We start from the raw sequence: 144,179 nt of genomic DNA, 5'->3' as shown, positions 1-144,179 counted from the left end.
TTTTCTTGAGACACAGCAGCACTGACATTTTTCTAAATTTGCCCTTTTTCCTTATATTGAAATCCCTGTTTTGGCTATGGCCACTTTTTCCTTGTAAATTAAAAAGCTCCGACCACTCATGTGTAGGAGAATAGGGAGGACGAAAAGCTCACAGGTGGTGTAATGGGTGGTCTCTGGACCAGGTATTGGGTTTGCTGGGGAAAAGCACCGGAGACGGAGGCCAGCTTGTATGCTGGAGGGTACTTGATGGGATAGCCTGTTCTGAAGCTCAAGAGATCCTACTCATTCTTTCCTTCATTCAGTAAATGTCTCACTACTTCATCGTTACACATCTACAAGTTTCTACTGAAGGGACTCTAGCCATAACACTGACTGCTCAAAGTGGACCTGCAGCCTCTGCTTTTAGCCATGACTTTTTATTTCGGTCTCCCTGGACGCTGAGCTCTGTGACAAAGTCCCACACCTAGGAGGTGGGTAGCAGGCTGCCGATGAGACAGAGGCTGAGATGGATGCTCCGAATTCATAAAGGCTCAGAGAGAAACACAATAATGCTGGAATGTGCCCCGCATCCCCAAAGCACTGAGGCTGTGCTTGAGGTTGGCAGGGATGCTGGACATTGTCAGCAGAAGCGAGCTCTGCCAGTATTGCCACACTCACACTCGTGCCTCTTGCCCCCGTTCCCGTCACAAACCTCTGCTCCACTTGGTCCCATACAAAGTGTTTTCAATTGTTATGTCAGAAGAGTGAAGGCCTGATCTCCTTATGAAAAGTCCAGAGACTAGTCTCAGAACTACTGGTGGCTCAGAACTAAGCTGTACTCTTCTGTGCCTTCTTCCCGTGCTTCCCATTTTTGCTTCTGTTATTCTAGTTTCCTACATATCCTAAAACTCCAAAAGAACGGCGTTAGTTCAATGTAAGCTTTCAATTCTGAATGTGAAAAATCATCGACTTAAACTCTGTGATGCTGAAAAAGGCAGGGTGATTTCATTATACAGAACAATAAGTCAGCAGAATCCATTAAGAAAACATTTTATTGTAAGCATCTTACTTGTTTAATGCAAACCACACACCCCCACATAGTTAGCTTTTAAAAATGCAAAGGTTAAAAAGGGTAATGCAGTAAGTTCCTTCCTGCCCATATTTCTTTCAAGTATAATACTGTGTATTGATGTTTTCAGACATCCCAGATCTCAGGAAATAAAAAATCTCAGAGTTAGTTTTGTAAAACAAAACTCTACTTGATAATGAGATTTGAAGGATGCACTGATGTATTTTAAACAAAAATTTCATGAATAGAAAAAAAAGGGGTTAAAAATGCTAGCACCCAATTATTTAAATATAGGACTAAAGGTAAACATGTGTGGGAGGTATTATATGTTTTAAATATAATGATATTGACACATAATGATATATCAAAAGAATGGGGTAGAAGGAAAGAAGAAGGAATAATACACAATTGTACTAATTTCTCACCTATCACAGATGGTAGTTAACAGAAATTCTAAAATTGAAAAAATACTTAAAAAATATGCCTTTAACTTCTCAATTTTAAAGGCACATGTAATAAATAGAAATATATTTTAGGAGACAGCTCTTGTGATATACAAAGAATTTAAAAATACAGTACTTCCCTTGGAGTACTTAATTTTTTAAAAGAAACTCTTTGCTTTAGAATAGTGTAAGATTTACAGGAAAATAGTGAAGATGGTACAGAGAGTTCCTATCTACCTACACAGCCAGCTTCCCTATTATTAACAACGTATCTAAGTATGGTCCATTTGCCAACATTGATGCATTCTTACTAACTTATGTTCATAGTTTAATTCCTTAGTTAGAATACCTTAATTTTTATCTAATGTCTTTTTCAATTTTAAGGATGCCATCTAGCATATCACATTACATTTAGTGATCACGTTTCCTTAAGCTCCCCTTGGCCAGGACAGTGTCTCAGACTTCCCTTGGTTATGATGACCTTGACAGTTTTGATGAATACAGGTTAGGTATTCATAGAATATCCCCCCATTGGGATTTATTTGGTGTATTTTTCTGGTTAGGCTGTGGTTACAGATTTGGGGGAAGAAGATCCCAGAGGTGAAGTGCCATTTCCATCCCATTATATCAGGGGTTCCTACTGTCCACATGATTCATCACTGTCAGCCTTACTCACCTGGTTGAGGTGACAGCTGTCTGGGTTTTCCACTGTCAAGTTATTCTTTTTCCCATTTTTCATACTTTACTCTTCGAGGGAAATTACTAAACACAGCCCACACGGAGTTCAGGAGTTACACTTCACTTATTTGAGGGTGAAGGATCAACATACATTATTTGGAATTCTTGTAGCTTCTACAGAGGAAATTTGTCTATTCTAACCTATTCTATTGATTGATTGATAATTTATGTATGCATTAAATTTCTATATGTATCGAATTGTTAATAATGTGAAGATATCAAGAATAGTCACTTATTTTTAAAGAGGAAAAGAGGAAAGAAAGCTTACGAAGAGAGAATTCTGGAACTGGAGTTGCAGTCCTTCACACAGGGGACCTGGTCAAATCAATCTCTCCTAGTTTTATTTCATGACCTGTCTGGAAAGAGTTGAGGAATCTTTTGATTTACTAGTTTGTGGTTGACAGAAAAGTGTCAACATTCATAATAATTGTTTGTTTCCAATACTGCCTCCTCGTGTAGTATTTTTGAAGGCATTTTAGTAACAATTAGGGTCCTAAATATAAAAGCTGAAATTTAATCCCCAGTATAGTGCAAGTAACTAAACACAGGTGAGTATTAAATAAAAATTTTCTCCTCTCTCTGTTTCTCTCTGTCTGTCTCTCTCTCTCTCTCACACACACACACACACACAGCGAAATTTGCGTATCTGGAGGCAATGACATCTTGTACAACGAAAGCTAGCTCTTTTTGGCTTTGATTTTTGAGAAGCATCTTGATTTCAGAAACATTAATATATGGAGAGGGAGTGCACCGTAGAATTAAGACACTGCACTATTTATCATTTTTAGCAAAACGTAGGGCTGAATCATGAACCAAGAACAGCCATATAGATCAGAGTCTTTGACTTATGCCACGAAAACATCATTTTATCTAGGTTTCTAAGAGCCAATACTTTCTATTAATTAGCCATTCATTCTCTGCATCTATAATTCATTTATAATTGGAACTTTTCATATTGAATTAAAAGCAACCTTACAACATATATCATCAAAAAAGTAAAAACCTTACAAGATAGATTATGAAAGAATAATTTGTCAATTTGTCAACATATGTTTTTATGCTTTAATTACTTGAAAATTGGTAGGTCATATGAACCACATTTGGTAAAATCCCCACAAAGTATAATCAGAGTAATTAAAGCAGTAAAGTCTTGAAATCAAGCAGGTTAAAGCCCTGCCTAAATATACATACGTCCATTTCTTAAGGTAAAGCAACAGAGACTTGAAGAATAATTTCCTAAATTCATTGCAAAATTAGGAGTGAAATCCACACTTCTGGTCTCTGTGCCCAAGGTCCTTCACACTTCATTATCTAACTACATGTGTGTTTTTTTTTCCCTTGACCTATAACAGGTACACAAAGATCTGCAGTGAATAACTCATGATTGAGAGCAAACATATAGTTGGTCGAGGCAAGCCGGTCATACATGGGATAATATAGGAGGGATCCAATCTGCCAGTAGGTTCCCTGATCCCTGCCTTATCTGTGAATCTACTCCCTTCCTTAAACCTTATTGATCAAACCTACTCTGAAGTATACAGGTGGCTTGAGAAATAGAATAAATGACCCAGTTTCATTAAAACAACAACCACATTGTAAATATTATCAAGAAAAAACATTATTTCAGCCTAGAAGCTTCCTTCTGGAAGTCCAGGAATGTATATTATGGAATGTTCTGCATTCTAAAAGTTATGTTTGTTTTCAGTGCATTTTAAGTGGAGTATTTTTCACCCTTCTGAGTAGGGCAGACAAAGGCTTTAATTAAACAAATGTCACATGGGAACTCTTGCCCCAAAAGCCTTTATTGGCCCTAATTAGCAGATGCAGCTGTAGACTCTATCAATATTAGATGGTCTGTTTATTGTGTCCATTTATATCACACTCATCAGGGAGCATGTAGAAGGCACCCCAGAATTATCAGCTTTAATTAAAACTGGCTCAAATGGTGGGGAAAATATCGCACACAAAAGTGGGTCAGGTAAAAGAGGAAGATTAAAAAACAAAAAACAAAACAAGACAAAAAATCAGTGGCCACAGCATACTGAGAATATTATATTACCAAGGCTTCTTTGGGAAAACTGGAGGAGGGTATTTGCTGATCTGTCAGCAACTGCCTGGAGGCGCGTAAGCAAAAGGGCTGGGCTGAATTATACAGGTAGGCGAGACCCTGACTCAGAACATTTTCCTTTCCTGCCCAGGGCTCTGCAGTGACTCAGGGTTTTTCATTCTAACTAGATAGGGAAGCAGAAGTGACTCATACATTTCATCATATTTGCTGAATTCATCCTCCAAGGAATTATGTAAAGCTAGATCTGGAAGCTCCTAGAAGGTTATTCTGTGTATCTTAAATGCAATATCTAACAAAATTACTATTATTTATTTCAACTTTTGCTATGCTTTTATATATCATTCTTATCCTCACAACTCAGCACTGGGTTTTGGAATTTTCTAGATAAAATATCTTAGGCTCAAAAAAACATTAAGTCCTTTCTAAATGTGATAGAGTTGCTACAAGACAGAACCAGGATCTAAATTTCTGTGTGATTCCAAAGCCCAGAGACCTTTCTCTGTGCTATAGGTCTTCTCTATAGAAGTCAAAAGAATTTAGGATTTTTGGCCAACAACTTGTTCATATAAAGGAGCTGTAAATTTTGAACACCAACAAACTTGAGTTTAAGCCCTTTCCCATTTTCTTAATTTCTCTGAGCCTCTGTTTCTTCACTTCTCAAATCAGGATAATACATAGTTCCTGAAAACTGCATTATATGAGATCAACTTTGTGAAAAGATTTTGGCCTGTGGAAAACTCCTGAAAACCATGATCACTCATTCCGTTCTCACTGACCATTCCATCATGACGGTGTTTTGAAAGACTCTTTGAGATGGTAGGTTCTTCCTCTCTCTTTGGAGTGTCACTGGCCTGCTTACGTAGAGCCCCTTTGAAGGGTAAGATAGATGGACGGACGTTCACCCTTAGTGGTGTAACAGAAATGTGAGCTTTGTTTGTTCTGTTTCCCAAGGAAACGATCGCTGGAAGTGTGACTTTTTGGTATAAAAACCATGAAATTTGGGGTGCCTGGGTGGGTCAGTGGGTTAAAGCCTCTCCCTTCGGCTCAGGTAATGATCCCAGGGTTCTGGGATGGAGCCCCACGTCGGGCTCTCTGCTCAGCAGGGAGCCTGCTTCTTCCTCTCTCTCTGCCTGCTTCTCTGCCTACTTGTGATTTCTGTCTGTCAAATAAATAAATAAAATCTTAAAAAAAATAAAAACCATGAAATTTGAAAGAAGCGGTAATTGGCCAGTAATTAGAAAGCTGTCACTGTTTAGAATAGGCTTTGCAGACTTTTTCAGTAAAGTCGCCTTAAAGGCAAGCAGAACACACTTGTGTCTCCATGTGGTTTGAATGCTCTACAGCAAGCATGAGGTTTATTTAAAGGATATAGTTGTATTTTTTAAGTGATGCAGTTTTGTACTCTTAAATATATATACTGGGTTTTTTGTTTTGTTTTGTTTTTTTAAGATTTTATTTATTTGTCAGAGAGAGAAAGAACACAAGCAGGCAGAGTGGCAGGTGGAGGGAGAGAGAGAAGCAGTCTCCCCGCTGAACAAGGAGCCCGATGCGGGGCTCATCCCAAGACCCCAGGATCATGACCTGAGCTGAAGCCAGCAGCTTAACTGACTGAGCCATCCAGGCATCCCAATATATATACTTTTAAATTAAAAATCATTAAATGGTTATGTCTCTAAGAAGTAGGTAAATGTCCCTAAGAAGTCCTGCAGAAATTCCATACTCCATCTAAGAATTAATGGCTTAGAAAGTATTTCATCCAGTGTAGAATAAGCCAAATAATGATTTTTACCTTCCAGGAATTATTTCTGAGGTGATTGCCATGAAAATAAGTTACATTTGTGACCTAACACGGGGCAATTATTCCTACATGAGGACAAAAGAGAGGCAAGAGAAAAATAATTTAAATTCTATGCCGACTCTGCATTTTTTATAAATGTCCCAGTTTATATATTAGAATATTGAACTGAAACACCTCACTTACTATTCAGATGGAAGCACAGTTCAGTGAGAAATAATGACAAGTCATAGTCTGGGTTCCTCCAGTGTTACAGTCTGTGCCATTTGCTGGTTTACTTTTTATTATTTTTTTTAAAATAATGTCTACACCCAACGTAGGGCTCAAACCCACAGACCCCAGATCAAGAGTCACCCATCCCTTTGCAGAGGCTGTTCCTGCAACAAGTATTTACCCTAGAGTCTGTTTACTGGGGAACCCAGCCGATGAAAGCTTCTCACTGAGAGAGGCAACTTCCTTCAGTCCTCCCCCACATGGCGATTTCCCCAGTTTCATTAGACACTGTCTCTGAATTTAAAAGTGAAAATAAAATAACTAAGTGACTCTGAAACATCATCGGTATGTGGCTAGGTAACCGTAGTCTGCACAGTGATTATTTCTTGTTCAGCTAGTTTTATTGAGCATCTATTATGCCTCAGACACTCGAGTATTTGAAATTACAGATGTAGCCTTATTACAACCATATGGCATAAGCATTACTATACCTGCTCAAGAAAGGAAGAAACTGAGACTTATTCCGTTGGTTAAAATGGTAGCGTTAGCATAGTGTGAAGTCAGAATTTGCACCCAGGCTGTGTTTCCCCGAGTCTCATGGTCTCCTGCTTTCCTGTGATCCTTTGTGCTGCTCACATATCTATCTGCAGCTCCCTGCCTCTGAACACAGGGCAGAATCACACTTCCCCGCCCTCCTGATGCCAAGCACAGCCATGCCACTCGTCCTGGCTGAGGAAATAAATGAGAGAGAAGGGCTGATGGCTTCTTGCTTTGTTGTCCCTCTGCCTTCACAAAGAGCCGTGACATTCCAGGAGGCTGCGGCTCTGCCCGTTTGTGTCCCTGAGTAAAGACAACATGAAACAGGACTCCACGCCCAGCTCAAGATGGGCATGGAACATGGGTGGAAGGAATCTGAGTTGTCTTGAGTTGCTACTCTCCAGGCATTATTTATTAATACAGCATAACTAACATCAACACATGAATTATGACTAAAGGACAGATTTAAAAAAAAAGGGACATAAGGCTATTGAGTAAAAGACATACCATAGGTAATTACCCACTGCCATGCACATTTGTGGGTGCTTCCTCGGGTTCTGTTCACCTCTTCAGATAAAGGGGCCCTGATTTTCCACTGGGCTCTTTACCATCACCCATTCAAGGGATGCTGAACTAAGGCCCAGCTCCAGAGAAATTCCAGATTGGTTGAAGCCAACCCTACATTCCTGGGCACGATGCTGGTTCAGAATTAGGCACAAGCTTAACTTGAGCCCTAAGAGCAAAACCCAGGACTTAAGCAAGAAGAATTGGAAGAGACCCTTTCTCTCCCTCTGAATAGGGAATAAGTTTGCTGAATCACGTGGCTATCTGAGGGCATCCCTTAGGGCCAAGTGGTCCTCTTTTGTGGAATGAAGATGAAGGAGACTTTGAAGAAGGGAGCAAGAAACCTTATTTTTATGACCCTGAGTAGCTGCATAGATCATTACCTAAAATGAGTACTGGTTCTGGATTTTAAGTTTGGCAAATTCTCAGATCCCTTAGGTCTTATTGAATCTGATTTTCTGTTCTGACCATAAAGTCACAATCCCACTGCCCAGGGAGAACCACTGTTGACTACAGGCTCATTCTTCTTGTACATTTTATTGTGTCTTATTTTTTTAAAGATTTTACTTATTTGAGAGAAAAAGAGAGCTTGTGTGAGAGAACAAGTGGGAAGAGGGGCAGGAGAGGGAGAAGCAGACTCCCCACTGAGCAGGGAGCCAGATGTAGGGCTCGATCCCAGGCCCCCGTGATTATGATCTGAGCCGAAGGTAGATGCTCAACCGACTGAGCCACCTAGGCGCCCTTCTTCTTATATATTTTAATGCATCCATATAGATGGAACTAATTTTCTTTATTTTTTTACTTTTACAAAATTGAGAATATTTCCGAAATATTTCTGAATTTTCTGAATATTCTGAAACATTTCAGTTGATTATTTGGTTACCTTTTTTTTCTCTATCAACCAAATCTCTCATTATCCTTTTAAATGACTTCATAATAGTCCATTCGAATATGCCATAATTTTAACAAATTTTCTACTAAGGAACATTTATATTTTCTACATTTTTCTTATTATAAATGTGCCATTCTTTTTTTTTTTAAAGATTTTATTTATTCATTTGACAGAGAGAAATGACAAGTAGGCAGAGAAGCAGGCAGAGAGAAAGGGGGAAGCAGGCTCCCGATGAGCAGAAAGCCCGATGTGGGGCTAGATCCCAGGACCCTGAGATCATGACTGAGCCGAAGGCAGAGGCTTTAACCCACTGAGCCACCCAGGCGCCCCTAAATGTGCCATTCTTATACACTATTTCTATTATTTCTCTAGGTCCTAGAATCACAGAGTGATTCAGATGCTACATCACAGAGTATATACATTCTTAAGACTTTGTTTTTTGGTTTTCTTTTTTTTTTTTAAGATTTTATTTATTTATTTGACAGAGACAGACACAGCAAGAGAGGGAACACAATCAAGGGGAGTGGGAGAGGGAAGAAGCAAGGCTTCCCACTGAGCAGGGAGCCTGATGTGGAGCTTAATCCCAGGACCCTGGGATCACAACCTGAGTGGAAGGCAGATGCTTAACAACTGAGCCACCCAGGTGCCCCACATTCTTAAGACTAATGTATTTCACCAGATTGTTCTCCAAAGGGACCATATAATTTGTATTGCCATCAACATGGAGATTGGTATGTTTGATGGGTAGAAGTAGGTGACTCAAGGTAAAATGCTGGCTGAAGAGAAAATATTTGTTGGCAGAATGTTTTTTTGTCTATTATTTGTACACCATGTTGATAGGTGCTGGAGATATACTGGTGTTCAAGGACTCCTCGACTTGGTTCTCTGTGCTCTTCCTTCTCCAGTTATCACAAATTAGGAAAAAAGGTCTGGCTTTGTGAATGAATGAACAAACATCACACACCATGATGTTCCATAAACGTGTTACATAAATGACATCAGAGCGAGCAGCACGGAGACTGGTGAGGTGCATTTCCACAACCATCACATATGTGATGTCACTATGGAATAATGTTCATCCACACTTTCCTTACTTTGCTCTCCCCTGTACAGATGTGGCTAGAAGCCTTGAAATTTTATTTCCCAGACCCTCTTGCTGGCAGAGGTGAACAGATTCTTTCTTTCTTTCTTTTTTTTTAAACTTAAGATGTATTAGTAAAGATTTGCCGCATTTGTTAGAATTGAAACATCCTAGATATTTAAATTTGTTTTATACTGTAATATTGTTGAAGAACTTTAGGTTTCGCAATCATTAGATATAATTTAATTTGAATCTCTGATCTACCACATAATTACTTAATGACCTTGAGTTTTAACTTTTCTCTCAGCTCCCATTTACTCATCTATAAAACGAGGCCAGTAGTATTTGTGTTACAGAATTGAGGTGATGGTTTGATAAAGCCTGTAACACTTTTAGCAAATTGCTTGACATGTAGATGATATCAAATAAGTTTTACAGAAAGTGGTCCTCTCACCCCTGCATCTGAAAACCATTATTAAAAATACAGGTTCCTAAGGCCCATACCAGATGTATTAAGACAGAATCTTAGGAAGTGACCTGCATTTTTAACAAATCCCTTTAGCATTCTTCACTGACCTTTTAAAATTATTATATGAAGCAAATATTAAATATTTCCATCAGGGCGCCTGGGTGGCTCAGCGGGTTAAAGCCTCTGCCTTCGGCTCAGGTCATGATCCCAGGGTCCTGGGATCGAGCCTCACATCAGGCTCTCTGCTCGGCAGGGAGCCTGCTTCCTCTTCTCTCTCTCTCTGCCTGCCTCTCTGCCTACTTGTGATCTCTGTCTGTCAAATAAATAAAATACAATCTTTAAAAAAAAATTATTTCCATCACATGTACACAAATGTGTGTGTGTGTGTGTGTGTGTGTGTGTGTGTGTGTGTGTGTGATTCAGACAGCCAAAAAGTCTGTAGTGGGGTTCTTGAATTGATCTTAGAACCCAAAGTATCACCCACTGCACTCTAGATGCTTCAAAGGGAGCTTCATAGAGGACTTTGGGGAATGTAATACCTAATTCAAAGCAATAACATCTAAAAGAAAAACCTTTGTCAATTCTTTGTGTCTCTAAATATCCCATAACTAAGGTGATCTTCACCGATGAGAATGGTGCAGGGCAGTCTGGAACTTGGAGACCGGCTGAAATCAGATGCCTATTGATAGCCAATGAAGGTGAAGGCGGGAACCCTTCCAACAGAAACTTATATGAGTAAATAATTATAACTCCTAAAATATTCTGGTGGAATTCTAGGCCAGAAATTTTATTTTTGTTGCTTTTAGCAACAGAAATGTCTTTGATGCCAGCTGGTTCTTCTTGGTTCCAGTGAGTGACTTTGGAGCTGTGTGTCACCCCCCAGTCCCCTTATCGCCATGTCACTCTTCTCTCCTTCTCCTCTCCTCTTGCGTTTATGTTTGCATATGCCTAAGAGTTCACAGACCAAAAAAGGGAATTTGAAATTAATCAAGGCTGATTCTAGTTCCAGTGAAGTGACTAAGCTTCCTTGTTTAAGAGCAGGCAATGAAATGTACTTTTGACTTTCAGTTTTGTGAGGGGAATCCATACCCAATAGGACTCTGCAGAAGAAGCAGGGGGGATGCAGGTCAGGGCTGGCAGTTGTGGCCTAAGACCAAGGTATAAAGAAGAATGGGAGCTGAGTTTAGCTATGAGGGTCGTAGTCTTCCCCGAGAGCAGCCTTCCAGGCAGAGAGGTGGGTGAAGAGACTTTACTACAGCTTGGAGCAGGAAAGATAAGGGGACCACCCTTCCTTCAGGCCACCGGACAGCCACAGGGAGCAAGGCCAGTAGAGATACGTATACACTGACCTTGCTTCTCCCCTGCTCAAGGTTTTGATGCCCGGTGGGCACCATTTCAGGTCTGTCTAAGCCTCACCTCCCTCCTGTCCTTTTAGCGTTCTTGTCTCATGAAAAGAAGACAGAAAGAAACCCATACCAACAGTCCTTCAAGTAAATGACATAGGATTTCCCTAAAAGTTGGGTAGGTGGGAGAGTCTTCAGTGGATCCTACATAAAACTGAGAAATTTTTACAAATCTGACATTACTAGTACTTTGAGTGTTGAGGACAGGGATTTTTTTTTTTTTTTAAGATTTTTTATTTATTTATTTGACAGAGAGAGATCACAAGTAGGCAGAGAGAGAGAGAGAGAGAGGAGGAGGAAGCAGGCTCCCTGCCGAGCAGAGAGCCCGATGCGGGGCTCGATCCCAGGACCTGGGATCATGACCTGGGCCGAAGGCAGAGGCTTTAACCCACTGAGCTACCCAGGCGCCCCAAGGACAGAGATGTTTAAGCTTATGTTCTGATCTCATCACACTTGCCTGAGTTAAAGTGAGGTCAGCTGGCCCACCCCCATGCTTTGATTTCTGCCAGACATTAGAGATGGAGTGTACCTATGAGGCAAAGCTGTAACATTCTGGAGTAAGTTCCCACAGCCATCACTTTCCCAGTCACAGAGAATGTGGAGAAGTGGGAATCATGCTCAGATTGGCCTTCCTTCCTTCTGTGCCCTTTATGGAGCCAAATCCAAAAACACAGAGAATTCTCCACTGTTTTTGCCCGTGTCTGTGAATCGGATTTTCATGCGGAACTGTGTCAAGTCATCATAAGCACTTGAGACTATCGGTTGTGCTTTATCCTTTCCTGAGCTCCCTCCAATGGCAGGTACTGTGGGGTAACTCATTCATTGCCCTCTGCCTCGCCCCCCAGCACTCACTCCCTTTCTAGTATAGGCCTACACAGCTCTTCTGTATGATTCTCCCCTGGGAGGGCATCCTTGAGACGCCAGACACCAGCAGGCCCGAAGTGCTGGGAGCTGATGCACCAGGAAATAGCCTTCAGCCAAAAAGAGATGGAAACTAGCGGGCAGATGTATACCTTCCTTGTCTGTGGAGTTTGGGAGGCAAGTAACTCTGTGCCGTGTTCAAGTCAATATCATCTCCCTGAATTCCTACTGAGATCGAGCCCTATTTCCCCCAACATTAACTTGCTTGATATTGTAGACTTTCCTGGCTTTCTTCCATTTCCTCCTTCCTGCCCCCCACTTCTCTGTTGGTTCTTCCCAGGATCCCCTCCCCAGTATACTATTAACTCACAAGTATCTGTCTTGGACAGTGCTTTACGTATCCTTCAACCCAAGAGATGTAATGACTACTTCACATCTGACTAGGATGGAAACGAAAAAAGATCGAATCTAGCCATAAAGCACCATCGAGCCGTGCCACGAAAGGAGGCTGCCAGCCCTTCTCTCTCAAGAGGGGACATTTATTGCCTTGCTCAGTTTTCCCCGATCGGAGGCCCTGCTGATGTTGTTGGCACGAAGAGTAGTTCATCTGTTGGGCAAGATCACACCAAGCAGGCTCATGAGCTGAGATGTAAAAGTTAAATACCAATTTATGAATTTACCATAAGAAATAATGACCACAGGGAGTGGAATACTCAGCCTCTGAGAGCCCAGGATGCACTATGGCTAGAGGCTGACTGACGTGGGATTCCAAAGATGCAGTGGAGGTTGAATGAAAAGCATGGAATCTGGACAGAGGAAGCCAGAGGGATCTGAGGTCTAAAGGCTAAGACTCGGATGCCCTGACACCCAGGCCGGCAAGTAAGGGCAACAGTGCCTAGGAAAGTATGACTCGAAACCTCCTTGGCAGAAAATCCCTTCAACCATTCCACGCTGGCCATCCCCTCATGAATAGGACTTACAGATGATTGGCCAATATGAAAAATTCTCCAGAAAAATGCTACTACGTGGAATGCCTCTGAGATTCTCAACCTCTCCTTCTGACAGCACATTCTTTCTTTAAGTGTTAATAAATTCAATCAGACACAAACCAGTTCTGCTGCACTGTAAATTATTTAGACTTGTTCAGTGGTTTTGCGTATGTCTGCCTTAATTTTAATTTCCAAGGGGCAAACTCATTTTCCTAGTATTTAGATTGAGAAGGGCTGATATAAAACTTCAGTGCCCACTTGCTAATACCACCCACCATATGCAGGCTGCACTTCCTTTGGCCTCCACAACCTATTTTTGAGGTTGATGCTACTGTCTTTACTCACAAGAAAGCAGAGGTTCAGGCTGGAACTGGAATCAAGCCCACTTGTTCAGGCTCATAACCCCTGCCATTTCTGCCTTCTCATGCTCCCCATGGGATGGAGAAGCTCCTAATTAAGAGGTGAGCTGGGGATGCCTGGGTGGCTCAGTCAGTTAAGCCACTGCCTTCGGCTCAGGTCATGATTCCAGGGTCCTGGGATCGAGTCCTGCATCGGGCTCCTTGCTCGGTGGGAGCCTGCTTCTCTCTCCGCCTCTACCTGCCACCCCTGCCTGCTTGTGTGCGTGCTCTTGCTCTCTCTCTGACAAATAAATAAATAAATTAAATCTTAAAAAAAAAAAAAAAAGAGGTGAGCTGAAAAAAAGCTTTCACTTCAAACTTCTAGAACAAAGTTTGACAACTTCCAAGGGTCTTTCTAGCTCTAAGAATGTATGATTCTTTAAGGCACCCAATTTTCCTGAAATTCAGAATTGAGACCTTTTTCTAAATATTTCTGACAAAAATTAACTGTGCCTGGCTGTTCAGGGACAAAAAACCATGTCTGAGTTATCTTTCTAATTGCCTCAGTTTTTCAGTTCACCGACCTTAGGATCACGTTACTCATTCATGCTGCTGACTGTGTCTCCTCCCGTCTGATAATTGAGGTTTCACAAGGAATGAGAGTAACTTTCTAAAGATTGTAAAAGATCTAATTACCTGTATTGACCCTGCCCAGAAGCAGCCACAAACAATGCTGTAATTAACTGAGTCTGGCTATCAATGGGAAATGTGTGGGTGATTTTTCGTAGCCAAGAAGAAAGAAGAGCTCAGTAAACTGATGGGTAACTGATGGAACTTTCTGAAATTTGTTGCCCATTTCTCAATCTTGTTTTACCTTTTTTCTTTGCTTCTGCCCTTTTGCTCCTCCACCCTTCCTAAGGTAAAAATGTTTATCAGTTACAAAATTAAATAGATGATCATTAAAAGGAAGTTTGCAAAAGGTACAGGGAAATGGAAAGATGAAAAAAAAATCCATTGTTTAACTCTTTAGAAATGACTACAGTTAATGTAAATGCGTCTTTCCTTTTTTGGGTGTGTGTGTGTGTGTGTGTGTGTGTGTGTGTGTGTGCGCATAAGTAACAGAAACTATTTCTTGTTTGTTTTAGATTTTATTTATTTATTTGGCAGGCAGAGATCATAAGTAGGCAGAGAGGCAAGCAGAGAGAGAGGGGGAAGCAGGCTCTCCGCTGAGCAGAGAGCCGGATTCGGGACTCGATCCCAGAACGCTGGGATCATGACCTGAGCTAAAGGCAGAGGCTCAACCCACTAAGCCACCCAGGCACCCGTTTGTTTGTTTTAAAAAATATCAGTGTAGATGCCTTTGGGAGATTCCATCTATTTCGTCATCTCTCCTTCCTGGAAGGGGTGAGTTCAGACAGGCCAGGAGGAACAGGCAGCTAAAGGCAGACAAGCGCGCATGCAAAGGCTGTGAGGAGTGGGAACACAGGGTACCAGGGAAAAACCAATCAGTGCAGCAGGGCTGGGGGTTGAGATGCTGGAAGATGACTGGTCAGGAGGTGGGCCCTGCGTGCCACGCTAAGGGATGTGCACTGTAACAGGAAGGTCAAGGGACAGGGAGGCGTTCAAGTCTGGGCTATGGTGACCAGAGCTCTTAAAAAGTGCCTGCCTCCCCAGCAGGGGCTCAGGATCTATTTACTGAGTGAAGAAATGGAAGGCTCAGGGGAAGCTCTGTTGAAGTCGGGAGGCCCTGAAGTGATGGAGAGGCAGGGAAGCCCATTGGGAAACTCTGTGTTCCTAAATTACTCAAGGTCTGAACTAAGGTTCTGGATATCGTGACAACAAAGACAGAATAGATTTTAGGAAGGTACGATATGGTTCTCCTTTCTCCCCCAATGTTTTGCCCTTTCTAGATGGGTTGGATCCCCTCCCGTGGTACCCCATATTTCTCAGCTAAACCTTGGTTACCTGGCTTCTGAGATTTTGGGTGAAGTGACTCTTAGGTGAATTAGTAATTAAATTAACATGAGAATAGTGTTGGTGGCTTTAAATGCACATCTACCCATGATAAATTTCTGTCCTCCAGGCATCTACTCTATTAAATTACGATCCATCTGAGTTATCTGCCAGGTCCTTGCTTGAACTAGAAAGAATCTATAACTATGTAGTAGAATTTAGACATTATAAGCAAGCAAAAGCTTAACTCTTGATGTAATACAGATTTTATTTTATTAACATTTCAAGCCATAAGGTCTTCACTCCCTGGGGTTATTTTAAATCCAGTTAATGAGGGAATTGTGAGCAGGGCCTCAAGGCACAGACATTTGCAGGAAGAAGCTTGCAATGCAGAATTCTCTAAACCATTGAGGTGGTGCACACCCTTGTTTTTTGGTGGTTCTTCATTTATTTTTTAAGATTTTATTTATTTATTGGGCACCTGGGTGGCTCAATCATTAAGCGTCTGCCTTCAGCTCAGGTCATGATCCCGCGGTATCTGGGATCGAGGCCCCTATCAGGCTTCCTGCTCAGCAGGCAGTCTGCTTCTCTCTGTCCCTCTGGGGCTCCTCCTACGTGTGCATGCTCTCTCTCTCTCTCTCTCTCTCTCTCTCTCTCGTTCTCTGTGTCAAATAAATAAATAAAATCTCTCTTTTTTAAAAAAAGATTTTATTTAAAAGGATTTTAAAAATTGATATAGATTTATATAGAATTAATATCGATTTTATATCACATTTTAAGAAGTTATTATACCATAAAACTTTTTCATGTTTTTACTTATTTTATATATTTACATACACATATATACACATACATATATATACTTTCAGATGGCTATATATTCTTTTATAATTTATTTTTCTCCACTATATGATCTTATTTGGCTTCTAGTTTTTCACTATTATAAATTAACCTCTGTAGACAAGTAGCTCTTTCCGTAGTTTATTTTCTGAGCTTTGAGTCTAAGGAAATGAATGGTGAACCCATGTAGTGATTAGGAGCACAGGCCAAATAGACCAAAGTCTCAGCTTCGACATTTACCTGTGACACAACTTGTTTTGCTATTGTTTTTAACATTTTCTTCCGACATACTGTGACAATATTACCTAGCACACAGATTTGATTGTAGTAAAGAAGTAAAATGATCTTTGTATATGACAATCTAAACACATTAATAATGCTTTGTTATTGACTACATTTTGTTGGGTCGGCGGTTCCAGGAGTGCACTAGGAACAATAGAAATGACCGCTGAGGCCGCGATCTTCCAGCCCTCCGCCCCTTCCTCAACCCTTGACTCTTCCACCAAAAGGATGTATGCCCAGGTCACGTCTCCATAGGTAACCAGATACCTATGCAGGAAACAGGAGGATGAGGACCCCCCACTCCATACCCTCCCCATCACCAAATACCCAACCATATATGGATGTGAGCCCATGCCCGCCTTGGCCCGATAAAAGACCCCGCCCACTCCCTCCCAGTGCGACTTCCCCGACTCAGCTTTCAAGAGTCACGGAACCTCGGCTGAGGGTGCCCACCTCCGCCTAGCGCGACTTCCTGGCTCCCCTTCTCCTGAGCCCTGAAACTTCGCCAGAGAGTGCCTTTAATAAATTTTGCCTTGTGCCTGCCTTGCCTGGTGTCGTGTTTATTTCGCCTATAAAACCTTACACATTTTATTTATTTATTTTTTTTAAGATCTTATTTGTTAGAGCACAAGCAGAGGGAGCTGTAGGCAGAGGGAGAAGCAGGCTGCCTGCTGAGCAAGCCGCTGGACATGGGACCGGATCCCAGAACCCTGGGGTCATGACCTGAGCTGAAGGCAGATGCTTAACCAACTGAGCCACTCAGGAGTCCCTATGGTCTACATTTTAATTTTACTAGGTTACAGAAGTGCTTCTCAAATGTGGTTTAACAACACAGAATGGCGGTAAAAAGTGTGAGAGTACAACTGGCTTTGGATATTACCCTTTCTGGAAATTCTATAGGACAAAAAATTTTTTAACTGCTTTACTTTTTATCTTCAATTTGCAAAACGTAAAAATGAAGATACCAGAGGCCTAATTAATCCTTTTATGTGGAGCATTTCTATTTGGAGTGGCTACTACAAATACAAATACAAAGCAGTGAACCTAACTGCCATTAGGGAGAGAGGGCGACAAAGGAGCTAACTGCTTCCTGCTGGCAGGAGGCGCTGTTGAAGAAGGAAAGGCTGCAGGGTTTCATCCCCAGAGGTCTGTCTGAGGGTCCCAGGTAGAAGTCTATAGGGGCTCTCTCCATCTGTGGCTGCACAAACAGGCCCATCTGTAGCCTGACCAGACCAGATAAATCGGAGAAAGTCACTTAGAGGGGAGCCAGGGTAGTTCAGTGGGTTAAAACTCTGTCTTTGGCTCAGGTCATGATCTCAGGGTCCTGGGATCGAGCCCCGCATGGGGCTCTCTGCTCGGCAGGAAGCCTGCCTACCCGCCCCCCCACTTGTGCTCTCTCTGCCAAATAAATAGAATATAGGAACTGAGAAGACAGAGGAGGAAAATGACTAATAGCAGGGCCATCAACAGCCACACCCAGAGTTCACTGCTGTGTCCCAAGGGACTTCCATCAGAGGAGTGGTCCTCCATTTGGGCTAGCAGGTTATCTGAGCGATCCAAATGATAGACCATCTGGCCTGTGTTGTTGACACAGAAGCAGCATTCTTCTAGGGGAAGAAGGGGCAGGAGTTAAAGTGACGGGAGTTTCTATCTGCATGACAGGATATTGCAGGCATAGTACTTGGTTTGGCAAAAAAATGACTGACTGTGAGCAAGACTGTCCATGTTAACTGCGAGGCTGGGTTAGTAGAATCTTCAAATGCGAACAGGAACTGGAGTGTGGGTGCGTTGTAATACACAAGAAGCCATCCTTTAAGTCTAAGACTGTGAAACAACTGGCATCAGCGGGGATTTGAGCCAATAGGGTGCGAGAGTTAGGAACTATGGGATGAAGCTGGACCACAGAGGTCCTGAACAGTCTCCATCCTCTGTTAGGCTTCTGCACCCCCAGGGTCAGTGTGTTGCAGGGACTACTACATTCTTTTAGGAGCCCCTGCTGTCTGAGGTTAGGTATGATTTTTATTAGGCCCTCCCTTGCTTCTGGTTTTAGAGGGTATTGTTTCTGACAAGGGAAAGTGGTGGGGTCCTTAAGGTGTATGTGAATGGGGCCCTGCGGTTGAGGCCTGACCCACTTCTCCCTGAGTTGCCTGGACCTGGGGATTAGCATCAGCCATTACCAAGGGAAGGTAGTTGCTCGTCTGTTCCGGGGCTATTAAATTGGCCATGCTATCTCTCCCCAAGAGACGAGTGGGGCTCTCAGGCATTATTAAGAAGGAATGGGAGAAAGTGAGATCTCCCCAAGCGCATCCCAGTAGGCGAGATGAATCTGGTTATGGGCTGTCCAGTAACACACTTAACAATGCTGCAGCTCTAGAGTTGGCCTGAGGTGGAGAGTAGAACAGAAAAGGTGGTTGCTGTATCTAAAAGGGGATTGATTGGCTTTCTCCTATTTCCAAAATTACCTTAGCCTCTGGATTTTCAATAGTAAAGTGTTTTGGAGGAATCACTGTAAGGAGCCCCAGGCCCCCCCCCCAGTCCTTATTGGGGGTGCTGGTTGTCTGAGCCCTCGTGGATTGAGATCCCCGAGGGCATTCAGATTTCTAGCGCCCTCCTCCACACACATGACAGGGGTTGTGGGGCTTTGACGTTTTCCCATGAGGGCGTTCTCATCTCCAGTGCTCTGGGTGCCCACAGAGGTGGCATCTGGTACGTGAGTCTCAGGTGGCCGGGTGGCCACTGACTTGTAGGGCCCCAACCAGAACCTCTGATTTCTTTTTCAGCCTCTTTTCCTGTTCCTTACTCTCCTCTTGGTCCTGGTTGTAAAAGACCCAAACAACAGCTCCTAAGAGCTCTTCAAATGTCCCCTCAAGGCTGACAGTCAACTTTTGCAGCTTTTAAACAAAATTTTATTTTATTTTAAGATTTTATTTATTTGACAGAGAGAGATCACAAGTGGGCAGAGAGGCAGGCAGAGAGAGAGAGGGAGAAGCAGGCTCCCCGCTGAGCAGAGAACCCGACGTGGGGCTCGATCCCAGGACCCTGAGATCATGACTTGAGCTGAAGGCAGAGGCTTTAACCCACTGAGCCACAGGTGCCCCTTGCAGCTTTTTTCTAATATCTGGGGCCGACTGGGTAATGAATTTTGTCTTTCAGAATAATCTCGGCCTCGGGAGAACCAGGGGAGATAGCTATGTATTTAATGAGAGCATCTCAACCTTTTTAAGAAAACTGTTGGGTTTTCTTCCCAAGTCTGGGTGACAGTAACCTACCATCATGTTTATCAACAGACCGAACGATACCTTAGTTTCTTTGCAATGATAAGTCAAAAGGACAAACCAATATCCGGTTATTAAGGTTTTAGCATTTTAACCTATTTGGAAAAGGCCTAGCTGTCCCAAGACTTCAATCCCGTTCATCATCCAAGCAAAACTTTAAAGTTTCAGGTTACCCTTAACCATTACTCATGAAAACTCTGGGACAGACGAGATCAGTTTTTTTGCTAACAAGTTACAGCAAAAATAACAGGTGCTTATTAACCTTAAGCAAACCGATTTATATTTCATAGTGATAACTTTAAAGATATTTATCTTAATTGAACCAACAAAACATATCAGTTTAAATACCAAATTATGTTTCACCTGGATTCTCTTTTAGAAGTCAACCAATTTGTTCTCCAGGGTCAATTTTCACCTGAGACCCTGGTGGGGAAGTCTGAAGGGGGGGGGGTGTATGCAGACAGCGTCCAGAGTGGCACAGAAACAAAAGGAGGAGGGGGAGACAGAAGAGGCAGAGTGCTGCCGGAAGGCAGAGAAAGAAGGTTCCCGGGTCTAAACCTCATCACCTCGGACAGGCGAGCAGACACAGATTTTTGTTCATCTGTGTTTTCACCAAAGTGTAATTCGGCAGTCCATGTCCAGCCAGAGAGACCGGGAACTTCCCAGAATGAAGGAGTTACGGCAGCTGCTTGGGAATATTCTGTAAAGTCCCTGCCCTGGGGTAGAATAACCAGAGACGGTTGGCTCCAGTTCTGGCCATTAATGCAGTTAACTACTGAGGAGAAGCCCTCAAGCATCAGTAGGGGTTTTGAGCGTGGCAGACAGGCAGGGGAACTGGTCCAAGACCCACACAAGCAGGTATTCCTTTGTGTTTCTCCCCTGCCCCTCCCCCGCCATGGTGGCTCTGTGAGAGAGAGCAGCCAGGAGGCTAGGATTAAACCTCTGGCAGAGGCCTTGATTTTCCATAAGACCCAGAAACATTGTATACAGGTACTTCCCCCATCTTGCCTCCTGTTTGCAAAACAAGTCTAGCTGTAAAATGATGTTAAAATTGATAGTTCCCTCAGACAGCCAGGAGTCTTTCTCCAGTTCATATTGTGTCCATGTCTCTGTGCAAAAGAATATGAGTTGGGCGCCTGGGTGGCTCAGTCATTTAAGTGCCTGCCTTCGGCTCAGGTCATGATCCCGGGGTCCTGGGATCGAGCCCTACATTGGGTTCCCTGCTCAGTAGGAAGTTTGTTTCTCTCTCTCCTGCTTCCCCTGCTTGTTCTCTCTCTCTCTCTCTCCCCCTCTTTCTCTCTCAAATAAATAAATAAAATCTTAGAAAGAAAAAAATATATGTCATTTTTTCTTCAAGTTTTGAGGGTAAAATTGTCCCAATTATTCAAGATGCATCCCAGAGGTATATTGCCTTTAGCCAGGAAGTTACAGAAACAGAGAAGAAACATCTATAGAAACAGAGGAGAAAGGTGTCCCCTTGGTCCCTTATCTACAGATGCCAGGGAGGCGTGTCCCTGGTTACTGGCTGAGCTGCTAAGTGACTGGCAGCCAACACTCTGGTCATCTCTGCCAGGTGCTGGGACTAGTCGCTCTTAACCAGGGTTGGCCCTACTTCCAGAGAGTAACCCCTGTTTCCCAGGCCCTTTCCTTGTCTGTCTTCTCGTGTTCCATCCGCAGGACTCAATGGGTACCAATTGGGACCAAGTAAGACTCCTCTAGTGGTAGATGGATGTGCCTGACTCCTTAGAGCCCACTGGAAGTCAGCATGAGGGTCATAGTAAAAATGCTCAGTGTGGCAAGCCATAATAGGAGGTTAGAAAAGGCCAGCTGCTGGAGTGACAAGATGGGGCACACATGGGAAGAGGGAAGTAACATGGAAAGACCCTCATCCCTGAGCCTTGTCTTGTAATTCTTTCACAGATATTGATGAGGGAGCAGGAGGCTGGCTGAGGACAAAGCAAAAGCTGGCACCTTGCACCCCCTCTCTATCTGCTCCCCTCCTTAATATGTGTAGCATTCCTCAGGCACCCATGACTGCCATAAACAAATAGTTCCCCTTTGTTTACAAATGTCCTAGAGCTCTACAAAGAAGTTACCTTGTGCTATTGATAATTTCCAGAGGCAAATAACTCAGTTCCTCAAGCCCTCCTCTCCATACACAAAACTGAAATGTAAATATAGTTAAATCTCTTCTGAACCTAAATCTCACTAACAAAGATGCTTGATAGCAGGATTGTGACATCCCACCAGGAATCTCCCAACTATCTTGATATTAATGGCTTGCCGAAAGACAACATTGATCAAGGCGGAAGACCTCCGGGTATCCCTGAAGACCTCTGGGATACTCCTGGCACCTTGTAGGTCCTCTTTATCATATGAAAACTCCATTGAAACCTCCCTTCCCCTCACCTTCCCCCAACCGCAGGGTACAGAACCTGCCATCTCTCACAACCCGGGCAGCAGCTCTTCCTGCCCACGGGTCCTGTCCCCATGCTTTAATAAACCACCATTTTGCACCAAAGATGTCTCAAGAATTCTTTCTTGGTCATTGGCTCCGGACCTCAGCCCACTGAACCTCACCTAAGTTCTAGAACTTCATCAATATGACACAGCCAATGGGGAGTCCATGGTAAATCCCATTTGGGGAGGGGGTGGCAATAGGCTGGTAGAGCAGGATGACCCCATTGAGGTGAGGAAGTTGACTGTATAGTACATCACAGAGATCAGAACTCAGGGGTGTTGGATCGTACCCTCTGCTTAAGCCTCTTCTCTGTGTATGTGCAGACAAGGCAATGCCAGCACTTTCCTAATACAGGAATCAAAGGGTGGGCTTCCTGAAGTATTGTCTGGGTCAGGACCCTGAGGTCTCGATGGTCTGCCCTTCTGGTTAATATGAAGATTCCTTCCATCTGAATGGGTAGCCGGAGTAAGGGAGTGTGACTCAAAGATGCCACCATCAGCATAGATACCACCGGACGGCAGAGACAGAAGGTTGTTCCTCACCATGACAGGAAGCTGTGAGTGTGGTCCCTTGGAGGCCACCCGAACCATATGCAGGAGTATGTCCAGGGGGATTATCCCGGATTTTTCCCATCATTCTCCTTAGGAAGGAATTAGCCGAGAAAAGAATGATAGAGGGGTTTCTCTCCGGATGCCCGGATGAGGTTGTAAGGAGCCAGGTTCCTCCGGAGCCTTTGAGTGTCCACCAAAGAGTACCTTTAGTCAGGACCCAGCAGGTGCTGCTTCGTTTTCCCAGGATCCCCACGTCTGGTGATCTGCCTCGAAAGGAATTTTGAGTCCTCGCTAAACCCAAATTCCCAACTGATGTTGGGGGATCAGTCTGAAAGGAATCCAAAAAACCTGTCACCAACACTTGAAAACCGCAACCTTGGTAATCGCTCTTATATGGCTGATGGGTGCCCATTGTTTTGGCACTTGTGCGAGAGAAACAGACAGACTTGCTGCCCACGACTCACTGTAGATGTCCTTGGTGATAGTAGAGATCCAGAGTGAGTCCCCAGCAAATATTAGAGGATTTGTGTCCCCTTAGCGCCTGTGATTTTTGGTTGTACCGCTTTGAAGAATGAAGAGGTAGACCAGACGAAGAGTGGTGGGCAGCAGCAAAGCAAAGTTTACTGAGCAAGAGTACAAGGCTCCCAGGGAGGGAGGAGGGCCCAAGTGGGTTGCCCCCAGAGTTTCTAAGTTTGGGGGTTTTCATGAGCTCTGTGGCAGAACTTTCTTAAGCAATCAGGGAGTGCGGAGTCGTGCCAATCAGGGCTTTGGTCATGTATCTGTCTACCTATTGGGTTAATGTCCATGCGCTGATGGTCTTTTCTTGTTGACATCTGGGGGGTTAGGTCTTGCCTGCCCCTTGCCTGTGATAGTGATGGATGCTTTTGTGATTAATTGTCTTATTTTAGGAGGTTTTACAGAAGTCATTTCTGCAAAGGCTGCAAAGCAGAATGTCATTGCGGTTCTGTCTCAGTGGCAAAGCAGGATGTCAGAGCTGTTTTGGCTCAGCTGTCCTGACTGCATATTTCCTTGTTGGGGTCCCTGACTCTACCTGTTCAACCAACTCCTAACACTACTGCCACCTGTCTTGCCTCCATTTCTCAGATCCCTGTGTTTTTTTGCCACGTCCCCTCTCTAGGACAGCTGCATGGCAGAATGGGGAGCCTGGGAGAAGGGACTGGATAGAATTGAAGCACTGGAGAAGCTGCCAGTGATAACTTGTCTCCATCAGTTTTGTCCCGCAATCCTTTGATCCCAAAGCCCAGTAACTCCTTGCTTCAACTGAGCCCCTTAGGCAAAGCAGACTGCACCAAGTTACCCCTTAGATCCAGTGGGCAGGAAATTTGGCACTGAGACTACATGGTTTGTCAGTGGAAAAACTACTGATGGTCCTTTCCACTCAGTCTGCACAAGCCTCTTCCTACAGCTGAAATAGACCCATAAGGTAAGGTTTCTGATTCTGCAGTAGAAAGTCTGGTTACTTTCATTCTGACGCACTGTTACAGACAGACCTGAAGCCCACTTCCTGAAGCTCAAGGAGGTTAACGCTGTAATGGAGCTAGCTAGTTCTCTCCTGAATGAGTCACCATGGAGAGAGACTACACCAGGTGGAGTTGTCTCACAAAGGAAACTCCGTTTGCATCAGATAAGGAGGTCTTGGGGCATGACTTTCAAAGCCCCAACTCCTGGAGCAGGGGTGAGTGGTTCCCTTTATTTAGGATTAGGATGCATATTCAGAAAGGGGAGCTTTAAGCATGGTATAGAAAGGCGGGCAGGAAGTTGCACAGGCACTTACAGTGTAAGCCTACACCTGAATCCCATGTTATGTTAATGAAGCCTGTGCTTCTCCTCGGGTGGGGCCTTTAACATTATAAGGAAGCAGACGTGACTGTCAGACTAAGGGAAGGGGTTCTGGGCATGCTCCCAGAGAGAGTGTAAACCGGATGGGGCCCTGAGGTCCTGGGCTCCTGATATCAGGTAAGGAAGGCAGGGTCTTACTTTTTTGCCACTGATTTATTGTCTCTAATCTAATGTAGCTGTTTTGGGGCCTGCTAGAGACCGGTTTTTTGCATTCCTTTTGTTCCCTTAGAATCTTTAACTACTAAGGTTTTTGCATTTCTTTGTAATTCTAACATCTTATTGGAGGTTCTACAAAAAGTGTGCTTGGGGGCCTCGTGGGTGGCTCAGTGGCCAGGCTCAGTGGGTTTGGCTCAGGTCATGATCCAGGGTCCTGGGATTGAGCCCCCCATTGGGCTCCCTGCTCAGCGGGAGCCTGCTTCTCCCCCCAACACCCACCCCCCATTTCTGCCTGCCTCTCTGCCTACTTGTGATCTCTCTCTGTCAAATAAATTAAAAAAAAAAAAAATAGTATGCTTGGGCAAATAGGACTGGGAAATCAGCAAACATAGCTGGGGCATAAAATGACTTGTCCTCCACCCAGAAAGCTGTATGTATCCTGGCTTGCTTTTTCTGGAGCTCCCTAACTCTTTGTGCTGACTGTTCCAGAACACAGCTAATTAATGTCGTGCCAATACCGCTTTGTCTCACCATAGAGAGATTGATCAGTCCTGTCAGCTGGTTTTATTTAAGCTGTACACCTTTCCCCTTCATAGCCCTGGGGCAAAGTAATCACAGTGGCAAACCCAAAGACCTTATAGCTGCAATGCTTGTGTGCTGACTTGGGGTTGACCACTACTTTTCAGCGGGTGGCCTAAGGCTCGTTTCCTTGACTGGCCCTCACATTCCTTCTCTAAGAAAATGAAAGAATTGGTTTGTGGCTCTCCTTGGTCCTTTTTAGCCCAGCATTCCAGGGGCTGAAGTGATTAATAACAGGCCACAGGCAAACATAGATTTTTATGAGGTTCCACCTAGTGGCCATGCCCCGTATTGCAGCTTTAAGTTCTATCAGGTTTTCCTAGGCCTTCTTTGAGGGGCGCCCTGAACGGGTTGTGATCTTTGCATCACAAGGTACGTTCATAATTCGTAAACAAGAGAGAATAGAGTGGGGTGGGGAGAAGAAAGGTAACAGGACAAATATTTATTCTGAGCCTCACAGTTAGTGAAAGCTTCAAATTTAGACTTTGATGTCGCTCATTGAGATAATACAATTAATTCTGCGGGGGGTGGGGCAGGGAGGGTGTGTTTAATTATTAACCAGTTACAGGTAAACATTTGAAAGATGCTTCAGTTTTTGTAGCTAGGTATCAGCATTTCTTCATTTAAAATAATTCTATTTGGAGCTTCGAATGATGAAAGTAGTTGAGACCATTTTTTCTTTGGACAAAGTCCATAGGTAGGCAGCGTGCTTTGTATATGCCAAGCAGTGTTTTGTTCTAGTAGATTCCTTGAGGGAAAAGGTCTTGCAGGGAGGTCAAAAGACTGTGTAAAAATAATTAGCCCTATAAAATAGCGTGTTTTCACTGTGCTCCTCCTTTATGGTTATGCTCAACACTGGGGATAGCAAAATGCAGGAGACAGTGTGCCTATTACCCTCCAGAGACAGGTAAGTCAGCGGGAGAGCAGCTGCTTATAAACATCGTCAAATGATGTATATCAATATAGCAGCTATAATAGAGGTTTTTATTATTATTATTATTTTTAAATTTATTTGACAGACAGAGATCACAGTAGACAGAGAGGCAGACAGAGAGAGAGGAGGAAGCAGGCTCCCTGCTGAGCAGAGAGCCCAATGCGGGGCTCAATCCCAGGATCCTGGGATCATGACCTAAGCTGAAAGCAGAGGCTTTAACTCACTGAACCACCCAGGCGCCCCTATAATAGAGGTTTTTAAAAGAATAACTAAAGCGGTAATGTAACAGATCTATTTTGTTGGGAGAGTTAAGGAATTCTTGGGATCGAAGACCCAGAATGGAAGAACAGAATAGAAGGAAGGCTTCACGGAACAAGCTGGTAGTTAAAGAATTTAAAGTTTTCTAACAGGATGAGGAGGTGCACTTCAGAGAAAGTGAGTAGCCTGTAAAGGCACATGTTAAGTGGAAAATGAGTCAAACAGGACTGATGTCAAGTGTGTAAGTGTTTAGAACCCAAGGAAAATTCATTTATCTTTTCCCTAGTCTGTTTGTTCTTTTTCTTGGACAAAAGCCCTGCTCCTTATGTTCCCCCAACTCCCAAAAGGACTAAAATCAGTGTATAGTCATGACTACCATGTATGGTTGGAGTAAGTAGGAGGTGGTTGTAAAAAATACAGGCTTTTGAGGCAACAGATCTTGCTTTGAGTCCTGGCTCTGCGCTGACTGGCTATGTGAATTTGGACGGCTTCTTAACTCTTGGAGATACATTGCCTCCTCCGTAAAAGTGAGAAAATTATAATACCTACTTCATAGGGTTGTTATGAAGAGTAAATGTGATCACAAATAATATCGGCAATGAAAGTGAGGGCATTATTGTTAGGGTCTAAAGAAATTAAAACAGAGATGATGAAAAACATTAGCTATCAAATTACACAATTTTGATAAAACCAGCAAATTACTTTAAAATGCAATTTATTAAAAACATACACAAGGCATATTATAAAAAGTGCATGGTCCTTTATCTAGTAAAGAAAGGTGACCAAAAAAGGGGCGCCTGGGTGGCTTAGTCCTTAAGTCTCTGCCTTGGGCTCAGGTCAAGATTCCAGGGTCCTGGGGTCAGCAGGAAGCCTGCTTCTCCCTCTCCCACTTCCCCTGCTTGTGTTCCCTCTCTCACTGTGTCTCTCTGTCAAATAAATGAATAAAATTAAAATAATTTTTTTTCACAAGAAATGTGACAGAAAATAAAAACCTTCCCACAGAGGAAACTCCAAGCACAGATGAGGTTAGTGGTGAATTATTCCAAACATTAAAGGAAAAAAATAATACCAGTCTTATCTAAACTTGGCAGAAAATAGAAAAAGCGGGAGCACTTCTAATTTTGTTATGCCAGTATAGTGTTGATAACAAAACCCGATAGGGACATATTAAGAAAGAAATATTACAGGTTAATATCTGTCATAAACATAGACGTGAAAATCCCAGGTTACATTGACTGATAATGGAATCAAGTGAGATCAGGGTGGGTTTATTTCAGATTGTTTCAGTATTCAAAATCAATATAATCTATATTAAGAAAATGAAGTATTAAATCATATGATTATGTTAGTTGTTGCAGAAAAAGGCATTTGATGCCACTCAGCATGAATCCACATGATAAAAATCCTAGCATATAGAAACGTCTTTAATCTTATGAAAAAATCTATGAACACCTCACCAGCTACTGGTAAAATCTTTGAAGTGTGCACCATGAGATCAGGAATGAGAGTAAGAAGCCCATTTACGGGGTGCCTGGGTGGCTCAGTGGGTTAAAGCCTCTGCCTTCGGCTCAGGTCATGATCCCAGCGTCCTGGGATCGAGCCCCACAATGGGCTCTCTGCTTAGCAGGGAGCCTGCTTCTCTCTCTCTGCCTGCCTCTCTGATTACTTGTGATCTCTGTCTGTCAAATAAATAAATAAAATCTTAAAAAAAAAGCCCATTTACACCCTTTTTAAAAAAAAATATTTTATTTATTTGAGAGAGAGGGTGGGAGAGAGATCATGAGCAGGGGGGAAGAGTAGAGGGAGAAGCAGACTCCTGGACGCAGCACTGGATCCCAGAACCCTGGGGTCATGACCTGAGCTGGAGGCGGACACTTAATCGCTCAGCCACCCAGGCAACCCGACCCCCCCATACCTTTTCTGTGTAATGTTATACTTGAGCTCTTAGAAGAAAATGACCCGAGTTTTCGAAAGGAAGAAAAAATAAATTGCCATTATCTGTAGCTATGATTATAGATGTGGGACATCCCAAAGAATCTCCAGACAAACTGTAAGAATTAGCAAATGAATTTAATAAGTTCAGTATACAAATGTCAATTTGCCTTTTCTAGAACAGCAAAAAGTAATTAGAAAAAATTTAAAAACTATATAGCTAATGAATGATGTGCAAGGTCTCCCTCTGCACAGAACACTATAAAATTTTATTGAGAGATTGAAAACTTTCAGTCAGATAGGATCCAGATCAAAAGCAAAACTATTCAGAGATACCCCCATAAACCCTTAGTACTAATTGCACACAAGCCCCTGTAAGAAAGGAGATACCCTATTAATTGCTCATCATAGAACAGCTGTCAGATAACTTCCATGAAATGTGTCATTGACTTCAAAGCTTTGATCATGTCTGGCAGGCAAGGTTGTGGTAGGTCTTACGAATGTCTGAAACTAAGGAAGACAATGTTAATAGTGATCTTCAAATTACAGGTGAGAAAAAGGCAGGGAAATGGACAGGGCTTATAGAATAAGTTAATTTATGTGTATAAAGTTATCAGGATCTGAAGACAAGTCATCTGACTTGATTTTTCAGCTATAACCAAGGCATTGGTATTAATAAGAGTCAACATTAATGTGTACCCAAATGTAACTTTCTGGGTACCAAAATTCATTTATAGTTACTCCTCTGCCTAATTGGGTTTACTGATGAGACACGAAGGCCATGTGGCCAGAAACACCAGGAGAATGTTATTAAAAGTGTGGGCAAATTTTTTGTGACTACTGTTAGGCTTGTGAATATATTGAGTACCTATTGTATATCAAGTGCTATAGAAGAAGTTTTACATATATAATATTTAGTAGATATTATTGTCCCTTTCTTATAGATAAGGGAATGAGATTCAAAAAGGATATGCAGGGACGCCTGGGTGGCTCAGTGGGTTAATTAAGCCTCTGCCTGCGGCTCAGGTCATGATCTCAGGATCCTGGGATCCAGCCCCATATGGGGCTCTCTGCTCAGCGTGGAGCCTGCTTCCTCCTCCCCTCTCTCTGCCTGTCTCTCTGCCTACTTCTGATCTCTCTCTGTCAAATAAATAAAATCTTAAAAAAAAAAAAAAAGGATATGCAGCTTGTTCAAGGTACAGACTTGAGGTTTGTGATAAACCATTTAGCTCAGTATCTGATAGATCACAAGTTCTGTTATTACTATTTAAATATGACTGAACTTCAAGTCATATTTAAATATGACTGAACTTTTTTTTTCAGTGATATGAAGCCTGCCTCTCTTATCCAATAAATGATTGTTTCTTGTTCACAACACGTGTTATGAAAATCTATAGAAATGATAATGCAAGACATGGTAGAGAGAAATTTCTTTAAACTTTTCTGGTAAGAAGTGACAGTAATGGTAGTGAGCTGATACTTTATGAAAGAAGTTTCAGCGAGGATTTAGCAAACTCGGGACGGCGGGCTGTTTCCCCCTCTACTACATGCCCTTCCTAATAAACTTAAAAATCTGCGACTGTTTTCAAAGAGAAGGATGTTTTGCTCCAAAATTCTGAGGACTGTTCTGTCCTTGATTTGTATTGGTCATTTGATGAAACCTTAATTTATTTAATAGACAGCAATCCGGAAAGCACCATACATATATTACTAGGAATTAAGTTAGTTCTTCTATCTTGATTGGGTTAGATTAAGGTGGTCAACAGATTTGCAGTAAAGGGCTATTTTCCTGCCTTCTGAGTGGGTGGCAGATTGGGCAAATCAAAAGATAATTTCCTTCTCCTATTTGTGTGAATGTTAGAATTATACCTGAGTAGGTATATTCCAAACAGTAGGATGATTATGGAAAATTACTAGTTGTTTTAAATTTTTTATATAAGCTAGTGTGCTCAGTATGGCTAAAAAAAAAATGTTTCAAATCAAAAGGAAGAGGAAATACCTAAGTTTGATATTTGTTAATGGAACACATCAGTATAGCATGGTAGCTTTGTGTAAGCAAGAAAAATAAAAATTTGAAATTTAATTCTTTATAATTACTCAAATTTTCTGGAAGTGTTCTTTTTCCTCACATCTCACTTCCAACTACCCCGGTCCTGTATCTCTACAGGACCTCTCCTGAACCCCTGTGAAGTTTTCCCCCTCCATGGCATGAACATTAACCCCTCTTTTGTGGTGATTTTTACACACAGTTTCCCTATAAATATCTTTTTTTTCCTCTCTGAAATATACAGTCCTTAAAGATAGTTGACTATTTTTACATTTTTTTTTTTAATCCCCAGGAAGCCTAGCCCAGTGCATTGCATGTGGTAGGGACTCCCCAAATGTTTAGTTGTGGAATAAAGAACAGAAAGATTACTTTGAAAAAAGTGCAGTAGAGATTAGGAATTGAAGAGATTAGAAGGACTTAAACTCTCCGTGGGAAAGGACTATTTTTCTTTTTGTTATTTTGAAGAAGTCCAGTGGAAATGGAAGAAGCTGTTTAAGATGCAATCATGATAGCATGCAAGAATGAATATGAACACTTCTAATTTATCAATTATTTACAGGGAAATAGGCATTTTTAAAAATTTAAAAATGTAATTAAAAATGCTATCCATATATGAATACACATTGTAGATGGTGACAAATACTTCATCTTGGGCAATCTTTTCATCCATGACACTTAGATATTCCAAGTAAGAGAGAATTCTGTTATCCCCTTTATCTTTAAGACATGCAAGCTCTTTTCTAATTAAACTTAACTAAAGTTACAATTTCCCTCATCATTCCTTCCTGGATTCATTTCATCTCCCACTTTACACTTCTTTCTCACAAATCTCATTCACTGTCAGGAACTCAATTAGCACATTATACACGTGGCTATTGTTTCAAAGCTCACATTTACCCCAAGCTCCAGTCCTGTGTCTGTCAATGTTGCCAGGTGGTGCCACTTGAATGCCAACTATCTCCTGGGCATTTTCTAGCCAGGCCCACCTCTATCATCTAGATGCAAAGTCAAAATATCTAAAATTTAAATGCATAATCTTCTCCCCACGGCATACTATGTTGCACTATTTTAAGAACAACTATGTACTGAGCCCCTTCATTGTGGGCAAGTTATCCCTTAACCCTGGAGAGCTCTTTAATTAAAAATGAAGGAATGGATGAATGAATATAGGTAGGTGGTATTACCTTCATTTAAAAAAAAAAAAAAAAGAATATGTATTTAGACTCAGAAAGTTTCAAGTGCCCAGTATTTCATATGACCGAGAGAGGATTCAAGTCAAGTTGATTATGATTTCGAAGTTAGAGGTCTTTCCATTTCTCACTACCTCCAACCTTCATTCTTTTATACAATATAGTGGTTAAGAGCATTTACTGGAGTCAGACTCCTCTAGTCTGAATTCTGATGTCACACTTACTGTGCTACTGACCTGAGGTAGGTTCTTTCCATATGCTTCTGCATTCCCATCTATAAAATGGGATTGTAGAATACATATCTCTCTGGGCTGTAAGAATTAAATGAGATATAAAGCACCTAGTACAATAACTGGCATATGGTAAGCTCTTAATACATTATCCCTGGGAGTCATCTAATAGTTACGCTACATTACCAACCCATTATTTAAAATTCTCCTCTATCCCTTTTCATTTTTTCAGTCCTTTAAAAAAAAATTATTTATTTGTTTTTAGAGAGAAAGGACATGGGGAAGGGTAGAGGGGGAGGAGGAAAGACTCTCAAGCAGACTCCCCCACTGAGCATAGAGCCCAGTGTTGGGCTCTATCCCACAACCCTAGGATCATGACCTGAGCTGATATCAAGAGTCAGACGCCTGACTGACTGCCCCACCCAAGTGCCCCTGTACCCTTTTTTTGTGCTTCCTTCCACAGACACCCTCTCTGTTCTTTTCTGTCTGATTATACCCCACCTACCTCTCCAGGCCAAGCTCAAATTTGTGTGTAACCAAATGTTTCTCTGACTAATCCAACCAAAAGTCATAATTTCGTCTTCCCACTAAGAAACCAGGAGTTGACCTTGGTTTAAGTTTGAATAGGGTTTAAATTCCTAACTGGGGCCTTCACCATTCCTGTGGACCTCAGATAGACATACCCTACTCATCTCTCCACGCCACAGCCTTGTGATGCTGTCCTGGTAGCCTGTCCACTAAAGGGCAGATTTCTGTGATTCTGTGTTCTCTTCAGGCTTTAGAAGGAGACCTCTGGTTCTCCAAGGAAATCACTCTCTACTTAGTCTTACCACTCACTGATTAATCACCATCAGTTGTGGGTATGATGCATATAATTGCTAATATTGTCAGAAAGAGAGTTAGGCTGTGTGTTCATCAGGGTAATTAACTCTAGCTGCTGAGGAAAACAAATTGCAGCAGATTAAAACAATAAAGGTTTATTTATTTATTTATTTTTTATATATATTTTTTAATTTATTTGACAGAGAGAAACCACAACTAGGCAGAGAGGCAGGCAGAGAGAGAGGAGGAAGCAGGCTCCCTGCGGAGCAGAGAGCCCGATGTGGGGCTCGATCCCAGGACCCTGGGACCATGACCCGAGCCGAAGGCAGAGGGTTAACCCACTGAGCCACCCAGGCGCCCCAATAAAGGTTTATTTTTTGCTCATGTAACAGTCCGCGTAGGGTCAGGTGATTTGCTGGAGACTGGGGGGTAGTACTGCCTTCCGAGCAGTGACTTGGGGATATTGACCTCCCATCATGCAGCATGATTTCCATCATCTGTGGTCATAAGGTCAGAGAAATTAGGTGAGAATCTTTGGGGTGGTTAATAGCCAGAGCTACGTAAAGGGAATCTCCAGTCCCTTTTTACTGGGCAGTTACTGCCCGGATTTCAGTCACACGACCCCAACCCAGATACAGTAAAAGCTGGGAAATTACTTTTCCTGTGTTTCCCTAGAAGAGGAAATGGAATTGATCTGCATCTAGCGATTCTGTGACAGGAGGCTGACAGAAACAACCATCTCCTCACAACAAATACCAATTCATGTAACTACCTTGAAGCTGTTCCTTTGTTTGCTGTCTGTGAAAACCAGATCAGGTACTAAGACAACGCCAGTCACTCCCAGATATTTAAACATCACTTTAATTGCAAGAAAAATCTCAGTCTCATAATTAAAATGTCCAGTCTGAGAAACTAAAACTATGAAATCCCTTGGAAACTAAAGTTTTCCTTTTCTCCAGCTTACATGAATATCGTGCTGGGAAACCAGTTTTGGGGTAGGAAACCATGATAAGCCTCTTTTTACTAGATGAGATTCTGAATTCTCTAGGATTGCTATAAGGAGAGAACAAAGAGGTCAGATTCAGGAAATGTCATGCTTCACTTGTATGCTTGTGATCCGGAGCTAGTGGTCTCTGGGTGTGGTGGATGGTCAGTGATTTTCCCTTTTCCCCTGTCATGAGGCACATTTGTGGCTTCTTTGGAGATTCCTAGATGGAAACATCTGATTTTCATATCCTTGATGTTGGCAGGGTCTCCCTCTTGGCTGTCTACTCATGACTTCTACCCTTTTCTTTATGAATCTAATAAACACATTTATAATGAGGCTGATTCTTGGACAGAGTCTATTTCAAAGCACTCTCCAGGCTGGCTCCCTACTATGCAATCCTCCTTGAGTCCTTGACAACTACACATCTCCCCCATCATCGCTGGAAACTCGGCTGCTTCCTGCCCCGGATACCACTTTTCACTCTGACCCTAGGACAGTAGTTACTGGCCTGCCCAGTTCAGATTTCTTTGACATTAGTTCCCAAATCCCAAGGGATGTATATCAAGTTGCCTAACTGGTCTTCTCGAAACCTTTCTCAATAGACCCGAAATAGGGAGAACACACCTCTTTTGTCTGGGAGTGAGTAGTGGAGAGAAAGTATCTTAAGAACCTTGGCTGTTTTCCTTCCAAATTTCTGTGATCCTTTAATCTCACCTCAGGAGGTGACTTGTTAGTCACGTTCTTTGAAGAATCTGCCTAGAAGAAACTGAAGATTCCATCCCTGTGGAATTTTGGGAGAGTGGGGACTGGCCTACGTTGTTTGGTCTTAGCTCCAAGTTTGTCTCAACCAATACCAAGAAAATTACCAATTTAGCATGCATTTAGGTTAACAATAAGTAAAATTTCCAAGGACTGATGTACTTCAAAAAATAAATGAGAACGGATTGATTAAATGTCACGTCACACTCAATTGCATTCTGACTGGGAAAGAAACAGAATTAGAACATAGCACACTGAGAATTTCCAGGCATCCTCCTGAGTGTGCTTGAGATACTGCTGTGAGTGTGGGAAGCTCACTGCTCGTGTAGGTCTCTGCAAAGAGCATGTTGAGAGTGTATGTGGAGGAGACAGGAAAGTCACACCCTACTTCACGCCTTTCATGGCGTGGCTGGCTCACGTAACCGTGCTGGATATTCAGCACACAATGTGAAGGCTTTTTGATCACTTCATAAGCTGAAGGTACCCTTCCATATTATCAAAATATAAGAGGAACTGCTGTGAGAGAAGGAGATGTGTACTTTTGTGCCTAAAACTAATCAAAAGAACTCATGCGACCATAGTATAATTCACACAAAGTGAACTTTAGAAGGTGGAATATTACCAATGGGAGAGAATGCCATCGTGTAGTAATAAAGAGGACAATTCACCAAGGACATGTAGCAATCCTAAATGCTAAGTGTAACTGAGAGATTAGCAAGCCTTTGCTCTTTGGTACTGAAAAACCATGGGAGAACCAGCTGTGTTCTTCAGAGGTTTCTGCATAGCTTTGGGGCCTCCTACCTCATACAGCTTCACAATCTGGTAAAATGTCTCTGAGGAGAGTTTGGCTGTGTGCTTGAGCCCGATCTTATCCCACCAGTCCATATTCTCATCACCCTGAGACTAAGGTCATTTTAACATCCCCTTCTAGAGTCTTTTGCATAACTCCTAGCCTCCGTGCAGCCCCAGTTTAGGAACTATTTTATGAGGGCTTTTGTGACATTGTGATTGACAAAAAGAGATATATATTTGGTTTTTGTCCCAGTTTCAGGAATAAGAGCTCCTAGAATCCTTAGAATTTTCTAAATGCCTAGAGAGAGAAAGATATCTTTTGTTATGTTCAAAAAGTTGCTTAGAAAGCACCTAAAGATGAGGATGGGAGAGGGGCTGGTTGCATGTGATTTGAGGGTTGAAACTTTCAGTTCTAACCCAACCTCCCAGTGAGGGGAGAGGGGTTGAAGATTGAGTTAAGTTACCAATGGTCAATGATGTAATCTTGCCTATGTATTGTAACCTCCGTAAGAACCTGAAAGCATGGGGTTTGGAGAGGTTCCTCTGGGAGACATGTGGAGATGTGGGGGGAGTGGTGTGCTTGGAGGGGGTGTGGAAGCTGTGTCCCTTCCCTATACCTTGCCCTGTGTATCTATTCTATCTGGCTATTGCTGAGTTACATCCTTTTATAATAAACTAACGATCTGATAAATAAAATGTTTCTCTGAGCTCTGTGAGCCATTCTAGAAAATTAATTGAACCCATGGAAGGAATGGTGGGAACCTCTACTCTTTAGATAGTCCATTGGTCAAAGGCATAGGTGACAACTGGGGCTTTCAACTGGCATCTGAAGTAGGGTGGGCAATCTTGTAGAACCGTACCCTGTGGAATCTAATGCTGTCTCCCAGTAAATAGTAGATAATGTCAGAATAGAGTTGAGTTGTAGGACACCCAGGTAGGGCTAAAGAATTGGTGGTGATGTGGAAATCCACTACCCATCTGCCACATCCCGCCCCTACTGCCAACACATTGGAGATTAGGAGCAGAATCATTGTAGAATTTGAGGTCCCTCAAGTTTCCAACTTGTTTTACACCAGCCTGGCATGGTTGTTAACAGCTTTGGATTTCTCCTTCCCCAGAAGAGGTTGTAGGCCTGGGCCACTCCCAGTCCTAAGCCTGGGGTCAGAATGGGCAATGTCAGGATGCCTGGATGGCTCAGTTGGTTAAGCGTTTGCCTTCGGCTCAGGTCATGATCCCAGCATCCTGGATCGAGTCCCACATCAGACTTCTTGCTCAGCAGGGAGCCTGCTTCTCCCTCTGCTTCTGCCTGCCATTCTGTCTGCCTGTGCTTGCTCTCTCTCTCTCTCTAACAAATAAATAAATAAAATCTTAAAAAAAAAAAAAAAAGAAGAATGGGCAGGGGCGCCTGGGTGGCTCAGTGGGTTAAAGCCTCTGCCTTTCGCTCAGGTCATGATCCCAGGGTCCTGGGATTGAGCCCCGCATCGGGCTCTCTGCTTGGCGGGGAGCCTGCTTCCTCCTCTCTCTCTGCCTGCCTCTCTACCTACTTGTGCTCTCTGTCTGTCAAATAAATAAATAAAATCTTTAAAAAAAAAAAAAAAGAAAAGAATGGGCAATGCCCTTAGTGGGAAACAATGACTGGAGATCTTCAGCTCACTTACCTAGGACATAACCTTCTCTGAAATTTTAATCTAATCCATGTTCCCACAGCATTTTGATGTCTTCAAAATTAGGATTTGTATAATTTATCTGACTTTTTCTAGGCATAATGGTTTTAATCCAGTGGGAATATAGGTGTGACCTAGTTTACTACATTTGAAAGTAGAGATCCTTTACTCTATTAATTTTTGGAAGTTAACTACCTTTTGTTTTGTTAAATATTCCCCAGTTTTATGAATCATCTCTTGAATTTGGGAATTTCTTATATTTTGAGATAAAATCAGCAAACATAGTTTATCGAAACAGATCATTTTCATTGAGGAGCCATGTAGAAGGATTTCTTTGAAATTCAGTCTCCATCTAGAAATATGAATTAATATTTGCAGAGTTGTGAATATATCAGTCTCCATCTAGAAACATGAATTAATATTTGCAGAGTTGTGAATATAATATGTATGAAAAGTCTTTGGGTAATGAAAAAGAATATACAAATGTGAAGGGTTTTTTAATTATAATGTGGAAGAATCTAAAAATAGGATGATTTCCCTTTATATTACTTATTTTTGTAAGAGCTATCGAGATATTATACCCAAAGTTGAAGTTATAGACATCCTTCTCCTAAACAGAGTCTTCTCAGACATATAAGTCCAAAAGAGAACAAATGTCATTTTTGAGTGCATGGTTTTTATTCAGTTATTTTCATGTAAATTTTCTCATTGAATTTTCAGACTCTCAAAGATATTATCTTCTACATTATAAAAATAAGACAATTCAGGCTGCCAAGGGTTAGGAATCTTACACAGAGTCACATAAGTAGGAGACTGAAGGGCCAGCATTACCTTTGGAAGTAAGTACAAACCTAGACTCTGGACCACACCAAAGATCCCCTTTCTTAATCACAGAGAAATGTACAATGAGATTATAACTCAAAAGATTCTCAGTAGTCTGTTCTGTTATAGTTGCAGCATAAAATACATAGGAAAGTTAGATGGTGTCTCCTATGACAATTATAGGGTCACCAAAGCTCATTTATCTGGAGATTGAAGGAAACCCTTCTGGAAGTCTCCCTGTGGACTGATCTTTTCTCTCAACTACTAACCATGTGTTAATATCTTAGGTGTGATATATTAGACAGGTAGGATCCCTAGCAAAAGTCAGTTCCAGAAGTCAGTTTCTATCAAAAGTCATTGTTGAGAGATACTGGTGTGAAGTAGAGGACTTTGTGGATGACATAATGGATGAGTTTCTGAAAACATGGTGGAAGGATTTCAAATGCTAAGGCCTAGATAAGAAGCAGGATCACAGTAGGGGATTCAGGGCTACAAGCAGGAGACAGGGAATGAGCTGGGAGTCCTGAACTTTGGGAGTTGACTGATGGAAAACACAATGGTGTTCTTTTTAAAGGGCTTCAGGGCTGACAGCAGCAGTGGGGCTGTGAATGTTGGGTTGAGAGAAGATTGAGTAGTAGGTGAGAACTGGAATGGAGACAGAGTGGGTTTTCCCATAGGGAAGCCGTCAGGGTGAGACACCAATGACACAAGGGTGGGAAGACAACCCCAGTGCGGTCAAGGAGCTCGTGCTGACTCATGGAAGAAGCTAAATGAGCCATGCCCTGCTCTTCAGCTGCCATCTCTTTTGATTATCGCTTGCAAGTCTTTATACTTGCAAGTTCTCAGGCTCATAGTTCCAGTTTTTAGAGCTAAAAGAAGATTACTGACTGTCATGATTAATGAAACCTTGTATTTCCCAGGTATTACTTCTTAGTAGGACTGTTTTTCCTTACGAGGTGTCTATTAAAATATATTCATCTCCATTTCAAAGCAGTCAGTTTAAAGTTTTGCTGAGTAATTTCAAGGACTCTTAATCAATGAGTCAGTGATTGGAAAGTTAGTTTGGCTCCACTCTCTCATAGTTGTTTTACACCGTCAGTGTCCCTGGTTCTCAGACCTCAGACTCAGACTGAATTATATAACCAACTTTCCCAGGTCTCCAGCTTGCAGACAGCAGAACCTCCCTAATCATGTGAGCCAATTCCTGTAATTATCTGTCTGTCTGTCTGTCTGCCTGCCTGCCTGTCTGTATGTCATCTGTCTGTGCATCTCCTACCGATTCTCTCAAGAACCCTGACTCACACGCCAGATGAAGTATAAAATCTTAATGTCCATAGTTTATAAACATTTTAAAATATAATTTTTCTCTTCTTTTGTTTCAGGAAGAAATCAAATGTAGGATATTTGGCCAAGTAAATTCCAATATGGTTTTCAGTCTGAGTAAACATAATGTATTATTTTTCTAGGAAGTTTATTCTGTCACAGAATTTACCATTCCATACAATTAAATTTTTTGCATGTACACTCCTTCTGCCTAGAAGGATCTTCATACTCTATACCATTTAAGAAAATCCTTTCAGCTTTTAAAACTGAATCTAACCATCTCCTCTGTACTTGTTTCCCTGACCCTCCTCCCTGTGCTGCTACCATTCTGAAGTGAAATATTCCATCCTCTGAACATTTTCTGGATGTATATACATAATTTAAAAAGTAATACATATTTTGTATTAAAATAAATATATAAATTATAATATATGTCTTAATTTTTCCATACTGCTTTACAGTTTCTATGTCTGTTTCTCATTGATTATTCACGAGGATATATTATATTATTTTCATCCATCCACAGCACCTAACTTAGTAACTGCTCTCAGCACATAATCAGTAAATTTTGTTGACTTGAAATATGTGTGGTCATGGACTGACTTGCCACTTCCTTAATTTTGACCAGTTTTGGAGTGTATTTATTTAAATAAACACGTATTAAATAAGTTAGAGTATAAGATAATGATGAATCAGGTATGAAAACTTTCTTAAGCATTTAAAGTCCAGGGTAGAACAAAAGGTATAATGTCTTCACTCATGGAGGGTTTTTAAAAATTAATTGTCCGGAGCACTTGGGTGGCTCAGTGGGTTAAGCCTCTGCCTTCTGCTCAGGTCATGATCTCGGGGCTCTGGGATCGAGCCCCACATCGGGCTCTCTGCTCGGAAGGGAGCCTGGTTCCTTCTCTCTATCTTCCTGCCTCGCTGCCTACTTGTGATTTCTGTCTTTCTCTATCAAATAAATACGATCTTTAAAAAAAATTAATTTCTGAGGTGTGAAGAATTTCTAGGAATTCTTGTGCCTTTTCCTCTTTATCTCATTTCTTCTGGTACTTTACCTATCAAGCTTGAGAATTTCTGAAATGTAGAGCTTGCCCTCTACATGTTTAATTAAGAAAAAGTTTTACATAAGATTGTTTCTTAAACTTGAGTAAAATATAGATGTCGCTTAAAATGAAAACATTTCCATGGATTTCTAGTGTTAATTTAACTTATTTTTGTATGATGTTACTAAAACATGTGTAAGGATAAGAGTGGGTATAAACTCACTAGATCTTTTAGAACTAAAAAATCAAAATACATATATAAATTAGATACATATATCTAGGATTTATTTAATTAGAGTTAGAGTATTAATTAAATGTGATAGATGTGGGGCACCTGGGTGGCTCAGTCAGTTAAGCATCTGACTCTTGATATTGGCTCAGGTCATGATCTCACTATTGTGGGATTCAGTTTGCTTCAGATTCTCTATCCCATTCCCTATGCCTCTGCTCTGCTCCTCCCCCGACTCTCTTGTGAGCTCACACTCCCTCTAAAAATAAATAAATAAAATCTTTAACAAAAAAAGTGATAGATGCTATCACTGAAATTTAAATACTGTTTTGAATTTAATACTACAAACATGCATTGGCTTGTTTTATGCTTCACTTTTGTGTGTACTTGATTTTGTTCTTTTGAAATGCCTGGACTATTCTTTGGTTATTTTTCATGACCACGATCATTTTAATTTCATTTTTAATAAAAACATTTTTGTTGCTACCAAAATATTATTTTGGTAGGCCACTTAAATCAATGGTTCATTATAAAATACAATATTGAAAAATTTAAAGGACCATTCATAAAAGTTCCTTCATTGTATATTTACTATTTTACATACTGCCAGTGAACTTGCACAAGTTCATAGTTGCGAACAAGTGACCCGCCCAGTGTATTTGCTTGCAACCAGAACTGACTGTTCTTCTGCTCAGTAGGAGTTCACCGTGACCTACTAACATGACTTTATGACAACTTTCAGCCATCACATAGCACCAAACTGATAGAAACAGCAAAGTAAACCAGGGGACTTGAATTAGTGGCAGAATTGATGTTGATTTTGGTTCTCTAGTGATTCATTTACTCCTGTGTTTGATCTCCCAGATGTCATGGGACTTCACTGTTAGATCTTGAAAATGTCTCAGAAACTTTCCTCCTTGGGTACCGCATTCATCAGAAAATTTTCTCACTCTTGGTCATTGTTGGATATAACACACTGTATGCTCAAGAATTCATGTTATTTCTTGTCTTGAGAAAAGGAGAAGTGGCATAGTAACATTTGGTACCTAAGTATTTTCCACTCAAAACAGATATATTCCTGGAACTCACTGTAATGAGACCAAATTTTCCTTTGTTGACCAAAAATTCTATCTCTCTTCAGTCCTCTAGGAGTTTTGATTCACAATCTTCCAATCCTTGGCTGTCTCTGTAGTTATATTCTTACCATATTACATGTGTGTGATTGATTATAATTAAAGATAGAAAGTTGTAATCCCTGTAAGAGTTTTTTTTAAGATGTTATTAATTTATTTAGAGAGAGAGTAAGCATGTGAGTGTGGGGTGGGGGGGAAGGCAGCAGGAGGAGGAGAGAGAGAATCTTAGTTCTAAAAACTTCCCCCAAGAGTTCATAAATTATGAACCTCATAAATTAGGTTTTCCAGCTTAGCTGATAAGAAGACCTTTCTAGCCCTGTGTGATCTCTGGGTACTATTTCCTCTAGAACATTCTTTTTCCAGCCTTAGATAGTTTCCTCACACCCATTTGCAATGAGTATTTTGATGAACACTAAAGGGGGTACCTTCCACATATCTCTTATGTTCTCTTTCTCTGGAAAGCTATTTCCTTTATAGTACTCTATCCTGTGAACTCTGGCTGCCTGGGTGTCCTGACTCCCATCTCTGACTTCTCAGTTCAGACAAGTGTGCTGGGTCCTTTCTGGTTTCCCACTCCTGAGCCATGTCCTGGAAACTCTTGAGGCCATTGTAAAGCTTACCTGTTGGCTGTCTCTCAGGAATCACTGTCCCTCATTGCCAGATATCCAATGCCTTGTAAACCATTGTTTTAAATATATTGTCCAGTTCATTGTTGTTTCAGGAAGGAAGGGAAATCTGATCCCTTTACTCCATTCCAGTTAGAAGCTGAAGTGCTATGGCTCCTCCATTTTCAACATACAGCTTGCAAGACCTCTGTGCTCTTTACCATCAAGCCATGGAAAGAGAAGCAACATGAAGGATTATGTGTAGGTAATTTGATTAGTTAGGTCTAAAAGTTGTTGTTCATGTCTGTGACATTACCTTGATCAGACGTGAGTCACATGGTTATATCTGACTGAAAGCCCAGTAGAAAATAGTCAAGATAGGGGCACCTGGGTGGCTCAGTGGGTTGAGGCTCTGCCTTAGGCTCAGGTCATGATCCCAGAGTCCTGGGATGGAGTCCCACATTGGGCCCTCTGCTCAGTGGGAAGCCTGCTTCCCCCTCTCTCTCTGCCTGCCTCTCTGCCTACTTGTGATCTCTCTCTCTCTCTCTGTGTCAAATAAATAAATAAAATCTTAAAAAAAAAAGAAAATAGTCAATCTATAATCTCAGGGAAAAACAGGAAATGATTTTGGTGAATGGCTAGCCAATTTCTGCCACATTGTTCCTTTATGAGCACCAAATGCCTATATTACTTCCTCCCACATAATAGAAGAGAGTTATCCCATGTCATTTTCTATTTTCTTTCCTACCTTTCCAGCTTCCTAATTTCATAACTTCCTTTCCAGGTAAACATGCTAATTGTCATTCTCTAACATTACATTGAAATTCTTACGGATACTCCTTAGCACAAATGCTCCAGATTATATATTCTTTGAACAATCTAATCAAGGGTATAAATAAAAATACTCTATGAGATCTATATGTTTTTCACTTCCTAGACCACTGGATAGTTTCTTTCTTTTTTTTTTTTGCATAGTTTCTTTTTCTGACACCAGAAGTACCTATCACTGTCTCCAATTGGGAGGCTGGCCAGTGCCACTTTTCAGGCATATCTTACAGATGTTGCTGAGAAAGAGCAATTAGATATCCAAACTAGTAACGACAGAGAGCGGGAAACTATTTTAAAAAATTACAGGGGAAAAGATTTTATGTATGTATGTATGTATGTATGTATGTATGTATGTATTACTAGGCAAAGAACTTAATTAACTTTGTTTCAAACTTCATTCCTTTGGGGTGCCTGGGTGGCTCACTTGCCTAAGCATCTGCATTTGGCTCAGGTCATGATCCCAGGGTCCGGGGATGGAGCCCCGCATCAGGCTCTCTGCTTAGCAGGGAGCCTGCTTCTTCCTCTCCCACTGCCTGCTGCTCACTCATGTGCTCTCTCTGTGTCAAATAAATAAAATCTTTAAAATAAAACAAAAAAATAAACCTTTACTCCCAGGCTTCTTCAGTTTAATTACCAATTCTTTAATTGCAAAGAATTAAGTGCATATAAGCCCAAACTAGAAAGAGCTACAGTGTCCAAAGGGCTAGGGCTTAAAAATATTAGAGATCTATTATGGACAGTGGGGAGGGTATGTACTGTGGTGAGGGCTATGAAATGTGTAAGCCTGATGAGTCACAGACCTGTACCCCTGGGGCAAATAATATATTATATGTTAATAAAAATAATAAAAAATTAAAAATAAAAATTCCAAAAAAATATTAGAGATCTAGATTTTACCACATCCATGAACAGTATTTTAAAAAGCAATCATACTATAAAATAGCAGCTCCCAGTAACTTCAAGTTTTATCTTCTTTGGAAGTTGACTCAGTTCAGTTTGCTCTGTTCTTGGAAGCTTCATCAAAATTCTCCACAGTATTTGGAACTTCACCCTCTTCCCCTCTCTGGTAGCAGTGGTGTTTTTCCAAACAATTCGCAGATTGGGCAGAGCTTCCACCAGTCTTCTGAAACTGGCCAGTCTGTCTACACTAACCATGGAGACATTGGGTGGCATTCGTTAGCTGCTCTGTTTCAGCATGGTCTGGAATGGTGAAAGCCTTCCTGTGAGGGACGCCCAGACTTTAGGGCTGTGAAGGGGAACCCCGTTCCTTTGTTTGGGAACCTGTTCACTCCTTCAATACCAAGAAATATCATTTCCCCCTAACTTCTTCAGGAAGAACTGAAGTTTTTATCATCTGCCATAGCTGGTCTATGAACCAACTTCTTTGGGTGAGTGGTTCCCTTCCCACCACCTGTACTTGCGATTTGGCGAGTTTCCCCTGGTTCATGATAGCTCCTTTCGTCTTGTTGGAGTGGAAATGGGACCCCACAGGGAGATTAGGGTTGGCATCCAGGGGACTCTGGAGGAGCAGCTGAGAATCGGTGTGTGCGAGAGGTGATACAAGATTGGCAGTTCAACAGTGGAAAACATTTTATTTGATTTATTTATTATTTTTGTATTTATTTTTGTGAAGAGAAATGCTCTTAATATACATTTTGCAAAAGAAAAAACTATATACCTTTTGTAATTCAAGGCAGATCAAAAGGACAAAAATAGCAAGACTAAAAAGACCTAAAAATATGACCAATAAAGTAGATAATATAAGTACATATCAAACTGTAAACCACAGTAATAAAAATTATATCTTCTTTCAAATGTACCTGAAATATTGCAAATATTTTTATATGCAAGATGGAAAAGCATGAAGATTTAGTAAAGTTTTTAAAATCTATTTATTTACCTAATTGACTATACTTGACCAATAGTTACTATTTGAATCTTTCATTTTGGTAGTAATTATCATAGATAAAAAATGAAAATAAGGGGGTTTGTTTGATTCCATTTGTTATAGTATTTATTTTGAAATAGAGCCTTTATTTTAATGCTCTAGAAATTGAATCTAACCATATATTACATGTAGCATCATATAAAGGATATTTTTATAGATTTTCTTTGTTGCATATCACTCCAGATTAAATCTTTAATTAAAAAAAGCTTCGAGTCTTTATTAAGATGTGTGAAATGCTTTGATGCTCTTAAGATAAGAAGTGCTAAGTGCTAAGTATAATTAGATAGAGCAAATTTGCAAATGCTAAAAATTACGTTCAAAGACCACATTGATTTTTTTTTGTGAAATTTGCATTTTGGATGAACTCCCAAAATATCTGAGAGATAATTTATATAGCTCAAGAAGACTATTTTTATTACCCCCTATTTCACTTTGAGGAAAAAAAAACCCAAAACCCACAGATGTTTTATTATCTTTTGAAAACGGAAATGATATTTTCTTAACATTTCCTGTGATATATCGCTTCATACATATCGGTTAAAAATAGGAAAATCTTACTAACTGTAGTGATGCTATAACCAGAAAGCTTTATTTGGGTTCAAAACTGATAATTTCCTGCTTGTTATCTTAAGTACACCTTTAAGGGACAATGGATGATGACTGTTGGGGAAAAATACATTTCATAATGCTTGAAAAGGAAATCCCCATTGTGTAAACAATTAGAATTAAGAAATCAAGATACCTGTATGATATTGTTATAACTGTATTTACATATCTACACATAAGTACATTCAAGAGAAATTAACATGGAAATAAGTAACAAAATACAATGCAGTAAAATGTTGGCAGTGATTATTAGCTGAAGAAATTGTGAATGATTTATTTTTTTTACTTTCTGTATTTTCCACACTTCTTGAAAATGTACTTGAATGAATGTATAATTTTTTTTTAAGATTTTTATTTATTTATTTGACAGGCAGAGATCACAAGTAGGTAGAGAGGCAGGCAGAGAGAGAGGAGGAAGCAGGCTCATCGCTGAGCAGAGAGCCCAACGTGGGACTCAATCCCAGGACCCTGGGATCATGACCCGAGTCAAAGGCAGAGGCTTTAACCCTCTGAGCCACCCAGGCGCCCCATGAATGTATAATTAAAAAAAAAAAAATAAAAATAATCCCTATATGTCTCAGTGTGGTGAATAAAAAATGTGGTGACCACATTTTGCCCCTTCATAAAGTGGAGAATAATACATGTATAGTACAGATTGGTGAGAAGAATTTCAGAAAATTATTGCTATGGAGCAATGATTATATAGTTTTTTTTTTTTTTTAAAGATTTATTTATTTGACAGATAGAGATTATAAGTAGGCAGAGAGGCAGGCAGAGAGAGAGAGAGGAGGAAGCAGGTTCTGTGCTAAGCAGAGAGCCCGATGTGGGGCTCCATCCCAGGACCCTGGGATCATGACCTGAGCCGAAGGCAGAGGCTTTAACCCGCTGAGCCACCCAGGCGCCCCTGATTATATAGTTTTTAAAAGATTTATTTATTTGAGAGAGAGTGTGTACGGGTAAAGGGAGGGAGATGGAGGGAGAGAATCCTCAAACCGACTTCCTGCTGAGTGCAGAGGGCCACACAGGCTTGGCACTGGGCTGGGGGTGGGGCTGGTTGGTCCTGGGGCTCAAGGAAGGTCCACATGCGGGATCCCACCCGGGTTTGAACCCTAGGACCTTGAGATCGTGACCTGAGCCAAGATCAAGAGTCAGAGGTTTAACTGACTGAGTTTTATATGCATTACTCAGTACTCAGCCTGACGAAGTTATACTACTTTTATTTCCATTTTACAGGAGAAGAAACTGAGGCAGAGAGATTAAGTATCCTGTTCTTGGTCACACAGCAGATGAATGGCAGGGCCAGAGTGAAGCCAGGCAATCTGGCTCCTGGGCCCACACCCGTAACCTGTACACCATGGCTCCACTTAGCAAATATCTGCCATGTGCTCTTGATTATGCATCATTGCTTCACGGTAAGCATGAATATGTCAGACCTGGACTGTTCTGGGTTTAAATCCCAATGCAAGTATTAACACCTGGTGTGGCTTTAGAGGAGAAGCTTAGCCTCTCAGCCTGAGTTCTCTCAGAAACAAAAGGGGGTAATGGTATGATTCAGCCATAAAAAAGAATAGGCTTGCCTTACATAGTGGATACAGACATGAAAGCTCCAAGACCCATTGCCAAGTGACTTTCCCAAGATCATACAGCTAGTGAGTGGGAGAGCCACAATCGAACTCAGGTCTGCTCGAAGCAACAGCAGCAGCATGGGTCACAGACTTTTAGAGGGGCTAGAGGAGTTTTCTAGTTGGCCATGTTCAGTGATGCTTTCTAGAGGCTGAATTCTTTTGGTCTTTTAGTTTAATAGTCTGGACAATAAAGTTTTCTTACCCTATAATAAATGTCTTGGAATAGAATATTAATATTTGGTCTTACAGCAGAGTTCCTTCGGTTTTATAATGTGGGCAACAGGAGTACTGAGAAATCATAACACCTTTTGTATAGTAATCTCTTTAATTTCCTAAATAATTGCTCAGTCATTTATCCAATTTGATTTTTACAACTAGGGAAGGCAGATAATACTCATCACATTTACTGCTAAAGAATCCGAGGCTCAGAGAGATCCAAGGACAGCCCAAGGTCACATGGCAGGTGAGTTGTAGAGCTGAGAGGAAACCAAATTATTTGTCTTTTTCAGTGGCATCTGAAGAGCCACGAATGCAAAACTAAGAGTTCCCGTTGGCCTCCCTGCTTGTGTGTCCCAGGGATTGGCTACATAAATACATTCCTTCTCTCAGCCAAGATGGCTGTCACTTCTCTTGCTGGGACCCATAATTACAGGCTTTTCAGTAATGCCTCTCAGCCCAGTGTCCCAAATCTTGTTTATTCTAGTTCTGCTAACTTCACTGTATAATAAATGCCAGGCAGCACTAGTTAATTAGCAAACAGCAGACAATGCACATTGATATATAACTTGCTCTTCCAAGGCCCCTATTTGCTGCCAGTGACTTGTGACCTCACCGTGAACCCCAGTGGCAATAAAGCTACCACTGTGATTAGGGTTAGAATACATGTAATCTTCTTAGCCTCAGCTGAAACTGTGAAAATCCCTTTCATCTTCAATTATTATTTATTTGGCCCTTTTCTCTGGAGGGCAGGGGGCTGTCTAATCCCCCTGGCTGAGCCTCAGGAATCTGTATCAGTAGGAAAGAATGTCAGCCTTGCATACCAGGAGCTGGGAGACCAGGCCTTTCATTGGAGAGGCCGTGACCCTGATGGGGGTGGTGATGGGGCTGCATCAGGAGTTTGCTTTCTGATGGTGATTCTCCAAGGGGACTGCTTTAAAAGGGCTCAAGAAAAGTTCTTGCAGTGCAAAGTTTTCCTAAGTGGAAGAGAATTAACAAACTGGAAAACCTTAAACAATAACAATACATAACCTAGAGTAAACTGAGGTACTATGGAGTGACTCAGGAGTCATTCAGCTGATCGAACTATTGCCCTCCAGAAAGATCTCCTGTCAGCACAGCCGAGAGGTGCTCATTGGAGATGCACAGATTTTATCCCAGAACAGCTGAGAATGTTGGTGGATGTGTTAGTCAAGGTCATGTGCTTGGATGGGGTTACCTTGGGGTACCTTACCTTTTTTTTTTTTTTTTTTTTTGACAGAGAGAGATCACAAGTAGGCAGAGGCAGGCAGAGAGAGAGAGGGAAGCAGGCTCCCTGCTGAGCAGAGAGCCCAATGTGGGACTTGATCCCAGGACCCCGAGATCATGACCTAGGCCGAAGGCAGTGGCTTAACCCACTGAGCCATCCAGGCGCCCCGGGGTACCTTAACTTTAATGAGTTGGTAGTAAACTTGGTTGAAGAATTATTCACTGAATGAAGGAAGCAGCAGCAAAAAGCACTCAGCAGTGGCTCTCAACCAGGATCTCTAAACTAAGTAGAGGAGGCCTTCTTCCCTCTGTACAGCTGTTGTAAACACTAGTTCCCTGAGCCCTGGAGTTGTGAATGCCTGTAGCCCTGATCTTCCTGAACCTTCTGGTACCCAACAGCCCAGGAAGCTGGTGCCTTTTTCTTCACTTCCCTTCCCTTCCTTTCCCTTCTTTTTCCTTTCCTTTCCTTTCCTTTCCTTTCCTTTCCTTTCCTTTCCTTTCCTTCCCTTTCCCTTTCCTTCCCTTCCCTTCCCGTCCCTTTTCTCTTTTTTCTTTTCCTTTTCTCTTCTTTCTTTTCTTTTTTTTTTTTTTCTTATCATGGAATTACCAGCCTGGAGAAGCCCAACAGACATGTCTTCGAGGCCTCTGGTCCTCCTTGTGGCTCAGTTCCCTGTAACATAGGCCAGATTGTGGGGCCTAACCTGGGGGAGGTGATCCCAGCTGTCCAGCTAAGTATCTCTTCTCCAGTGGAAACTGGCTGAGGGAGGCTAGTTTCTGACAAAAGTACTCAGCTGCTGATGAAGATCTGGGATCCAAACCCTTACCAACAGAAACATATTTCCAAAAGCCTCTAATGGGTAGACTGGAGTCTAAAGGGACCAGAGCTGAAAGGTTTTTGCCTTTTTTTTTTTTTAAAGAACAACAAAAAAGCACACTCCCATCCTTCCTCTTTGCTCACATTTTCTCTTTCCTTTGAGTTCTTAACCCAAACTTCTGAGATAAAGAGGGCTGTTAGGTAACTGGGGGAAAACAGCAAAAACTCTTTGTTTTCCCTACCACTTAGCTTGCTCCAGAGTGAGCTTAGTTCAAGGAAATGGTCCTCCAGTGTCGATCAAGGCAATTTAAGAATTCCCGCTCTCCAGTGGCCATCGTGTACGTCTTTCACAAAACTCCTGGGTTACTGCTCAGGCTAAGGGTTGTCAGAGCTTGCAAATCTATAGGCATCATACATTTCCTGTGCTCAGCACTTCCAGTGTGGTGGGGCCGGGGTAGGGAGAGCTGGTGAATTTTCCAATAATGTTTAGGAAGCTGCTATGAAATTGTTCACAAAAATCAACAAAGAGAGCTTATTGATCAAGGTGTATATTTATGTTTTCAGAAGCTGTCACATTTTAAAAAAAAGTAGTGGCTAATAAAACTTTCAATGGAACACTTGGCAAAGAAAGTTGAGCAAGTCTTCTAGAAAGTAAGATAAACAAAAAGAATGAAACACTTAAAGTTTTTTTTTTAAGATTTTATTTATTTATTTGCAGAGGGAGACATAGCAAGAGAGGGAGCACAAGCAGGGGGAGCGGGAGAGGGAGAAGTAGGCTTTCCACTGAGTGGGGAGCCTGATGCTGGGCTGGGTCCCAGGAGCCTGGGATCATGACCTGAACCAAAGGCAGAGGCTTAAACAACTGAGCCACCCAGGCGCCCCCCACCCCCACAACGTCTTAATAATGGCAGTTTAGAATTAGATTAAAAGAAAATTCAAGATACTGCAAAAAGATAAAAAAAGATCAAATTATCGGGGCGCCTGGGTGGCTCAGTGGGTTGGGGCCTCTGCTTTCGGCTCAGGTCATGATCTCAGGGATCATGGGATTGAGTCCCGCATCAGGCTCTGTGCTCAGCGGGGAGCCTGCTTCCTCCTCTCTCTCTGCCTCCCTACCTACTTGTGTTCTCTCTGTCAAATAAAGAAATAAAATCTTAAAAAAAGATCAAATTATCAAAGAAATACTACAAAAATGCTGCTGTCGGGCGCCTGGGTGGCTCAGTGGTTTAAGCCGCTGCCTTCAGCTCAGGTTATGATCTCAGGGTCTTGGGATCGAGTCCCACATCGGGCGCTCTGCTCAGCAGGGAGCCTGCTTCCCTCTCACTCTCTCTGCCCGCCTCTCTGCCTACTTATGATCTCTCTCTGTCAAATAAAAAAAAATTAAAAAAAAATAAAAAAAAATGCTGCCAAAATGAAGGGCATGAGTTTACTTTGTAACATCAACAAAGATGCATTACTGTGAAATTTCAAAATGCCAAGGGTAAATAAAAATAAGTATTTCAGTAAGGTTCCCGCCAGCTATATGTATAAGCATGCACATATGTTTGCAAGATTGAGATGATGTTGGGGGAATGTCACTGGCCACTTGGATCCCCCAATCCCCACCCCAGCCTGGGACCAGAGGTTCTGCTTGCTCTTCCTGCTCTCGGGCTGCTCCAGGGGCATAGCCTTGACATAGTTATGATACACTGTTGACAATGACTGCACAGGATACCTGACTGAACCCGGTTAGGACCTCTTCATATACTCCTAAGATTTGGGGGGGCAGGTGTGGGGATCCTTTCATCCATACCACCCAAGACCAGCCTTATACATAAGTTCCCTTTGCTTATTTGAATAGCCACCTACCCACCTGGAGTGGCCTGCCTCTGTTCCTCTCTTCCTGACCTCTAAGCATGGGGGCTGCTTTACACCTGGGAAGCTCCCAGGAGGGTTGTGAACAGACAGATGAGAGCATAGATGTGTTCCGTGTGTAATTTCATAGTTTGCTTCTTTCCAAAAAATATCCAAAACATTACATGGCACTAAATATTTTTTACAAATGTATTTATATTTATATATATATAATATATAAATATATAATAAATATATAAAAATATACATATAAAAATATACATTTATATATAAATGTATAATATATTTATATTATATAAATTTATATTTATATTTGTATAATATTTGTATATATATTTGTATATATATTTGTATAAATATAAATTTATATTTATATTTGTATAAATATTTAATAGCTATCAAATATTAAATTTTGTAGCTATGCTGCTGTCTTTTTAACCAATTTTCTACTGATCGGTACTCACGTTACTACAAAAATCTTGTGCTTAAATCTTTGAAAGCCTGATTATTTTTTAGGATGGAGTCTTAAAAGAGGAACAACAGCTTAAAAGGCATGTACTGTGTGTTGCATAATTATGCCCATGCCTATTTTCAAGACTCTTAACGTATATGCTTGGATTGTCTTTGAGAAGGTCATCAATTTAGAGAAGGTATTCAGAGGGGGCCCGATGGTGTGGGGTGAAGCAACCAGGCTGACCTGGGAGCTAGGGGCAGAGTAAAATTATGGAACATAGTCCTTAACACTTCTAGTCTAGCAGTCATGGGACTCCCTCCCTTCCCTTGCTTACTGTGGATGCCAGTAGCAATGCTCGAGTAAGTTCCTTGTAGAGAAAAACAAGCAGCTTATTGCATCCAGGACTCAGAGTGGTTGGCAGTAAGACAGGATCTCACATGGTTCATATTTTCTGTTGTCATTCTAACCTTTACTGTCCACATGAGCCCGACAGTAAATGCAGCTGGGTCTGAAAGAAGACAGACCTTGTCTAGAGCCCACAGGTGTGACGTGGCAGGTACCGTGCCAAGGTGCTGGTAAGATACACGATCAGTAGGCTAGATTGGGAGGAAATCTCCGAAAGTAATTCTGGTAGGACTCAGAGCCGGGAACGGCGTACATACTCGCTGCTGTTACGTACGCATGCTGGGAAGGAGAGGACCTCGCCGGACGTCAAGAGGTGTATCATTTGGGATTTGGTTTGGTGGCATGGAACAGAAAACCACTCAGGAATGGTTAAATAAGACCGAATTTATTCCTCTCAAACATAAAATCAGTTCAGCAGTTTTGAGTAGAGGTGTGCCCTACTGGAAAAAATTATTTCTGAGGAAGACTGATCTCCGAGTGGTGACAGATGGGTTTAAGAAGGGGACACAGAAAAAAAAAGGGGGGGGGGACACAGAGCCAGGGAGATTTCCTGAGGAAGCTGCCACTTGATGGAATGTCAAGGGGGACTGAAGTGGAAAGCACAGGGTGAATGGAAGGGGTCTGGGGGGACGAATCAGCAAACTGGTGTCAGAGCGGGAGAGCAGGACATGCGCAGGAAGGAGACAAGGAGGCTCTGAAGGTCTGGGAGGGCCATCTCTTTGGGGGAAAGACGATGCCTCCTTTCAGGCAGGTGGAGCTTGTGGGGACGGCTTCCATCAATGCCCTGTGAGCTGAGCCTGGGCTCTGGGACAGGAGTTCCAGGACAGCGCCTGGACCCCGTCTGACATTCTGGAGCGTGGGCCTGATTATGCCACCCATGAAACGGGGCCGTGGTTCCCTGGGGAGGGCAAACATCTCAGCACTGATAAGATCAGTGAAATCAGGATGAGAAAGCTTGGCTGGAAAAAGACTGAAACCTAAAACACTGACGATTCTCAGCACCTGGGGGAGAGGCCTAGAAAACGCTGTTACACAATGACAGCTGAAGCCTGGAATGGGGCTGCTGGCCAACCTGCTCCAAGACCCGTGCAGTGTACATGCATTTAAAAATTTGTTTTTCTTCCTTTGAAATCAATGTTCCCTGAAAAAACAATACATAGGAAAGTAGGAAAAAATGTGATACAGCAAAGCAGTTACCTCATCATCCAGAGATAATCTTTGATAACAAATAGATAATTTTCTGTACCTTTTTGGTGTATTTCATATATATATAAAATGGAAATTAGATATGCCAGATGGGGTATAATAATAATTTATCATTTTTTCCAGTTTTAAAATACTGTGAAAAACATGATGACCACCTGTCCAAATCATTCAGTATTTTTCTTTCACCTCCTTTTTATAAAGGTTATCTGAGGAGCCATTACATATTTGTACCATTATCATATTTAACCCGATGCACATTTGAGAAGTTCTGATTTTGTTCCATGATAAGCAACACTATAATATGCATTTGTGAAGTGAAATATATACTAGTAAAGATGTATGCTTTACCATTAAGGATTCTAGTAAGATTTCTTCCTAGAAATAGAATAAAAAAATAAATATGTACAAACCTCTAATGATTTTGCTATTATAAATTCATACAAATGGCATCATTCAAAGAGCACTGCACTTTTAAGGTTTTTGATACATATAACCACATTTCCCTCCAATAGCTTTTTCTCAAATTATAGCCCCACCATGATCATATGATCATGTCTTTCTTTGCATTTGTGTCAGGATTGGGTATTTTTTTTTTTTTTTTTTTTTAGGATTGGGTATTTTTAGTATTAAAACATACTTGTCTGTTTAAAAAGTGGAAAATGGTATCTCATTGTTTTTTTTTTCCTGCTCCTGTTACTACTGGCTTTTCATTTTTCTTGTGTGGTGGTTTATTTATATCCCATCCCTTTATCTATTTGGACGTTTTAAAATAATTTATAAGAGCTCTTTATATATAAAGTGTATTCCCTTTTTGCCTGTCTTAAAAGTTGCAAATTTCTCCTCCATTTGCATTTACCATTCATCTTGCCTCGGGTAATTTTTAATATATATACATTTAAAACGTTTTTCCTTTTATGATTTCTGCCTTTTGCATAATGCTTAAAAATCCTTTGCCCTCAATAATTTCGAATAGATATTCACCTCTGTGTTCTGACAGAGTGGAGTGGAAGAAATGCCCTCAGGAATTTGTCCAAGATCGAATCAGAGGACTCAGATGATGGGATGTGTGGGTAATGCAGAGGGAGGAGTCGAGTGTGACTGAGTTTTCAGGCTTGGTAGACTTTGGGGAGGGTGGAACCACTGACCAAAACCAGGAATACAGGAAAAGGAACAAGTCTGTTCGGGTAGATAATGTGTTCAGTTTTGCATATGCTGCACTTGAAATGTCCGCCAGAGAGCCTGGTAGAAATGCCCCCAAAGCTGTTGGAACAGGGTATGGAATGCAAGAGTGAGGTTGGAGTCTCAGACACAGATCTAGAAGTCACCAGCAAGTTTGATAGTTTAACACCATTTGCTTTTCAGTGCATATCCTGGGCCAAACACCAGGCAAGGCACTTCACAGCCTAATTTCATGCAGGTGTCCTGAAAACTGCAGGAGGTGGAAATGATTATCCTCATTTTACACCCAAAGAGACAGGTTTACAAAGGGGCACAAAGCTACATCTCTTTACGGAAGTCCTACCGCTGCTTGGCGGTAAAGTTCAGATGTGAAACCAAGGTCAGTGGGTCTGATTCCAGAGTTGAGTCCATAGCCTTGTTTGCTCCATTGTTACCAAAGTGGATGGGCTCAGGCAGGAAAAAGCAGAGCCCCACAGAAGGAGGCTAGCACACCTGAGCAGTGGCAGCAGAGAAAGGAAGCAGCCAGTGAAGGGATCTGGGAAGGGAGCAGAAAGGGAGGTAGAAGGCCATGTGTGTGCCTGCTGACCGACACTAACCAGACTGCAAACATGTTGATGGCAGGAACATTTTTATTTTTAATTCAATTAGCCAACACATTGTACGTCATTAGTTTCAGATGTTTTGGTCAATAATTTATCAGTTGTGTATAACACCTGGGGCTCATCACATCATGTGCCCTCCTTAATGCCCATCCCCCTGTTACCCCATCCTCCCACTCCCTCCCCGCAAGCCCTGTTTCTTTCCCATAGTTAAAAGTCTCTCATGGTTTGTCTCCCTCTCTGATTTCTTCCCATTCTGTTTTCCTTCCCTTCACCCATGATCCTCTGCACTGTTTCTTATAGTCCACATGTGAGTGAAACCGTATGATGGTTGTCTTTTTCTGATTGATGTATTTCGCTCAGCATAGTACCCTCCAGTTCCATCCACGTCAATGTAAATAGTAAGATTTTACAGTAGGGACATTCTTGTAGATAAATCTGAGATCCCATTTCTGCCCCTGCCCCTCAAAACAATTCTGTCATGGTATTTTGCACATAAATATTCTTTGATCAGTACTCTTGTTAGTAATTTTCTCGAGTTATCCTCTGAGTGAGACCATACCAGTCCCTGTATCCCCACTTGGTATGGGCTGGGCGTTCCACTCCCAGGAGATCCTGAGTGTTACTAAACTACTGTCTTCTCTGAGAGCATCAGAAGTAGGCTCCTTGTTTTACACTCTCTACATTTGCTAGATCAGGTCACACCCACAGAGGGATAGGATGGCATCCAAATGGAGTGCTGTCTTTTTGCCTGACTTGGTGAGGGAGGGTGCCATGTATCCTTTCATGGTTAAAGCATACATTTTTATTTTCCTCCTTTATTGGATGTTTCCCTCCATACTTAGGACTTTGTAAAACAGAAAGAGAATCACCCCTCCCCTCTTTTTTATGGCTTCGATACCTGGTATAATAGCAGAAACAAAGCTGGAGAAGTCTGGATCTCGATTTTACTGCATGCCACAGGAGTAGCAGTAGGAAAAGCAGGGATTTAGGAGTCATGAGTTACAAATTTCATTCTGTCACTTTGGGCAAATTATTTAAATTCTGGGCTCCCCATTTCCCTCGTTACAAAGTGGGGATACCTACCAACAGTTTGGATGTGAATGTTAAATAAGATAAAGGACTTGGTGCGTAGTACAAGACAGTTGAAACTCTTGAGTTATATTGAATCATTTTGCTCTCTTTTCTCAGATGCTTGTGTTTTGGCCATTCCATAGGCCATTTATACTCGTCCATATTGGGTGGGTTAGGAGGAAAATGAATCCCAGCTCAGCCCCTGTCTGTTGAAAGCAAGTCAAATGTGTGTAGCTTTAGCATATAAGTTTAGCTGGTAATAAATCTGCTGAAAATGGTTTAGCACATAATCTGCTTTTCTCGGTCCAAACTGAATGGTGGCTTCAAAAACACACCTGCAATCAATTTCTGATGATAACCAGTAAATATCCCATTATAGTCTTTCTCTCTGGGTAAAAAGTCCAACATCAAAATTCTCATAGACTGACATGTATTCATTTCAAGCACTTTCGGTACAGAACCCATCTTGGCCTCTCTCCAAATACTGTGAAAATGGTTGCCTACTTCCAGGGACCTGCTCAGTCCTGAGTCAATACTGGAATAACTCCCATTGCAAGTCAGTACAGGTTTCTGACAAGCTAGTAGATAAAAGGGGGCCTCTTGGAAGAGAACGAGAAATTAGCTCAGTCTTAACGTGGCCCCAACTATTTATTAAAACGATGCTTTAAGAGATTTTTCAAATGTCATTCTTGGTTGTGGGTCTCACTTGAGAGCTCTAGCCCTCTGCTTCAGGAATAAACATTCTTTTGGACAGCCCTGGCTTGTTTCTGTGGTTTGGTGTAATTATTAATAGGTCCCCCTTTCACTCTCAAGAGTCCCTGTTTGGATGATAAATTCTATGGTAATCTCTTACAGGCCTTTTTCAGAAGATATATTGCTTGCATTAATCGAAGAAAAATTACCTTACCTTTTCTCCAGCAGAGTCTTTGTTACCCTACCTTGAAGTTATTTAGGTAATTCTTCAAGAGCAATCATGAAGAGCCATATGAACTAATGAGTAACTCCCTACCACTCTCTTACCAGTAAAGGCAGACAAGGTAACCTTTTAGGGACTCACCTCATGCAATAGCCTGGGAGGGAAACATGCAACCTTCATGTTTATGTTTGCAAAGCAATTTCCAATCATTTCAGTTAGTTTTACCACTGAATATGTGCAAGAATATGCACCCTGTTGGATAGCAGGGGAGCGGAGACCTAGAGAAATCTGACTCAGTGCTTTCTGGAAGGCCATTCCATGCCTGAATTCTGAGCACTGCATGGTCTCCTAGAACTTTTACAGACTTGAGTCATCTCCCTTCCTGTTCTTCAGGAAAGGGCGTGCTGTGGTGTAGCAAGATTATCGAGGGTAGTAAGATTATCAAAGCATCACTAGAGATGCTTTAAGAGCTTCGGTGGAAAATGGGTCTCCATGGTACAGGGTAGCTGCTGGGAGGGGCCACATGGCACAACCCCAGCCATTCTCTCTGGAGGGAAGGAGAGCTGACTTGTTGTCATGAAGCCAGGCATCCTTCTGGAGAGTCCCAACATATCCAAGGCAGATGGATTCTTAATGGAGTCTCATAATCTGGGGATAGAGGTAGGATAGGAGGCAAGGATGGTTGACCTGTTGGCTAATGTCCTTTTCACTTAAAGCTACTCTAGCCTGAATCTAGCTGATATTCTGCCTTCAAATTCCTGGCTCCCGGTTTACAGCCGAGTTCTGAGGGAAGAAAAGTTCAAAGCAAAGCAAGGGGGCACAGAAAGGTTTGCCATCCCAAAAATGTTCTTGGAGAGCCCATATCTTGGGGGCAAATGCGGAGCAGCTGAGGAGAGAATGGAGCCCTGAAACCGGAAGAGAACCACGGTGTTTGTTTTGAAATGGCCCTTCCACAGCCTTCTCCCAAATGTCCTAGTTGGGTGGGGGGAGCAGATGGAGCGCAGGAGAGACAGCTCGGGGAATGGTGCCATTGTGGGGGTGATTAGAATCATCTGGGGCGTCGCTCCTGCAGGAAGGTGTCCAAAAGGCCCAGAGTTCTGACACATGATCTTGCAACCCAGTTCCCTCGTTTCACTTGGGGTCTTTCGGGATTTCATGGAGCTGCTTGCCTGGCAAGCTCACTGAGCCGCTTTAGTCTAAAAGATTTAAAAAATATAAACCAAGAGTAATTTCTTCCCACTGTGAAGAACTGTCATGAGACCTAAATGAATGACTCTGGAAACAGATTGCCGTACTTCCTGTCTAGCCAGGGAGCTTGCTGTCTCTGACTGCCCCCAACCCCTGACAGAGGGATCGCCTGCCCCCTGGAGAGGCAGGGAGGCTGAAGCTTCAGGAACTGTTCCTTAATTTTTTTTTTTTTTTTTTTTTGGCTTAAAGACCACTCTCCTCACCCAATTTTATAAGCTTCCATCTCAGAAAATCTGGGTCTTGGTTTGCCTGTCCTACACAGTAAAAATTTCACCATTTGGTGCTCTGACATGCTCCCGATCAGCAGAGAGGAGCAGGTGGTGGTGGGGGGGGATGACTCAGCGGGGACGAGGCTGGGAAGACAGGCCGGGGCCTGTGAAGCGGTTGGGTCAGGCCCAACAGCGAGGGCTGGTTCATGTTATGTCTCAAACTTCTACCCCTTCCTTATTTCTTCCACCAGCTCTGTGCCCGGACCAAACTTGTCTTGAGATCTACAGAGCCAGGATTTTAGATATGGGGAGGGTCTTTGTAATTATCACTCGTTTTTCGAGCTCGAAGAAGGGCGGAGGGCCCCCCAGGTCTGTGAACTCCTGTTCCTGCAAAATGAAGCCACAGTGTTGGCCAATACTTGAAGCAGGTAGAGCACTTGGCTTACTTGTTAGATATGATCTGCCTGGTGTGTCCCTGCGTGGGTGGAAACTGAAGAAGGATGGCTACCTGTCTGAGCATTCCATAAAACGCAAACCAGGGCAATTCTGCACACCTTCGCTGTGTGCCCATTAGGAGCAAAGCTTCTGAGTTACCCCCGGAGGGGACAGAAAGCTGACAAGATAGGATGCCTGTCCCTAGTATTTATATCAGAGAATATGGTGTGAAAAGCTTGTCTCTCGCTTGCTATTAATAACTGCCATCAGGGGTGCCTGGGTGGCTCAGTGGGTTAAGCCTCTGCCTTCGGCTCAGGTCATGATCTCAGGGTCCTGGAATCGAGCCCTACATCAGGCTCCCTGCTCAGCAGGGAGACTGCTTCCTCCTCTCTCTCTGCCTGCTGCTCTGCTTATCTGTGATCGCTCTCTCTCTGTCTGTCAAATAAATAAATAAAATCTTTAATAAATAAATATTAAATAACTGCCATCAGCACCAGCGACAGGCTTGGCATCTTATTGACTTATACCAACAACTCTAGAAGGTAGATAGTCTTATTTTCATTTTGTGGTTGTGGAAACTGAGCTCCAGAGAGGCTATGTGATTTATCCAGGACAGGCAGCTGGGGTGTCCCTCTGCTTGTGAGGGGCCTGTGGACGCTGACCGATAGTGTGCGCAGTGTTGTTATCTGATGGCAGGCAGACAGTAGGCTGCCAAACTTACTCTCCTCTTTTTCACCCAAGCCTGTACTGGAATCCCGGTTATAACACTTTGTGTGGGTTTGGGAAAGCTGTGCTCTGTCTTGATTTCCCCATCTATCAACTGGACAAAATACGACCCGATACAGTTGGAAAGTTGAAATGAAATAACGGGGTCGTTGCTCAGTTTCTGGCACATTCAGGTACAAAATGACTCACTTTGGTCCAGGATGCTTGTCCCTTAGATCTGCATGCCACTTCCTCAGAAACTGATGTTTTTACTGAATAGTTCCCTTCTCAGAGAGAACTCCTCTGGCCTCCCTCTCTAAAAGGCCAAGCCCATTCCAACTCTTCGTGCCTGTTCCCCTACCTACCTTATTTTATCAGCGATTAATACATTACAAATTGTACTTACTTACTTTTGTCTGTCTTGTCTGTCCCCACCTGCAAAAAGGTAAAGTTTTGGGGACCAGGAATCTTTGAGTTATTTCTGTATCACCCCAAGCACAAATACAGATTGGTTAAAAGAGTATATTAAGAAACAAACAAAAAAAACCCTTTCTGGCTCAGGAAATTGGCTTTTAAATTGACTTTTTCCTTAATAGTGGTTGACACTGGGTACATTACTTAAACTGTCTAGGCCTCCTTTTCCTCCTTTGTAAAATGGGAAGAATAATGGTATCAATTTTAAGACTGCTAGGGCAATAAAGTGATAAGTATATAAAAATTGACACACAGCAAGTGCTGGATAAATACTTGCTATTGTTAGCGCTTAAACTAATCTGATTAGTTATTGAAATTGTATTTCCGTGTTGCCCAGAGCTTTTAGGATAGAAGTCTAAAAACTAAGGATGCCCTCTGCATTTTCAGCTCCGTGGTCCCCCCTGTTGGGCCACTGACAGTTGAACAGGTGTGAAAGTGCTCAGTGTTTCCCCTCCAAGAGAGGTGACAGGTCTGGATTACCATCATCACGTCACCGAGGAAGAAAACAAACTGAGGCTTGCCCAAGGCCAAATGACTTGCCCAGGGCCACTCACCTCAAAAAACCAGTGCATAGGAACCAAGACCCCGACCCTGCCTCCTGAAATTGTATTCTCAGCTGCCTCTCTTCCAAGCTCTCCTTACAGTGAGGGCTGGGGGCGGGTCTCTGAGCTCAGGAGCCCTGGGTTCCCCCGGGCTTGTCACTTTCATCTCCTGCAAAGCACTGAACTTTTCCACACGCAGTTTTCCCGCACGAAAAACGTGGAAAATAAAGCCCACACCTCAAAGCTTTGTGTTCAGGATCACAGGCGAGGAGAGGTCTTCGGAGACTGTAAAGTGCTGCACGAATAACCTTTGCAACAGGCATTAAGACGGAAGCCCCTTGGTTGCCAGTCCTCGGAGACGCGCCCTTCTCCACCCCCCATCCAAGGCGGCGCTCGGCGGAGGGAAAGGAAGGAGGATTAACCCCTGGGCGCCTGTCTGGGCGTTTCTCCAGGCGGCGGGGGAGGAGTTCCGCCCCTCGCCCCCGCCCCGCCGCTCCTCTCCCCGGCGCTGGCTCTCATGCTCCCGGAGTCAGTCTCCCGCCCAGGCCCCGGCTGCGCTCCCCGGTCCCGCACCGCACGCGGGCGGCCCGCCAGGATGCAGGCCCCGCACAAGGAGCACCTGTACAAGCTGCTGGTGATCGGCGACCTGGGCGTGGGCAAGACCAGCATCATCAAGCGCTACGTGCACCAGAACTTCTCTTCGCACTACCGGGCCACCATCGGCGTGGACTTCGCGCTCAAGGTGCTGCACTGGGACCCGGAGACGGTGGTGCGCCTGCAGCTCTGGGACATCGCAGGTGAGCCCCCGGGGGAGAGGGGAGGGCACGGGGGCCTCGCAGCGGCCCTGCAGTTCCGGGGCCGGGAGCTGCGGGCCGGTCCCGGGCGCCGCACGGCACGAGACTTTTCCTGGTGCGTTGGGAACTTGGTTTCCGAGGAAACAAAAGTTTTTCTCTTTCGCTCGCTGAAACTTCAAGTGCGTTCCCAGGCGCTTTGGCGCTGTTGCTCGAACTCCCTTGAACATCTTCCCCTGGGATCTCTGGACCCCGTGCGGGCCTCCCCAGGGACCCAGGGAGAGACTGTCTGGAGTTCTCGGTCTCCGGCTCTTTTTCCGGGCGTGGGCGACGCTGCCAGTGACGCGGCCCTTAGTGTCATGCCAGCCACCAAGGGGGAAGCCCTGAGACCGGTTGACAGTGGGAACCAGGAGCCTTCCAGGCTAGAAGGGCTCTTACCCACCTGTTGTCCCCCAACTGCTGTTTTTAACTGCTTAGTTCATTTCTAACTCCTGCCCCCTCTCAGTCAAGTGAGTTTGAGGTCCTCAGCTTTGAGGAAGCCAAGGAACTTCGTGTATATGCTTTTGGGGCAAAGTATTATTTCTGTGTTTCTCTCTGGCTCTCTGTGGTCTATGAAAAGGAGCCTGGGGGGTGGGGGGGCTTCTGGATGGCTTTGTCGGTTGAGCAGGACCGTGGTATTGAATCCAGCCCCGTAAGCAGGGGTCCCTGCTTAGAGGGAAGCCTGCTTCTCCCTCTCCCTCTGCCTGCCACTCCCCCTGCTTGTGCTCTCCCTGTCAAATAAATAAATAAAATCTTAAAGAAAAAAAGAAAAGGAGCCATGCACCTACCTTAGGGACACTTTTGTCAAACAGTCTATGACATTAGCCCTAAGATTTCTTGATTTGCCCATAAAGTTTTCACTGAGAGATCTGGGAAATGAGAAGCTTCATTACAATGTTTGAAACCAGAGTTTGCTTTTGAGGGTTTGTCCCCCTAGTTGGGCGGGGGAGTCAGGCAAACGTGAGGCAAAAGTGTGAGCCCTTGGACTGAAGCTGTTTGCAACCTGGGCATGTCCAACCCCTCATTACAGATCTTGGCTCTGTCACTCACCAACCTGCCCAGTGGCTCCAGGCACGTCCCTTCTGCTCAGTTGCATCCCTGTTAAGTGGAAAGGGGTTGGCCACGGCAGCTCAGGAATCTTCTTGCTCTGACGTTTCAAGGTCCTCTGGGATTCTCTGTGAACAGTGCCACTTCAGCTCTGGCTGTTCATTGTCCGTGGTACCGGGAGCCTTTGCTTAAGTGCTGGACCCAAACCCGCCACTTCTCTTTCAGAAACAGGTTCCTTTTTAGCTGGGGTATTTGTCTGGGAAACACTTAATCATGGCTCAAAGCAAGAGTAAATGTGGAAAATTTCTGAAAGGGTATTTCTGTTTCTGGGGAAGCCAGTGCCTCTTTAATCACGAGCCGCTGAGTCTTATGATAAAACTTTTGGCATGTGAACAGATTCCTACATTTGGAGTCATCTTCAGCAGCTCTGGTGGCATAGGGGGTTATCAGGGACCAGACGATGCCATCAACCACTGATTGGGCTTTTCATCTAGAAAAGCCACTGTGAGTCTCTGCACTTCGATTGTTGGATGTTTTAATGTCTGAAAACTCTTCTGGCTGCGCTGATGTATCTACAACTCAAGTTTAGAAGGAACTTACTGTTTCAGAGGGGATGTAGCTGTCATTTAGACTTTTGTGTCAAACACAAGTACGGATGTGACCTTAGCATGTTAGAGAATGTCTGTGAATCTCAGTGTCCTGATCTAACAGAGAAGGTAGAAAGGCATAGTAATTAAGAGTCTAAATTCCAGAGGCGAACCACTTTTGACTGTATCCCTGTTTTACCCCATATGTCCTGAGCTGTTTTAGGCAAGTTTCTTAACCTCCTGATCTCAGTTGCCTAATCTATAAATTAGGCAGGATGCTTTCTCCCAATAAATGAGAAAAGGACAACCAAAAAATGCCACCTATAGGTGACAGTACCTACTATCCAGGAGAACCTCAGGGATTATTGTGACACTAACATGTATAATGGTAGGCAAGAAGGGCATGATACGAATGTGCTAAGTCATAATAAATGAGGAGTCCTATATTACACCTATAATCTGTTTCAAAATACCCAGCACCATTTTTCAGCTTTATCCATGGTACAGCATGCTATCATGAACAATTTAAGTCCCAAATTTTGAAATGCCTCCTGAGGGGGCACCTGGGTGTCACCCTCATTTTAAGGCACCCTCTTTTCTCACCTGGACTATTGCATTAACCTCCTCACTAAGCTTCTTGCTTTCTCCCTAGTCTCATATGAAGTAATCGTTTGTCAAATTTTTTTTTTTTTTTAAGAGACTGCATAGCAGGGCATGTGGGCAGGTCAGTTGGTTAAGTGTCTGCCTTAGGCTCTGGTCATGAACCTGGGGTCCTGGGATGGAGCCCCAAGTCAGGCTCCCTGCTCAGCGGGATGCCAGCTTCCCCCTCTCCCTTTGTGCTTTCTCTCTCTCTCAAATAAATAAATAAAATCTTTAAAAAAAAAGAAAAGAAAAAAAAAGAAGAAATGCCTCTTGCATGGGGAGGCTATAGCCACAGAAGTCTGTGCAAATAAGAAATCTGAGGAGTTTGGAAAATCGGTTGTACAGCTGTAGTGGTGTGTAGGATCTCAGGAGGGAAACTACTTTTTCCCAGAGCTCTGATGTTCAGTGGTAACCTGCCTTCGGCAGCCTCCAGCCCAAAGGCCCCATGAGCTGTGTTAGAAGCTGGGAATCAGGCCCTCCTTGTTGTGGGGAAGTTGGGCCTTTGTGGAAGGGTTGAGTGGAACATCGTGGTGACATATTTCAAACTACATAGGTAGCCCTGTGAGGAGAGAATTCATACAAAATCCAACCTCAAGTACCCACTCAGACTCTAGTCAGCTGAGCGTACCTTACAGCACTTTCAGACCAGCCTGTCTGTCCAGATGTAAGAATGCTTCTCTCTCGCCTTTGGGCTCAACTCTGCTGTGTGTGTGGAAAGAACAGGTGAGGCTAAAGTGTGAACAGGAGGGTCTCACTTGGAGGTGGTTGAGAGGGGGGATGACATAGAGAGGACAGGCCCTGTCATTGATAGAATATCATATCTGTCTGCAATGGAGGGAATCTTTGCTCATGAGATTTTTGATACTCATTTGATTCAATGCCAACTCATGGCCTGTACGTGTCCAACTAAATTCTGTGCTATGTCTCTTGTAGCCACTTTGACTGACCAGTCTATTCCTGAAAGACTCCAAAAAATATCTCTCAGGGGGCGCCTGGCTGGCTCAGCCTGTAGAGCATGTGACTCTTGATCTCCCGGGTCATGAGTTCCAGCCCCCCATTGGGCATAGAGATTACTTAATAAAAACAAAAAACAGAAAACTTTTTTTTTCTTTTTTTAAAATACCTCTCAGGGCTTGTGAAGTAGGCTGAAAAGCAACATGGTAAATTCCACAAACCTCACAGGGAATGGCAATCACCCTGAGTCTCAAAGATTCTATCATGGAGGAGCAGCTGGGTCAGCTCTGGCTTCCAGAGCTCCTGACAGTGTCAAGAGAAATTAAGTCACTCCACCCAAGGCCACCTACCTATTAAGTGGAAGAGCCCAATTAATACAGTTCTGTGTGACTTGGAATCAAGCCATGCTCTTAGAGACCACAGGCCTGTGAGTGCCTGGGGCATAGTTGGTCCCCTGGGGTTATATTCTCCTCCCATTGAAAGGTATTACTTATTTCTTTCTTTCTTTCTTTCTTTCTTTCTTTCTTTCTTTCTTTCTTTCTTTCTCCTGTGTTGCTTCTTTAGATTTACCTAAGGTTATCCTTGCCTTCTTCCTATTTCTAACATGTTTCTGGATATTAATCAGAACGACTGTACAGGTAGTGGGATGAAATAGAATGAAAATCTATTTCTGAAAATTTGATTCTTGGTTGTAGAGTTTTAAAAATAGATTTATCAGGAAAAAAAGTAAGCAAAAGGTTCACATTTGAGACTCTCCTTTCTATTCCTCTCCAAATCTGATTACTGTAATTATTCCATCAGCATTTTCAAAGAGAACGGTACAGTTTTGTCTAGAATTCTTTGTGTGCTTTGGGACCACAGCTGGAGGATTTGGGACAGTCATAGTAATAGCAGCTAACATTTCTTAAGCATTTATTATTATGTGTATAATACACATACTTAATTTTTAATTCCACAGTAACATAGTTGGTTAAGTAGTAGTGCTGGAATTTAAAATTTGGCCATGGAATCCAGTACCAAGGTTTCTAACAGCTTTGGTCTACTTCCCACAATTTAAAAATAAAATACTTCGGGGGGACCTGGGTGGTTCTGTCAGTTACGCATCTGACTCTTGATTTTGGCTCAGGTCATGATCTCAGGATTATGAGATTGAGTCCCACATCAGGTTCCACACTGGGCATGGAGCCTGCTTAGGATTCTCTCTCTCCCTCCCCCATTCTTGCTCCCTGTCTTGCAAATAAATAAATCAATCTTTAAAAAATTGTTAAAAATACTTTATTTATTTATTTTTTAAAGATTTTATTTATTAGAGAGAGCAGGAGTGGGGTGAGGGTTAGAGGGAGAAGCAGGCTCCCTGAGCAGCCGCCAGCAGGGAGCCCAGTGTGGGGCTCGATCCAGGGACTCTGAGATCAGGACCTGAGCTGAAGGTAGACGCTTAACTGAGTCAGTTAGGTGCCTTCAAAATAAAATACTTTAGACGCATTCTTTCTATAAAAAAAGATTTATCTATTTATTTCAGAGAGAGAGAGTGCATGAGAGCGGAGGGGAGGGTCAGCGAGGAGGGGGAGAGAGAGAATCTCAAGCAGACTCCCTGCTGAGCTCAAGCCTGGCATGGAGCTTGATCTCATGACCCTGAGATGAGGACCTGAACTGAAATCAAGAGTTGGACACTTAACCGACTGAGCCATCCAACCATCCCTAGACATATTCTAAATATGTTTAAAAATATACTACTTGTTGCTGGGCAAACCATGGGACCTCAGTTGCTAGACCTTGCTCGACCTCTGATGCCTCATCTACAAAAAGACTCTTGTTTCATTTTCCTGGGATATCACATATTTGTATTATGCAATCTCTTGCAGTTTCTGCCAGTTCTAAAGTATTTTCAGTGTGTCCAGGTTATATGGGGCAGCTTCTTCCAACTTCTTCCCTTGCCAGCTTTGGGACAGATGCAAGTCACTTTCATGTCTGTGCCCTGGTTTCCTGTCTGTAAACCAAGGACAGTAGGAGAACCTGCTCCTTAGAGTTGTTAAAAAAATAAAATGAGGTAATTCCTGGGAAGTGGTGCCTGCTTGACGTATAACACCTGGTGAATAAATGTTAGCTCTTAATCTAGTTCTTAATTGTTAGTACGAACTACCTTCACGTACATTTTCCTGCTTGATCTGCCCAGCATCGCTGAGTATACACAGATCAGGTAGTATTACACCTGTTTTATATTAGAGAAAAACAAGAATCAAGACAGGTAAGGGACTTGCCCAGGGTTGCAAGAGTCAGCAAGTGGCCAAGGAAAAGTATTTCCATCAGGGCACTTCTGTGGTAACTTTCCCTGCCTAAACTGTGTGACAAAGAAACATTGGAGGACATTATCCAACAGGCAGAGTGATGGGGAGGCAGCCAGGGCCTAGAGTCAGGAGCTCCAGGATATGGAGTCCCCATGCCAGTAGTCATGAGATTCATCTGGATCACGGTGCTTTGTTGTTTCAGGGTTTATGAAATGCTTCCACATTGTGAAATTCATTGGGGGGTGGGGGTGGGGGTGGGGCGGAGAAGGCAGGTTTTAGACTTGACTTTCTTCAGTGTCTAATTCTTAAAGACTGTAATTCTCCAAGGAGTTTAGAAGAAGGGTCTTAAATGTCAACATAATTGATCTAGAAATGTAGAATGAGCTAAATTTGGCAACCACATGTCAAACAAACAAACAAACAAAATGTGTGTCAAGTCTGGGCTACTCTCTGCTGGGCAGTTTATTGCCTTGTTTCTAGCCTGACTAATTATAGATTTTCTAAATACCATCTGGACTAACATGGTTTGTGCTTAGAGGTAAGCAGCGTGTACACACGGTAAGATGGGGAAGTTTCTAAGTAGGGTGAATGATGTGTGGACAAAGCTCCCGGGGCTTTTTGCAGGGCAGTCAATAGAATCTCTGTCACAGACATGTGAGCGTTAGGCATGTGGGACATCTGCATTTTAGAGGACTGGTTCTGACAGGAGAGCGCATAGGAGTCTGACCAAAGCTAAGTCATTTGAGAGAAGGACGGGATGGGGACGAACAGCTCTAAGGTGTGTGGCTGGTTTCTTCAGCACAAATGTATATGAAATGGGTGGTATGTGTTAGAGACAGTTCTAGGTGAGGGGAAGACAAAGAAGGATAAAGATAAAGAATCAAACAAGGCGTGGTTGCTGACCTCAAGAAGTTCACGGTTTGATGGGCGTAGTGGCACCAAAGCAAATCACTGTTAACAGTGAAGGAACTGTATCAAGAAGGACACTCCAAAATATTCTGGTGGCACAGAGATCCTGCCTGCACCACATCTGTCCATTCTCTGAGCTTAAAACTGAGCGGGTGGGATAAAGCCTCTGGCTCGTGGGATATTTCCAGTCCTCTTACCTACAACCTGTTACTCCCTGTGATCAGTGATTTCAGGGCTCTACAGCTTGAGGCTGAAGTTCATCCTCTGGCTCTCTTCAGTTTTGTCTCCTCCTCTTTAGAGTCTTACATGTTCCCATGGCTTTAAACTCCATGCAGGTGTCTCCAAAAATGTGCATCTAACCTTGACTTAACTTCTTGACTTCTCATGACCGTCAGACCTATAGTTTGGTCTTCCTGCTGGCTGTCTCCATCATGATCTCTCATATATCTTGCAAGATCAATATGTCATAGCAAAGTGGCATGAAAAAGCAGATTGTTATTTTTTCTCTATTAGTGAAGTAAAATATGCTGAATATAGCAAAATTGTAAAGTAGAAAACGACAGTACCAACAACAGAGAAATACAGAGAACATCCACAATCCTTCTTTTTTAAAAAAATTTTTTTTATTAACATATAATGTATTATTTACCCCAGGGGTACAGGTCTGTGAATCATCAGGCTTACACACTTCACAGCACTCACCATAGCACATGCCCTCCCTAATGCACAATCATCCCTCTTAATGATAAGTAGTAAAGGACGCTCTTTTGTAAGTCTAAACTAGGCATCTTTCCCCATTCGCTGGACTTGGTATATACCTTTCCCATTGTCACTTGGACTTGAAACTTCTGCCATATTTTCTTCTTTGACCCTCCAATTCAGATAGTGATTATGCTTCTCTTGCCACTGCTATAGACCAAGGACAGCGCTATTATTACTTCCCTGTTTTTCTTCTGTAATAGCCGTGTGACTATTCTAGTCTCTTCTTCCTTCAGTTGTTATGTGTCCCAAGGTCAAGTTTCTGGAACATTGCTTTGGTGGCTCCCCATTGCCTATAGATTATGCATTTCATGAAATGAGGAATTAAAACACTAGAGATGAGGTGATAGGAAGGCTGGTGGCAAAAAGGAGGACAGATTTCAAGTCACAGAACCGTTGAGGGAAGAGTGGATGAGGTCCTAGCAGAGAGTCCTTGAGGTCTGACCAGGTCAAGAGGACACACAGGATCCATGTCATTGTGGCTGGTCATGAATACAGCTATTGTCTTTGAGTGTTGAAGCAGTACTTAAATATTTGTTTTTGTTTTATTATACTGAATTTTATTTACAAAGTCATTTTAAAATTTGAGCATTTGAGAGGTGTAAGATTTTACCTGGGAAAATTTATTCATCCTCTTGGTGAGCAGAGGGACTTAGCGATAAACAAAGTGGATCAATTTTTGAAATTATGGAATATGATAGTCTGGTGGGACATAAAGCAGAGAGATAATTATTTGAACACTGTTTAAATGAGTGTTCTGAAGGGGAAGTGTTAAAAGAAAGTCAAAACAGGACACATACCCTAGCTGTGGTGTGAAGGTGAGGAGACATGGTGTGGTCAGTGGTAATCTGGCATCGCTACAGGTTACAACATGGGAGGAGGGCTTGGTGAGGGAGCAGCACACAAACCATGAAAGAACATATATGCTAAGCTAAAGGTCAGAGGTAATCTCTTACATTGATCAATTTGCCAAGGCAGGTTTTTTTTGCAATTTAAACACCACACTGCTTGTGACAAATAGGTCTTATTATTTCTAATTTTGGAGGTGAGGAAACTGGACCAAGCCTGAGTAGAACATGGCGCCTGGCCCACAGTGGCCGCTCAGTGACAGTGGTTGGATACTGAAGTCATCACTCACCTGAAGAGTTTTTGAGAGTAGTTGCTTTGTAGAAAGTCTTAGAGCCCTTTCTCTCTATCTTCTTATGATACACTCTGGGGAATCCCGCAAAGCTTTCAAGTCATTAAGAACCACCCTGCCCCTGCCCCTCTTTACTTTTCTTTCTTTCTCTTGATTCTGAGATGGAGACTCCCAGAGGGATATGCTGGCCCTGCTTCTCCTGGGGGTGGAAGTCATGTTTATTCCATCAAGGCAAGATCCTCACCTTCTAGGTTAGTGTGTTAGAGTAGTGTCTGACTTGGCAAGGTCAAGATTCTGTAGCCTGGGTTTTACATTACTGAGTTCCACTATTTTTTTTTTAACTGTTTGAAAATTTAATAAAGAAACAATATGATTGTAAATTACTCTTTGAAAATAACTCAGGTTTTAACTTCCAGCATTCCCCATTCCTTTTAGTTTCTTACTCGCAGGTATTAATCAAATTCTATCTCTTCTGTCTTGAAAACTAACTCTGTGTTATCCCTTCATGGTGGCCTGTGTCTTCACGACTCATCAGGACCACTGTAGCAGCTTCCTAACACCCGTCCCTTCCTCAAGCCCCCTCCCCCTCCTCCCCACCATCAGTTTGTAGTCCGCAGAGGTGAGAGTTTTGAGCATGGCTTCATTCTCCAATCAGAAATTCTCCTGTTTGGCATTCTTTGGTGGATCACTATCACTTTCAGAATTAGAGGCTAAGCTTTTTTACTGTGAAATTTGAGGTCACCCATTCCAGTCTCATCTCTCATACCTCGGACTCTCTCTATGCTATGGCTCATATGATTGTCGCTGGCTAAATATACTTGCCTCTTTTTCACTTAGATAACTCCTTTGGATTCTGGGTCAGTGGGCCCATCTCACCTCCTTTAAGAAATGTCTGTTTGAGCTCATGTGCCCATGGAAGGTGCTGTTTCTCTGTTCCTGTAATAGCCATGCTTGTGCCGGATTAGAAGCCTTCTACTGCTCTACTGGAGTGTCTTTCCAATCTATAACCCTAGCTCCTAGCATTGTTCTTGGTAGTTAGCAGGGCCTCAAGTGTTCATTCAAGTTTTCTCGTCAACTATTTCATCATGGCTTCAATTCCCGGGTATATCATTGACCTAAAACTTTCTTCATTAAAACAAAACAAAACAAAAATCCCTTAATTTGTTTATGCTTGAAAGATTTCATAATTTTATGAATATTAATGTATTAAAAATGTAGACACTATAAAACTGATAAATATGACAGTCACTTTTCTGAAAATAGCATTGTTTCATTTTTTCATCATAAAAACTGGGGAGTGACCTTAAAGACCATTCTTAAAAGCTGCACTTCATCATTTAACCACGTCTTTATAATTTGGAATGAAGTGTCATTCATTTGAAGGTCAAGTGGCAAAACTATGGTAATGATTTTTTGACACATTAGAAGAAGTAATAATTTTGAAGGATAATTTTCACAGAGTTAAGATCTTGAGGGCTCATCAAACCCAACCTTTCCTTTTATAGAAGAGAAAGCAATGCTCTGAGAGAGGGTTTGCCTTTGTTTCTCAGGCTTTTAGAGCTAGTTAATAGTAGAACCAGAACCAGAATGCAGGCATCTCTGGGTTATTAATGATGAAATTTGAAGAATTAAAAGCTGATTTTTTAACACTAGATGTTTTGGTGTAGTCTTAAGCACTGAGACACAAAAATAATTGAATTTTATGGGTACCCAGCCCTCTGGAAATTTATGCAGTGCAGAAGACAGGGTGATTGAGGCTGAAAATTTGGCCATTTGAACCTCTTGCTTCCTTGCTCACACCCCGTGTTCGTTGCCTTGCTCCTTCCCTTCTTGCTGGTTCACATACCCTTCCCTTTGTTTCCACATATCCAAATCTTATCTAATGTTTAAGATTCATCTAGAAGAAAAAAAAAAAAAGATTCATCTAGAAGGGCAACTCCTCTGCAGACTTCCCTAATTCTCTCATTCTTCTTCTCTTGAATCTCATGCAACATTTTTTTTTTCTCCTGTAGCACTTCTTCCTTTAGCCTTGTATTAAGAGTTATTTCCCCCCTTTCCCATATCCTGGGTGTGATTTAGCAGACCTTGCCACAGTTGTGACATGATTTAATGAAATGACTGTGAAGTCAGCAAAGAGGTAGAGAAGAAAGCACTACATTGTGGGGAGAACCAAGCAAGTGTGGGTTTTTTGGGAAGCAAAGGAAAAAGAATTTTAGGAGAGGATGGTCAATAGTTTCAGAGAAGTCAGAGTTCTTTCTTTTTGCTCTGAGTCCCTATTATTGTAGCCTCTTTTAGCCCAGTATATTATTATTATTATTTTTAAAGATTTTATTTATTTATTGGATGGAGAGAGATCACAAGTAGGCAGAGAGACAGGCAGAGATAGAGAGAGGGAAACAGGCTCCCCGCTGAGCAGAGAGCCCGATGCAAGACTCTATCCTAGGACCCTGAGATCAGGGTCTGAGCTGAAGGCAGTAGTTTAACCCTCTGAGCCACCTAGGCGGTGGTAGCCCGATATATTATTAACCTTTTTTCCTCATCAGCCTTGCATGAAACTGTTCTCTCAAGAAAAGTGATAAAAAACTTAGCTTCTTATGTAGCCCCTCAGCCTAATGTGGACAAAGAGAATATCCATACTGAGAGGGATCCACGTAATTTGCAGTCTAATTTCACGCAAAATTTGAAGGAAATTGACAAGTTATTTGTTGGAAGACTATTTTTCCCTACAATGTAATGTGTTACTAAGAGCCAACATTTAGAGTGCGTAGGTGGCTCAGTGGTTAAGCCTTTCCTTTAGGCTCAGGTCATGGTCTCAAGGTCCTGATCGAGCCCCGCATCAGGCTCTCTGCTCAGCAGGGAGTGTGCTTGCCCTCCCCTCCCTGCCTGCTTCTCTGCCTACTTGTTATCTCTCTCTTTCTCTCTCTCTGTGTCAAATAAATAAAATCTTTTTTTTTTTTTTTTTTTAAAGACCCAACATTTATAGAGTGTCAGGCATGGTGCTGTGTATGTGTTTTGTTTTGTTAAAATATTTTATTATTTATTTATTTATTTGACAGAGAGAGAGAGAGGGAACACAAGCAGGAAAAGTGGTAAAGGGAAAAGCAGGCTTCCCGCTGAGCAGGGAGCCTGATGCGGGGCTGAATCCTAGGATGGAGTCAAAGGCAGATACTTAACAACTGAGCCACCCAGGCGCCCAGTACTAAGTGTTTTTATATATCCTTTCATTTATTGCTCACGGTGAGTGGATCTGGTAGGTCCTGTCACTAGCCCCATCACAGAGCTGAGAGAACTATGCTTAGACAAGCTAGAAAACAACATAGTCAAGGAAGAAAAAAACCAAAAAACTTTTCAAAAGTCATACAGGTCGTGAGGGATGGTGCTGGGTAGGAACAGAGATGTTTTCTGTTTGCTGTTTGCTGTTTTCGGACTACTCCGTTCTTCTGTTTCCTGAGTGAGATACAAGAGTGCAGTCATTTTCCCATTCCAGAGATTAAGTGGCATTTAGAAGATACACATTATTTATTTGAAAGGAAAATTATGTTTTGAATCTTGATATTTTTAGATAGAGCTAAGAATTAAATGAGCTGAATTCTTTGCACACATCACTGCTGAGACCATGGGGTTGGCTTGGCTTAATAACAACCCTTTTTTTTTAAAATAAAGATTTTATGTGTTTATTTGAGAGAAAGAGAGTGTGAGCCTGGGCAGGGGTGGTGGCCAGAGGACAGGGACCGAGAGAAACACACTCCTTTCTGAGCTCACTTTCCTCCCGCCACTACCCCTGCCTACACTCCCACTCTCTCTCTCAAATAAATACATAAAATCTTTATTTAAAAAGGTAACAATTGTTTTTTCAGGTATCCAGAAACAATAACATCATACAAAGGAAGGGTGGATGAATTGTAGTGACCTATTTTAAAAATAAATTTCAAAATATTCTAATTAAATCCTGCATTTATATTTAAATTTTAGGCTGTTTATGGGGTGGGGGGGGAGAGAAACAGAGACAGAGAGAGACAATTAATACCCCAGTATCCCAGATTTTTTTGTTAGAATTTATTTTGACTGAGGTCTGACACTTTTCAGCTTAGATGAGATAATTCACTTGAATGGAGATCATAACCTGAACCGAAGGCAGACTCTTTTTTTTTTTTTTAAATATTTTATTTATTTGACAGAGAGAAATCACAAGTAGGCAGAGAGGCAGGCAGAGAGAGAGGAGGAAGCAGGCTCCCTGCGGAGCAGAGAGCCCGATGTGGGGCTCGATCCCAGGACCCTGGGATCATGACCCGAGCCAAAGGCAGAGGCTTTAACCCACTGAGCCACCCAGGCGCCCCAAGGCAGACTCTTTTAACTGACTGAGCCACCCAGGCTTCCCCCCTCCTGTCAAGTTCAATTTATTAAGTAGTTAGCACCAAATAATTGAATAAGTATTATGTTCTAACAACTTAGTAGCCATTTGAATAAAACTAGAACACAAATTTGAAAGATTTTGAATTTCGTTTTTAATAACTATAATTATTTACTGTTGGTATATGTGTGCCTTTGGGCCATGGAATAGAATTTTGAGTCAGAGTTGATATCACCCCCCTCATTTCCTGTTTCACGTTGACTTTCACATGACTCTTGCTTTTTATCACACAAACTATGAAAACCTGTTTCAAAAAAGATAGGATCGCATTAGAAGGAATGTAGCATGGTCTAATGTAAAAATTGTGAACTATCTCAAGTTGGCAGTTCCTGAGGTGTGTGACCGAGCTTGAGTACCTCCGTGTTTACCTTGAAATTTTAAGATATCCTGTTTATCCACTTGCACCCCTGTGAGTTCACTGACACACCCCAGAGCACCTTAGTACACATTTTGGGAACTACAGCTCTAAAGGAATCTGGAAATTCTTTAAGAGTGAAGCCTTTACTTATTTATTTATTTGACAGAGATCACAAGTAGGCAGAGAGGCAGGCAGAGAGACAGAGAAGAGGAAGCAGGCTCCCCGCTGAGCAGAGCGGGAGGCAGGGCTCGATCCCAGGACGCTGAGATCATGACCTGAGCCGAAGGCAGAGGCTTTAACCCACCGAGCCACCCAGGCACCCCAAGAGTGAAACCTTTAGAGTCTAGTCCTGAGTCCTAGACTTGTGAGTTATTTGTAAAAGTGTTAGAAATCCTGACTTTTTACTGTCTTGTGAGTTACTTATAAAAGAATCTTTAAACGTTACTTAGAGATGATGTCTCAAATGCTAAGTAATTCAAACATACTTTTTTCTTAACACATTTGAGCTTATAGTTCAGTGGAGGTATTTTTAGGTTGTTTGTTAGGTATTTGTTTAAGTTGTAGTTAAATTAACAACATGGGATGCTGATTGTTTTATTTTGATTCATGCCAGCCTCTCATCTGTGACTTGGTTTCATTCCCTCCCACTATCCAGTCTTTGAAACGACATTATTCTCTATTCAAGTGAATTATTTCATCTAAACTGAGTAGTGTCAGACCTCAGTCAAAAGAAATTCTGACAAAAAAATCTGGAATACTGGGGTATTAATTGTCTCTCTCTGTCTCTGTTTCTCTCCCCCGACCCCATACACTGCCTAAAATTTAAATATAAGTATAGAATTTAATTGGAATATTTTGAAATTTATTTTTAAAATGGGTCAGGAAAATTCACCCACCCTTATGGACACCTGAAAAACCAATTGTTATTTTTTATGTCATTTCACTCTTGCACACTTTAGCTTAATTCAGTACAATGCCTCTAGCTTTACCATCTTGTTGAACAGGGGTAAGGGTTCCTATAAGAGATGACGATCAGTAGTGAGGTGAAATGGAGAAACTGAAGAAGTTGCAGAAAGAGCTTGGGTGGTTCTGAATCGGGGACAGATTTTATTCAAAGTGAATCTTAAGAATGAGCAGGAGTTTAAACAGGCATAGCAAATAAGTGGGTGGGATCAAGATCTTGCTTTATTTGGTGCACTCCTCTCCCTGGGGTGCCCCCTCCCCAGTAAGAAATCACTGGGAGCCCAGATGGTAACGTAAGTGAACTCTTTTCTCTACCTGGCAAACTCTTGCACATATTTTGGTGAATTTCTCTCTGAAGAATCTTTTTCCAATCTAGGACCACCGAAGCTACTGGTCCTTGCTTCCCTAGGAAATGGGAACACAGCTTCCCCATAATCCTGGCTCACATTTTGTTTCTTTATAAAACTCTACTGATAGTTAGGTGGATCTACTGGAACAGGCCCAGTGTGCTAAAGACTATTTTGATGCAAAAATGAACAAACATGGCGGGCGCCTGGGTGGCTCAGTGGGTTAAAGCCTCTGCCTCCGGCTCATGTCATGATCTCAGGGTCCTGGGATCAGGCCCCACATCGGGCTCTCTCTGCTCAGTGGGGAGCCTGCTTCCCCCTCTCTTTCTGCCTGCCTCTTTGCCTGCCTCTCTACTTGTGATCTCCCTCTGTCAAATAAATAAATAAAATCTTAAAATGAGCAAATATGGGATCCTAAGTAACCATTTGTCAGAGCCTACAAGAGCCATAAAAAAAACGGATCAGTAGCAACAATTTCTTTAAAATAAAGTCATATCAATTTCATTAAATTCTAAATATTTTGTTGGAGTTATTTTTATAAAATGGATATAATTACACACATTTAAATTTAAGGCAGTGTTCTGTGATATGTGACAATGCAAAAGAAATGACATGTGAGCAAATTATTTTTCCTTTTAAATTGGGTATTTGATACTACTCACCTCAAGTGAATTAACTCCCAAACATTACTCATATGATGTGGATATTGTAACTCTAAATGCTCTGAGTTTTCAAGACATTCCAATATATGTCTTGTTAGAGATCTTCCAATTTTTTTAAAAAGATTTTATTTGTTTATTTGACAGACAGAGATCACAAGTAGGCAGAGAGATAGGCAGATAGAGAGGGAGAAGCAGGCTCCCTGTTGAGCAGAGAGCCCAATGTGGGGCTCGATCCCAGGACCCCAAGATCATGACCCAAGCTGAAGGCAGAGGCTTTAACCCATTGAGCCAGCCAGGTACTCTACTACAGATCTTCCAATTTTTAAAAAAGATTTATTTATTTATTTGAGAGAGAACAAGAGGGCACGTCTGAGTGGGGTGAGGGGCGGAGGGAAAGAATCTCAAGCAGACACCGCATTGAACTCAGATCCCGACACAGGGTCTATCCCACTGCTCATGAGATCATGACCTGGGTCATAACCAAGAGTTGGAGGCTTAACCAACTGAGCCACCCAGGCACCCCTAGAGATCTTCCAATTTATAACTGTTGGCAAATTGTTCAAATTGCCTTAAATCTCGCATGGGTCACAGAGCATGTTAGCAGCCCAACCAAGCTCCAGTTTGTGGCATCTTCTGTAAACACTTAGTGGATCCCTGAAAGTGTTTAATTAGGGAAATGATTGGGTGAATTTGGCAGAGGCAAATGGAAATTAAAGTACCAGTTCAATCTCTAGTCCTGACCTCCCCCTGGAATTTCAGCCTTGTGTGCACAGCTGCCTCCTCAACATCTCAGCCTAACAGACATTTCAGACTTAACATATCAGAATCCTGGGGTGCCTGGGTGGCTCAGTGGGTTAAGCCTCTGCCTTCGGCTCAGGTCATGATCCCAGGGTCCTGAGATCGAGCCCCGCATCTCTGCTCTGCTGAGCAGAGAGCCTGCTTCCCCCTCTCTCTTTCTGTCTGCCTCTCTGCCTACTTGTCATCTCTGTCTGTCAAATAAATAAATAAAATCTTAAAAAAAAAATTCTGGAGTCCTGCTCGAATCATTTCATATACAACATCTCCACGAGCATCTCGATCTCCAGATGTATTTAGGAAGAAACCCATCTTTACCAGAGTTCACCATCACCACATCCGTCCACGTCATTCTCTCTTGCTGGGATGATTGTCTCCCCACTTCCAACCTTGACTCCTGTGGGTCATTCCTTAATGTAGCAGCCACGGTGTCCACTTCATTCATGTTTCTCATCTGCTCCTCCAGGACTCCTTCCGTCCTCAGTGCTTTCCTCTCTCCTGCAGAATGCAAGGCAGCCTTCCTATGATGGCCTGAAATTGGCTCTGGTCTGGACCCTGAGATTTGCCTGCCTTACCACATGTTCCTCTTCCCCTGCTCCGTCCTCTCCAGACAGACTCCTTGCTCTTCTCTAAACACTTGCCAGACACATTTGTGCTTCGGAGTCTTTCTTTCTTGGTGTTGTTCTTTCAAAAATGCACTTCTAAATATCCATACGGCTTTCTCCTTTACCTCTTTTGGGTCTTTACTTAAGTGACCACTTCCCCGTGGACCTTCACTATCCATCCTGCTTCACTTGGCTCTCACCCCCACATACCAATTTCTCCTTTCCTCCTTTTTTTCCCTCGCTACCACCTTACCAGCTAATGTAGTCTTACGTGTACCTTACCAGCTTTTTATCTTTTCCACTAGAACATGAGACTCATTAGAACAAGGACCTCTAATTCTTTTTGCTCATTGCTAGAAGAGTGCCTGAAAAATAACAAGCATTCAAAACTTAGTTGTTCAGTGAATGAGTGAAGTGAGATGGGGCAATCCTCACTAGAATGACGATGATGAAGGCAAGGGACATGGCAGAGGGTGGCTCTTACTGTCTTGTTAAGTCTGCATGTATCTGCCAAGAGTGGGGAGGGAATTAGGGCCTGTTCCTTCACTCAGTAAGGAGACCTTATTGCACACTCTGATGCTCGCAGTACGTGTCATGGGCACTGCTGAAAGGTGGTTCTGGCTAGGGGCACTTGTAATTTTGTGAGCGAAGATTGCTCATGGTTAATGCCAGTTTATCCGCCCAGGGGACTTGGAAAAAGAGTGATGGATTGATATGCTTCTGTCTCTGGCTTGGTGGGGCAAAGTAGGGAAGAGGGAAGAGGGAAGAGGAAAGAGTCTCAAAAATATGGCCACAGGGTCAGATGGACCCCTGAAAACTGGAGAAAACCTACTCACAAGCATAACCAGACTCTGATCCTAGTCTGTGGGTTTCCCTGAGTCTTCAAAACTAGCTTAACCTCCTGTAAGTTCAGTGTCCTCTTGGCCATCACAGTAATCGGATGGATTTGTTTTCCTCTAGATCCTTGTCCAAGATCCTACATACTTTTGGTTTCATCCTCCTGCTTTTCATACTATTATTCCTTGGAAACAAAGAGAGTATCTTGGTACTTTTTAGCTTTATGGATTGTGCATGACCCAAAATTTATGTTATTTTGAATAGAGTAAATTGATTCTAAGGGATTATTTCTTAAGAAGATGAGAATGATAACAAAAACATAACATTCCAGTGTGAAACTTGTTCCAACAGATATGTGCATAACCCTGTTAGCATAATGTTAATTTTCTCCACTATTTTTTTTTTTAAAGATTTTATTTATTTATTTGACAGAGAGAGATCATAAGTAGGCAGAGAGGCAGGCAGAGAGAGTGAGAGGGAAGCAGGCTCCCTGCCGAGCAGAGAGCCCGATGTGGGACTCGATCCCAGGACCCTGAGACCATGACCTGAGCCGAAGGCAGCGGCTTAAACCACTGAGCCACCCAGGCGCCCAATTTTCTCCACTATTGATTACTTATTGGAAATGAGAGTATAATATAGAGTAAGTGTATTAATACATAACACTAGTTCATGAACACATGGTGATATTGTATTTTAGAGGAAGAAATTATTTCTAAAGTAGTATCTTGAGTTTTTAACTATATCATGCAATCTTCGCTCACAAAATTACGAGTGCCCCTACTCTCTGTTCTATGAGTTTGGCTTCTTTTTTTTTTTTTTTAAGAGAGAAAGAGACAGAGAAAGCACATGAGTGATGGAGGGTGGGCGAGGAGGGGCAGAAGGAGAGGGAGAGCAAGAATCCCAAGCAGGCTCCATGCCCGTCGCAGAGCCAATCTCCTGACCTGAACTGAAATCAAGAAAAAGATGCTTAAACAACGGAGTCACCCAGGTGCCCCTACCAGTCTGGCTTTTTGGTTTCCACATATAAGTGAGATCATTACAGTATTTTATTTCTCTGATTTATTTCCCCTAGTATAATGCTCTCATTGCTTTTGCCCATGTTGTAGCAAAAGGCATGATTTCCTTCCTTTCCATGCTGATAATATCCCGCTGCATGTATATACCACATTTCTTTTTTTATTCCTTCACTGATGGATACTTAAGAGATTTCCGTGTCTCAGTCCTTATGAACAATGCTGCAGTGAACGTGGGGGTGCAGATAGCTCTTGAAAATAGTGTTTTCATTTCCTCCCAATGGGCACCAGATACCCATCTGGCGATCTCTTATGCTGCCAAAATGTATGAAGACCTGTGTTTGTATTTATTTTGAGGAAGAGCAGGAGCGATGAGAGCTGAGATGCTGGGAGCCTCCTTGGGGAGCTGTCGGGGCTCCAGGTGAGGGCTTAAATGGGAGCATTAACAGTGCTGATGGGGCGGGGTGGGGGGCGGGGGGTGGCGATCAGGACCTGTTTCTAAAACAGAAGCATTGGTAGAATGTTGGAGACCCTTTAGACAGAGGGGTGAAGAAAGAGTCAAAAGATGACTTGAAGGTAGTGCTCTGGGGGGCAGTGTTACTAGTGATGATGAGCACTGGAGGGAACACCAGGACGTAGCAAGTGGAGAGCTGGATGCCTGCATCCGTGGAGTGTGATTGGAAAGGTTGCCAGAGGCAGTAATGAATTTAATTTCAGGTATCCAAACCACTATTTTAGCAATGAGGAAAACAGGCTCAGAATGGTGCTAATCTGAGCTCACAGAGCCAGTAGGTTAGTGGTGGAGTGGCAAAAAGAAATGTGCCCAGTTTAACAGAACATCCAGGTTGCTTCCTCCCATTGTTTCTATGTCTATGTAGAAGATTCCTGGCTTGGCTGTGCCCACTGAGAATATCTCTAGAGTATTAATTACCAAGAGAAAATACCATTAAATATACATTATGACTCTATTACCTGTGTATATTTTTAGCTGAGTCTGTGACACCAAACGGACCACTGAAGGCTGTTGGGATAGAGGCCAAGCATTGATTTACTAGAAATATTTTAACTCTAGAAACAGGAATGCAGGAAGGGACCTTAGAGGTCAGCTAGAACAAATTCATTTTATAGGTGAGAAAACTGAGTCTCAAAGAGAGAAATGCATTTGTCTAAGGCTGCACTGGTAACCAGTAATTAAGACTAAGACCCATGTCTCTGGCCATTCAATTTATTGCCTTCTGCAGTAAGATTGTCCGAATGATCACTGCAGCCACTGTGTTAACTCTTGTGAATTCAGTTCATTGCTTTGTCATTGAACTTGTCTGGGAGCTGGAACACTGAATCATGAGTCACATTGACATGGCCATGGATGTGTGTGTAGAGTCTAAGAGAAATGGGAGCCTACATGGTGAATTGGGTCATTTTCGGTGCAGGCATCCAATAGGACATGTCTTAGTTTAGAAGTTCCTCAAGGGCAAAAACTAGAAGTTCCTCAAGGGCAAAAACTATGTATTTGCAGCAGAAAACACAGAGCCTGTACCATATTAGCTATTCAGTAAATGTGCATTGAATGAGTGCTCTAAACACACTGGAAATTTTTGAACTGTGTTTTTTTGTTGTTTGTTTGTTTTAAGTAAATTACCTGTGATAAATTCATCAGGTCTCTATGTTGCCCATATGTAGGCACTCATGAAAAGTCGCATGGTTCTCATTCTTTTCATAAGAAGCAGCAGAGAGAGAGCTATCAGCTGACAAAGGAAGGATAAAATGTGAGCACTGGAAATGCCTTTGTCTGAACATGACCTCTTGCCGGAACCCCGGAAATACAAACTTTTCAAGTCTGTGGGCTCAGTGACCTCAATTTACTTTTTTCCCCCTTGTTCCTGATCTGGCACACTTACCCTCAAAAACTCACACACACACAGACACACACACACACAAACACACAGATTGTTCCTTTTGAATTCCTATGAAGGTGTTAAGCCAATACATTGCTTTTTTGCATGGTCTTTGCCATATATTGGAACTGTAAAAATCTTTCTTCTTGAGGAGCTCCTTACTCTACTATGAAAACCCTGGACAAGTAGATTATTGAATAACCCATGACTTTGCCTTTCCTCTGATTAGTTCCTGCAAGGGATCATAAGACAACTGCCCAAAGCCCAGAGGCTTTTGGAGTCCTGAATGATCACAGAGGGCTTTTTTCCCCCCTTCTCTTCTGGAAATGTCATGGCCATCCTGAGCAGTATCAAAGGGGATCACTGTTTGTGTTAGGAACTAAAAAAGGAAAGGAAATAAAGGAAATCTAAAACTCATTTAGGAGAAATGAAAGTTCAACTGCGGGTTGTGTGTCATATGAAGAGTGTTAAGCCACTTTCTTTCATCGGCTAGATTGTGGGGGACAAAGAAAGGCTTCTGTGGTAAAAAACCATGCAAGAAATCTTTTAGGGTTGTCATGTGCTGGCCCTTACAGAATGCTCTTCTTTCCACTGATACATGTTTGAACACAAACATTCGTCCACTAGGACCACTAAGACGGAACCTGCATCCATTTTCACTCAGTGCTCATGGATCATGTCCTCAGAATCTGCAGTGCTCTGCAATGTGCATGCCCATGTGAATATAACAACCTGCAAAGAGTTTTTTGGTGCTTTTGTTTTGTTTTGTTTTTAAGATTTGCTTAGTTATTTGACAGAGAGAGAGCACAAGCAGGGGGCCTCTACATAGGGAGAGGGAGAAGCAGGCTTCCTGCTGAGCAAGGAGCCTGATGTAGGGCTGGATCCCAGGACCCTGGGATCATGAACGGGGCTGAAGGCAGACACTTAACCAACCGAGCTACTCAAGTGCCTGCAAAAGAGTTTGTTAACATGAATTAAAACTCACCACCACAACATCTTGTGTTCAAAGTTAAGTGTGAAGTGTTCTTCGAGATGTTGACCTGGATCTTCTAAGATATCCGCTAGTTTCGGCATTTTATTCTTTTTGCTACAAGTTGGCTTATTAAATACACACCTTGCTTTGTTTTAATTTACATAACTTTATTAGACTTTTACCATAAATAAATGACCAAATCAGAATAAAAGACCTTTGTCTGGTCCTACACTTCTGGAGTTTTGGGTTCAAAAAATACAAACCCAGCCTTTATTAAGCACCTGTCTTTAGCTACATAGTGGCTAGAGTTACAAGCAATAGGATTCATTTCATTTTGTTAATCGATGGACAGTCCAGTAATTTTTTGCTGTAAACCCTGCTCTGGATCTGATTTCACTATCTACATCCTATTGTCTTTCATAATTTTTAACATGCTGAAGAAAGGCATGGAAACCTCAAGGACCAGTTAGTTCTAAGGTCCCATAATGGGTGCTTTCTATATGTTCATTCATTTCATCCACATGACAGCCCTGTGAGGTACACATTATTGCTGCCATTTTGCGGATGAGGAAGACTAACCTTAGAGTGTTTAACAAAATGGCCAAGATTCACTTAAAAAATGAAGAATCAGAACAAAAGTGATTCTAGCTGATTGGACTGAGTAAGACCAATGCCTGCATACCTGCCTTTCTCTCTTTCTCTTTCTCTGTCAGAGGGCTTTTCTCCCTCAATAGATTGTAGAGTACTTAAGGCCATCTGGTTTACTGTTGTATTTCAAGCATGTAGTCTGGAGACCGGGACCGATAGAAATATCTGTTATATGTTCAGCGGAGTTGAGTGGGACACTCTTGGCACAAAAGCCCGGAGGAGAGATGGTCTAAGACTAATGGTTTGGTAGTTGAGAGGATTCAGTGTTGGCAAGTGACTATGGGCTCTCGACTCAGAAAGGTCAGATTTGAATTCCAACTTCTGAAGTTCACTATCTGTATAATTTGCACAAGTTACTTAGGTTCTTGAGGTCTCAACGTTCTCACTGTAAAATGGTGATAGTAATCGGACCTTCATGATTATCTATGTAAGCTGCATTTCTGACGGTTAGTAAACAGAACTAAATCCTAGCTCTACTACCCTTAATTGGATTGACTATGGGTGCCTTTTAACATATTACATAGTTTAGTTATGTTTATTATATTTATCATTTACACTCTGTCACCCCACTAAATTGTAAGCTCCACAATGACAGGGATTTTCATGTTTTAATTGTTATATCCCAAGTGCTTAGAGCAGTTTTGTCCAGTAGAACATACAGGAGTAATGGAAATATGATATATTGGTGTTGTCTGATCCTGTTGCCACTGGCCATATGTGGTTACTACACACTTTAAAAAATTTTTTTTTTTAAATTTACTACACACCTGAAATGTAGGTAGCTAGTGTAACTGAAGAACTGAATTTTAAAGTCGATTTAATTTTAATTAATTTAAACCTAAGTAGCTGTGTATGGCCTGTGACATGCTCTGCTAGCACAGTTCTAGAACATAACATGGTATACAGAAGTTTTAGTAAATAAATACTTGTTAAGTGATTGAATCCCTTCTGGACTCAAAGATCAAAAACAAAAGTATGCAACTGTGTATTGAGCTGACTCTGTACAGTGAAGCACTGAAGTGCTTTCTTGAGCTGTCTGCTCAACCTGGAGGCCTCTTGAGGCTCCAAGATGTGCTTCTGTTTACAATTGTAATAAGGCTTTGATTTCTGTTTCTTTTTGGTGATAGGTCAAGAAAGATTTGGAAACATGACAAGGGTCTATTACCGAGAAGCGATGGGTGCGTTTATTGTCTTCGATGTCACCAGGCCAGCTACATTTGAAGCAGTGACAAAGTGGAAGAATGATTTGGACTCAAAGTTGAGTCTCCCTAATGGCAAACCAGTTTCAGTGGTTTTGTTGGCCAACAAGTGTGACCAGGGGAAGGATGTGCTCATGAACAATGGCCTCAAGATGGACCAGTTCTGCAAGGAGCACGGTTTCGTAGGATGGTTTGAAACATCAGCAAAGGTAATGTGACCTTAAAGGAGAAAGGTATTAGGCAAGATGCACAAAGAAAATAATCATGTAATCATTGTCATCATCATCATCATATTAATATGTGTTTGTCTAGTGATTTGTGGTTCTCAAATGGCTTGAAGCTCTTTCTCATCGCAAGGGGGTGAGTGGGCAGAGTAGAAATTACTATCCACAATTTAAGATGTATTTGCCTAAGAGAGTAAAAAGCGACTTGTACATGGTCTCAGTGATAATGGTTAATAACTGTGTTTGTTTATCAAGTGCTTAGTATATATCAGGTATGTTTTATATGCATTTTCTCCTTTAGTCCTCACACAATCCTATTAGGTAAGTACGATTTTAGAGTCAATGAAAGAAATGGGTCTCGCATTCAATGTCACTGCCTTATTCATGTATTAATTAATTTACTCCATCAATATTTAATGTGTTCGTCTGCATGTGGGAATTGTGCTTTGTCCTAAAAATGAAAAGGTGGCAAGAATGTGGAACTATCACATTGGGAATACTAGAATAGTAGAATTAGAGAGTAGGCAGCAAGTGTAACTGTGAAGAACACCATGTTGTTTGGCACTTTTCACTTTTCTGGTGGACAGAGGAGTAGGAAGGCATGGGGCAGAATCAAGGTGGGAAAATGAAGAACCCAGTGTGGCATGATAAGGACATTATTCTTCTCATTCTGCCCCATGCTGCCATCTCATTTGTCAGAGGCATGGTTTTTGCTCTGCTCCCTTATGTTTTTTTATTTTATTCTATTTTTTAATTTTTTAATTTTAATTTTAATTTTTTTTTTTTTGCTCCCTTATGTTTTTGCCTATATTTTTATCTCAGAGAGAGAGAAAAAAACTTACATGGTAAAATTTGAAAGTTAAAAAAAGCACAAATTAAAATAAATGTTCCACTGTATTTTTCTATTTCCTGTGTGCATATATTTTACATTAATATATTTTTAATATATACATATATGAAATAAAATATAAATATAAAATATATGAAATAATTTATATGTTTTATATTTATAAATGAATTGTATATTGAAATCTGTATTGTATATTTATGTAATATGTATCTATTTGCTTGTAAATGTATAAATTTTACACTATTAGGAATGCATTCTGCATAGTTTTAGATCATAATTTTCCCATTTTTATTTATTTGTGGAAAACATATTAAAGACAGAGCACAGACACTGTGCTAGTTGCTTGGGATTTAGCTGTGAAAAAGATAGGCATTGTCTCTCTACTTATGGAAATCACATGAAGGCCTTACTGTAAACATTTAAGCAATCATTAGAGAATGGTTTGAAAATATAATATGAATGGACATCATTTAAATAGTCTGAGGAGGAGTCTCTGACCTGTTCTATGCCTGAGAGCAGGATGGTCAGATTTTCCCTAGGGACTAGGGAAAGATAGGAGGCAGAGTAACACCATAGACATTACATTCCTATGGGAAAATGGCGAGGCTTTGAATGAGGGTAAATGCTGTAGGGATTGGAAAGAAAAACCTGATTTGAGACTCCCACTGAAGTTTATTTTTTTTAAGGTAATTATTTATTTATTTGAGAGAGAGAGAGCAAGCACAAGCATGGGGAGGGGCAGAGGGAGAAGGAGAAGCAGGCTCTCTGCTGCGTGGAGAGCCCAACATGAGGCTCGATCCCAGGACCCTGGGATTAGGACCTGAGCCAAAGGCAGACACTCAACCGACTGAGTCACCCAGGTGTCCCTCGCTGAAGTTTAAACACCAGTGGGGATTAAGCAACTATGTGGGTTGGGGGATGATAGATATGGAGAAGAGGGTGATGGTGCCACTTTCTTGGTCATAGTTGGGAGGTTCTTTTGTTCCAGCTGCATGACCTTGATGGTCTCAGTGTCTGCCTCCTGTCTCAGTGGTATCTGTGAGCTGGCCTCTGTATGGAAGTTGCTACTTCCAGAAGTTCCTGGGGTTTTTGCCTTCCTTCTTGGACCCGTGGCGCACTTTTAGTATGCTTTTCTCCTCTCTTCCAAAACCCTTCTTTCCCGTATTTCTTAGGATTTTTCTTTTGATTCACGACAGGGTATCCATCACTTACTGTTGTCTTTCTACTTTTCTTGTCAGTGAACCCTTTTGGTTTGTTTGTTTGAGGGATGATTCCTATAAAGAGAAAAATGTAGAGCAAAACTCAAAGGTCTGATGAGGTTACAGAAATTTGAGAAATAGGACTTTTTTTTTTTTTGGATGCAGGGCTCGAACTCATGGCCCTGAGATCAAGACCTGAACAGAGATCAAAAGTCGGACGCTCAACCGACTGAGCCACCCGGGTGCCCCAGAAATATGACATTTTTTATAGTTTGATTTTTGATGTTAGTCTAGCTTTTTTCATTTTACATGGCAAAAATAATGCGTGAATTTACCCTTCTTATTTCTTAGCTCCTTGCTCAATTTCCTTATATGGCTTCTGCATATTCCTTCAAATTCCTTTCTTTCAAAAGAATTGCTCTCCTTCGAGAATTCCTTCCCTCAATAGGTTACTTTCCATCTGAAGGGCAAACTGAAATGAATGATTCATATCTCTGTGGTGAGGGAGTCTTCCATCACTCATTCATTCATTCATTCATTCAACAAATGTTACTGAACAGCTGTTATGTACCAAGCTCTGGGAATATAGAAATGTATAAAACAGAATCCTGACCTTGTGGGTAATGATAACAAACAATAAAGTATAAGTAAAATATATAGGGAAAATGTTAGGAAAAGAAAAAAAAAAAGAGAAGAAAAGAGAGAAAAAGACTTCTGAATTTGCAGGGAGAGCTAGAATTGCTTGTGGACCAAAGAAACTCTTGGTCCTTTCATCTTGTTTCCTTTCACCTCACTCTGATGGTTCTTGCTTGACCATGGCAGTCAAAGGCTGCTTAAGAGCATGAGGTTCATTAACTTAAGGCCTGACTGACCCACGGTACTTAGATATGGGATTTTTAATCCTCCAAATCCCTGCCAGTGTAAACTTTAAAGAGAAGCTTTATATAGAGAGAGGGTGGAGGGATTTTACAATCCTGAAGTGTGCTGAAATGCTAAAGAGTGTACAAGGCCTCATTGTATTGCCTTCAACATCTTCTTCCCTCCAAACGTACGCTATTGAGATTGTCCTGAATGTCTTCATAACGAACACGTCTCCCCAGTGCCAGGTTAGTATGCAAAGTCAGCGTCTCGAATCTCTGGAACAATACTGCAGCATGGATGCTGGAGTGTCAAACTGCTCCAAAAGTCTCTTTTAAAAGATCTCTGGGAGCTCCTGGGTGGCTCAGTCATTTAAGCCTCTGCCTTTGACTCAGGTCATGATCCCAGGGTCCTGGGATCGAGCCCCACATTGGGCTCCCTGGCAGGGGAGCCCATTGGCGGGGGGCCTGCTTCTCCCTCTCCCCTGCTTGTGCTCTCTCTCTCACTCTCTATCTCTCTCTCAAATAAATAAGATCTTAAACTCAAACTGTCTACCTGGAGACAAGATGGCAGCATTTGGAGACTGTGGTCCACCTCTTATTTGATTACAACGTTTGGGATCAGGGAACATTTCCCATAGAGACCTTTCTCTTAGAAAGTGAATCTACTAATAATTAAAGTCCTTTTGTGTGATGTAGTAATCATTCTGTCTGTGATAAACATCTGATTTCCTTTTTTTTTTCACGTCTCTACAACTTAAATGCACCAAAGGCCATGACCTTTGGCTTTGTCTCCATGGCCATGTCTTGCAACAGTACTGTGGCTTGGCCGTATCTGAAGCTGAAATTCACTCACTAGGACTAGCCTCTATCTTGCTGCTGACTCTACTGCTAAAGGAAATTTGTTGTCTTGCTCTTCAGTCTTCCAGAATAACTTTCCATGAGAGTTCTCCTGTCTCATTGCTGTTGCTGGAACACTCATGGTAGCCTCTGGCTGTGCATTAAGAGCAAAAAAATAAAACGTATGCTAGCTGGTATCACTGACTTTTTACACCATCTCTTCAAATATTTTTTTTTTAAAGATTTTTATTTATTTATTTGACAGAGAGATCACAAGTAGATAGAGAGGCAGGCAGAGAGAGAGAGAGGGAAGCAGGCTCCCTGCTGAGCAGAGAGCCCGATGCGGGACTCGATCCCAGGACCCTGAGATCATGACCTGAGCCGAAGGCAGTGGCTTAACCCACTGAGCCACCCAGGCGCCCCATCTCTTCAAATATTAAAACCAAAGGAATTAAAGGGAAAACTGTCTCTCCTAATTCGAATTTCCTTTAGTGTTCAACCTTGGCATTGTCTCCCTTTCTCAGCCATGTTTGCTTGAATTCCACCTGTGGATTCACTAGGACGAGATGTTGGATACTTGTGGTGATCACATGTCCCATTTTCCAAGGACATTCATGGTTTATTCTGCTGTCCTAGGATAGTTATTGTAACACCCCCATTCCTGGGTTGTAATTTAGATTTATGCAATCATCCCATAGATCAGGAGCTCCAGAACCTCTCCCTGTCTGCATCATACCTGAACTCTGGTAATGTCTCTTTTATGTATTTCTGTGGCCAAACCCAGTCCTCAAAATACATTTTGGTATATTTGTTTCTTTAGGATGATAGCCTTGGTCTATTCTTGTTGGACAATCCTCAGTGTTGGAAGTTCTATCTTCTGGGACCTTGTCAGTGGCCAGTGGGGCTCTGCTACCTGCTGGCCCATTTACCTGGTATATAGTTGTGCCATGGCCCGAATATCCTCCAGTTGCTCCTTTAAGATTTGCTTTTATGGCCACACCCACCCACCTTCTAAGGTTGTCTAGAGCATTAAGTGACATAATATATACATTATGCCTGATTACACATATACACCAAAGCTACCCCTCAAACATAACATCCCTGTCATCTGTTTCCTCCACCCATCCACGGGGCTGGATGTCACCATCCATACTCAGCTCTGATGCACACAGGAGCTACACTCAGTGGAAGAATCTATTTCTGTATCTCTGACCTTTCCAGACTGTTCCATCCTGCTTTTATGGTGCAGTGGTTCACGTGTGGCTGTGTTTAGAAACAGGACACCAGGAAAATGCCTGGGTAGATGGGAAATAACGGAACAGTAATATCTCTCCAATGGTAGTGACAGGAACCAAGATCACAGACCTGCAGTGCCCCTGGCTCATGCTCCCCTCCACCTCGTGTCCTACTGGCGGGTTTCTATCCTAGATATAGTGACTTTTTAGGCCCACCCTCTTTCTCAGAATGTTCTAAAATCAATAGGTACCCCAGGAAGAAACTTCTTACATTAAACTCCACTTAGTTTTAGTGTCTTCCCTGCAGTTAAAGAGAAAAATGTTGACGTGTGTCCTTCTGGGGGAAGGAGTATACTCAGCAGGGCTCTCTGTAAGAAGTAATTCATTTTTTACAGGGAGGACGTGGTGGTCCTCAGCATAGTGGATATTTTTCATGTTTTTGGATTTCTAGTGATTATGGCACATTTGCTCTCTTTGGGGAACTTCCAGCCACAGCCGGTTACCTCCCCAGAAAGAACCCATAAAACTCTCTTCTTTGGTTCTCCTTGCAGCCAGAGCACAGGCATATGACCTAGATTCTACCAGTCATACTGATTGAGCAGCTAGACGAAGAAGGTGTAATACCAAATCCATTTTTGGGTGGGGAGTAGGTGGAAGAGGAGCCTGCATCCTTGGGAGGCAGCAGAGTCCGCAAGGTCCTGTGCTTGATGCAGAAAGAGAAACACTGTTGGTCCTGGGTTCCGTCCCATTCAAGCTGAGCTCCTTGAAGCTTCATGGATTTATAGGACCCAGTGCTCCATGGTGGCTGGCAGCTGTGTCCTCATCAGGCCTGTTCTCTGTGGGGTTTGAGTTTCTGGAAGCTTAGACTTGAGCCCATTTCTTTAGACTATTGAATAATCCTGCAAACTACACAATATCTCTTGAATAAACTATTTCATACTTAGCTAGCTTCAGATTCCATCTTGAAACCGAGAGCGTGGATTAATACACATGGCCAAATACATTTGAGAAAACCAACCTGAACTATAGCTTCCCTCACTGAGGGACTTCTGGGCTTTTGCTATTCTAATGTGCATTCTGAGTCTCCAGTAAGAACTGTGGCTGTATTTCTGGCTCTTTGCTATATGGGAGCTTCATGTGAAGATTTTTGTGCCTTAGCCTGAGCCGATGGCGTAGGCTTTATTCTTATTTACCATTCGCAAGAAATAAAAAAGTTAAGAAGTAGGTGACTTCATTACAGCTGTATAATCACTATCTTATTTTTTTTTTATTCTAACATACTCATTTTGTTCTTCCATATGTTAACATTTCAAAATTAAAATATGCCCCGGTGCCAGTGTAGATTTCTAAAGTGATGGTGTGCCATACAAATAATGGCTTTTTCTAGTATCTTCTCCAAGAGGAGACGACACCAGGCAGAAGTGCCTAAATACGTTTGATCATGAGCAATACTTAACATAGTAGTGGAGCATGCTTTGGAAATGCTGGCCCAGAATTCTCAGTTAAGGGAAAAGTTTTCTGTGTTTCCTTGTTTGCTGAGTTCTTTATTGTTATTATTATCATTATTGTTATTACCCTGCAGGCTGAAATATGCAACAGTTAAGAAGTGGCTAGTTTTTCTGGAAGCTGCTTGAAGAGTAGTATCACCTATCATTTATTTTATAGGCTTCCGGAAAATAGGCACTTAGAAACATAATGCCTTATATAAATTGGAAATGCATAGATAATTACCTGGGTATGGGTGAAGAGTCATTCTAATTCATTTTTTAGTGGGTTAAATATAGAACACCATTAAAAAAAATCCTTTTATTTTTAAATTGGGTAGTAAGCCATCTCTGATTATTCCCATTTTTCAAATGTCAAACCATGAGAAAAATTCTTGACAGTCACTGGTGTCTGTCTGCATTCACTGATTCAACACAATTTGTATTGAGTGACTGTCCAGGTCTGTATGGGGAATGATGTATATTAAGGCCTTTCTGAGTTCAGGACATGCTATGAGGTGCCAGTTGTTATTCTTAAAATGTCGGAATTTCCTATAGGAAATAGATATTCCAGATTTTAGGCATCCGTCGCCAAAGAATTTAGATGAGGTTGTAAGATGTGCTTTCACTGACTTACTTGCTCCCAGCACATTTAACCTTGGAATTTTAGCTGATTTGATGAGAGCTGTCTGTACTTAGGGACATTAAAGGAAGGGCCCAATCTGAAATCTGAAATCAGAGAAAAGTTAGAAGACATCATGTAAACATTTTTTTTAAGATTTTATTTATTTATTTGACAGACAGAGATCACAAGTAGGCAGAGAGTCAGGCAGAGAGGGGGGGAAGCAGACTCCCTGCTGAGCAGAGAGCCCAATGTGGGGCTCGATCCCAGGACCCTGGGATCATGAAGATCTGGGATCTGAGCTGAAGGCAGAGGCTTTAACCCACTGAGCTACCCAGGCGCCCAGAAGACATCATTTAAAGGACATGATGGCGGGGCGCCTAGGTGGCTCAGTTGGGTAGCAGCTGACTCGGTTTCAGCTCAGCTCATCATCTCGGGGTCCTGGGATTGAGCCCCGTGTCAAGCTCTGCACTCAGCAGGGACTCTACTTGAGAATTTCTCTCCCTCTCTCCAGTCTCTCCCCCTGCTCGCTGTCTCTCAAATAAATAAATAAATAAATAAAATCTTTACAATCATTAAAAAAAAAAAGAAAGGAAATGATGGCCTTAAATGGTAGTCTGTGCCATGGTAGTCTGTACTATATGGTACTAAAAACTAAAAACTTGCGCATGTACTGTATGGTTTTTTTTATTTATTTATTTGACAGAGAGAGATCACAAGTAGGCAGAGAGGCAGGCAGAGAGAGAGGAGGAAGCAGGCTCCCTGCGGAGCAGAGAGCCCGACGCGGGGCTCGATCCCAGGACCCTGAGATCATGACCTGAGCCGAAGGCAGCGGCTTAATCCACTGAGCCACCCAGGCGCCCCTGTAGGCTCAACTTCTTGACTCAAATTTAGACACCTTATTGGGGCAACCTGAGGGTTTTGAAGGGTCAGGGGTGGGAGGTTGGGGGAACAGGTGGTGGGTAATGGGGAGGGCACGTTTTGCATGGAGCACTGGGTGTTGTGCAAAAAGAATGAATACTGTTACATTGAAAAAAATAAATAAAATGAAGGAAAAAAAAATATTCTGAAAAAAAAAAAAATTTAGACACCTTAGAACGAGGGTCAGTGAACTATAGCCTGCAGCCCAGGTGTATCTTGCCCCCTATTTTATAAATGAAGTATTATTAGAGCACAGCCATGCTCATTAATTTACATTTCCGGAGTCCTTTTTCCTCCTGGATCTTGATCTCCAACCAACACTTCCTTCCCAAACTTCAGGCTTCATACCCTTCTGGATCTCTACCTGGATATTGCCTAGACAACTCTTCAAACCCCATACATCTGAAACTAAATTCTTAGCTTTTCTGCCCATCAGATCATCTGATGTGGAGACCACACATCCACCTGGACATCTACTCATGGTCCCTTAGAACCAGGTTACTCACCCTTCAGAACCCCTCATTCCTGAGCACAGAAAACCCCACAGTGAGGTTCTCTCTTGCCCCTCCAGGCTCTGTCTCTGGTTACCTTGTCCCTCTGTTTGTCCCCTAGTGACATTAAACTGCATCACATCACCTGTTCATATTTTGCTATTCCCCCTGTCTGGGACATGCTCCCTACAGTTATGCACCTGTCTCTCTCGAGTTTTCAGTCTCTCAGGACTCAGCTCAAGTGCTCTCCATTACTGACTCTCAGGTAGTTTCCCCCATCTCTTACCACAGTTATGTTAAGGTTCTTTCTTTAGGTGCCTGGTCCCTGCGCGGCACTGGGAAACCCTCTGTCTTGTCCACCAGCTCAGTGGCTCGCACGCGCAGAGTGGTCATGTGGTCAGTGGTTATTGGACGGGACAGAACATTTTGCTGCACTGCTTTTCAAGGATTCTTTCAGAAGATTCTTTTACTGTATTATTCTTTTCCCCGCCCTTGGTGGGGTATTTCTGTCCTTAGAGAGCTGTACAGAAGCAGAAAAATTAATTTACTGCTGTATTTCCCAGGAGGACTCTCCATTATGTAATTCCTTTCATCCAGAAAGCTCTATAGACACTTTGCACAGCGGGGAGGTTGTAGTGCCCTGCAGTGTGGAGGGGGAGCAGAGAAGGAAAATGAAGAAAAAAACACCCCCTCCCCTTCATGCCTTGGGGCCTAGACTGAGAACTGCAGGATTGTTTGCTTGGTCATGCCACATAAGAACCCACAAAAATCTCCCATTAGCCTGTGGATCTTATTATCCAGCGTACTCCTCCTTCACACCCCAGGATCACAATTTAGCAGTTTTCTCCTCATTGAAATTCCTGTCATCTTGTTTACAGTCATCTCTCATTTCCTTCAGTAATTGTCGTTTGAGCCACGCACAACGGCTATTATTCTGGTTTTTTCTTACTACTAGTAAAATGGGGTTGCAGAGAAGCTTTTAAATGATTTTGAGTGGAGAAACCAGGCTGAGACTTCATATCTAGTCCAGAACTCAATCCAGTGATGATGACTTTTTAAAAAAGATTCGTTTATTTATTTTAGAGAGACAGTGAGAGAGCACAAGTGTTGGGTTGGGGAAGGGAGAGGTAGAGAATCTCAAGCAGATTCCCCACTGACCATGGAGCCTGATGTGGGGCTCGATCTTATCACCCTGAGATCATGACGTGAGCTGAAATCAAGAGTCAGATGCTTAACCCAGGTGCCCCAGTGACAATGATTCTTAAAGAGGTGTAGATCAGGAACTCCTGAGGAGCATGCCAAGATTGCACATGGCTCAGCCTTGCTCTGAGGTGTCTGGAGGGGCACAAAATATGTCTTTGGAAAATAGTCCTCCGGTGATTTTGATAAGCACCTTAGTTAAGATGACTTGTATTATATTTTGTTAATTCATCCACTCATTTATTCATTCATTCATTCATCCCTCAAGCAGTCCTCGGATAGCTACTATGTATTTATGTAGACTACTTTGCCAAGCAGTGGGGCCCTGATGCTTAAGGGCACAGATTCTTCCCATCAAGAAATTTCCAGTGTTGGGGTGCCTGGCTCAGTTGGTTAGGCAACTGCCTGCGGTTCGGGTCACAATCCTGGGGTCCTGGGATCAAGTCCCACTTTGGGCTCCCCCTGCTCCACGGGAAACCTGTTTGTCCCTCTCCTTCCACCCGCCACTCCCCCTGCTTGTGTGCGCGCTCTCTCTCTCTGACAAATAGATAAATAAAATCTTTAAAAAGTAAAAAAGAAGTTGTTAGTCTCCTGGAAGGAAACTTACAAAGACAAAAAATTATAATACAGTATCAATATCCATAAAAAATTGGTGACTTCTACGCAAGCTGGGGGGACACTTGAGGGAAAGGCTGTTGCCTCTGCCCGAGAGTGAGACAGCTTCCTTGTCACCAAGGATGAGAGAGTCCCCAGTGGAAAGTCCAAGGAGGACTAGTGAGAGGAATTCCTTTTCAAGGGATGCTGTGCAGAGGGACATTAGAAGCCACCGTTAGGAGATCCTGGGTATTCTTAAAAGTGAAGATTAGCTTTTTGTCTTTATTCTAAGATATCTTTTTTTTTTTTTTAAGATTTTATTATTTATTTGAGAGACAGAGAAGGAAAGAGAGAGAGTGGGCATGAGTGAGGGGAGGTGTAGAGGGAGAGGGAGAAGCAGGCCACCCACTGAGCAGGGAGCCTGATGTGGGACTCGATCCCAGGACCCACCTGTGCCGAAGGTGGAGGCTCAACCAGCTAAGCCACCCAGGCGCCCCTCTGAGACATCTTAAGAAAGAACATGTCACTGCTGCAGAATTAATAGCTTTATCACTCACCAGAAAACTGTCAATACAGGACAACAAAAAATCTTACTATTAAGAATAATAGTGAAACTTTATATTTATGAAGCCCACCCTTACTCTTCTTACCAGGCTTTGTCCTGAATGCTTTATTTCATTTACTTCTCACAAACCCTTATGAATGAGATCCTGTTATTATGCCTGTTTTACAAATTAAGGAGCTGAGTCTTAGAGATGTTGAATGATTTACCCATGATCATCTGGGTAGCAAGGGGCAGAGTCAGAATTAGGACCCAGATCCCTCTAGTCAAAGCCCTTGTTCTTGTAAATCCACTACATTATTCATTATGTTCAGATTTCTTTAAAAGTGCGTTGAAATCTCTTGAATGCTGCTGCACATTTTTGCATTCTTTTAATTCTTGAGATTCTAACTGAAATATTTTTTTTCCTTGAAATCAAATTTTCAGCATTTTTGGTAAGTCTGTCATGTTTACCTAGAAGGTGCTCGTACTCTTTGGCCTTTTGTTGCTTGTCTACTTCATTTCTGACACAATCTTAGTCATTATATTGTTTAACTCATTAGAGTTTCTTTGAACATTAAGGTGAATTTATCCACATTTTGTAATGTAGAAATTAAAGCACAACAGGATTTGAGTAAGTTACGCAAGGTCGCACAACTCTGAGTCTCAGAGCTAGGATTTACACTCAGATCTGATTGATTCTGGATCTGCCTGGTGTTTTCTGTACCAGCGTTCCACCTTGAAGAGAAAAACGACAGGCACAAGCTGTGTCTCCTCTGTCGGAACCATTGCCAGAACCTTCTGGGAAGGGCTGCTTCCTGTGCCAGGAGGGGTTTTGTTACTAAGACATATTTGTCTTCTCCCCTCTCTGTGTTACTTCATTTTTTCCAGTATTGATTTTGTTTGTCCCTGTTTTGTGGTCCTTTACCCACTTTGATGTGTCTTGTTTGCCATCTTTGAAGCAAATGGCCTTAGATTTGTGGGCGGCAGCCCTGCTCTCCCAAGGCTTCCTGGTACATCTCTGTCTGCCTCACTGACTAGTGAGGTATTGATTTCTTGGGCTAGCCTGCTGGGATTGGAGGAAAAAGCAATATCCATTAGATATAAATGAGAAGCAGCAGCTGCTTCTCAGCAGCCTGTCCATTGACCTGACATACTAGGACACCGTTCGAAGACTATGTTAGTCTGACGTGTTCAGGGATATCCTGAAGTGATTAGATTGTCCTGGTATAAGGTAGAAAAGCCAATGACAGAAAAATCAAGGGTTGTAAATCTATTTCCTTGAACTAAATGAGATAGAATCATCTTTCGAGAATCACTTGCTTGTCAAAGGTTGCTCCAGGGAAAGGATGTTAGTTCTCTATGGATAACTTTTCTAATTCTTGATCCCTTTGAATTTTCTAGGGTGGGCACAATCTTTGTGAACCATAGGGCAAGTCCTCTGGTTTTCATGTTCCCCAGGGTTCCCAAGGTAAAAGAGGGGGTGTCAGCAATGGGGTGCCTAGCATTACGCATACAGTATGTTTCTGAAACACTGTGTGTATGTCCCATTTTTTAACAATACCTCAAAAAGCTCATTATGACCACTTTCCCTGGGTAAGTCCCTTTGAAGAGGAAGAGTTCTTTGGAAAGAGAATTATCACCCTCTTGTTCATCGGGTTATAAGTTTAGTTCTTGTGTTTCAGATTTTGTAAAGAACAGATGTGAACAATAATGTCAAATCACCAAGGTCTAAGATAAGCCCATACTTAACCCCCAGATTATCATGTCATTATATCTTCCTCTACCATTGAGCAGAAACACAGCAAAATGGATCTGGAGAGGACTTGGGAATGATCTTGTGGTCTAACTACTTATTTTATAGTTTCATTCATTCATTCTTCAAATAGTCACTGAATACGTCTCCTCTATGTAACAGGCACCATTCTAGGCAGCAGAGTTATACCACGGGACACAACAGATAAAATCCCTGCCTTCTTGGGGCTTGCATTGTCATGGTGGAGATAGGTAATAAAAAGATGAATACGTGCAACATATCATTTGTCTGTGGAACTAAATGCTGAGAAGAAAATTCAAGCAAGGAAGGAGTGTAGAGCTAGTGTGGTGCATATGCACAGGATACAGGAAAGAGTTCAAAGGAAGGGGAACCCTTTCAGGCAGGTGAGGAGGGAAGGTTTCACTCTACTCAAAGGTGTTTTTTGTTTGTTTGTTTTTTGTCAGAGAGGTGACGGGGTCATGCTGAGTCTTTGGAGCATTATAACAACTTTGGGTTTTGCTTTCAGTGAGATGGGATGTGATATGTGATTTAAGCAATCATTTGGGTGGTCATGTTGAACCTGGGTTGCAGTGGGAAAAACTGGAAGCAGGACATTAGCTGGGACTTGATTGCAGCACCTACAAAAGAGAAATTGTGGGAAGTAGTCAAACTCTACACGTAGATTTGAACAGGTAGCAGATAGGATTTCCTGACAATCTGAGTGAAGGTTCTGCAAGAAAGAGAGGATTTGGGCAGGGCTCCATGGTGTTGTTTGGCCTGAGCCGCTGGAAGAGAGTTGCCATTTTCTGAGGTAGGAATCCTGAGGTGTGGAGGGGTCTGTGGGGAGATATCTAGACTTAGTTTTGTGTATGTTAACATCTAGAAGACATCTAAGATCAGATGTCCAGCAGACGGTTGTGCATCATTCTGGAGTTGAGGAGAAAAGTCCAGGTGGCAGGTCAGAGGACCAAGTACTGATCTCTGGACACTCCAATATTTGGATGGGAAAAAGAGACCAGGGAGAGCAGAAGTAGTAGACGGCCCAGGTATTTTCCTGAAAAACTAAGACTAGAACTCGGTGAACTCTTCTCAGTGTAGAACCCTAATAAGATTACATGTAAGTAACCTGAAATTTCATCTTCTTTTCCTGTGCTATTCTCAGTGGTAAAGTGGGAAAATGATGGACAAGAAAAGATTACACAGCATAGGTTCTCTCTTGAAGGCATCAAACTTGGGTTTACTTGCTGCCTTTCTGCTAGTCGGGGGGTCTAAAAAGCAAAGTAGGAAAGTGATGAAATCATTTTCTCCTTCAATGCTATCAACAGTGTGCTTTCTTTCAAGTCCCTGGGTGGTCTCACGGAGACCAGTCTCCAGGAGATGATTGGAGCATGGCTTTCACTTGGTTTTAGAGAGGTGGTAGACTCAAATCGACCTCTGAGAGCAGTGATGCAAACTTAAGTTTCATTTACAAACTTTGTAAATTAAGTTCATCATGTAGACAGCAAGTCAGCTTTTATTTGCCAACAATGTTCAAAATGATGATATTTAACATTTGAAGAGTACTTGCAAATTTGGAAGTTTCTAATATTGAGTTTCTTAATGACTTTCACAAATCCTCTGATTCTTCGCTCTTTGATTCTTTGTTAAGAACTCCTGCTCGTTTTTCATGTGAAGTGGCTCTGAGAACTCTCATCATTCTGATTCCCTACCTGGGTGCTCTGTAATCGGCCCATCTGCCTTTTTTTAGTGTAGTGGCCAAGGCTGTTGATAACATACCAGACAGACTGGACAGAGCATGGTATAATGAGGCTTTAACCTACCTTACTTTGATCACATTTTTAATTTTTTATAGTATTATGCTGCATTAATTTATTTTAACAGCCATAGTAAATTGTTGACACATGCTACACTCATGGTCATTGAAAAGCCTCCTTATTTTTGCAAAAGCTGTCAAATAAGATCTTAGGCTACTGATTTAAGCTGCTGATCATTTAGGCCCACGTGTTGGATTTTATACTATCTATTAAATTCTCTTCTGAGGTTTTAATCTATGATTCCAGTTTCATTTTTTTTTTAAAGATTTTATTTATTTATTTGACAGACAGAGATCACAAGTAGGCAGAGAGGCAGGCAGAGAGAGAGGAGGAAGCAGGCTCCCTGCGGAGCAGAGAGCCCAATGCGGGGCTCGATCCCAGGACCTTGAGATCATGACCTGAGCCGAAGGCAGCGGCTTAATCCACTGAGCCACCCAGGCACCCCTCCAGTTTCATTTTTAATCTATTACTTTTGCTAAAAGTAAAATGTCAAATTCAGTTAAGGTTATATCCATACACGTTTGAAAAAGACCCTAAAAACAATGACAGATGGCTGTTGACTGGGGGTTGCTCTCAGGTTCTAGAGGCTGATGTCCGTTTTTAGCCACGTGGCCTTTCACAAGAGGGCAATTTACCTCTTCAAGGTCAGAGGGAGAATCTCTCCCCAGTCATCTACACTGGAGGCCTTTTTTTTTTTTTTTAAAGATTTTTTAAATTTATTTGACAGGCAGAGATCACAAGTAGGCAGAAAGGCAGGCAGAGAGATTGCGGGGGAAGCAGTCTCCCTGCTGAGCAGAGAGCCTGATGCAGGGCTTGATCCCAGGACCCTGAGATCATGACCTGAGCCAACGGCAGAGGCTTAACCTACTGAGCCACCCAGGCACCCCATATAATGGAGTCTTATGTAAGGTAATCTAATTAGAGAAGTGAGTATCCTATCAGATTCGTAGGTCCTATCTCTACTCAGTAGTCATGGACCCTGGGAGGTGGAAATGTTGGGGACAGCTTAGACTTATGCCTGTTATACTGGTTTCTAGACAGGAGCAAGTATTCTGGATAGGGTAAGGGCAAAAGACCCCACCTCCTCTTTTTTAAAGTTTAGGAAATAATAGTTTTACCAGAAGTTTACCAAATAGATTTCTGCTTATATTTCATTAATCATAACTACCCTTAGCACAGAGAAGCCAGGGAAATCCGATTTTTGCTACCTATGACTAATCAGAATTGTTAGAAAGGAAGAGGAGATACTGTATAATGTGTAGATAATCAGGGCATGAGTGGAAATGCCAATGTGGATAAAGTAAATCTTACCTAGTTTAGAAAATGGGACTTGATAATGAAAAACAAAATCACACAGAAGCTCCCACTCAGGATTGATCACTGTTAGCATCGTATTTCCTAATTATGTCATATCATATACAACTTTAAAATTCATCACAAACATTTTCCATGGCAAACTCTCTGTAGATGTCATTGTTAGTAGCTGAATCATATTGCACCATGAGGATGCACCATAGCGTCCCCTCTATTTGGCCCTCCTCTTCTTATTCTGCATTTTGACAGTTTTCCGTTGGCAATATTATAAATAATGTCATCACGAATATCTTTATACATCAATTATTTTACATATTTAAGATTTTTTAAATGAGGTTTTATTCTTAAAAGAGTATTAGATCAAAGAGTATCTCTCTGAGAACACTGGACATTTCATCCCGTCACTTCTGTCTCTTACTTGTGGGGCTAACAAAAATTTGCTCATAATGCCTTTTATGACTTCATCCAAACTTCTGATAAAAATTAGGTTAGCTCTCAACAGCGGTTTGAGCTCTGTGGCACTATCTACTCATTTTACTTTGGAACCAGTCCACAGCCCCCTGTTCATAGGACGTGATGAGAGGCATTTACTAAACAAAACATTTGCAAGGCAGGCTCCTGATTGCTCAATCTGAAATCATTATTCTTAGAAGAGAGGGAAGTGAGTTTGTTATGTTAGGCTGGCCTTCTCTGTGTCATCTGTTAACCTCACGTCGCATTATTTCAGCATTAGGCTTTCCCTTTGCAGTCAGTTCTTTGGCTCTGATTAAACCCCAGCACTGTCTTCTTCTACTTTTATCTTTTTCTCCAGGCATGTCCTTAGACTTGGTCTGTGCATCCTGACCCTATCTGGATGAGCTTAGGCTCCCCTCGAATCTGTTTGAGTTTACTTCCCTTCCTCTACCTGTTGTACATGTTACTTTTAAACCTAATCTTAACTGAGATGTTCCTGTAGTCAAACTGGTTTCTTTTTGATCGCCTTCTTCTTTTTCCTTCACTGGGTTACTCATGACTGTAGAGTTAGAATTTCTGTATCTGAGCTTCTCATCCTTAATTTTCTCTAGAATCAATCTTATGGATTGCTTTACATCTCTGAGTAAAACCTACACAAGTTTCCATTCATCCTCCATAATTTTATTTTCCAGTTCATGAAATATTTATAGATGTGATGTTTCCTTCCTGTTTTCTGGGCTTTGAAAGTAAAATAAAGATATTAGGACCTACACTATTCATGATTCAAGATTAATCACTCCTCTGAATGTGAATGCTAACATGGTATGTAAACTTTATAAATAACTTACAAAGTAACCAGAATTATAAAATAGATGGATAAAATTATCTGTACTCAAACCACCAACTGATTTCACTGTTAACATTTTAATCTGTCTCTATTAATCAGAAATAGGGGTCTATTAAAAAGTACTCTATTCTCTCCATTTTAGGCTGTATTTACTCTTAAGGTGTCAACACACAGAATTGGGTTATATCTTATAGCTGTAGACCTAAAGCTACATGTATACAACACCAGCAGAAGAAGGAAGAGAGAAAAAGTAAAAGGAACCCAGGGTCCACAAGAAAAGCTAAGTTGTCTTCTGAATCATATTTTGTAATGCAAGAAAGCATGTAGTACATCTTAAATGGTTCTCAGGAACACAGTTAAGATTTTGAAAGTTTGCATTTGAAACAGAAATCTGCTTTACTTGGCAAAGTTATCATCCTTTTGAATTGACTTAATTCCATGGAAATCTATAAAAATAACCAGAAAATCAGAACTAAGTTTAAGTCTTAAGTTCCAAGAGCCTCTTTTATTCCTTTTCAAAAAAATTATTAAGCAACTACTTCCTACCTTTCTGAAGAGGTACTTCTTTTCAGATCATGTATGTTTCAACTCTACTTACTTCTTTGTGTATGGCCAATGTAAGAGCTTCAGTCGTCCATTTATTCTGCATATGTGAAAGTTATCAGATGCCACTAGAGCTGTATCTGTTTAGTAATGTGCGACTCTATGGAAAAAATATTTTTCTGTTTCTTTTTAAAATCATACCTTACTTATGTCTGTCTACAATACGAACACACGTTAGTGTAGGGGATTATAAATGTCCAAAAAGCTATAAAGTAAATACAACAGAGAGTTTCCTGATTTTGCCTTGATTCCTCTGTGGCCAGTTTTGGGCTTCTATTCCAAAACATCCCCTTTCAAGTCCCCCCATGGGTTATTCAAATGGCAGTTACCATTTCCTGCATACTGTCTGTCTTCAAACCATCATAATTGGCTAATCATTTCCACATGACCTGAGTGGGGCTGCCTGGGCCATCCTCTCCTGGATTCAGAATTGTTTTAGTCTCGAAATCTTGAGTCTGAACAGGTGGCCGGGCTCATCCGGGTTCTTCCCCAGCACTTGTCCAGCTGAGTTTGGGATTAAGAGGCCTTTTCCTTGTGGGGGGCAAAGCTGTGAGGATGTAAGCCCAGAAACTGCTGGAAGCTCTCTCCCACCTTTTACGCAAAAAGCTGCTGGGAAGATAGAGAAGAATGAAGCCAAGCTGATGGTGTTTGAAAGCCAATTTTATTTCCAAAAGTTCTTGGAGTTGTCTGGATCTTTCAGCAGTTCCGTCACTCTTGGGAGCTACCCTTTGATGGGTTTCTGAGTTTTTTGCAACCAAAAATTTATAGCTATCATATTGATAGAGTGCACTTGCTCTAGTAAGTGATTGCTTAAGTAAGTGTCTTGTTCTTAAACTCTCAATTTGAGAAATCGTTTACCATTTAAGGAAACATTATTTTTAGAACTTCTACCAGTTTAACTGCATTAGTCAAAGGCTGAAGATAGTCTCAAGTCACCTTCATTCCTGTTTGAAAGAAAGGCAGGATATAAATTCTCTCCTTTCACAGCTGATCAGACTGATGCCAAAGAGAAGACTTGACCTGTTCAGAGTGACCGAGCTAGTTTGTCGTGACGTCAGGGCTAGGACCCAGCTCCCTTAATTATCTGTCTGAAGCTGTCCTGAGTTTAAACGAAGTTCAGTGTAATAGACAACAACAGAAAGGAGATCACAATATTTTCTTGTGATTTTAATTGGTATTAGTCCATTTCTCTTTCCCTGTCACAGCTCAGTTCATTCATAAGTTACTTGATGAGCATGTATGTGCCAACAGGCCCTATATAAGCTGCCAGTTACATTCCGAGTGCATAAAAGGGCCACTTTCTGCTCTCAAGAAGTTTAATATCTAGTAAGCTGCTGGAAGTCATTGCAACCATGCATGATTAAAGCGACCACGGAGGTTGCATGGAAGTACCAAAGAGCGCTACCCAGCATCTGCCAGGGAAGGCTCCCAGAGGGCATAATGTCAGGACCTTATTATCACCAACCAGGCACATTGTCTCTAACTTTATTATTAACCTTATCTCTCTCAACTCTCTTAGTCACATTAAAAAAAAAATACACAAACTTCATTTGGGGTTGGGCTCAGAAAAACAAGAAAAGGTAAAAATACCTCAGACCACCTAGGTAAAGGTAGAGAACCACAAGTAGAACAGAGAGTCAGTTACTAGATGTCTCTATCCACTCCACCCCTTGGCCATCCACAGCTGCTTCTAGATAGGCTGCCAATACTTCCCATCAGTAATGCCAGATTGTGCTTAGGGCAATACCAGCTTTGTAAGACAGAGCATGAGATGAGCGTTCTGTGATCAGATGCGTTGATGCAATAATGCACACTCGTTCTCTACTTGGAGATGGAAGAGGAAAGGGGAACTGCTTGCTTCTTTCCAACCCTCTCATCCCCATGTGAATCCGTCTCTCCTAGATTCACATTATTGTTGTGGACCTTTAGCCTCTGTTCCCCTGTCTGCTGTGTTGCTTTTGTTCCCCTCACATCCTCCCACTCAAGATGCCAAAACTCTTCTCCATTTAATGCAAGAAGTTGGATCCCATGCCACATTCTGTGAGCTACTAGGACTCTGAGGAGTCCAGGGTTCACGAAACATCTTTGAATCATTTTTAACTTAACTTTTCTTAAACTTACTTAACCATAAGAGGCCTTTTTACCCCCGTACCATGTTATGAAACTTCAGAACCCACTTTGACATACCTTACTCTAATAAAGAAGTATGTTATGTCTGTCCTTCCAAACATTCTCATATATAACTTAATCTTTAAGCAATGTTGTGCTAGTCCTCAAGTTTTGTTTTGTTTTGTTTTGTTTGTTTTTTGTTTTTGGTAGGGCTTTTATACACTGGAACAATTGCTGAGTTCTTTCACATAGCTCACCAGGTTTTATTAACATCCTCAACAACCTTGTGAAAATGATATTATTTTTACCACAATTATAGGTGAAGAAATGGAGGCACCAGTCTTGCACAATTGCATGCATGGTGACTTTTGGTGACTTCCCTGAGGTGACGTAGCTAGCAACTGGCAGAGCTAGGTTAGTTCTGAGTCCTCTTACTGCATCTTTCCTCTTAAATAAGTAAATATACAAATAATAAAAATCCAAGATACCGCGAAGATTCTGAAACTGGGAAATGTATCCAAATTTCACTTGAATGTTCAAAGCAGAGTAAAATGAAGTCCTTGTGAATTAGTTAGATGTCACTAGCTAACTGCTTCCAAATGAGATACGTTCACTCTGTAGGCAGAGGGCCTACAGATAGAGAAGAAGTAAGAACAAGCCAAGCAAAGCATATTGAGGGAATGGACTTTGGCACAGTTCAGTTGAAGCTCAGCTAATGTAAGGGGCATCGGTAGGGATAAGCCAGGAGAATTAAGTTGGAGCCCTATTGATTGGCCCTCAGTTTAGTGCTTTGGACTGATTCTGATTAGGCAATGTGAGCCAGCAAAGTTTTTTGACCTGGGAATCAGGGTGAGGTATGACTGTCATACTCTTGAGTTAGAGTAGTCGGGAGACAGTCTGGAAGAAACATGGAAGACAATTGCCATGGGAAGAAAAATGGAGGCATGAAATTATAGAAGAGACTCTGTAGGTCCTGCCTACGTAGGTCACAGTGACCGTGAGATGGAGGACTTCACTATCATTGTTTCTAAGCAGAGGCAGGAAAGGCCTGGACTAATAAAATAATCACACGATGACTGGCGCCATAGTGTATTAACGTGAAGATGGTAGAGCCTCTGATGAATAGTACCTTGTCCATGAAAAGGGATCGATGATTATTTGTGGAATAATAAATTATTTCATTTGGTTATATGATGCTTCAGTATTACATGATAGGAACTGTGATGTATTTCCTCCTCCTTTGCTACTATAAGTTTATAGAATGGAGAAAAGGGTAGGGTTATTCCACATCAGAAAAAAGAAAATTATATAGCACATGCTAAGTGCTACTGCAGGGAGGTTGCCCAGTCTAAGAATGACTTGTTAGCTGAGTGTGGAATTTAGGAGTCAGACATCAGAGATGTGGTAGGGAAGTGTATTTGGGTCCTAGGTTTGAGGCCAGAGTTCTGATAGTTTGCTAATAGCATGACATTCAAACAAAAAAAGGTGCTAAAAGATAGATTTGTTTAGTATTATCAACAGATCACCTTTTACACATAGTTTTTGTCGCTATATATTTTCACCCAAGCTAATGCTATTCTAACAGTGGTTGTGGAAAGAGCTTCATTTATGCTATCTGGAAAAGCAAAGGTTTCAAACTCTCTGCTGGATAGTTGAGGGCTAGACAAAAGGGCTGTATATTAAAAAAAGATACAGGACAGGCCTGAAAAGTAATTGTGAAGTTTGAATTGACCATTCATTCAGTTTCACAGAAGTTGTTAAGATGATATTAAAATATTAATGTATAACATATAGTCATAAATGTTATGATACTACCCCATTTCTACTTTTGCCCCATATATAATTATTTCTAATCTTCTTAATTCTGTTGGGTGGGTGCTATTATCTTTATATTATAGGTGACACCCAAGAAAAGTGACTATTTTGCCCAGGTTCATCATCTAGTTACTATTCTAGGAAATCACCTGGAATAGGTTTTGAAACATTGGGATATAAACTTATTTTTCAAGGAGCAGAATCAGCGTCCAGTGTAGGTCTGCTCAACTGCAAAGCCTGCAAAAGTTCAGCCTGATTTTTATAAAATGGTTCAGTCAGTGTTCCTTCCATTTCACCCAAAAAGAATGGTGTCAAATCATCCCTGGAAAACAAGATAAGTTTGACTTGAGAGAGAAACTCTGTGGTGAGCACGTTTTCCTCTTCACTCCCTGCAGAAATCGCCCACACCTAAAATTGTTTTCAGGTTGAAACCGGTCTTGTTATTCTTTGCAGGGTCCTTGTTAATTTGTTTATTCATTCGAGTGTTAGAATGAACGCATTTACCCAGTATCTTTACCAATATCTTCCAAAGATATCTACCCAAGGATATTTACCTGGTATCGTCCAGGTGCCTACTGTCTGCGGGCACTGGGCTCACCACTGGGCTGCAACCAGGAAGCCCACAGAAGTCTCAGCGCAGTGGAGGTTACAGACTGACAAGCCTGACCCATGGCAGGTGCTGGAGTAGAGGGGTGCTTGTCTCCAGCCTGGGAGAGTCAGAGGCAACTTCTCATGAAAGGTGATCACAGAACAGAATGACCTGAAGGGAGAAGGTGAAAGAAGCAGACACTGTAGGGAGGCTTGTGTGTATCTGAGGACATATACGTAATGTCTAAGTGCTTCCTCCGTGTGTAGCATTCAACTCTTAAATTCTAACAAGAACTCTATGATGTGTAGTTATCTTTAGCCTCAGTTTACAGATTAAGCAGGGGAGGCTCAGGATTCAGATCTGCCCTTGGTCCCACAGACAGGAACAATATCAGGTTTAAAGCTTGACTCCAAATCTTGCTTTTTCCCTTATATCCTGCTGCTTTCTGGGATGACGATGTTCCAGTCTCAGGCCTCAGACTTGGTACATGGACGTGCTAGAATGAAAGCATCAAATTAATACAAAAATGAATTATTAAATAGATAATTTCTACTCACAGCTAGCACTCGATAAATGAGACTTGAACTTGAATTAAGTAAGTCCGGCAAATCCTTTGGACACCCAGCGTATCCTTTATGTGTCCCAGGCTTCTATTCTGTGGAATAGATTAATAATAAATCCACCTCCCAGCGTGTACTCAGGGTGAAATGAGGTCATTCATGAAGCTTACATAGCATCATACCCGAGTAAGTGTTCCATCATCAGTGTGCTACATATGTTAGCAAGCATCACTATTAAAATTTTGTGTCTGGTGGGCCATTTATCCTCTCAACTGATGTACGGGAAAGTATTGTAACTGAAGGCTGCTGTGTCTTTATTAATGAGATTTATAAAGTCTGGCTAAATGATAGTTTTTATGCTAATGTTTATTCTTTGTTTTCTTTTCAAGACTGATTATTGGGTACTCTATCACTGTTTCATATGGGACTCACAGTGAGGGAAATTAAAAAACAAAAAACAAAACAAAACATGGTATTAAAGCCAAATGTTGATCGAGGCAAAATCTAGGAAGGTTTTGATTCTTTATAGCCATTTAGTAGTAAATCATACCTTGCATATTGCATTTGCCCATGTGTCCCAGGAATGGTAAACTCTATGAAAGATCTTGGGAACTATGCCTGCCCAGTCCTAGGGTTGGCAGTCTGCTATGGGAGAAGAGACCGGGATGGGGAACTCACATTCCTCCAGAAGCCAGGAAGTTAAGGAAATGAGTAAGGTAGGTGGCAAACTGGAGAGTGTGCCCGTGTGTCACTGAAAGACATTTACAGTTAAAAATAAATAAATAAATACCCGTGGGCCAGACATACCACGTGGCAATGGCTCGTTCACAGTTTCTGAAATGCAGGAAGAAAGCAGGGGCTCTTAAGCACGGAGATGTGCGTCATTTCCTCCGCAGACGTTTATGGAGAGAAGTGTGGTGCCCTGGGTTAGGAGCAAGGGCTCTGGGCTCCAGTCAGGCTTTTTGCCATTTAATAGCATTGACCTTTCTGAGGTCAGAGGAGAAGGGTCCAAGCGTGGGCTGGGGAATCAGGTGCCGAAAGTTTGACTTGCTGGCTGTGTGACTCTGGGAGAAATTTTAAACCTTCCATCCGTCAGTTTCCTCACCTGAGTTTTTCGTGAGGGTTAGCTTAGTTCATTAGGGTGAATGACATGACGGTCACTAAGTTTCCACAGGTGTTAGCTAACTTTTGGTAGTTTTGTTAAGGACCTCTTATGCACCAGACACTGCACTGGGAGCGGGGAACACAAATGTAATAAGATAAAATCCATTTTTAAGGACGCGGAGGATAGGCACTGGTAAGTGCCAGGTGGGTAGACAGTGCCAAGGAGCCCTGATAATACATTTCAGGGTGCTGAGAGAAGGCTGCTCGGAAGAGATAAGGCTTCTGGAAACAAGCAAGTATGCAAACAGCAAGAGCTAAGAGGCAGTCTGTGTGATGCCAGGCCAGTCACTTTCCTTCTCTGTTGCCTGGATTTCTGGTTGTATCAAAGAGAGTAGGTTGAATTAGCAGTATCTGATTTCCCTGGTAATTGGCAAGCCTGGAGGTATTTCCTGGCTGAGGCAGCGTTCCCGAGGCTGCTAGAAGGATGACGGAGAGATTAGGGAAGAGAGCTGTAAGGTACAAGGCCCTGGGGCTACAGAGGAGAGGGGAGAAACAGGGTAAGAAATGAAGTTGGACATCGAGTGCCTGGACCCTGAGGCAAGCCTGGGGTGGGGCGGGGGAGTTTGTCGGAGGGACACAGTCTTTGGAACTGCTTTTATCTGTGAACTTGGCTCTTCTTCACCAGTATCTACATGCGAACCTGTGACTCTGTCCTATCGTTGAAGTGAATGTCAGCATGGCTCAATCTGTCCTTCCCAGAACCTGTTAGGTAGACTAAAAGTAACTTCCAGACAACAGGACATCACGAGGACCTGGTTTATCCGAAGCGCACTCTCCTATGTAAAACCTGGGGCTTTGGATTCAGGCAGACCTTTGCTTGGGCACTAACCAACTGTTGGTCGTAGCTGCTAAGAAGTCAGCAAGGAGAAGGAAAAGACAAGACAGAAGCTCAGAGGATTGGAGCTGGAAGCTGTGTTCTGCGCCTTCCTGTCCCGGACACCTTGTGTGTGTCATTTAGCCTCTGTGCTCCTCACTCTCATCCATATAAGAGGGCAATCCCTCCTGCTTCAGCTTTTTTGTGAAAATTAAATGAAATGCCATCTTTTGAGAGCCACGTCTGAGAGAGAGGGCTCCGGTTAGAGGAGCCCCAGTAGAAGCTCACGATTGGGAAGAAGCAGTTACTGGAAGGATGCAGGGAGCGATGTTAAGGGTGGGGGAGGAAAGAAGCGCAAAGCAGACAAAGATACAGGTGTCTGCTGTGCCTGCCCCATACTAGATGTGAACTAAAGCAAATGAAAGCACGCAAACTGTTTAGCACTTATGTGCTCAATAAACAAGCCCTGACTCTTAGAGAAAGGATTTGAAAACCCCCGTTCTGCATGAGACTTCTTCCAGAGGTGGTGTTATCCTGGGGGCCATCTGCTCTAATTAAAACTTCACAGAGCTGAGGAATTTAGTGCCCTAACCTCAGAGCCTCTGGTACACTTGGTGTTTTGTTTGAGGTTGATGCTTTTGGAAAGATTAGAGGAGGATGAATTCTTTGCCAGTTCCTAACTAGGCAGATGTGAAGGGTTTCTGCTAGAATATTTTTGCTCTCTGGCACCGGGGGTCAGAGATTAAATAATTTGCCACCAGACAGATGTTCTGAAGAGCTAATTAAAAAACTGACAAGTACCCAAGACCTTAGATAGTTAGATTAATATGCCATCCTCTACGGGAAGATTACAATCAGTGCCGCTTAAAATCACTGTATTAAATGGTACTTCCAGAAAGTTCACTACTGAAATAAAAAGCAGTGTCATTAAAGACATTTTTAATTGTACAAGTTTGTCTCAAATGTGGATGCCCATTTTAAAGAAATGGAGAATCTTTTTAAAAATATCCATGCTGGGCCTCATCCCAGACCAATTATCTCAATGCCCAGAAGGAAGGCCTCGGCAATAGATTTTTTTTTTTTTTAAACCCTTCAAATGATTTGAATATGTAGCCAGGATTGCGAATTACTGATTTAGAAATAAAATTATTTTAACATCTGTCTTATTCCTGGAAGACATTGCAGTGTAATGTATGGGAACAGGATAGGAAGTGGAGTTCGGCCAATCTTGGCTGGAAAGACAGATTGACTGAGATCACGTAATGTTCTGGGTAAGTTACCTAACCTTGTTGAAGGTTAAAGTTTCTTTACCTTTAAGATATGGCTTAATAGCAGCTGCCTTTGGCTTAGGTCATGATCTGAGGGTCCTTGGATCGAGCCCCACATCGGGGTCCCTACTTGGCAGGGAGTCTGCTTCTCCCTTTCCCTCTGCTGGCCTCTCTGCCTACTTGTGCTTTCTGTCTCTCTATCAAATGAATAAATAAAATCTTTAAAAAAATAAAATATGGCTATTCGTTTTTTAATGGATTTTTATGAGGATTGGATGTGAGCATTATTTCATAACACCCACTATATGCCAACCATGGAGTAGACACCCAACACCAATAATAATAGTTACTACCATTTGTTTTCACTAAAATACTTTGTTAGGAATTTTAAGCCTTTTTCTGAGGCATGCTTACTGATACAAATGAAAAGGTTCTGAACAGAGACACAAAGACGGGACACATACACCTAACACAGTCCGCGCAATAGAATAGAACATCTTGTCACACTGCAGTCTGTAAATAAGTCAGTCAGATTCAGTCTAAGTGTACATCTCCTGAAAGTCATGGAATATATAAATTTCCTCCTGGAGACTTTACTAGTGTCTAGAAAAAATGCAAATAAACCCCCCCAGGTCGTATTTTGCAATTAAGCCCGCAGCGGTATGTCTTCACAGCACCTAGAAAACGTGGACTTGGCTGTGTCTGCTTGGATGCCAAGTAGCTCAGGCAATTACATTGCAATATAATCGCCCAAAGGGTCTGCGCTTGTGGTTGTGCCAGGCAGGTTTGATTATCCAGGCTAGCCACGGACAGAAGGAGAGAGGAAGTTTGCTCTGTCTTGCCATTCTTCTAGGCCCTTGGCTGTGACCTCAGTGGTGTACAGAAAGACAATAGCAGTACAAATCAGCTTTGCTGGAGGCCCTGACCGAGGGCTCTTACTTTTTTTTTTTTTTTCTTATGCTGGAAACATGTTCTCCAAACATACTGTTCCTTACTTATTTGGGGAACTATTTTGGAGGAGCTGAGATGAGGGTCTGGCTCCAAGCGTGTGCTCTCAACATTTATACCTTGCTTTTTGTGAGCATATGGTAAATACTGTGGTAGGTTTTCTTGTTGACTCTTCTCCCTGGACTCACACATGGCCCCATGACTAACTAGTGTGTGTCTTGAGGTCAGCCAATCACCCTGTCTCCTCAGGTGCAAAATGAAGAAATAGAATACACACACTCTTGTGTTCTTCTGATGATTCAATGAGAATATTGTGATAACATTTATTGAACCTGTATGCTGTGCCCTTGTCTGAGTATTTGTCTAAGTAGTTCACATGTTCTAAATATGAATGTGTATTAACTTACAATCACCCGTAAAGTAGATTTCTTAATTCCTTGTTGACAGATGAGGACACTGAGCATGGAGAGTGGTTAAAGTTATTCTTCAAGGTCAAGTTTGGCTTCCGGCCTGTGCTCAAAACACTGCATACCAGGCCTTTTCGTAGAATGCATGTGGTAAATAACAGTGTTTACTCCTCTTTCAGGCTTCCTCTTTCAATTAATTTCTTTCTATCTTTCTCTCAGATTTTATTTATTTGACACAGAGAGAGAGAGAGAGACAGCACAAGCAGGGGGAGTGGCAGACTCCTCCGCTGAGCAAGGAGCCTGATGTGGGCCTCGATCCCAGGACCCTGAGATTGTGACCTCAGCCAAAGGCAGACACTTAACCAACTGAGCCACCAGGCACCCCATTTTTAAAAATTTTTAATTTATTTTTATTTTTTTAACTGTAAAATTATTAATTATCTTTGCAGGCAAATAGGTGTTTCAAAGCTAACCTAAGATGGGTTCACCAGCGCACACTGTCACTGCAAAACAACACAGCCCAGGAGGCTTACACAACATAAATTAATTTTCTCACCGTTCTGGAGGCTGGAAGTCCAAAATCCAGGAGCTGTCACCGCCAGGGTTCGGAGAGAGTTCTCCACCCCATTTTCTTTTAAAGATTTTATTTATTTATTTAACAGAGAGAGAGAGTCCTCTTTCAATTTCTAATCTAAACTAGGTATGCCATGGCGAAAACACCATGGCTCGTCCCATAGGTATTTTCTAAAGACTTACTGATAGATTAATTGATCAAACCAAGTGCTAAGGGACTCTCCAGTTCTGTGTAGTCACGGATGCGCATCATACTGTGTCTGTTGACCCTTCACCAGAAAAAAACCGTCAGTGACTCTACCTGACCCCTTAAGATTCAAGACTCCACAGCGGTCTAGCGCAGGATGCCTTTTCTCACCTCACTGTGTACCTCTGCCGTTTACACGAACCTTGCTAGTGTTGAAGCTCAATTAAGGATGGGACTTATTTTATCACCTCTTTCTTGGTATGTCTACTACTTAGTTAGAATCTGAACAATATCAATTGAATGGGCAAATGAATGTCGCTCAGCCGTCTTGAGCTGCATTATGTTGTGTATGTTGTTTGTATATATGCCACCTAAAAGCAGGCACCGACGGTCCCTGGCTCTGATGGTTTCCTTTGTCAACAGCCCCATCCCCCATGACCCCATGTCCTAGCCCTGACACCAGTTAGCCTCCGCTAACTTCACAGACAACTTTAGCAGCATCGTCTTCTCTTTTACTAAAATGTTCCTGCGAAGCTGCTTAGGTTTTGTTGGCTTAGGCTTAGGCTTAGGTTTTGTTGTCTTTCCTCTAATGCTGATGAATTTTCATACATTTGTCCATACTTGCATTTCACTCACCTCATTAGTAGAGTTTGCCAAGGTGCACACTGAGGAAAGAGCACCCTACTTAAATGGCATGCTAATATATGCATGGAGGTTTAAAGAATACTACTGACTGGTTTAATTTAACATTGTATGTGTAGGGCGGCCCTTTTTAATGCTTAAAATGTGTTTTTCTTACCACATGCGTGTGTTTTTCTTCTAATGTATGAAAGAGAAAGGAACTAAGATTTATTTCGCACCTACTGGGCGTAACACCATGGTAAGAACTTTTATATGTTATTGCACTTGACCTTCAAAACAATCTTGGAAAGGAGTATGGCATGGTAAGAGCCACGCTTTGATGTTAGGAAGACATAGGTGTGAGTTCTGGCCCCAACCCAGGCACTTCGTGATCTTGGGAAGTTCCTTACCGATGCTGGCAGGCCAGGTCCAAGTTCCCAGAGAACATCCTTCAGGTCTAGCCCAGAGTGTCTTTGGCTGTGCATAGGATGGGAATCAAATGTGAGCCAGCAGGAGGTGAGAGCAGTGTTTATTGAAGATACAGAGAGAACAGATACAGACGGAGTATCCAGGAGACTCAGAAAGGAAAGGAGCACGAGTCTTATCTTTGTTCAGGGTCTGGAGGTTTTTACTGAGGTCAGTGAGGTGTACATGCCCTCTGAAGCGTCCAGAGCTTGGTTAGAACAGAGATGAGGACCCAGGTGTCATTCCTAGGGTTCCTTCATGTCAAGATGTCTGGAATATGCATGTGATAGCTTTGACTGGTCATCCTCACCTGGTCCTTCCTTAGGTGGGATCTGTTCTAGAGAAATCATTAACTCCTTGTCCCTTACAAGGACATACGTTCTGTGCATCCTGAGGCATGTGTAAAGTGGGGTGGGGTGCAGGTCTTATCAAGAATAGAAGCAGGAAATGGAGCAGAAAGCAGATTTTTATGGAAGCCTTTGGTTTCCCTGTCTGGTTTACTTACCTAAACTTAAGTTTTCTTATCTGTAAACAGATACACTGACATCCTATGTTTGGTATTTCAGGTGAAATTTTGTTGTCTCCTTCGCTAACACAAGCAAGAGCCAAATGAGAACCCAAGTGTTGGTTTATTAATGGCTGGGCAAGCACCTTAAAACCACTTAAATGTAGGGCTTCTTCAGTGAGATGAGCTGGCCCATGAGGCCAAGGCCTGGAAGGCTGAGTGAGGCTGCCCATTCGCACTTCCTAGAATTGGAGACAGTAGAGAACCTGGGCCAGGCTTCTAGTTGGTCACATAAATGACTGGGCTCAAGAGCCGCTGTTGAGCTGGGTCTCTCCCAAAGAGCCAGGCCCCATCTAGATCAGATTACTGCCTGAGAGCTGATAGTTCAAGTGTGACCCCCCCAGGCATGACAACAGGAAGAGGAAGAGTGGCAGGAGGCTTACCAAGTGTGGACGATGACTTGAAGGCCCAGTAACCCACCCAGGAGGAAATAGGGCAGAAGGAGGCTGATCTCTGTGGACTGGCTTCCATGGAATGAGGCACATATTTGAGCCAAAGGTAGCAATGCCATCCCCAGGGCCAGCCTAACAATAACAACAGAATCAGTAAGAAAAAGCAAATGCTTACCTTACTGGGCTTTAAATGGGATTAAGTAAGATTATGTGTATAAAGTACCCAGCATATACACATTGTATAAGCAGCAGTGACCACTGTCCCCTGTGAGGAGAAGCAATTTTTCATTAAGTACATATTGTCATCAAGAGTGTTGCATAGATGAGGAATGGAGGGCTCAGAGACATGAATTCTGGTCTGGTATAAAAACCACCACCAACCAGGATACGACAAACAAGCCAAAAAAGCAACTAGAATTTTACCTTGTTTTAGATTTAGAAAAAGCGTTTTCTCTAAGGCTCTGTAAATGAGAGAAAATAATCAGTCTATTTCCTGGAACTCCAGAAATTACCTTAAGCTTTTGTAGCAGGTAAACTCAGGACTGGACTTGAAGGAAGGGGAACATGCTAATGAATGTTTACATCTAATGCCATTAGCCATAGGTACCATTCGAAAACCATCAATACCTCTTACATTTTCCATGTAGTATGGCTTCATGCAGTGATCTCAACATACATACAGAATTCAGAGATAAGTATTTATACTTCAGATTGGACAAGGTCTTGTAGTGAAACAATTTTATAAAGTCCTTATCTCTTTATATTGACTATGAGGAAACACTCAGAGACATTCTTTACTGTCTTGACTTTTCTGGAGATCAGCAATTTGACTTTACTGGAGATGAAGGTGTTTTTGTTTAGTATGCCAAAAGTGAATATTCTGTATTTCACAGTTTTCTGATTAGCAGGGGGGAAAAATTAATCTAGAGTAATTGAATAAACAATGTACTTTATTTTTTAAAGGATATTTATTTATTTATTTGAAAGAGAGCATAAGCAGGAGGGGTAGAGGGAGAGAGAATCTCAAGCAGACTCCGTGTTGAGCACAGAGGCCGGTGTGGGGCTTGATCTCACCATCCTGAGATCATGACCTGAGCTGAAACCAAGAGTTGGATTCTTAACTGATAATGCCATCCCGGCCCCTCAATAAATAATATTTTTAGATTTAAATGTTTGCTCCTTATTTTCCCCAAATCGAAGCTTATTTTATTCTTGAACAACATATTCAAATTTCTGATTTCATATTTTCCTTTGAAGAGTTACATCCATCTGGATTATCTAGGGAATATAACAGTGATCGCCCTAAATCTCGGTGGCTTGAAACAACAGGGTCGTAACTTTCACTCGTGCTACATACATCTTCATGGAATATTTGGCTTCTCTTGATCTTCATTCATAGACTCAGGCCAAGAGAATTTCCATCTCTGTGCTTCTGTGATTGAAGAAGCAGGGAGAAAAGGGCATGGTGAATTAAGCGTTGCCTTTTATTACTTCTATATGAAAGTAAGACATGTCATTTTTCCTCCCACTTCATTGTCCACTGAAAGTCACATGTCCATGACTCACTCCAAAGATATGATGAGCTGTGTGCTCCTCCCATTTAATCTAAAGGCAGCCAGCCAGAAAATACCTGTGAAATCACTGCTGACCCCTAGAAGAGGTGTCTTATTATTCTTATTTCCTATCAAGGTCACAAAAGTAGTATGTGGCAGAGGGCAGTTATGAACCTAAGTCAGCCTGAAGACTTATGTGCCTCATGTAAAATTATGCTACAGTGTAAGAGTATGTAAAATTAGAAAATTTCCCTGTAACTTAAATTCAACCTACTAAAAGGAAGTGAGCCCACTAAATGCGATTTCTCCTAAGGACAAAACAAGTTTGTTTGTTTTTGTGAAGGACTAAACTGTAAGGCCTTGGAAGGAATGAGAGTGAGGGGACTAGATAGAGGATACATGGATAGGGTATAAAAGAGGTATTTAAAGGAATTGCCAAAAAAATATTGTCCTTTGTCACTTACAGATTCCTGCTCTGCCGTTATTTTAGAATATTGGTAAGAAAAGCTGTTTGTTTTTTTCCCATCTGTAGGAGAATATCAACATTGATGAAGCCTCCAGATGCCTGGTGAAGCATATACTGGCAAATGAGTGTGACCTAATGGAGTCCATCGAGCCCGACATCGTGAAGCCCCATCTCACGTCGCCCAAGATTGTCAACTGCTCCAGCTGTGCCAAATCCTAGTAGGCTTCTTTGCTGGCATCTGAAAGAAATAGTCCCAGTATCTCATGTCTCAATTCTTACCAATTTGAGTAAATGTCAGGATGGGGATACACACATGGCAAGCCAAAGACCTATGCTGGTACCTTTCCTAAAAGAGAGAAAAATAGCCAACTTTTTTTATGTTTCTGCCAGCATCAGCACAATGTTTACAGGCTTGTTAAATATTTAGTCTGTTACAAAATTCTGTCTTGTAGCCAACCGCAATTCTGTAGGGCCAGTATCGGCCCTTTTACTTGTTTCTTGAAATCAGCCAAGGCCTCAGGTCTGAAAGAGAAAGGGGAGAGGAGCAGACTAGCTGTCAAGTTAAGCACTGGCATTCACTTTGCCTCTGGTGTCTTTGTCCAGATTTCAATGCATTCTCTGCTGGGCTGACAGGCCTATTAAGTAGAAACAGTTTTTTTCTCCAGAGATGACCTCCATTTTCAACAGACTGAAGAGTCGTCTCTGATGTAGCCCTTCAGAGTCATGGACATAGGTTTCCTGTGCTTTTGTGGTTTTTATTGTCACTCGCCCTGCCCTAAATGTCGGTTTAATTGAAAACTATATGAACAGACCTGTCTCCATATGTGCCTTTCTGCTAGCTTTCTCTGACTCAAGCTGTGGGACTCTTCTGTTCATGTAATATATATTATATATATTTTCACAAGTGGAAAAGAAAACATTAAAAGATGCTGTTTCCCTATTTCTGAAAAGGCTGCAAATGTCTTAGTGTTGTGATTTTTTTTCTTTGACTATGTGTCCATGGCTCTCAAGACCCATTTCTAAAATTTTGCTTCAAAAAGGGGATGAGAAACATACACTTGAAGGAACTTCTGGGCACTGTTATACTGAGATGAGTCTGTCTATTGTTCATATCAGCTTCTAGGCCAAGCATTGTATCTGTATATTCTTGGTTAAGCAGAGTAATATATTCTCATATTCTTTGATCAAGAAAGGTACCACACCCATCGACGTGCAAAGAAACCACTTAAATATGCATGGTACCATTTTGGTTTACACAAGGGCTATGGTGCTGATATGCTGTGGGTAGCTACTACTTTTTAATGGCATTGAATGGCACCATTGAGGGCCGTGTGGGTGGCTCAGTGGGATTAGTGCTGACTCTTGATTTCAGCTCATATCAGGATCTCAGAGTCAAGAGATGGAGCCCCACATTGGGCTCCACACTGAGCATGGAGTCTGCTTGGGATTCTCTCTTTCCCTCTGCTTCTCCTCACTCATGCTCTCCCCGCTCCACAAAAAAAAAAAGAAAAAAAAAAGGCAGCACTGACATAATATACTCACAGGAGCTTTATCTTTTGTAACAGATGTTTTTGAGTGTTCTGTCCAGATATTATCTTGGCATTCACTGTTTCTATAAGCACCAGCCACTCAGCTTCTTATTATAAGTATTTGTGACTCATTCGCTGAGGGCATTCTCTGGCCTCTGAAGCACTTGACACATGAGGCACGTAGGTGAGAAATTCCAGGAGTTAATGTCTCCAGGAGCAGCTCTCAACCAGTGATAGTAGGAATTGGGGGTTGAGTAGCCTGGGTTCCTTGTCCCTCAAGAACAACATTCTGAGGCATGCTTTATGAAGTCTCATGAATGTCCCCGGGAGGGTTACACCCCTGGTTCTCACAGGGGAAACCTTCCATCTGACTCATCTTGTATGGGCTTCCTTTTCTTTTTTCCTCACTTCCTCTACTGGTCCTAACTGGGTTCACTTCCCAAATAAGCTACTCTCATTCAAGTCCTTGTTTCAGGATCTTATGGGGAGCCCAAACCTACCCTAGGTTAGCTGAGACAAAGATGGCCTAAGAAGCAGATTCTCAGCACCAGCTTCTTGAACTGAATCATTCAGTACCTGAGTGGCAACAAGGACCCCATTGCTAGTAAACAATGAGGCGGAGCTAATCCCTAGCAAACAGTAACACCATAACTAGTAAGACTCATCAGGTGGATTGGGATAGAATATGGAAGGAAAGAAAGTCTATTGCTCTTGTGTTTGAAAGACATGAGATTGTAGAGTCAGTTAACTTCCAGAAATTCTGTAGGAGGAAACCTATAGTCTTGAGTCAGCCAACAGTCATCTCAGGATTTGGTGTAAAAGCTTTAAGACCTCCAAACAATAATCAAAATGATCTTCATTTCCTTCAGGTACAGGATAGAGAGGATATACTGAAAATCAGGCCCAAGATTTGATTCTAGGAGAAGCAGACTTTTAAAGGAGACTGACTTCACAGAGCTAGCAAGTCCCCTCCACTAAAATTCAGAATTCTTGTAGGATAGGAGACAGACACTGAAATATAAAAGGAGATATTTGGGTAGATGCTCTTAGGAGTCTTGACCCCTAAGAGTCTTCTGAAACTGTGGCAGAACAAAAGGCCCTTACCCTTTCCTAGGGGAGAATAGCTACTTGCCACATCAATGCTCCAACCTGAGGAGGATGTTTTATAAGGTGATGCTTTTCCTTCTCAAGGTCTTCTCTCATCTGCCGTCATTGGTTCTAGACAAATAACTAAGATCCAGTCTCAGTACGAGCTGAGTAGAAAAGTAGCAAAGTTCTGTGTTGTGGGATGAGATGGATTATTAATCAAATGAACTACAGAGCCTGGCTAGTAAGTAAGTACTGGTAGGAATCTGAAGAATGTTCCCGATTTGGTCTTGAGATGCAATCAGGCAGGACAGAATGTAGCGCCAGATGATGGATCATCTATTTCTAGGAGAGCACTCTTTAATGAGTTAATTTTTAACACTCTGGCAAGTGAACTTGGAGCCGATCCCAATGTGCTACTCGAAATAGCTCTTTGAAGCTTGGAAACAATGTTGGCCTAAAATGAATGATGTGGAGATGCCAGAATCACCTTGGCAAAGTATTAGAGGAGAATTCCAAGGTCTCAGAGAGGGGGGGCCCATGATAACATATTTATTTTGTGATGTCAGAGAAACCACCAGTTCATTATGTTCCTCAGGAAAGCCCAAAGACACCCCCTTCATGAAGACAGTAAGAAGTGTCCCCACAAGAGGGACGCCAGCATGGATGAGAAGGTCAGCGGTGGCTCTTCTCTGTAGCAGGTTTGAGACTATAAGTATGTTGCTTTGTTTCACTGGGAATGATACCGACATGGCTAAGACTCACCATGTGGTACTCGTCTGACCTGACGTTGGTATATTCAGGGCTGGCTCCTGGAGAACATCCAAGGTCGAAGTGGGAGTGAAGCTTCCTACTCTCACTTTCAATAACCAACATAAGAAAGCGAGCTGCTTCTCGTTACAAGCCCACGTTCTGCAGAGTCAGATTTGCAGAATCAGTCTTGATAATTCCACTAGGGGACACGGTCAAGGTTCAGCTGAATCTACAGTTTCAGCTGCTGCCTGATTACTTTTGGCTCTGTGTGCCCACAGGCCTGTTGTCGGAGAAGGTGGTTACTACACAGGCAGGGGTAATTCGTCCTGATTACCAAGAGGATAGGATTGCTGCCAAATAACAGAATGGGGAAGGGTGTGTCTGGAAATCAGGGGACTCCTGGGGGTGCCTCTTGATGCTTCCCTGCTTAGTGAGAACTGACAGGGCAAGTGACCTGATAACATCTTGATGAGGACATGTAACCAGGGCCTCATACACTCAGGAATAAAACTATGAGTTCTTGCCCCATGCAGGGACCCTAGCCTAGGAGCAGGTAGGTCACGGGAATGAAAGTAGTAAAGGAGGGAAATGCGGGGTACCGAATATTGTCTCAGGATTAACTACAGCAGTGGAGATTATAGCCTGTCCTACCAAGCCTTTATTATAAATTCTCTATTTCTGTCTCTCTCTCTCGGAACTATGACAAATAATTTCCCTTAAAAAAAAAAAATCAGCGAAAGGACAGACTGAACTTAACATGCAGCATAAGTGAATCTGAGATATGTGAGGCATAGCGAGGAAATGCCCACGTCTCCTCAGCACATGGTTTCCGATGGTCATCCCCTGCAGCTCTGCCTGAGCATTCTCTAGAAGCATGGGCTGTATTTGCCATGCATGCTGGCAAAAATGCTGTAGGGTTAGCCCTGCCAGGAGCAGTCTCATCTGAGGCTGACAGAGAGGTAAGTAGTTCAGCGTCCTCCCCTCCTCAGGTGGGATAAATCTGAAGCTTACTCCGTGAACTCTCAGAGCCCCCCCACCCCCACCCCGGGACTGAGGCAAAGTCTCACACAGTGGTGATCTGCTCATTATCACAACCTTCTTGCTTTCCTTTCCTGCCCTGCTTCTCTACTCCTCTGCCAGTACTTAAAGGATCATCTCCCAATGAAGAGATTCTCATTTTTAAAAAGATTTTATTTATTTACTTATTTGAGAGAGAGAGAGTGAGAGCAAGCAGAGAGAGGGAGAAGGACAAGCAGACTCCGTGCTGAGCACAGAGCCCAACACCGAGTTTGATCTCACCTCCCTGAGATCATGACCCCAGCCGAAATCAAGAGTTGGTCTCTTAACTGACTGAGCCACCAAGGCACCCCAGGAGATTTTCATTTTTGATTGAGCTTCAACTGCTAATAGTTCTTAAACCATCAGCTCATCCAGGCAGTAATTTTCGTTACCATGGAGTCTCTAATCCACTGCTTTTCTTTCTAAACCTCCACTGAGATGTGGTGTCTATGCATGGTAAGATTAGAACTGCCATAATCCACCACAGAAAGTTGTTATTTACACGGTCTTCAAAATGAGTATCTATTGATTTATTGACTCCCTTACTCCCTCAACAAATATTTATTGAACAGTGACTATACTCCCAGCATTCAGCTAGACACTTCTCTGGATATACAAATGACTAAGTTGTGGTCTCAGATCTTTTATTTTTATTTTTTCAGCAAGAGGATCCTATAGCCTTTAAAATAGCGAACGCTTCACAATTTTGCGTGCCTCCACAGGTGCCGTGCTAATCTGTGTATCATTTCAATTTTAGTATATGTGCCACCGAGGTGAGCACCATGGTCTCCGAACGTAAGGTAGGAATTCAAATATGTGAACAGTTTACCACGTATCAAGAGAGAAGTCAAATGTCCAAACCAAGATATCTCTTTCAAAAAATCAGCTGTTTATAAATGTAGAGACTGCGGCTCCAATTGTGTTTGAAGAAATAGACTATATGCGTCTACTGTTCTCTTCCTGAAACACCAGATCTGGCCACACTAGACTATTTTGTTCAGCTAACACTTCCTTCTGTTGACAATATTCTTTGCCTATTTCGGTCTGGAAATCCTACCCTTTCTTCATGGATTGGCCTAATGGCACAGCCCTGCAGCCTTGTAGGTCTCTGTAAGTAACTCAAATCTCTTTCCACATTTGCTTAGCTCTTGTCACATGCTGTATGATAGTGATACAGTCACTGTTATTTATAGAATACACACCATGGGTAGTCACTGATATGTAAGCTTTCCTATATTATGTCATTTAATCCCCACAACACTACTACAAAGAATTACGCATTGCCTCATTTTATATATGTAGAAACTGAAGGACAGAAATACTGAGCAACTTGCCAAAACTCACACAGCTACAGACGGGCAAGGCAAGGATTCCACCCCTGGGAGCCTAATCACAATGTCCCTGCTCTGAACTGTGACACAAAACTCTCTCCTCTTAGATTTCTGGAGGGGGCACTGTTTGAATAATAGTCAGCCCAGGAAATGCCAATAGACCTTACCATATGCCACACGCAGCCAACCACCTCTCTTACCTCCTGGGAGAGGTGGTGTCCTCTTGTGGTGATACATGAAGAACACTTTAGCATAGCGCCAAAACCATAGCAAGTAATTGATACGTGTGATACTGTTCTTTCTGCTTAGTTATTTATTAAATCCAAGTAGTGGGAATAAATCTGTCAGATAAAAATGGCAGATATTTTTGGAGGTACCAAAATTAGAACAACAAACCTATAGAGATAGAAAGGAGATTCGTGGTTGCCCAGGTTTGGAGGGGATTAGGCGTGACTGCTAAAGGGTATAAGTTTTCTCTTAGGGGTGATGGTAACGATCGAAAATTGATTGTGGTGATGCTCGCACAACACTGTGAATTTATGAAAATGTTATTCTTTAAATGGGTGAAATGTATGATATGCAAATAAATAATAAAGTGATAAAACACTAGGGCCATAGGAGAAATCAGTATGGGGTTATCGTTTCCCCCACTGCATTATCTTGCCCCTGTGTGGAGACTAGTCCCGCTGTTAGTTCCTGGGAAGGAATCTCACAACGCATCATTTACCACTGCTGGCATCTGTCCTGGTAGTCATCACTTCTGAATTCATGACTTTCTCTCAGATGTTGGAAGGAGTATTATACCTGGATTTGGATTCGGCTTCATCTGAGCCGTTTGGGTCTGAGAATATCCTTTGTTTTCTGGGCACCCCAGGCACAGAGAATTCTCCAACATGAGAAAGGAGAGTAAGGAATCCCAGCATAAATGTTAGAGGTGCTGATGGGCTGAGCTTAAGTAACTGTCAAAGAGGGGGGCAAAGTATGTCTGAGAAGTATATACACACCATCACACTTGATGAGTCTGAAAATTTCGTTTCAACAAACCAACTTATTTTGTTCAATTGTATTGATTTTCAGAATATTAACCCCCAGGTCCAGGCCCTAGAATATTCCTAAGTGCAATGTACTCCTTGAAACTGTAATTAATGGTAGGCACAAGACTCTGGAATCCAAATTGCCAACTGGCCCAGATGATGCTTTTTATTAGAACAATATGTTCTTACAAAAGGGCTTAAAGAAAGCTTATGAAAGTTTTTTTTCAAATGTGAAATATCAAAGCATTCTATTGCTTGTAATACAATACACTGTCTTCTGTTTTCTTCTTAGACTGCACTGTTAAGAAGTACTTTATACCAAATGTATAACATCAGTCAATTTGCATTCCCTGAACTCCTTAAATCAAACAGCTATCAAGTGACTGCTCTGAAAAAGTTGCTGCATTTGGTGCGTTTAAATGGATCCCATGTCAAGGTCTCTACTAAAATGCATAGTGCTTACTATATGTTAGTGTCTTCCCTTTCTCTGTGATGGTTGTTGTCATGGAAACATGAGAACTAAAAGTCATGGGTCCCTGCTCTTTAAGCTTTGCTATTTCCTTGGGGAGATGGGTAAGAGTTAACAAGACAGGCAAAAGATACAGTTACAGATCAAAAAAAAAAAAGAAAGAAAAGAAAAGAAAAAAAGGTCATTTCTGTCTCTACTACATGACATTCTTATCTTATTATTATAATAAATGTTAATATTTATTGCTCAAGTCTTATATCTTTTCCAAACAAAATGCCATATCATCATCATGATCTCCCTATGGGGCGCCAGGTGATTTCATGATTTATGGGTCAGAAAATAGGATGATAGAGAACAATGGTCACATATATCATATGATTCTAGATGGAAATTTTAGTCAGTGTATCTGCCTAGTCAGTGTATTTTGGCCACAGTAGGTTAATCAGAGTACCTCATTCTTCCTGACTAAAGTAACAGATCTAGGGGAGTGCTGGTGGATTCCACTAAACCAGTCGAAGCTCTCTTGTGCCTTCCCCTCCAGAGCTTTAAGACAGGGGGCCATGGGAAATAGTCACAACTTGCTCACACCACAGGATGTGACAGTTCGGTAAGCACATGCCAATATGGATGAAGAGTTTAGAAGGAGAGAAAGGAGAGCAGGACCAAATGAAAACCTGATCGGAGTCCCTTAGCTCAGCTGTGTCTGAAACCTGACTTAACCTTTAAGTTGTGTGATGCAATAAATTCCTCTTTGGTTTCTTTTTTTCTCTGTTCAGGGCAGACTGAGTTGATTTTCTGCCACTTGTAACTCAGGCATCCCCAACTAATATGCCCACATGGTCATTAAAAGTGGAGCTAGTGATGTTAAACATCTTTTATGTGTGTGTTGGCCATCTGTGTGCCTTCTTTAGAAAAATGTCCCTTCAGGGCCTTTGCCATTTTAAAATTTGGATTATTTGTGTGGTTTTGTGTGTTCAGTTATATAAGTTCTTCATATGTTTTGGATATTAACCCTTTATTGGATATATCATTTGCAAGTATCTTTTCCCATTCAGTAGGCTGCCTTTTTGTTTTGTTGAGGCCTACCTTCATGGTGTAAAAGCTTTTTGTTTTGATATAGTCCCAATAGTTTAATTTTTCTCTTATTTCCCAGAGGAAACAAATTTAGAAAAATGTTTCTATGGCTGAAGACAAAGAAATTACCACCTATGTTTCCTTCTAGGAATTGCATGGTTTCAGGTCTCACATTTAGGTCTTCAATCTATTTTGTGTTTATTTTTGTGTATGGTGTAAGAAAGTGGTCCAGTTTCATTCTTTTGTATATAGCTGTCCAGTTTTCCCAACATCATTTGTTGAAGAGACTTTTTTTCCATTGTATATTTTTTGCTTCCTTTGTTGTAGATTCAGTGACCATGTAATTATGGATTTATTTATGGACTCTTTATTCTGTTCCATTGATCTCTGTATCTGTTTTTGTAGCAATACTATATTATTTCGATTACTACAGCTTTATAGTATATCTTGAAAGCTGGGATTGTGATATCTCCAGCTTTGTTTTTCTTTCTTAAGATGGGTGACTCAGTGGGTTGGGCTGCTGCCTTCGGCTCGGATCTTGGTCTTGGGTCCTGGGATCGGGTTCTGCATTGGGCTCTCTGCTTGGTGGGGAGCCGGCTTCCCTCTCTCTCTCTCTGCCTGCTACTGTGCCTACTTGTGATTGCTCTCTGTCAAATAAATAAATTAAATCTTTAAAAAAAAGATTGGTTTGGCTATTCATAACTAATTATCAGGGAAATGCGAATTAAAACCACAGCAAGATGTCACTTTACACCTCTCAGAGTGGATAAATTCAAAAACCACAAGAAACGAGTGTTGGCAAGGTCATAGAGAACAAGGTATCCTTGAGCACTATCGGTAGGAATGCAAACTGGCACAGCACTGTGGAGAACAATGTGGAGTTTCCTCAAAAAATTAAAAAAAGAATTATCACTTGCCTCTAGTAACTTCACTACTGGGTATTTACCCAAAGAAAATGAAAACACTAATATAAAAAGATATGTGCCCCTCTATGTTTATTGCAGCATTACTTACAATAGATGAATTATGGAAGCAACTCAACTGTCCATCAAATAAGATGTATGGGTAAAGAAGATGCAATATATGGACATATATGTATATATATGTACACACACACACACACACACACACACACACTGGAATATATTCAGCCACAAAAAGAATGAAATCTTGCCATTTGCAATGACAGGGATGGAATTAGAGAGTATAATTCTAAGTGAAATAAGTCAGTCAGAGAAAGATAGATACCATATGATCTTACTGGTATGTAGATTTAGTGAGCAAAATAAATGAGCAAGGAGAGGAAAAAAGGAGACAAACAAATAAGTAAGCCAGACTCTTAAATCCAGAGAACAAAGTAGTGGTTGCCCAAGTGGAGGTGGGTGGACGATGGGTAAAATAGATAGAGGACATTAAAAGTTTACTTATCATGATGAGTACTGAGAAATGTACGGAATTGTTAAACCATACTGTATACCTGAAACTAATATAACACTGTAAGTTAATTATATTTGAATAAAAAAAGGGGAGTTAAGACTTGTACCCACTGTGTCTGTGTACATGGTCCTCCCAGTCCATGTTCTTGACCATAATGTTTATTTACAACAACAGCTACCACTTAAATGGAAAACTTTCATAGGCATTGGAAGCTTTACTTAAAATATTCCTCTAGTAGGGAAATATGTAAAGACATAGTTGAGGGAAAAACAGGTGCTTTATGCTAATAATAACTAAACAGTCAGTATCCCCAAAATAAATAGATAAATAGTGACAAGTGGTTTACAGAATAAAAATAAGGCACATAAATACTTTTGGGGACTAGATGACATTGTGAAATTACTGTAGAGAAAGTTCTAATAGACATATCATACCACATGTTGTATTTAAATTAACATTTAAAAATTAATTTTAAAAATGCTTTAACCAGATGGTGTTTGCCTGTGAAAATCAGGACGTAGTTATTCTTAAAAGTCCATGAAGTATGATCTGGGAATCTCTTTTTCAGAGAGAGAGAGAGAATATTGAGTGGGATCAAAGGATGGGAAATAAAAAACTTGTGAAAACGTTAATGTGGGGTCATAGAACCTCCCAAAAGAAGCATAAGAATTTGATAAACTCCTTAAATACTGATTAATTTTTTTAAAAGATTTTTTTGTATTCTTTTTTAAAAATTAATTTATTTATTTTCAGCGTAACAGTACTCATTGTTTTTGCACCACACCCAGTGCTCCATGCAATACATGCCCTCTCTGTTACCCTCCACCTGAAAAGATTTTATTTATTTATTTGACAGACAGAGATCACAAGTAGGCAGAGAGGCAGGCAGCCGTGGATGGGAAGCAGGCTCCCTGCTGAGCAGAGAGCCCGATGTGATGCGGGGCTCTATCCCAGGACCCTGGGATCATGACCTGAGCCGAGGCTTTAACCCACTGAGCCACCCAGGCACCCCAATACTGATTAATTTTAAGGGAAGTGATATTCAACTATAATCTTTGGCAAAAGAAATGAAGTGAGAGAACAAAACTTAAGCTACATTTAGAAATGCTTTATTTAGGCATAAGTACACAAAGATCTACAGTGAGACTGTGGGGGACACAGTCACTTGAAAAATAAGAGAAGGAAATAATGCTCAATCACAAGTACTGAAAAATCCTCATAGTGAATTATTATTTGAAATACCATTTATCTGGTACCGACTTTGTGCCAAAGATGTGCATACACTACTTAATCTCCATAGCAACAGAGAAATTTAGAGACTCCAAATCAGAGAGATATTTAGAGACTCTCCAAAGGTCACACAGCTAGCAAGTGACAGAGCCAGTCCTCAAACTCAAGACTAGCTTACTCAAAAGACTTTATTTTCAATATGCCTCCATGGGACCATGTTTTATGTGACTATAGGTTTAGCTGGCACCAATTCTTTTTTTTTTTAATATTTTTTTATTTTTATTTTTTTATTTGTTTTCAGCGTAACAGAATTCATTGTTTATGCACCACACCCAGTGCTCCATACAGTACGTGCCCTCCATAATACCCACCACTTGGCTCCCCCAACCTCCCACCCCCTGCCCCTTCAAAACCCTCAGATTGTTTTTCAGAGTCCATAGTCTCTCATAGTTCATCTCCCCTTCCAATTTTCCTCAACTCCCTTCTCCTCTCCATCTCCCTATGTCCTCCATGTTATTTGTTATGCTCCACAAATAAGTGAAACCATATGATAATTGACTCTCTCTGCTTGACTTCTTTCACTCAGCATGATCTCTTCCAGTCCTGTCCATGTTGATACAAAAGTTGGGTATTCATCCTTTCTGATGGAGGCATAATACTCCATAGTGTATATGGACTACATCTTCCTTATCCATTTGTCCATTGAAGGACATCTTGGTTCTTTCCACAGTTTGGCGACCGTGGCCATTGCTGCTATAAACATTGGGGTACAGATGGCCCTTCTTTTCACTACATCTGTATCTTTGGGGTAAATACCCAGCAGGCTGGCACCAATTCTTAAGAAGTATATTTCATGTATGTATCAGTTAAGTTTCAGTAGGGAAACAGACATTATACAGTCAATTGAGTAGGGAACATTTAACATAAGGAATTGTTAACTAGTAAAAGCAAATTAATTATGAAGAGAGAAGAAACTCTACAGGAATAGTAGGTGTAGGGGAAAACCACCACTTCTGTGGCTGAAGGAGAGCATCCAAAGAAGGAAAATGCTTGGTAGAGCCTACCCACTTCCCACCTCTTGCCCAAGGCTGACATCCAGACTTCGTTACGGAAGGTATTGCTTGAGACCCATTGGATGGTGGAGGAGTTCACTTGGGTGCCTCTTGCCTTGGCTGATGAGAAGAGAACCACTTTCTGAGAAGTTGCTTGATGGTGTGCTGCTGAAACTCATTGGAGGGTGTGCACTGGTAGGTCTCTGTCATTGTCAGGGCCTCTGGCAAGAAAGCTGTCTGCTGGTAGGAGGGTGACCTCTGGCAGTACCGGTTCTAGGAAAACAGTCCCCTCCTTCCTATGGTATTCCTCTAGCACCCTGCACCAGCAATCCCATTACACTGTGCCTGCTGGCAAAGGAGAAATGTTTGTAGTATCCAGCTGTAGAATCAAAATGCCAGGAAAAGAGCATGGATTTGGAACACAGTGGCAATAAGCTGATAACTGGCCAAGCGTGTTAATTAGGAGAGGTCATGATAACTGTGGAAACAAATAACTACAACCCATTAATGACAACATAATGAGGGATCACTTCTATTTAAATGAAGTCGTGATCTGGTCCCTGGGTGACGCTACAGCGCTCCCCTTCTACAAGTAGAAATTCAACTATTTTAGCTCTTCCCTTATGTTGCTCTACCACTTCGGAGTCCCCTGTATCTGGATGTGCAGTAGGGGAGGGAGAGGACATAAAAGATTGAAGAACATTCTCTAAAGCCAATCCTATAACATTTGTCCACAGTGAACTGACCAGAGCTTAGAACCTTCCACTGAGTTGTAAGAGTGCCTGGGAAATGTACTGTCAGAAAATGAAATGGATGGTGAATGGGTAGCCTTGTCTTTGCCACACTAGATTTCAAATGCTTGGCCTGGCTCTTGTTACTGTTGAAGTGAGTTGTTGTACCTCTGAGTCTTAAATAACCCATCTTTAATAGAAAATTATAAATTTGCCTTGAAGTAATGCTGTGGGATTTAAAGAAATAGTATATAAAGCACAAAAACAGGACCAATACATAGACATTGAGTAAATATGAGATTCCTTAAATCAAAAATTTTCAAGAGTGAAAGAGGGAATGGACTATGTATTAAAACCTCAAAGCAGTGGTGACAAGAGGGAAAATATTCAGTCTTACAGTTTTATATTTGGAAAATGAAAATACCTAATATTTTTGTGATACAAATCTCAGATGATTTAAAAATGTTCTGTGGATGGGGTATGTAGAAGTTAATTTCACGGGCTGGATTTGCAACAGAGGGTCATGACTGATGGGAGTAAAATGTAGAAGGCAGAAAGGTGCTAGGTGAAATGTCATATCAGAATCCGGTGTATGTCTGAGAGTAAAAGAAGATGGGAAGAGAAGAGAGAGATGATTTAGTACTTACTAAAAGGGGCGTGGTTGGGGTGCCTGGGTGGCTCAGGTGGTTAAGCCTCTGACTCTTGATCTCAGCACAGGTCTTGATCTCCAGGTCAAGAATTCAAGCCCCAAGTTGGGCTCCATGCTGGGCGTGTAGCCTACTTAAGAGAAAGAGGGGAGGGAAGCATGGGTTAAGGGAAGTTGAGAACCACTTCCATAAATGCTTGTTAAGTATCTATAGTGGTCCCTGCCTCATCTGCAGTTTCAGTTACTCCCAAGGCACCCTGGTCTGGAAGTAGATGACCCTTGTTCAGGAGCCTAACCCTGGTGCTTCACATATGCCTGCGTCACTTAGTTCACTTCATGTCATTACAAGGGCTTGTTATCATCTCCCATCATCACAGGGATGGGGAGTCAGTAAAATAAGAAATAAGAGAGAGAAATTGCATCCACATAACTTTATTACAGTATGTTGTTATAATGGTTTTATTTTATTATTAGTTACTGTTGCTCATCTCTTACCGTGCCCGATTTGTAAGTTAAACTTTGTCATAGGGATGTATGTATAGAAAAAAATAGTAGATGTGGGTTTCTCATTTAAGGCATCCACTGTGGGTTTTGGAACCTGTTCTGCCAGATAAGGGAGAACTGCTGTAATCTATTTGAAGCATTTAGAAGAGTCCCTAGAATCTTAAACTTGAGTAAATACTGTTATTATTCTGATATGAACTATAATTCAGATTATCACAAGGCAAGGCAAATATCGCATAGACCTACATGTCATGGGTTTTACTGTAGCAACCATACATTTAGATTTAGAAAGATTAGATCTAACACTCTTGTCCTAAGAGAATGTCAATCACTAGAAGTGTTGTGGCATTTTTTAACATATGCTCTCATTCGTTGAGCTCCCTTGAAAGGGAGCCCACTGTGTGTATGTGTAGGTACACACATGTGAAACTTCTCATGTTTTAATTCGACTACACTCACACTCTAGATTAGTTTACTCTCCTCAGAAGATTCTAATTGATAGCAATGGAATGTTAATATAATTTAAGCAGAATTCACACCTGTGCCCGTTTTAAGCTCTCTTTCTCCCTCCCTCCTTTTGATTTCGGAATGTCACACAGAGACTGAGAGACTCAAGAAGAGGTAATGGATTTTGTGAAAATTGAAAAACATAAGAATATGACGAGGAAAGGGATTTCCTTGAGCTCTAGAGCATAAACATCACTGAATATTTAATAACAAATCAGGCTCAATTTTAATCCCAGAGTCTATATTTCATAATTTCATTGCATTAAAAATATATTACATATAATCACTTTGCATAAGAGTAAATTACATAGACAAATTTCTTATTCTGTGGAAATTGTGTTTGATATTTTTATATCAGTTATAATTCTATTTGTGTTTTACTAATTATTAAAACAAATAGAAATTGTTAAAGAGTTTTATTTGAAATAAAACAAACACATAGAAAAGCATTTCCAAAAAGACAACCTCTTCAATAAATGCTGTTGGGAGAATTGGACAGCCACATGCAGAAAAATGAAATTGGACCATTTCTTCATACCACACATGAAAATAGACTCAAAATGGATGAAAGACCTCAATGTGAGAAAGGAATCCATCAAAATCCTTGAGGAGAACACAGACAGCAACTTCTTCGACCTCAGCCACAGCAACTTCTTCCTAGGAACATCGCCAAAGGCAAGGGAAGAAAGGGCAAAAATGAATGATTGGGACTTCATCAAGATCAAAAGCTTTTGCACAGCAAAGGAAACAGTTAACAAAACCAAAAGACAACTGACAGAATAGGAGAAGATATTTGCAAACAATATATCAGATAAAGAGCTAGTGTCCAAAATCTGTAAAGAGCTTAGCAAACTCAACACCCAAAGCACAAACAATCCAATCAAGAAATGGACAGAGGACATGAACAGACATTTCTGCAAAGAAGGCATCCAGATGGCCAACAGACACATGAAAAAATGCTCCACATCACTCGGCATCAGGGAAATACAAATCAAAACCACAATGAGATATCACCTCACACCAGTCAGAATGGCTAAAATTAACAAGTCAGGAAACGACAGATGCTGGCAAGGATGCGGAGAAAGGGGAACCCTCCTACACTGTTGGTGGGAATGCAAGCTGGTGCAACCACTCTGGAAAACAGCATGGAGCTTCCTCAAAAAGTTGAAAATAGAGCTACCCTATGACCCCACAATTGCACTACTGGGTATTTACCCTAAAGATACAAACATAGTGATCCAAAGGGGTACGTGCATCCGAAAGTTTATAGCAGCAATGTCTACAATAGCCAAACTATGGAAAGAACCTAGATGTCCATCAACAGATGAATGGATAAAGAAGAGGTGGTATATAAATACAATTGAATACTATGCAGCCATCAAAAGAAATGAAATCTTGCCATTTGCGACAACGTGGATGGAACTAGAGGGTATTATGCTTAGTGAAATAAGTCAATCGGAGAAAGACAACTATCATATGATCTCCCTGATATGAAGAAGTGGAGACACAACGTGGGGGGTTTGGGGGGGTAGGAAAAGAATAAATGAAACAAGATGGGATTGGGAGGGAGACAAACCATAAGTGACTCTTAATCTCACAAAACAAACTGAGGGTTGCTGTGGGGAGGGGGGTTGGGAGAGGGAGGTGGGGTTATGGACACTGGGGGGTATGTGCTATGGTGAGTGCTGTGAAGTGTGTAAACCTGGCGATTCACAGACCTGTACCCCTGGGGATAAAAATACATTATATGTTTATAAAAAAATTTTAAAAAAGCAGGAAAAAAAAAAGAAAAGCATTTCCATTTTCATTGGTCCATCATATGCTCAATTCAGAATAAAAAGGATTTAAGATAGAATTAACCTACCTAAAAATAATTTTTTTAAAGTTTTTATTTAAATTCCAGTTAGTTAACATAGTGTTATATTAGTTTCAGGTGTACAAAATAGTGATTCAACACTTTCATACATCAGCTGATGCTCATCACAGGTGCACTCCGTAATCCCCATCACTTATTTCACACATCCCCCCACCCAACTTCCCTCTCGAAACCATCAGTTTGTTTTCTATAGTTAAGAGTCTGTTTCCTGGGGGGTGCCTGGGTGGCTCAGTGGGTTAAAGCCTGTGCCTTCAGCTCAGGTCATGATCCCAGGGTCCTGGAATTGAGCCCCACATCGGGCTCTCTGCTTAGCAGGGAGCCTGCTTCCCTTCCTCTCTCTCTGCCTGCCTCTCTGCCTACTTGTGATCTCTGGCTGTCAAATAAATAAATAAAATCTTGAAAAAGATAAAAAAATTAAAAAAAGAGTCTGTTTCTTGGTTTGTCTCTCTCTTTTTCCTTTGTTCCTTTGTTTTTTTTCTTAAATTCCACATACAAGTGAAATCATATGGTAATTGTCTTTCTCTGCCTGACTTATTTTGCTTAGCATAATCTAGCTCCATCCCTGTTGTTGCAAATGGCAAGATTCCATTCTTTTTATGGCTACTAATATTCCATTGTATGCATATACCATGCCTTCTTTATTTATTCATCAATCAGTGGACACTTGGGCTTTTTCCATAAATGGTGATTGTAGATATTGCTGTTATAAACATTGGGGTGTGTGTATTCCTTTGAATTAGTATTGTTGTATTCTTTGGTTAAATCCCTAGTAGTGTGCTTGCTGGTACTTTAGGTAGATTACCTAAGTCATTAGGTAGTCTTATTTTTAACTTTTTGAGGAACCTCCATACTAATTTTCCAAAGCAGTTTGCTTTCCCAGCAACAGTGCAAGAGAACTCCCCTTTCACCACATCCTTACCAACACCTATTGTTTCTTGTGTTGTTGATTTTAGTCATAAAAGAATTTTCTTAAAAATTAGTATTATGCCTATTAAGAAGACACAAAATGAAGACAGACAATTTTAAAGTACTTTTAGTTATTATATTTATGTCTATGATCCATTTTTACTTAACTTTTGAGTATTCTATGAGGATGAGGTCTAACTTCATTCTTTTGCATGTGGCTCTCCAGTCGTCCAAGCAATAGTTGTTGAAAAGACTATGCCAGCACCTGATTTTGCCTGAGAGACTAAGCCTCAACTTAGGCCTGACTCCCAGGGCTCGGAACCATTGTGTAGGCTGCCTCCATATTCTCAGAGGCCACTTCCATCCCATGGCCCAAGGGGAGTCTTCTGCTCCAGGGAAATATTGGAAGAATTGAAAATAAGGGGGGGGGGGGTAAAATAGAAAAGAGAACACATTCAGGGTAACCCTCTCCATACTTCTCTCCTCCTTCTGGGTTGGTGCAGAGGGCACTAGCCCAGAAGATAGATGACTATGGAACAAAATAGATGCCATGATGACCATCCACCACTAGGATACATTAATGGAGCAAACCCAAGCTCCAGTGATCCTCCATCCTTTGATGGAGAAGTCGCCTCTAAATAGGAAGAGATCATTTTCAGCACAGAGGGTGAAAGAGACTTCCTGGATGAGGTCCTTGCTATAACTGGGTTCCTATTTCCTGTTTCACATGCCTGCCCTAATTTGGCCCAATTTTTTGGTTTGTTTTAATTTTATTTATTGGGGCACTGGGGTAGCTCAGTGGGTTAAACATCTGGCTTTAGCTCGGGTCATGATCCTGGGATTAGGTCTCATGTCAGGCTCTCAGCTCTGTGGAGACCCTGCTTCTCCCTCTCCCTCTGCCTGTCACTCCCCTGGCTTAAGCTCTCTTTCTCTCTTTCTGTCAGGTAAATAAATAAAAATCTTTTAAAAATATTTAATTTTTTGAGGGAGAGAGTGTGTGCATGAGTTGGGGGAGAGGGGCAGAGGGAGAGAGAGGAGTATCTCAGGCAGACTCTGTGGTTGAACGCTCAGTCTCACCACTGTGAGATCATGACCTGAGGCAAAAAACCAAGAGTCAGATGCTTAATTGGCTGAGCCACTCAGGTGCCCCTGGTCCAGTTTTTAATTGTGTTGATTGTATTCTGACTTTGGACTTGTAAGAATTCTTTAAATATTATGAACACAAGTCCTTTAACACTTTTATAGATTGCAAGTATTTCCCCCCTAATATGTGGTTTGCATTTTCACATTATTTTCAGTGTTCTTAGAAAAGCAAAAGTTTTAGATTTAGTTAAAATTTATTACTTTTTTCTTTTGTTTCATGTATTTTGTGTTCTAAGAAATATTTACATAGCCCAAGTTCATAAAGATTTTCTTTTATGTCTACTCAATCTTAGCTTTAATTTTTAGATCTATGATCTATTTCAGGATAATTTTCAGGTATGAGGCAAGAGTGGAGAGAGAGCAAAATGAATTTGTGCTTAAAACAAACAAACAAACAAACAAAAAACAAAAAAACCTTTTGTGGGCTCCTAGGTGGCTCAGTTGGTTAAGTATCTACCATCAGCTCAGGACAAGACCCCAGGTCCTGGTATCAAGTCTTGCATCCGGCTCCCTACTCAGTAGGGAGTCTACTTCTCCCTCTGACCCTCACCCTGCTTATGCTCTTGCACATGCTCGCTCTCTTGCTTTCAAATGAATAAACAAAAAATTTTAAGAAAAACTCTTGCTATAATAGACAATTAAATCTCTCTACAACATGTACTGCTGTAGGTAGGTGACAGAAACTCTGTTGTTGCTGCCTGAGGAGATGGAAGGGGACTCACCGCACTGCACCACCTGGTGGGAAAGGATTGCTGTGGAATCCCTCTACCAGTGGTGCCCTTAGGTACAAGAATATTCATAGCAATCTTATTCGTAATAGCTGGAACCTGTAATCAACATGAATGTCCTTTGGGTGAGTGTTAACCAATCTGTGGTATAGCCATACCATGAAATACTATTCAGTGATGCAAGCTATTGAGACACACAACAACTTTGATGAATATTCATGGAATGTACTGAGTGAAAAAAATCAATCACAAAAGGTTGCATACTGTACGATTTCAATTATATAACTTTCTTAAATGACAAAATTTAGATAATGGAGGACAGATTAGTGATTGCCAGTTGTTAGGAGAAAGGGGGGTTTGGGAGGTAGGAACTGTTTTAAGAGGGCAACAGCAGTGATCTTTGTGGTACTGGAACTCTTCACTATCTTAACTGGGATGATGGATACACAAACCTACATGGGTAATGAAATTGTATCAGATTTAACACACATACACACATACAAATACAATGGGAAATCTGAATGAGATTAATGGACCCTATCTATATTATTCTATAGTTTTGCAAGATTTTACATTGTTAGAAACTGAGCAAATTTTACAAGGGATCACTACCTATTATATCTAATAACTGTGTATGAGTCTATAATTATCTCAGTAAAAATGTCAATTAAAAAGTAAGAACATTAAGCCAAGGATTTTAACATGCTTTTATTTAACCAAAAATACATGTCATATAAAAATACATGCAAAGATAGTTAACATCATTAGTTATTAGGAAAGGCTAATTAAAAGGGATAAATGTATTAGGATTTAGAGCAACTGGGGCTCTCTCTCATTTATTGCTGGCTGCAATGCAAAATGGTGCAGCTACTTTGGAAAATAGTTCAGTAGATTTTTTTTTTTAAGATTTTATTTATTTATTTATTTGACAGAGAGAAATCACAAGTAGATAGAGAGGCAGGCAGAGAGAGAGAGAGAGGGAAGCAGGCTCCCTGCTGAGCAGAGAGCCCTATGTGGGACTCGATCCCAGTACCCCGAGACATAACCTGAGCCGGAGGCAGCGGCTTAATCCACTGAGCCACCCAGGCGCCCAGTTCAGTAGATTTTTTAAAGTTAAACATAGACATGTCATATGAGCCAGATATCTTACTGCTAAGTATTTACCTAAAATGAATGAAAACATGTCTAGACAAAAAACTGTACATAATTGTTCATAGTAAAGTAGCCCAGAATGGGAAAAAAAAATTAGTTATTTACTGATGAACTGATAAACAAAATGTGCCATATATATACATATATAATGGAATATTATTCAGCAATATACAAAATGAATTATTGATAAATGCATTAACTTGGATTAAAAAATCATTTTGTTAAATGTAAAAAAACAGATCACAAAGGACTACAAAAATTCTATTTATAAGACATTTTAGAAAATACAGAACTATATTGACCTAAGTCAGATTAGTGGTTACCAAATGTCCATTGACTCATGAATGGATTAAAATGTGGTATAACTATATAATAAAATATTACTCAGTCATCAAAAATAATAGAAGCTTGCCATTTGAAATGATGTGGATAAACTAGAGGGTATTGTTATGCTAAGCAAAATAAGTTAGTCAAAGAAAGACAAACACCATATGATTTCACTCATATGTGGAATTTAAGAAATAAAACAAAAGAACATAGAGGAAGGGAGAAAAAGAGTGAAGCAAACTATGAGACTATTAACTATAGAGAACAAACAGTGTTGCTGAAGGGGAGGTACATAGGGGGATGGGCTACATAGGTGATGGGTGTTATGAAGGGCACTTGTGATCAGCACTGGACATTATATGTAAGTGATGAATCACTATACTATCTGTTAACTAGAATTTAAATAAAAACTTATGTTGTACAAATAAGTGAAACCATATGATAATTGACTTTCTCTGTTTGACTTATTTCACTTAGCATAAGCTCCTCCAGTCACAACCATGTTGTTGCAAAAGGTGGGTTCATCCTTTCTGATAGTTGTGTAATATTCCATTGTGTATATGGATCCATCATCTTTATTCATTTTTCTGTTGAAGGGCCTCTCAGCTCTTTCCACAGTTTGACTATTATGGACATTGTTGCTATGAATAGGGGTCCATATGACCATTCTTTTCACTGCATTTGTATCTTTGGGGCAAATGCTTGGTAGTGCAATTGCTGGGTCATAGGGTAGCTCTGTTTTTAATTTTTTGAGAAACCTCCACACTATTTTCCAAAGTGGCTGTATCAATTGCATTCCCACCAATAGTGTAAGAGGTACCCCTTCTCCACAACCTCTCCAATGCTTTTTGTTTCTTGCCTTGTTAATTTTTGCCATTCTAACTGGTATAAGGTGGTATCTTGATGTGGTTTTGATTTGAATTTCCCTGATGGCTAATGATGATGAACATTTTTTCATGTGTCTTTTAGCCATTTGTATGTCTTGGAGAAGAGTCTGTTCATGTCTTCTGCCTATATCTTGACTTAATTATTTGGGTTTTTTGGGGTGTTCAGTTTGAGAAGTTCTTTATAGATCTTGGGTATCCACCTTTTGGAGTGTCATTTGCAAATATCTTCTCCCATTCCGTGGGTTGCCTCTTTGTTCTGTTTACTGTTTCCCTTGCTGTGCAGAAGCTTTTTATCTTGATGGAGTCCCAAAAGTTCATTTTCGCTTTTGTTTCCCTTGCCTTTGGAAATATGTCTTGAAGGAAGTAGCTGTGGCTGATGATGAAGAGGTTATTGCCTATGTTCTCAAGGTTTTTGTTGGATTCCTGTCTCATATTGCGGTTTTTCATCCATTTTGAGTTTATCTCTGTGTATTGTGTAAGGGAATGGTTGAGTTTGATTCTTCTGTATATAGTGGTCCAATTTGTCCAGCCCCATTTGTTGAAGAGACTGTCTTTTTTCCATTGGATGTTTTTTCCTGCTTTGTTGAGGATTATTTCACCACAGAGTTGAGGGTCCATATCTGGGCTCTCTATTCTGTTCCATTGGTCTATGTGTCGGCTTTTGTGCCAGTACCATGCTGTCTTGGTGATCACAGCTTTGTAATAGAGCTTGAAATCAGGCAATGTGATGCCCCCAGCTTTGTTTTTTTCAACACTTCTTTGGCAATTTGGGGTCTTTTCTGGTTCCATACAAATTTTAGGATTGTTTCTTCCAGCACTTTGAAAATTGCTGTTGGTATTTTGATCTGGACAGCACTGAAAGTATAGTTTGCTCTGGGCAGCCTAGCCATTTTAATAATGTTTTTTCCTCTGATCCATGAGCATGGAATGTTTTTCCATCTTTCTGTGTCTTCTTCAGTTTCTTTCATGAGTGCCTTGTAGTTCCTAGAGTATAGATCCTTTACCTTTTTGGTTAGGTTTATTCCAAGGTATCTTATGGTTTTTGGTGCTATTGTAAGTGGAATCAATTCTGTAATTTCTCTTTCTACAGTTACATTGTTACTGTACAAGAAGGCAACTGATTTCTGTGCATTGATTTTGTATCCTGCCACATTACTAAATTGCTGTATGAGTTCTAGTAATTTTGGGGTGGAATCTTTTGGGTTTTCTGCATGAAGTATCATGTCATCTGTGAAGAGAGAGTTTGACGTCTTCTTTGCTAATTTGAATACCATTTATTTCTTTTTGTTGTCTGATTGCTGTTGCTAGGACTTCTAATACTATGTTGAACAACAGTGGTGAGAGTGGGGATCCTTGCCATGTTTCTGATCTTAAGGGAAAGACTCAGCTTTTCGCCATTGAGAATGAAGTTAACTGTGGGTTTTTCATAGATGGATTTTATGAAATCGAGGAATGAATGTTCCCTCTATCCCTATATTCTGAAGAGTTTTAATCAGATGCGTGTGCTGTATTTTGTCACATGAGGGGGGTGGGAATCAGAGGGAGAGACAAACCATGAGAGACTATGGACTGAAAATCAAACTGAGGGTTTTAGAAGGGGGCGGTGAAGGGATAGGTGAACCCGATGATGGGTATTGAGGAGGGCATGTATTGCAGGGAGCACTGGGTGTTATATACACAAATGGTTAATCATGGAACACTACATCAAAAACTAATGATGTACTGTATGGTGACTAACATAGCATAATAATAAAAATATACATCATAAGCCATAAATTAAAAAATAAAAACTTAAAAAATGTTAACTCATTCTAAGAAACAAACCCAATGTAATAATGCACCATTAGAATAAAATAATGGTATATTTTAACATTATCATATTGTCAAAGACTGAGAAGGCAATAGAGAAAAGTCAAATCCTGGTGAGAAGAACTTGTACAAATGAGTTGCTGCTTGACAAGATTAACTATGTATGCCTGAGTGTATGCGTATATAAAAGGATGTTGAATAGCTACCTATTTGACAGATATAAAAACGAATATGATTTTAAGTTGAAAGACAAAATACCAGGGAAAGGAGATGAACATTAAAACAGAAAAATAAAAATAAAAAATATTAGTGGTTATCAGGGGCTAGGATTTACTAAAAAGAGATATGGGGATTTTGGGGCCATTAGAGATGTTCTATATTTTAATTATGGTGGTGGTTACATAACCATATGTGTATTTGTCAAAAAGTATTGGGCTGCACACCTAAAAGAAGTGAAGTATATTTTATGTAAATTATACCTCAACAACAAAAAAAATACCTATACAAACAACAAACATTTAAACAAATGTTTAAAAATCTTCAGGAAATCCATGAACAGATTTTCCTATAATTAAAATGGGGATTTCTGACCTATGTCTTATTGTCTCAGTTTGCTTTAAATCTCATAATTGGAAAGAATCTTAGACATAGATACTGGGTTGCCCTCTTATTTTCAACAGGATGAAATTGAGTTTTAGAGGAAAAAGTCTTTCCCAAAGCTTCACAGTCGATTAATAAAAAACCTGGACTAGAAGCTACTCTCCTGAATTTCTTTCTTTCTTTTTTTTTTAATTTTATTTTTTCAGTGTTCCAAGATTCATTATTTATGCACCATACCCAGTGCTCCATGCAATACATTATTCAGTAATCTCCTCTGAGGATACTAACCATGCTTTATCAGTCTTTTTTCTTGAATTCTCAGCTGCCCTTTCTACTCACAGCTCCCCCTCTTGAGCCTTTTGTATATGGCGCTCAGTGCTGTGTATATTGTTGATTTAATTTCAGAGCCTGAGAGAGAGAGGCTAGGAGAAGGAACACTACAAAAATGATAAAGCATCGTCATTCATTATGAATCTAGTATCTCAATTTTACTGCTTATAGATGGAAAAAAAAGAGTATCTTACCAATTCCATTTTTTAAATTTTAATTTAATACAATAATTAATTTCAGATGTTTTAGATGTTATGTATTTTAATTCTGCAATTTGCATTTAATGGTCTTTTGTAAGATCAGTTTTTGGTTAACGTTTTAATCTTTTTGTCATCCTCCCACACCTTAGTCCTATTAATCATAGTCTCCATTACCTAACTCCAGCAGCTGAATGACTTGTTGGTCTGTCTTTGCTATCTGTTTTAGTTTGTTGTTTTGCTTTTTTTCTCATGCAGTCTCTACTTTTCCGGTCTTACTAATTTTTTAAAAAGTTTGATTATTAAAAAAAAGACTTTGGGGGCACCTTGGTGGCTCAGTTGGTTGGGTGTCTGCCTTTGGCTCAGGTCATGATCTCAGAGTCCTGGGACCAAGTCCCACATCTGGCTCCCTGCTCAGTGGGGAGTCTACTTCTCCCTCTGCCCCTGCTCATCTCTCTCTCTCAAATAAATAAATAAAATCTTAAAAAAAAACACACAAAAAACTTTGGAGTGCCTGGGTGGCTCAGTTGGTTAAGTGTCTGCCTTTGTCTCAGATCATGATCTAAGGTCCTGAGATGGAGCCCTATATTGGGGCTCCCTGCTCAGCAGGGAGTCTACTTCACCCTCTCCCATTGCCCCTCCTCCCTGCTGTGTTCTCTCTCATGTGTGCTCTCTCTTTCTCGCTCAAATAAATAAAATCTTTTTAAAAAATAAACTTCAGATGATATCCTTCATCCTTTTCTTTGTAGGTTGGAAGAGTGGCGGACTGAATCAAATCATGGGCAGTTCTGAGTCAAGGCTGAGGTGCAGCCCTATTAGGGATGAGCTTATCTTGGTTCTACTTATCCCCTTTCGACAAGGAGCCAAATACACTAACATATTCCTTACTCCTCCTCATGGTTACAGAAATGTGCTCTTCAATTCCTGAGACTTTTGATCCTGCTCAGCCCTTAAAAGGCTTTTCACTTGAGGGCACCTGGGTGACTCAGTGGGTTGAGCCTCTGCCTTAGGCTCGGGTCATGATCTCAGGTTCCTGGGATCCAGCCCCAATCAGGCTTTCTGCTTGGCAGGGAGCCTGCTTCCCCCTTTCTCTCTGCCTGCCTCTCTGCCTACTTGTGATCTCTGTCAAATAAATAAATAAAATCTTTTAAAAAAGAAATAGCTTTTCACTTGAGTTTAGCCACCTGCCCTATGTAGCCAAATGATTCAGCAGAAGTCTCAAGGGGAAAGCTGGCAGTGGCTTTGAAGCCCTGTCAAGTTTCCTCTAAATACTCCACTAGGTTTTCTGTGCCCACCACAGATTCAAAGTCCAAGTTGTCAGACTCCTGTCCAAGAAAGAACCAACAAATGCCCCTAGGGTAAAGGGGAGAATTGGAGAAGGTCAGGCCCCATGATGGGTCTCTTCCTTTCTGGAATTTCAATCCCTTCAGTTCTGGCTGCATCTGAACCTTTCAGCTACTTTCTAACATATTTTCTAAGCTTTTTAGGTTGTTTTCTCCCCCAGTTTCTCTTGTCAGGAGCATGGACTCCCCCATTAGCTAGTCTACCATACCTAAAATGAAAATCTAACCCAATGAAGTAAATGTCAGTAGGTAAAATGTTTATAATTTAAATACTTTAAATAAACTGGCAGAAAACTAAGCCTGGAGAATGCAGGATTTAGAAGATACATCTAGTGACTTTTCATTTTGTCAAAAAATTAATATTTTGTTTTCACCTATATTAACATTAATATTACCATTTTTATTGACATTTATTATATGACAAACAGTGCTGCTAGAACTTTATTCATATACATCATCTCTTTTAATCCTTGTATCAATACCAAGATGTAAGCCAAGTATTCCCATTTAAAATGAGATTATTGAGATGCAGGAAGGTGAGATGTGTCACTGGACACAGCTAGTGAGAAGGAAAGCAGAGATTTGAGACTGAATTTTTTCTTTCTTTCAACCATTAAAACAAACTACCTCACAAGAAAACCATATTACAATGCACTGCCTGTTGCATGATACACAGTTTACTCTCCCAATCATGGAGTAAACTTCTTAAGTAGAATCAGCTTTTGAATTGGAAGAAAGGGAAAGAATTCCAGAGGTTTAGTCCTCAGGGCCTTTATATTAATTGGTCACATTGACTAAAATCTCCTTTATGAAATTCAACACTTATCCCTCTAGTGAGAAGCTGTTGATCCCATTTTCCTGGAATACATTCATCAAAGATGGGCAGTTCCAGGAAGAAGGGTTTTGCACATTGATTGCCCAGTGGAGGATTCTAGTTCACAGGGCCCTGTGTTTCCATTAGAAAGTACTGTGGATGAATTCTTAGGTTTTCCTGAATCTCTTGTGTTGGGAGATCAATAGAGCAGAAACAGCTGTGGGACAGGATCTCAGAACTGAACGGGTCAACTGTTTTAGTACCGTGTCTGGGAATGATGTGTCTTGAACAGACTGACCATCAGATGTTGGAATAAAACATATTTTTTTTGGTGATGTTACAGTTTTAAAAAATTAATTATTTATTTTAAAAGTTAACATATATTGTATTATTTGTTTCAGGGGGACACATCTGTGATTCATCAGTCTTACACAGTTCACAGCACTCACCATAGCACATACCCTCCTCAGTGTCCATTACCCAGCCACACCATCCTTCCCACCCACCTCCCCTCCAGGAACCCTCAGTTTGTTTCCTGAGATTAAGAGTCCCTTATGTTTTGTGTCTTCTCTGGTTTCATCTTGTTTCACTTTTTTCCTCCCTTACCCTATGATCCTCTGTCTTGTTTCTCAAATTCCTCCTGTCAGTGAGATCATATGATAATTGTCTTTCTCT

At 41.6% G+C, this 144,179-nt stretch overlaps 1 protein-coding gene and 1 pseudogene across 1 annotated transcript; one reads left to right on the top strand and one right to left on the bottom strand.

The window, feature by feature from the left end:
• Positions 1-61,217: 61,217 nt before the first annotated feature.
• RAB38 (RAB38, member RAS oncogene family) lies at positions 61,218-117,873 on the top strand. The gene is made up of 3 exons (XM_046016421.1): positions 61,218-61,549; positions 84,538-84,818; positions 117,017-117,873. Exons 1-3 carry the CDS (start codon positions 61,270-61,272, stop codon positions 117,167-117,169), a joined length of 714 nt encoding a protein of 237 aa, XP_045872377.1. The 5' UTR covers positions 61,218-61,269; the 3' UTR covers positions 117,170-117,873.
• Positions 117,874-122,059: 4,186 nt separating this feature from the next.
• On the bottom strand, positions 122,060-122,158 carry LOC123950167 (annotated as a pseudogene).
• Positions 122,159-144,179: the final 22,021 nt, after the last annotated feature.

Source organism: Meles meles, chromosome 8, assembly GCF_922984935.1.
Source record: "Meles meles chromosome 8, mMelMel3.1 paternal haplotype, whole genome shotgun sequence".
Classification (NCBI taxonomy): Eukaryota; Metazoa; Chordata; class Mammalia; order Carnivora; family Mustelidae; genus Meles; species Meles meles.
The sequence above is the reverse complement of the archived record's forward strand: the minus strand, read 5'-3'. Positions and strand labels throughout refer to the sequence as shown.

Excerpts from the sequence above, each read along its gene's own strand:
- RAB38 (XM_046016421.1), top strand. The coding sequence starts at position 61,270 with ATGCTCCCGGAGTCAGTCTCCCGCCCAGGCCCCGGCTGCGCTCCCCGG. Across the intron at positions 61,550-84,537 it reads GCAGCTCTGGGACATCGCAG|GTCAAGAAAGATTTGGAAAC; the intron begins GTGAGCCCCCGG and ends TTTTGGTGATAG. Across the intron at positions 84,819-117,016 it reads GGTTTGAAACATCAGCAAAG|GAGAATATCAACATTGATGA; the intron begins GTAATGTGACCT and ends TCCCATCTGTAG.